Source organism: Rosa chinensis, chromosome 4 (assembly GCF_002994745.2).
Source record: "Rosa chinensis cultivar Old Blush chromosome 4, RchiOBHm-V2, whole genome shotgun sequence".
Classification (NCBI taxonomy): domain Eukaryota; kingdom Viridiplantae; phylum Streptophyta; class Magnoliopsida; order Rosales; family Rosaceae; genus Rosa; species Rosa chinensis.
The window spans coordinates 56,483,913-56,625,458 of NC_037091.1; the positions used below are offsets into that span (position 1 = coordinate 56,483,913).

At 39.8% G+C, this 141,546-nt stretch overlaps 13 protein-coding genes and 1 long non-coding RNA gene across 26 annotated transcripts; 8 read left to right on the top strand and 6 right to left on the bottom strand.

The window, feature by feature from the left end:
* Positions 1-13,611: 13,611 nt before the first annotated feature.
* Positions 13,612-16,100, top strand: LOC121052874. Its single transcript, XM_040518805.1, has 3 exons — positions 13,612-15,046; positions 15,170-15,831; positions 15,972-16,100. Exons 1-3 carry the CDS (start codon positions 13,633-13,635, stop codon positions 16,098-16,100), a joined length of 2,205 nt encoding a protein of 734 aa, XP_040374739.1. The 5' UTR covers positions 13,612-13,632.
* Positions 15,816-17,253, top strand: LOC121052875. Its single transcript, XM_040518806.1, has 3 exons — positions 15,816-16,759; positions 16,843-16,920; positions 17,056-17,253. The coding sequence occupies exons 1-3, from the start codon at positions 16,106-16,108 to the stop codon at positions 17,251-17,253; spliced, it is 930 nt and encodes a 309-aa protein (XP_040374740.1). The 5' UTR covers positions 15,816-16,105.
* Positions 17,254-19,671: 2,418 nt separating this feature from the next.
* Positions 19,672-22,253, bottom strand: LOC121053014. Of its 2 annotated transcripts, XR_005810517.1 has the most exons (4): positions 22,135-22,253; positions 20,287-20,385; positions 20,034-20,201; positions 19,672-19,771 (listed from the first exon to the last, which is right to left on the bottom strand). It is a non-coding gene; the product is annotated as an uncharacterized LOC121053014 (long non-coding RNA). The 2 variants fall into 2 exon arrangements; XR_005810518.1 differs by lacking the exon at positions 19,672-19,771 and having other exon boundaries at positions 19,897-20,201.
* Positions 22,254-53,074: 30,821 nt separating this feature from the next.
* On the top strand, positions 53,075-53,428 carry LOC112199617. Its single transcript, XM_024340600.1, has one exon. The coding sequence runs from the start codon at positions 53,075-53,077 to the stop codon at positions 53,426-53,428; it is 354 nt and encodes a 117-aa protein (XP_024196368.1).
* Positions 53,429-54,673: 1,245 nt separating this feature from the next.
* Positions 54,674-59,074, bottom strand: LOC112196026 (cleavage and polyadenylation specificity factor subunit 6). Of its 5 annotated transcripts, none has more exons than XR_002934886.2 (2): positions 56,321-59,029; positions 54,674-55,444 (listed from the first exon to the last, which is right to left on the bottom strand). XR_002934886.2 is itself a non-coding variant. In XM_024336291.2 (2 exons), exon 2 carries the CDS (start codon positions 58,359-58,361, stop codon positions 56,478-56,480), a length of 1,884 nt encoding a protein of 627 aa, XP_024192059.1. In that variant the 5' UTR covers positions 58,362-58,421; positions 58,993-59,074; the 3' UTR covers positions 55,810-56,477. The 5 variants fall into 5 exon arrangements, 3 of the variants coding, with proteins under 3 accessions (XP_024192059.1, XP_024192060.1, XP_040373922.1); XR_005809685.1 differs by having other exon boundaries at positions 54,674-55,501; XM_024336291.2 differs by lacking the exon at positions 54,674-55,444 and having other exon boundaries at positions 55,810-58,421; positions 58,993-59,074.
* A 2,844-nt stretch (positions 59,075-61,918) lies between these two features.
* LOC112196685 (cleavage and polyadenylation specificity factor subunit 6) lies at positions 61,919-66,402 on the bottom strand. 3 transcript variants are annotated; one of them, XR_005809684.1, is made up of 3 exons: positions 66,191-66,402; positions 63,492-65,639; positions 61,919-62,685 (listed from the first exon to the last, which is right to left on the bottom strand). XR_005809684.1 is itself a non-coding variant. In XM_024337102.2 (2 exons), exon 2 carries the CDS (start codon positions 65,592-65,594, stop codon positions 63,648-63,650), a length of 1,947 nt encoding a protein of 648 aa, XP_024192870.1. In that variant the 5' UTR covers positions 65,595-65,639; positions 66,241-66,401; the 3' UTR covers positions 63,223-63,647. The 3 variants fall into 3 exon arrangements, 1 of the variants encoding a protein (XP_024192870.1); XR_002935337.2 differs by having other exon boundaries at positions 66,241-66,401; XM_024337102.2 differs by lacking the exon at positions 61,919-62,685 and having other exon boundaries at positions 63,223-65,639; positions 66,241-66,401.
* Positions 66,403-68,132: 1,730 nt separating this feature from the next.
* LOC112198053 (actin-related protein 3) lies at positions 68,133-72,823 on the bottom strand. 3 transcript variants are annotated; one of them, XM_040518412.1, is made up of 9 exons: positions 72,347-72,821; positions 71,778-72,252; positions 71,251-71,397; positions 70,935-71,027; positions 70,626-70,745; positions 70,354-70,464; positions 69,718-69,843; positions 69,508-69,606; positions 68,133-68,730 (listed from the first exon to the last, which is right to left on the bottom strand). In XM_040518412.1, exons 1-9 carry the CDS (start codon positions 72,391-72,393, stop codon positions 68,650-68,652), a joined length of 1,299 nt encoding a protein of 432 aa, XP_040374346.1. In that variant the 5' UTR covers positions 72,394-72,821; the 3' UTR covers positions 68,133-68,649. The 3 variants fall into 3 exon arrangements, with proteins under 3 accessions (XP_040374346.1, XP_024194836.1, XP_040374348.1); XM_024339068.2 differs by having other exon boundaries at positions 71,778-72,237; positions 72,347-72,819; XM_040518414.1 differs by lacking the exons at positions 68,133-68,730; positions 69,508-69,606; positions 69,718-69,843 and adding an exon at positions 69,852-69,991 and having other exon boundaries at positions 72,347-72,823.
* A 2,175-nt stretch (positions 72,824-74,998) lies between these two features.
* LOC121052475 (cell wall / vacuolar inhibitor of fructosidase 1-like) lies at positions 74,999-75,764 on the top strand. The gene has a single exon (XM_040517618.1). It carries the CDS (start codon positions 75,033-75,035, stop codon positions 75,576-75,578), a length of 546 nt encoding a protein of 181 aa, XP_040373552.1. The 5' UTR covers positions 74,999-75,032; the 3' UTR covers positions 75,579-75,764.
* Positions 75,765-80,810: 5,046 nt separating this feature from the next.
* On the bottom strand, positions 80,811-81,854 carry LOC112199618. Its single transcript, XM_024340602.1, has one exon. It carries the CDS (start codon positions 81,852-81,854, stop codon positions 80,811-80,813), a length of 1,044 nt encoding a protein of 347 aa, XP_024196370.1.
* A 21,734-nt stretch (positions 81,855-103,588) lies between these two features.
* LOC112199619 (cell wall / vacuolar inhibitor of fructosidase 1) lies at positions 103,589-104,107 on the top strand. The gene has a single exon (XM_024340603.1). It carries the CDS (start codon positions 103,589-103,591, stop codon positions 104,105-104,107), a length of 519 nt encoding a protein of 172 aa, XP_024196371.1.
* A 4,939-nt stretch (positions 104,108-109,046) lies between these two features.
* Positions 109,047-114,378, top strand: LOC112196630 (oxysterol-binding protein-related protein 1D). 2 transcript variants are annotated; one of them, XM_024337031.2, is made up of 9 exons: positions 109,047-109,845; positions 110,340-110,696; positions 110,861-110,948; positions 111,100-111,267; positions 111,354-111,679; positions 112,139-112,294; positions 112,512-112,820; positions 113,498-113,842; positions 114,049-114,378. In XM_024337031.2, the coding sequence occupies exons 1-9, from the start codon at positions 109,318-109,320 to the stop codon at positions 114,220-114,222; spliced, it is 2,451 nt and encodes an 816-aa protein (XP_024192799.1). In that variant the 5' UTR covers positions 109,047-109,317; the 3' UTR covers positions 114,223-114,378. The 2 variants fall into 2 exon arrangements, with proteins under 2 accessions (XP_024192799.1, XP_024192800.1); XM_024337032.2 differs by having other exon boundaries at positions 109,707-109,845; positions 110,429-110,696.
* Positions 114,379-114,587: 209 nt separating this feature from the next.
* LOC112196632 (protein SDA1 homolog) lies at positions 114,588-119,622 on the bottom strand. Its single transcript, XM_024337033.2, has 15 exons — positions 119,165-119,622; positions 118,758-118,934; positions 118,516-118,640; positions 118,299-118,434; positions 117,931-118,080; positions 117,789-117,848; positions 117,427-117,522; positions 117,294-117,353; positions 117,056-117,130; positions 116,900-116,953; positions 116,631-116,732; positions 115,921-116,523; positions 115,662-115,784; positions 115,113-115,220; positions 114,588-114,901 (listed from the first exon to the last, which is right to left on the bottom strand). The coding sequence occupies exons 1-15, from the start codon at positions 119,567-119,569 to the stop codon at positions 114,752-114,754; spliced, it is 2,424 nt and encodes an 807-aa protein (XP_024192801.1). The 5' UTR covers positions 119,570-119,622; the 3' UTR covers positions 114,588-114,751.
* Positions 119,623-120,194: 572 nt separating this feature from the next.
* On the top strand, positions 120,195-123,051 carry LOC112196633 (D-cysteine desulfhydrase 2, mitochondrial). Of its 3 annotated transcripts, none has more exons than XM_040519279.1 (7): positions 120,195-120,398; positions 120,612-120,932; positions 121,099-121,141; positions 121,225-121,563; positions 122,002-122,149; positions 122,263-122,436; positions 122,587-123,051. In XM_040519279.1, the coding sequence occupies exons 1-7, from the start codon at positions 120,312-120,314 to the stop codon at positions 122,834-122,836; spliced, it is 1,362 nt and encodes a 453-aa protein (XP_040375213.1). In that variant the 5' UTR covers positions 120,195-120,311; the 3' UTR covers positions 122,837-123,051. The 3 variants fall into 3 exon arrangements, with proteins under 3 accessions (XP_040375213.1, XP_024192802.1, XP_040375214.1); XM_024337034.2 differs by having other exon boundaries at positions 120,197-120,398; positions 122,020-122,149; XM_040519280.1 differs by having other exon boundaries at positions 120,271-120,398; positions 120,797-120,932.
* A 5,124-nt stretch (positions 123,052-128,175) lies between these two features.
* On the top strand, positions 128,176-131,161 carry LOC112200961 (protein terminal ear1 homolog). The gene is made up of 5 exons (XM_024341972.2): positions 128,176-129,159; positions 129,275-129,914; positions 130,023-130,148; positions 130,265-130,406; positions 130,540-131,161. The coding sequence occupies exons 1-5, from the start codon at positions 128,493-128,495 to the stop codon at positions 130,846-130,848; spliced, it is 1,884 nt and encodes a 627-aa protein (XP_024197740.1). The 5' UTR covers positions 128,176-128,492; the 3' UTR covers positions 130,849-131,161.
* The last annotated feature ends 10,385 nt before the right edge of the window (positions 131,162-141,546 follow it).

Genomic DNA, 141,546 nt, shown 5'->3' on the forward strand with positions numbered 1-141,546 from the left:
AGTTCCTATACCACTTTTACAGTTGTAGCTAGGTATGTTCTTTTATTCATTTATACATTGATATCAAATGAGTTGAGAATAACGGCAGAATTTAATTGAATGTAAAGAATGATTGAAGCTCTGATACCATTTGTAACAACCCAACCCGAAATAATCCAAAATAATCAGAATTAGAGGTGAATTGGAATTGTTCTTATCACCATATATCATTATCTTATAAACACCAATTGAAAAACTATAACCACACTATTGTCTAGATTTCAGCAGATAGACTAAGATTGATACCTTTCCATCACCATCATCAAATATCGTCATAATTGTATCGAGAGAAGAGAAAGTGTTGGGGAAATCGGTGTCCAAAGATCTATTAATCTCTTGCCCTGACGCCCTTGAATTGAATAGGTAGGCGTGATAGCAACCTTTCTCTTCTACCTATGAACTTAAAAACTAGCTCCTCACTTGAAGAAGATTAGAGATGATATTAAAGCCGTGAGGTGTGATCGGAAAAGAGAGACAAGGCTAATGAGTGAGATCAACTAGGAGTATGGGTTTGGGTAATGCAGCAGTGCGAGGAGAGAGACGAGACCAAGTCTTCCCGAAGCGAGAGGAAACTTCTTCTTCTCTTCTCTCCCGTTCTCTCTCTCTCTCTCTCTTTTTCCTCCTTTTCTATCTTTCTTTTTGCCTCCATGAAGACTCAACGTCTCAACCTTTCCCTTTCTCTCCAAATTTGCCATGTGTCATCAAGAATACCACGTGTAGGCTTAGAAAGCTACATATATATAATTCATTTAACTTTCTTTGAATACACATTGAGTACTCAATTTCTTGATTTACTACAAATAACTAATTTATATCTAATTTATATTTGATTTGTTTTAGTTAACTTTTCAATACTGGGTATTACAGATATATATCAAATACAAACATCCAGTCAGAGAACATCTTGAATCTTATTTTAACTTGGTAATTAGAAATACATGCAAAGAGGGGCAACGTATGGATTAGGTCACCTCCTTCCTGCACTTAGTTGGTCGCAGCTATATGTTTATTACTGCTTACACACCAGGACGCTCATGCGTCTACACATATATACAAACACTCGTACACATATAACACGTACAGAATCTAAAATACGTACTTAGCAGTTAAGCTCATGCATGAACTAAAAGCACGGTTTAATTACTAATTTTGTATATATACCTTTGTTTTAGGGCATAGGTGACAAGTTCATTGATCTCGGTCCCGAGAGAGATGAAGCCATCCTTGTTGGCATCGGCACAGATTCGTCCTCGCCAAGCTCTGTAGTGGGGCAAGTTTGACCCAAGTTTAGCAAACGCAGCCTTCACCTCATCCCAGGACAGCTTGCCGTCTCCATTCAGGTCAAAGCTCTTGAAAATATTTATGATCTGCTTCTCAGTGTACGGAACATCAGGATGTCTACTATCCACAATAACTGGGTTCCTCATCTTACAATCTTTCCGCTGAGGCATATATCTGTGTATGATATCCGAGCATATATATAGGGCTCTGGGCTGGTCCCTCCATATATATTCCAATTCTAGCAGTCAGTCAGGTGTACGTTTCGTGTATAAGCTAAATACACAGTAGCACGATTAGAAATAGATTGATATAATTGATTAATTATCGTGGATTCGTTTTGCTATGGTATATACGCACTACTAGAAATTTCCTCATTCCACACTGATGAAAATTAGTTCCCTTTGTCCCAATACACACTGATAACCACTACTAGCAAAAAGAGCTATACACATTGATTAAAATCAGTGGGTATAGATTAGGGGTGGCTCAAATTGCCGAACCTGCCGCAACCGACAGGAAACCAGCCGAACCGGTGGAGTCGGCGCCGACAAAGACGGTAGCCGGTGGATCGGTACCGGTAGTGCCGTACCGAAGTGAGATTGTCGGCTCGGCATTGGCACAACATGTTTCATAAGTTCGGTATTACCGAACCGACCGACATGGTTTAATTCCAAAAAAATCCCACCCTTTTGCGCATGCCAAGCATCGAACTCTTCAGAAGTTTGTTGCAAATTCAAGCCTCCTACCACCAAGCCACAAGCTCACATGTGATAGGTGATGCACAAACGTCAAACATATATGATACTTAATTGAAATAAAAAAAGGTTCCCTTTTATTCCTTCCAGAAACGACTTCCTCTCTCCCTCACTCTCTTATTCGATCTTCCTTCTTCTTCTTCCAGAAACGACTCTCTATCTCTCTCTTCGTTTCTGACTTCTATTCTTCTGCCGTTCTATCTTAGATTCTTAGATTCTTTCTCTAATTAATTACAAGGAGTACAAGTTGCAAATCTCCCAAACCTCATGGTGGAATCCAGCTCCTCTTCTCCTCTGTCTCACTCTGTCTCATCTAGTCATCTCCTCCACCCACTGCCCCCCACCTTCTTCTCCACCTCCCCCTCTCTATGCTCCTCCGCCCACTGCTCTCCCTCTCTCTCATATCCCAGCTCCTCTTTTCTGCCTCCCTCTCTCATCTCCAAATTGTTTTGGTCTAATGGAGGACAGAGAAACTAGATCTGTTTTCTCTCTCCTCCGACACCCACTTCCGGTCACCACCGTGACTCACCTCCACCATCACGGACCTCACCGACCTCCGACGATTGGTGTGCCAAAATACCAACCGATACCGACTGTTTACCTCGGTAAACCAAGGTTTCGGTAACCAAACTTCCGGCACGGTACCGATTTCAATTCTGACGAAACCGAAGATCTTTGGTCGGTATTCGGCTGACCCCAAAAATGTCGGCAACCGTGCTGCAGCCAGCCCTAGTATAAATCCTAATAGCTACTGAAATCTGTGTGGGAAGCCCAATAGCTACTCTACACTCACAGATGTTATGTCTGTTTTATTTGGTGGGGTGGTGTTTTTTTTTTTTGAATAGGAATTGATTGCATTAATAATCGAACCATGGAAACAGGCCAGAGCTTACAAAGCTTATATAAGTAACTAGTCGATGACCAAGAGAACCTATCTAAGCCTAAAACTAAACTCATTAAGAACTAAGGGACGCTCGCTGAACACAAGCCTAAACTAAGCAAGACAAAACCTCGCTTCCTAAGGCAAAATCAATCATCTAGCCTATTTTGCCAACACGCAATTGTGGTACAAAAAACAAACTAGAAACATCTTAGAGAAGCCTATAGAGATTTAACCCTCCTTTACAAGACTTGGATTCAGAATGTCTAAATTATACGAGAAACTAGATAAGAGCCAACTCCTTCCCCTTAGGGTTGGAATTAGCTCCATCTTCAGCATCTAACAACCTTGGCAACAGGTTGGTCTTCGTGCTGTTCCTCTTGGTCTGCTTACTTTGGTCGTCATCTTTCTTGATCACTTTGCTTTTTCCTGCAGTACCATAGGGCAGTTTGTTGAGACTTTCGACAGGACGGCCACGCTTTCTCTTTGGTTTCTCCATCGCACTAGTATGTGCGTCAACAAGCCCCATAGTCACAGCATCTAGGTTGTTTTTACCTATAGCCAAACTGAGACAAAGCTTTTTGGGAGAAATGAGTACCTCCTCTCCTTCACGGTGACGACGCCCCCCTGTAATGGCTGGGACCTCCTGTCGGGGCTCCGCAAGTTCTCGAATATGCACCTGTCTTGTGGCTCGGTTCATGTTCCCAGCGGTCTGCTGTAAGAGGACCTCTGGAATAACTCGAGGAACCTGGGCTTGGAAAACTAGGGTTTGGCTATTTGTCCAACCCCTAGCTGCAGTCGCACTTGTTTCCGGTCTACCAGGCAGTACCGCCAAGGCTGCTGGCGGCTCCACCGTCCCTATTGGCCCCTGATCGTCCTCCAGCAACTCCGGCCCGGAGCATGGCAATCCCACATGGGTAACGAGCCCACAGCGGTGACACCGGCCAAACAGTTTGTCGTATTTGAATTGTACAACAAACTGGACCTCATCCTCAACCTGGAAACGACGCCGGAGCAGCAATGGCCTCGCATATGCAATTTCCACCCGGATTCGTAGTGCTCTCGTCCGGAAAGCTGTCCGATCAAATCTCCTACACTGGCGATCTCTGTAAAATTATGGATCGAAGTAAAGAATTAAAATTGATATTAAGAGAAAGAATATTCATGTATAGAAATCTTACATATGCAATTAGAAATCATCCAAGCGAACCGCATAATTTCTTCATGGTTCTTCAAGTAGATGTGCTAGTAGAGATCGATCGATCTGAATCTGGTGTTTCTTTCATTCCTACAAGTAAACAAACAATAGTAAGAAATTAGCAAATAAATATCAATTCAAAATGTGGGGAGGAATTTGCGCCTTTACCTGGAGATCTGGAATCGATGGACGACGAGCCTGAAAGCCAAACTTAAACAGATGAGATTGAGCCTCACCCGATTAATCACATGCAAGAAAGAAATAGCAAAGCAAAAAAATTGAAAACTTTATCTTACCATTTGGTATGATGATTGATTGTCGCTGTGCACTGAATTTATGTTGGGCTGCGGTGGACTGGTTTTTTTTCCAGAGAAAGAGAGATATGTTCGACAAATGAGAAGATAAGCAACTAACAACAACTCATTTAAGAGTCTGGAAAAAGCTATCCGATGGAAGAGAGGGGCAGTGGTTCTTGGAACCTATACTTATTAAACTAATATAAAGATGGGAAGAACAATTTTCTAAGAACTCTACTTATAAATTAATACATAATGCAATTTTGGTAGTGTGAGCAGTGAGGTAATTAATAATGACCGGCTTTAGGGTAATTAACAATTATTATTAGGGTTCATACCGATAGCTATAGGTATTAATAACAAGGGTTATTATCACAAATGATAACTTGTTTAAGGATATCTCTATTTGTGTTTGGCCCAAACTCTAGGTTACTTGACCTAGTGATAATAGAGTTTAATTAGAAGAAGCTAGAGATTATCTTTCCTTGTATGCTTCTAACTCTATGTATTGTAATCCTCTATATAAAGAGGCCCCTATTATCAATGAGAATACACAGCGATTATCTCTCAATTTCTGATTCCCTACAACACGTTATCAGCACGAAGCCCTAACCCTGAAACAAATAGCCAAACCCTGATTTAAGAAGCTAAAAACCTTGAATCCGAATACAAAACCTTGGAGCATTTTCTGCCTCCACCTCACACCTTGAAGAACTCGATCCCAGGAGTCCAGAACCGGAGACCCCAACCCAAGAACCTGCCGGAAACCCACCGAACGGGCCACCGGAAGCTCCATACAACTTGCAGTAAATATTTCACCGGTTCACCACCTTCTGGACTTCCAATTGCTACCAAATTTTTCCAGCAGTAGCATATCAAACCCAGAAATCCAGAACAGGAAGAAATTCCCTGAAAACCGACCTAAAACTTGCTGAACCGGCCGACTAAATGTCCGGCAGAAGGAAAGAAAAGAAAAAAAAAAAGGGGGGAAGAGGCAGCCCAAGCCGAGCCCACTGACGCAAGCCACGTTAGCAGCACAGTCAGTAATCGGTCAGCAACCACGTCAGGAGCGGACAACGCCGCACCGGTCAACCCTGGTCAACACCAGTTGACCGTTTCCGGTCAACTTTCCGGCCGCCGCCTGCGACTTTTCCGGGCACTTCCGGGCACTTTTTCAAGCCAAATTTCCGGCGACCTATTTCGAGATATTTTTTACTAAACTTTCCCCTTTTTTTAGAGTTTTTTAATTCAATTTCTCTTCTTTTTCGGGGACTTGCAACCTCCCTTCTTCTACTCCCCTTTTCTTCATTATAGGGGAGACCAAATTAAGCTGAACTGTGGGGGTTCGTGCTCACTCCAAGCTTAGAGCTTGTTGAGATCTCCAAACTTAGAGTTTGTAGAGAACTTATGATCGACCACTTACATCATTGTTTCGATCTAATCCAATATCTCTTGGAATCGAATTTCTTGGAAGCGACTACGCTCGGAAATTCCTAATTTCTTGGAAGCGATTAAACTCAGAAATTTCATATGTTCTCATGGTAGCCTATTTCGCTCAGAAACTAACCCTAATTTCTTGTTCTCTTTTAGGATGAGTAACCTGAACAAATTGGACTTTGCTCTATTAGGAACAACTGGCTCTAGATATCACAGGTGGGTTCGTGATATCCGCCAGCATCTCAAGGCTGATAGAATCCTGGATATGATTCTCGAGCCTAGCCAGGACGTGCTAACTGTTGAGCAAGCTCAAGCTTTGGAAGCAACTAGAGCAGCCTTAGAGGCAAATAAGGCGAAAGCCATCATCCTAATGACTCGTCATATGGATGATTCGCTCCAGTACGAGTATATGAACGAAGAAGACCCTAGAAGGCTGTGGGTCTCACTCGAAGAAAGATTTGGCAACGTCCGTGACTCCTTGCTTCCTGACCTAGAAGTGAGATGGCATAGCCTCCGTTTCTGTGATTTCAAGTCAGTTCTTGACTATAACTCGGAAGCACTTCGCATTAAATCCTTAATGGAATTCTGTGGTAAAGAGATCACAGATGCGATGTTGATTGAGAAGACTCTCTCTACCTTCCCCGTCTCTGCATTGATGGTTACTAAGAACTATCGAATCGATGTTAATGCAAGACGGATCACAAGGTTTCATGAACTCATTGGAGCTATGAATGTTGCTGAAAAGCATGACAATATCCTTGTGAAGAACTATTGATTACAAGCATTTATATGCATGTAATTGTATCTAAAACACTAGAAATAAGCTAATACTTGAGACAATTATAATGTAGTTAATCCAATTTTATTTGTTTTGTAGGTAATAAGTGAAGTTACGGAAATTGAGAGAAAATAATGCAAAAAGAGCGCAATTTGGAATTTCCGATAAAAGGACGAAGTGATCGTTATGGGTTAACCATAGTCAATGCCGGTGAAGGAGTGGAATATAAATCCATAACGTTACGTGCGGCGGGATAGATTTTAGAAATAGAAACAGAAATATATATATATATATATATATTCTATATATACATATATAATAGTCCATGCATGATGACACAATCATTTAATTAACCAAATGGTTAATTAAACAATGCATCATTGCATCTGCACCGCCAGACCAATTTTGGTCATGCCACGTATCCTGGCCAATATCATTTCATTGTCTCCCGACCAAAAGAAAAACCAGCACGTGCTCCTATACATTCACAGCAGCCATCACCGTTAAATTCTCTTCCCCTCTCGACCAATGGACAAGATGCTTTTATTTTTCCTCTTTCTTTGATCGACAGCCACCACGACTCCAAATATATTGCACCAACCCTATTGAGGCGATTCTGATCATTCTCTCACCAACAGCGCCGCACCAAAAACAGGGCAGCCCCTTTGGGCTGCTCTTATTCTCTCCTTTTTCTCTATTTTCCAGATTTTTGTTAGTTTTATTTTAGAGAATTATATAATTACTCACCCAAATCTTCAAGGATTCATCAAAGGCCTCTAGTTCTACAAGATTTAAGACTTGGGGTAATTGTGGGAGTTGTAATTCAAGACTAGTCATGCATATCCACCACTAGGGTTGGTGCACTCACAAACATTAAACTATTCCACTCATTTGTGCATATCCACCACTAGGTTCTTAGTTTTGATTAGGCTTTGGTGAAAATCAAAGCCGAGCATTGCTAAGGCTTGGTGCCTTATATTAGTTTAATTTTATTTTATTTGTTTTATTTCCTTTATTTACTTAGTGTCTTTAGTTCCGACCACCCAAGGATTGTGGGTTAGCCACTAATCCCCGTGGTACGATAAACTTTGGGCATAATATTTCCCTATCTTGACAATGATACGTACGCTTGCGTAAATGTGTATCCAAGTCAACTATAATTCGAGATCCGTGGAAACAAAGCATATTCCGGAATCCAATTATAGTCGCACCTCTAAGAGAGGGCGCCAAGAGCGAAACCCTAATCTTAGGGATACTTTTGGACATTCTGATCCACATAATCGCTCTACTTGGGAAGGTAACTGCCAAAATAGGCGAACACGGAACCGAAGAGGTAAACGTGGAAAGAGAGAGGGAGGCAACGCCTCTGGCCATGTTGGTGGCGCCTCAATAATGGAGTCTGAGAGAAGAGATGTATGTTCTCGATGTGGAGTATCCAATCATTGGGCACACATTTGTAGAGCTCGTGAAGAAATCATCACTGCCTACAAAGCATATTGTGAAGCAAGAGAAACTCACTATGTGGAACAAGAAGATCATGAAGATGATCTAGAGTGAAGGGTCAAAGACTGCAAATCTGGCTGGGATCAATAGATCGCCAATTCTGTTTAAGTCTTTATTTTTCCAAGAGATGTAATAGGCAATTGCCACATATATACTTTGTAGTAAATGCCAATGGTGTAGTCTTTCTTCAAAGTAGGCTCACCCAAAGTAAGTGTGATGTCTAGGAAGGTTCTGAGATTAGTGGTACTTAAGCGAGCCTTGCTCCACCGACATCTCTCTACTCACCTGGTCACATTTATTTTGGAATTACTGAAAGAAGTTAGACGACTACCATTGTTTTGCATTAGCTAGCATTTGGATTAGATTCTCCTAATGGTTAAGAGACAATGATATACTCTGTTGGCTTATGAATAAAATTTCGAGTTATTTATGACTCCATTTTGATTCTGAGCATATGACTTTTGTGACTACGATGGCTGGGCCATCAGTATTAATTCAAGGACATGGAATAGCCCAAGTTCCACTTGCCAAATGGCACCTTGATTACAGCTGTCACAGAAACTCTCTATGCTCTTAGGGCAAATCGTACTCTATTAATAGCCAATGAATTCCATGCGAAAATGCATGTAGAGAACGGAAATGAGTTTCTTTGCAATACCTTTAATGATTGCGAACAAAGATGCATCTTAGAGAAGTTTATGTGTCTCTCTAGTGGACTCTATGTCACTATTCGAGCTATTAATCCGATAAAAGTTATGAGAGAAGATCTCTTGGATTTAGACACATATTGGCTTTGTCACGATAGGATAGATCATCCTAGTCATGATATGATGATCCGTCTACCAAAGACTTCACATGGACATCCTTTCTCTCGAGCGAAATAAAGCATGAATCAAAAGTTGATTCCTGGACTAAGTGTGACCGACGCTGTTGCCTAGGGCACTGCCTCCGTCCACCACTAGCCTAAGGCTGGCGCAGTCCCTATCCATGAGGCCATGGATGGCGTCCATCATTGTGATGGCGCCCTAGGTGATGCTGCAATCACCAACTTGCTTCGAATAGCGTTTAAGACGCTCAGGCCCAACCAAAATTCTCATTGGTTGCTTCTAAAGCCTCTCGCTTGTTTTACAAAGCCCGTTCCTTAGGGAAATTAGGACTGAGACCGTCCTATGCAAAGGATATGACAATACTCATTATGTTCTTACATAGAATCCATGAGGATTCTGTGGATTGATTCAACCAACTTGCTGGACGCTTAAATATTTCATGATGTTGGTTGCCACGCAAACACGCCGGTCACGTGTTGTGCCATTGTCCACCTATAAATGCTGCTTATGTTACACTCCTAGCACATATCATATGACAACAGGCTCACTCCCCAGATCATCCTATTCAGTCAATTGGATTTGACTGTGCTAGAGTGTTTACATCGAAGACTTTCGATGGTTATTGCATTAGGACTTATGTTGGACATTATATTCCCATGAACACACCCAACTGGTCTCGCGGAAACGACTACGATGGTAGTCCGAACATTGGTAATGCGCACCAATCTTCTTACATCCTCTTGGGGTGATGCAATATCGCATGCAGCTATGCTAATTCGTCTACGACCTACCGCCACTCAATGTACCTCTGCATTACAGCTAGTGACTAGGTACACGTATTTTGTACTTACTCACATTTGAGTGAGCCATTTATGTATCCATTGCGCTGCCACAGCGCACTATGATAGGTCCTTACAGACGAATGGGCCACTCAGTTGGATTTGAGACTCCAACAATCATCCGCCACTTAATGCCCTTGCAAGGCGATCTCATTACCGCTAGATTTGCGGGTTGTCACTTTGATGAGACAGTCTTCCTGTCATTAGGGGGAGATAAGAACACGGATGTTCAGCAGGAACGACAGAAATTGTCGTGGCCTGTCCCCACTATGTCTCATCTTGATCCCTATTAAAGTGACGAGATCACACAAATATGCTGCAAACATGCCTGCAAGGAAGGACGTCCTTACGAGAGGACGTAGCGCCACCCTACACGGAGGTAGGCATGGCGCCAACGCCAAAGAGAGTGGCACTCTGGCGTTATAGGCCATGGCCCCAGCTATGATGCATGGGAGGCCCGTGGGTTCGAAGGATACATTGGCACAAACCAATCCTTGAATCATCGACACTCAAAATTCGTCTCATGAGAATCTTACAGGTTATGGTTATCGTTGGGGGACACCTCAACGTCAAAACCTATTCCTGAGAATATAGAGCTCTATGAAAATTACACTAGTGTACATGAGACATGGGATAGAAACTCCATGATGATTGATGATGTAGTTGCACATTTTGTTGCACATGAGTTTGTTGAGTCAAATGATATCGAACCATGCTCCGTTGATGAATGAATGTCAACGTAGAGAAATTTGGCCTAAATGGAAAGATGCGATCCAGGTTAAGATGGATTCTCTAACGAAGAGGAAGGTTTTCGAGCTAGAGATGCCAACACCTCCTAACATAAAACCTGTTGACTAATGGGTCTTCGTTAGAAAGCGTAGTGAGAAAAAGAGATGGTAATCTCGCCTTATGGCGCAAGGCTTCTCACAAAACGCTCTGGAATCGACTACGATGAGACATATTCTCTCGTAATGGATGTCATTGCACTCCACTACCTTGTCAGTTTGGTAGTTTCCGAATAACTGAACATGCAGCTTACAAATGTGGTCACTACGTATCTCTATGGGGATCTAGATACGGAATATACATGAAGGTTCATGGTGAACTTCATTTACCCAAGTCAAGAGGCTGTAGACCACGGAGTGCGTTTACAATAAGATTGAAACGCTCACTAAAGTGACTACTTGATTGGGAAGGGATATGCCCACGCGTTTCCATAACAAGTTTCTGATTCTATTGGGGTTCATGTTGGACATGATCTTCATTAGAAGCCCTTAAAGAGTTAAGGGAAACCGCTGAACATTTGAAATCTGATTTTGAGATGAAGGATTATAGGAGAACACGATTATGTCTCGGTTTGGAACTTAAGCATCGTGTTGATAGATGCTTAGGCATTTTGACAAGGTCAAGCCTTCAAGCACCCCCATGATCGTCCGTAGTCTTGATCCTGAAAAGGATCCTCTTCGTTCGAAGGATGATGACGAAGATGCGCTAGGGGCCGAAATGCCCTAGTTAAGTACAATAGGCGCATTATTGTACCTAGATCAATGCACAAGACCGGACATCTCATTTACCATAAACTTGTTAGCTAAGATATAGCTCTGCGCCAACGCGACGCCATTAGATTGGTGTAAAAAAATATCCTTAAGTACTTGAGATGTACGATTGATATGGGCTTATTCTATCCCTACAAAGAGATGATGGATTCGGACCCATCACACACCAGGAACGCCGCCAACGCTGGCCTGCGTTCTCTATCCCCATCCCAGAACGATATAAGTGTTTTGGAAGGTTTTGCTGATGCTGGGTACCTCTCTAACCCACACAAAGGTCGCTCCCAAACTGGTTAAATGTTCACCATGGGAAAAGACCATGATATATTGGAGGTCTACAGAACAGACCGTCGCTATATCTTCGAACCATGCAGAGATTATTGCTCTTAACGAAGTGGTTCGTGAATGTATATGGATTGGATCCATAATTACGCATGTTCGAACAATTGTGGTTTGAAGTCTACCACAGATGAGCCTACGAGCAGTTTGGATAATGCTGCTTGTTTTGAACAAATGAGGCAAGGCTACATTAAAAGCGATAACACCAAGCATAATCAGCAACAACAGACTCTCCTCGAGATCAAAGTGAACTAGGTTCAATCTGAGGACAGTGAGGCAGACTTGTTTACTAAGTCATTGCCCAAATCCACGATCGAGAAACATGTGGCAAGAATTGGCTTGCGGAAATTATATGAACTCGCATGATCGGAGTCATCAGGGGGAGGCACAGACATCAGGGGGAGATGTCTACATGTTCGTCTCGAATCATGAAGGGTGTGTTGTGCTCTTTTTCTCCTTCGACCTAGGTTATTTTTGTCCCACTGGGTTTTTGTTACTCGACAAGGTTTTTAACGAGGCAACGAGAGAAGCACCGCGTTTGGACAACACAAGGGGGAGTGTTTAAGGATATCTCTATTTGTGTTTGGCCCAAACTCTAGGTTACTTGACCTAGTGGTAATAGAGTTTAGGATTAATTCCAGTTTACCCACTTCAACTTTTGGGCAATCTTCATTTTAGTCCCTGTTCTTTTAATTTCATCAGATACACCCCTGATCTTCCAAAATTAATCAACCGTGTCCGAGTTCGTAAATTCCGTCCAACTATTCCGTCAACTGCTGACGTGGCAGGAAATGGGTGGGAGAAAGTCGATAATACCCCTGGTGACCGTTTTCCCTCCTCTCGGCGTGCATCCCCAGAAAACTTTTCATCCCCAAAAATGTTTTCATCCCGAAAAACCCTAAAATTGTATCCATTACGCTCCCATTACACTAATTCAGTCAAAACCATCTCTTCCATTACGCCCCCATGACAGTCCCGAAAATTGAAAACCCTAACTGAACCCAGATTACGGTTTCGATTATAACTTCGTTTTCAAAATACCCACCCCAATCTCTAGTTCAAGGTTGAAGGCACATGGCTGGTAATGAGATTGAAGAGTGGGTACCCAGAACGGAAGAAGGAGGCGATGAAATCCCCCATTACGGTGAGTTTCGAACAACAAATTGTGTGTTAGAAATCGTGATTAATGGTTTAGGGATTTAGGTTGGTTGATTTAAGGGCTATGTGGACCTGTTGGGTTGAGATTCGAAGCTTTTGATTTGGGTGTTTCGAAGCTTCTGATTTGGGGGTTTCGAAGCTTCTGATTCGGGGGCTTCGAAGCCTCTGATTCGGGGGTTTTGAATCCTCTAATTTACTGGTTTCGAAAATTTCGAAAATTTTTAAGAATTTCGAAAATTTTCATTTTGGGGTTTCGATGATCTATGAGATTTAGGATTTAGAAGCTTCTTATTTTGGTGGTTTCGAGTTATGGTTTGGGGTGATGTTTATGTTAGAGCCACTGCACTGCACTTTGGTTTATATATGCATGTATTGAATCTGGGTTGGTGGGATTTAGGGTTTCTTTATCGAATTTTTGTCTTCTTGTGTTTATTACTTACAGAAATTGTGATTAAAGTAAGAGTGATATGCATGTGGACCTTGTTGGGTAGCTGAAATACTACAGTTTGTGTCTTGTTGTGTTTAATACTCTATCTTTCAAAAAGTGGTGTTGCAGTCCAAAAGAGTGTTAGTGCTGTTGTGGTCCAAAAGGGTGTTAGTGCTGTTGTGTTTAATACTGTATCAACCTGTTTTTGAATTATTGTTTATGGAATAAATGGCTGTCTATGCTGCTGGTTAATGTTTCCTTAAGGATGCTAACTGTTGGTTATGTTTGTCATGCAGTAAATTGTGATTTATTCACAGTCAAAATGTACCATGGTGGAATCATAAGGGAGAACAAATATGTAGGGGGAAAAATTAGCTACTATGACAATGTGGACAAGGACAAGATGTCCCTAATTGAGGTGGATTCTATGGTGAGAGGGATAGACCCTACATATGTTGGAAGGAGGATGGACTACTGGTATTCAATTGGGAGTGAAGATGATGCTCTGACCAAGCTTTCCACAGACTTTGATGCCATACAAATGTGTTGTTGTGTACCTCAGATCAGGTTGGTAATCATCTACTTAGATCATTTAGATCTGCATGACGACTACCAATCTGATGGGGATGATGTCGAGATGTTTGATGATGACCCAACTGCATGGGGGTATAGTCAAGCCGGTTCAACAGGGGTGGTGATTGAAGAACTTCCTGATTCACCAAAGAGGAAGTGCTGTGTAAAGATCGAAGAGTTGCCAGATTCACCTAAAAAGAAGCCTGACGTTATGAAAGGAGATCCAAAGTTAGGACGTCGGGTTAAAGTATGTGCAAACAGAAAAAAGGCTGTGGGAATTGTGATTAGAGAGGTCGAAGAAGAGGTTCCAACTCAAGCAAGCAAGGCTGCAGTATGTGACAGCAAAGACAAAGGGAAACAAAAAGTTGTAGAACAGCAAGAAAGAGAAGATTATGAAGCTGAGATGTTTGAGGACTTGGTAGACATAGATGTCAATGATGCAAGGTGTTACATGGACCCTATGAGCAGTGAAGATGATGCTAGTGAGGATGCAGACTATGATCCATGTAGGGATGATGAAGACTATGCTAATTATGGTGTTGATGATGACTGGTTAGATTATGTGGAATGTGAAGAGAGTGTGGACAAGCATGAGCAAGCTACTGAGGATGTAGGAACAAGTGCTGGAGATAGGAAGGGAAAGAAGAAAGAGGCAAAGTCATATGAGCAAGCTAGTGTTGGAACAAGTGTTGATGTGGATGAGAACATGGAGGTTGAAGATAATGAGCCAATGTATGGGGCTCTAGACTCTGATGAAGAGGGGATTGGTCATGAAGCAAACTCAGATGATGAGGGAGATGATATGCAAAGGTTTCCAGAGTTCAACCCCAAGACAGACATGGGGAACCCTCAGTTTTGTAAGGGTATGAGGTTTGCATCTGCTAAGATATTGAGAGCTGCTGTAAGGGAGAAGGCAATACAAAAGGGTTGGGAGGCCTTGTTTGTGAAGAGTGATAGAGTGAGGGTGAGGGTGATTTGCAAAGCAGAAAACTGCCCCTTCGAGCTGTATGCCTCTAAGATGCAGCATGAAGACACTCTAATGATCAAGACATACAATGGTCAACACAACTGTGCAAGGGTGCTAGATAATAGCATGGTTAGGACCCCTTACCTGACTGAAAAGTTTATTGATCAGATAAAGCTTAACCCTGATTGGTCCACAGGTAGTTTCCCCAAGACTTTATCAATTTAATTCAATGCCTTTACTTACTTTTTTTTTTTTTTTTTTTTTTTTTTTTTTTTTTTTACAATAGCACACTAATGTCTTTAACCCTTTTGTGACACAGAATCTCTAGCCCAAACTATGTCAGCAAAAGTGCAAGCAAGAGTCTCAGTTCAGCAAGCATATAGAACCAAGAAGGCTGCATTGAGTATACTTGAGCGATCACATGCAGAGCAGTATTCAAGGGTGAAGGACTATGCAGCAGAGTTGAAGAGGGTTGATCCAAGCACAACAGTCGACATCCAATGCGACTACAATAACCCTGGCCAGAAACCTATTTTCAAGCGGATGTATGTTTGTCTGGGTGCACTGAAGAAGGGATTTAAAGCAGGCTGTAGGTCATTGATAGGACTAGATGGTTGTCATCTGAAGAGTCCTTATGGAGGTCAACTTTTGTCAGCGGTTGGAGTGGATGCTAACAACAGTACTTGGGTAGTTGGTTATGCAATGGTGGAGCAGGAGTGTAAGGATAGTTGGATATGGTTTCTGGAGTTGTTGGCTAATGACTTGGACATTAGGAGTGATGGAGCTGGGTGGACGTTTATATCTGATAAACAAAAGGGCCTTTTACCAGCATTTGAGGTGGTTTTGCCAAGTGCGGAGCACAGGTTCTGTGTAAGACATTTATGGACGAATTTCAACAAGAAGTTTCCAGGGAAAGCTTTGAAGGACCAATTATGGGTCATCGCAAAGTCAACCACAATGGCTTACTTTACTAAGGAGATGGTCCTAATGAACCAAATGGAGCCAGGGGCTTATAACTATCTCACAGGTTTGCAATGCTACCATTATTATCGCTTCATGTTCTTTATATTCTTGACATTGAATTTTCAATACATTAACTGCCAATGTTGTGCGTTTTGTAGAGCCTGAAAGACCTGCAAAGCACTGGTCTAGGTCACATTTCAACACAGTGCTTAAATGTGACATTCTACTCAACAATCTCAGTGAAAGCTTCAATGCCTTCATACTGCCCGCAAGAGTCAAACCTGTAATCAGCATGTTTGAGGAAATGAGGATCAAGTTGATGAAGAGGATTCACATTAGGAGGGACAAGATGATGAAGGTTCAGGATACCATCTGCCCCAAACCAAGAGAAATACTGGAGAAGAACAAAGTGAAAGCTGCCACAGACTGCATCCCATTTGGTTCAGGAAGCTCAAAAATCGAAGTGGAAAGCATTGGAGGAGCAAGATATATAGTTGATATTGAGAGAAGGAGTTGTGCTTGTAGGAGATGGGATTTGAGTGGGATCCCTTGCAAACATGCTGTATCTGCCATCCACTACATGAGGGAAAAACCTGAGGATTATGTTGATACAGCCTACTGGACAAAGACATACTTGGCCATCTACTCAAACACCATCAGCCCTGTAAATGGAATGGATCTTTGGGAAAGGACTGATGATGCTGCAATTCTTCCTCCTCAGTACAACAGACAGCCTGGTAGGCCAAAAACCAAGAGAATTAAGGATTCACAAGAGAAAGCTACTGAGGGAACCAAGTTGGGAAGAGTGCAGAAATCATTGAAGTGCAGCAGCTGTGGGGTTTTGGGGCACAATGTGAAGACCTGCCATAGGCACTTGCCACCTAAGGAGAAGATGAGCAAAAAGAGGAAGCTAGACACTAGAGAGGACACCTCATCTAAATCCAAGGTATTTCAAGTTTAGGATATTTTTGCTTTCTATTGTTCAACTTTTTTATATCTGTAATATGACAACTGTACATTTGAATGTAGGCTAAGGGAACCAAAAATCCTCCTCTGACAAAGAACGAGCTTAGGGCCAAAGTTATACAGAAAGCAGACAAGATGAAGGTAATTTGTTGGGGCTGTGTGTTGGAATTATTCTATGTTTTGGTTATTGTGGTTTTTGTAAATTGTAGTGGCTGCTGAGCTGAAAAACCAAGGTTTCTAATTTGTGGTTTAATGTGGTTTAATGTCTTACTGTAGAAAAAGAGGGATGCACAGAAGGCAGCAGCAAAAGCTGCTGCAAAATCAACCACTGCTAAAGCAGCAACAAAATCGAGCACAGCTTCAACCACTACCCGTGCTGCTACAGCAATCAGTAAAGCTTCTGCCTCTGCAAAGTCTTCAACACCAACAAGATCATCACAGAGAATTAGAGCTGGAAAGGAGGCTGGAAAATAGACCTAGAAGGCTGGGATTAGCACGCCAGGTTATTTTATATCAATTGATGAAGTGTTGCATTATTTTGTGCAACCTTGTGCTGTGTCACAAGGTTGCTGGCTCTAATCTTTTGTTATGATGATTAGAGCTAATCTGGACAAAGCAACTATTTCCAACTTCTTTTTTTGTTGTTTGGATGTAAAACAGTGAAATGCATCTTTATTGGCTGCTAATTCCCCATACTATGTCAGTATTATTCCTATTATTAATGAAGAGTAGGTTGTTTTATTTTACAGCTTTTTAAACTCTATGTTTGGTTATTACAATATCAGTGTTCATATGCCCAGCTTAACCCAAAAAAGTGAACTTTTCTTCCTCCTATCTGAATATGTAATAAAAGATGCTCTTTGGAGGGAAAAAAAGTATGGTTGTATTTGATTATTAGGATGTTTTTTGCTTTTGTTGGTAAAAGATACAAAATGTCCATTTTGCCCTTCTTGTGGGCCCGTTTCTCCCACCCATTTCCTGCCACGTCAGCAGTTGACGGAACAGTTGGACGGAATTTACGGAACTCGGACACGGTTGATTAATTTTGGAAGATCAGGGGTGTATCTGATGAAATTAAAAGAACAGGGACTAAAATGAAGATTGCCCCAAAGTTGAAGTGGGTAAATTGGAATTAATCCTAGAGTTTAATTAGAAGAATCTAGAGATTATCTTTTCTTGTATGCTTCTAACTCTATGCATTGTAATCCTCTATATAAAGAGGCCCCTATTATCAATGAGAATACACAGCGATTATCTCTCAATTTCTGATTCCCTACAACACTGAACTTATCCTCTATTTTATCGATGGTACCTGAATTTCAATTTTGATTACAACCAGTACCTGAACTTTTCGACTTCATTTCAAGTGGTACCTATCACTAACTTCCGTTAAAAACTAACATGTACAAAACACATGACCTATATTCAAGAGTAGTTTGACTAAAATACCCATTAAAATAATTTTGTTTACTAGATATTTTGATCAATTAATATGTTCATAAAAATATAAGTTCAATAAAAAAAAAAATTAAAAATGTATCTCTACCCTCTTATGAAAATAAAATTTAAAAACAAGATCTCAAGAAAAATTAATTGTTTTATAGATACAGACAAAACATTTCAAATAAAACTATAAAACATTTTATTTTGACAAACTATAAAATATTTAAAACCAAAAGCTTATCAAAACTTTAGTAATTTTTTTTTCCTGTCATTCATATATATTTTTAATTGAAGTTGAAAGTTTTTCCTTTTGATAGTCTCATTTTTTTATAGCCATATTGCCACAATATAAGTGAAAATAAGTGATATTACAAAAAAAAAAAAAAAGGTAATTTTACAAATTTATCCTTGAAAAATGAGTTACATGTTTGACACATGTCAGTTTTTAACGGAACATTAACGGAAGTTAGTGATAGGTACCATTTGAAATAAAATCGAAAAGTTTAGGTACTAGTTGTGATCAAAATTGAAGTTCAGGTACCATCGATAAGATAGATAATAAGTTCAGGTACCATTTGTGATAATTACCCTAATAACAATAATGCAAATAGATATATGTGTGTATGATTTGTTTATGATTATTTTAATTCTCAATCCACACTGATATCCGTGTGAGATGCAAAAATCAATTTTTTTTTGTCACATCCACCTGTTAATCAAATATTGACACAGATATTTGTGAGAAAAGTATCAATTGCTAATACTGATATCAGTGTCATTTCCACATTCACATTGACAACAGTGTGAAAAATCAGTTGTTATAGATGACTGTGTGAATAAAAATTATTTTGCAAATTAAAATTTTGTTATTACTAACTGATATCTGTGTATAAAATAACTCACACAGATGTCAGTATAGATTAAATATTTAACACATACAGATATATGTGAGAAAATCTAGCCACACTGATTTCAGTGAGCAATAGTGTGAGCATGTGCTTACGTAGGACCCAATCATTCAGTTCACAAAAAAAAAAAATTTAAAATTTTAAATTAATTTTTTTTTTTAATAATTCTGATTTTTTATTAGTGTGAAAGTCAGTATGTATAAAATCTGTGTGTATTGCTCATTTTGCTAGTAGTGAACAGTGGCTAAATGCATCAGCCACAGCCACTAATGAGGGATCAGTCCCCTTTATTGCAGGTGCTATTGGGGCAATCCACACTGATAAAACATCAGTGGCATCCAAAAACCCAATGCAGCAAGATACCTTTTTCTTTCCCACTGTTACTGAATCAGTGTGTATTCTCAATGCCACCAATATCAGTGGCAAAATTGGGAGTATGTATATAAAAAAAAATAACAATTTGGTCTAGCTACAACCATGTATTTCTAAAATGTATTGTACAATTCATATACAATCTCAAATAAAATACAACATAAAAAAGCTTAGATATCTTCATGTCCCGCTTCGTGGCTGCATCTGCTACCTCTAGCAAGTTTTCATAGTCAATCTCGTAACTTTTCTGAGTACGTTGCAATCGCACCCTGAGATACAAAAATTTGATTCTAATTTAATATCCTGGATGTTAGTACTGAAATTGAAATATGTCTCTTCTACTTTACTGTCAAATACTAATTTCATGATTTGAAAATAGCAAATACTGCACTGATTTTACTATAAAGAAGTACCCATATTTAAATTCGATGCAACAAACTGAAGATATTGTCTTTAATAAGATATGTAAACTAATACAAGGCAGAATTAATTGGCATAAGTGAAATGAAAGAAAGCCTAGACTAATAATACCTTTTTGGAAGAGTAAAATTTGTGGAGTGGTTTTAGAATTCTTGGTCAGGCTTGATATTGCGACTGATAGCCACTAAAGGTAGAGCCGTCATAATTGAGAAACATGGAAGGAACACAGTCCTCTAGAGAAATGGCATCAGGAACTTGGGGGATGAAGCATAGAACCTGCTGAAATAAAGAAAGAATAGATTCAGATATACATTTTAATGAAAGCATTAAAATACACTGGCATATTAAAGAGGAGGAGGACTACCACTGCCTATAAAATCTAACCTATAGCCAGTAAAGCATATTCCCTACTTCAAATTCTTGCCTGATTTGATTGATCTCCTACAGATCATTTAGCATCTACCTGTGAGAAAAAAACAAAACCAAGCATCAGTTTTACCACTTTGAAAAAGTTATTCTGATCAATAATAAACTTAAAGCAAGTCATAGTTCAAGGTAATAAATCCAATTTAGTCATCACCCCTTTTTGGTTCTTAAACAAAGACTTTTTGGTTCTTAAACAAAGACCAGTAGGTTGGTAGACTCTCCATACAGCTTGAATCAAAGTCAATTGACTGCCCCGTGAAAGGAAAACCATCTCCAACTTTGCAATCTTTTCTCTACCCATCTCTTTAACTGCTTCCAGAAGGGTAATGCTCTAAGATTATCCTTGTGGAGAATCCAAGTGCGTCAAAGGCTATGATCAAATAGTACACCCCAAAAATGTTGGGGGAGGAAGCACCTAAATTGTTTGGGTAACCAGAGTTTTCAATTCTACAAACTCACCGTACCCACATTAGAAACTACCTTACTAATTGACTATCCTTTTGTAGCTCCTCTCTCGAACAGAGAGAAGCAAGTTGTTTGTAATAGTCAAAGTCATGAAGTTGGAGCTTCCAGGCTCCTCCCTACACAATCATGATTGTTTTGACACCTTCTCATCTCTCTTCAGAGTAGAGAAGTGAATTTCCAAATCAGCAATGGTGGAAGTTATAGTCTTATTGACCTTGGAGCAATGAACCAGAAACCTACCTGTCCTAAGGCTTATGTAGTTTATGAGATTGATATTTAGCATTAGACCAGCTCCAATCAGAGAAAGAAATGGATTCAGTAAGGATTAGTTTCAGTCCAGTTGAATGTCTGTTATCAAATAACAACGAAAAACACAAAATCTAGAGCAAGTTGAAAGTTCAAGATAATAGGTCACTCTTACTCATACACACCTTCATATATGTAATTTATATAGGCACAAAGAAGAAAAACAAAGCACCAACCAACATGCTAATTGCCAATGACAAATTTTATTCGGGGTAAGCCTACATTGCATAATTCATATGACGAAAATGAAAAAAGATTAAAATAGCCAAGTAAGTCTCGCCCCATTCAAAGCTCTTGTACAGAACTACAGATCACTTTAAAGTCGAAAAGGAAACCCCCATACAATGGATATCAGTAAGAACTACCCGCCCAGCAACCATCGAAAGTTCTGCTAAATCACCATACAAGTAAGTCTCACCCCATTCAAAGCTCTTGTACAGAACTACAGATCACTTTAAAGTCGAAAAGGAAACCCCCATACAATGGATATCAGTAAGAACTACCCGCCCAGCAACCATCGAAAGTTCTGCTAAATCACCATACAAGTAAGTCTCACCCCATTCAAAGCTCTTGTACAGAACTACAGATCACTTTAAAGTCGAAAAGGAAACCACCATACAATGGATATCAGTAAGAACTACCCGCCCAGCAACCAACGAAAGTTCTGCTAAATCGAAATAAGTTGACAGCAAGCAGTTGTTCTCAACCAGTTCAGAAACAACCAACAAACAAGAAAGAAGTTTAACAAATATAGAAAAAGAAAAGAACAATTATAGTGGGATGACCAAAATGCCTGGTAAATTTTTGAGAAATGGTCAAATTAGCTTTGATTTGCCAACATTCCTAGCTCAGAGGCTGAGCCAGAAAATGATTTTGATCAGCTCAGGAAAGTTTTAGTTTACTTAAAAACAAGAAAACAGATATATTGTAATCATGGAAACTTGCTTCTCTATCTTGCCAAACATAGAAAACAAACAAGAATAGATACTAGAAAGGATTGAGTTTGAGTGATTACCCTCTTGAAGCAAACTTCTTTTAAGCAATCAAGGCTGCCCCAATGTTTAAGGCCAAGACCAAATGACCAATATTGGTGCTGCATAGGAAGAGGAGAAGACTTTGTAAGTCAAGGTTTCCCCAGATAAATCATTCTGTGGTTGTGACTTGCTGCTCTACATTATTTTTTAAGTACGTAATTAATTCTGACACGGTGTGGAAAAATTAAGGCTGAAATAGAGAGTCCCCCCAACCAAACCTACTTCTTTAGCATTTGATGGTTGTCTCTTTCCTGGAAAGAGCACGGAAATTTACAGTTATTTACAGAAAGCGCAAAGATAATTTAGTCTAGAATTTGATATTGAATAGATTTTGACTCTCTCCGACATTGGAATTGTGCCATATGTCTACCCATGAAATGGTTTGCATGTAGATGTTTCTGATATGATATCATGCACCCCTTCATAACTGAATTTCAAATTACAGTCTTCCTTGCCCTCCCCCTCTTTAGCCTTTTCTAACAAAACTCCAACTATAAGAAAAAGAAGTAAAATTAACCAAAAATATCATCTCTAATTATGTTTAAATGACATGACCAACATGGGAGGGTGATATTCACAGGAGCTACAAAAGCATTCTTTGCACTAGCAGAGAAATCCAATCAATCAAATGAAATAATATTTCACTTTGTACCCATTAGTAAGGATAAGCAACATACAAACACAACACTAAACTTGATGACCTGAGACCAAATAGAGTCCTCCCAAAATACCAAATTAGCAGTACGAGTAGTCCAGAAACAATCTAGAAACAGTAACTGGTTTGGAAAAACACTACTTAAAAGAAATGATTAAATTCAGTTTACTCTCCTGAGGTTTGGGGGTAATTTCATGTTAGTCCATGTCCTTTCAATTTAATCAGTTTACCCCCCAAGCTTGTCAATTCTCCTCAACCGTGTCCATTCCATCCAATTTGGACGTTAAGTCTGACTTTTGAGGGCTAAAATGGTCATTTCAAGACAAAAAAATGGGAATTTTTTTTCTTATGTTTTTTATTTATTTTATTTTTTTTGTTTTTTATTATTATTTTTTTAATTTGTCTTCAACCTATACACCACAAGTTATAATAGGTTTATGAGAACAAAAAGATACTCTAGGTGGTTGAAAGTCGCTCGCTAATCTATGATATTTGTGATTAGGGGTGTGCAAAACACGGTACAAACCGGTCGAAACCGACCGGTAAATATGGTTTGGTTAAGGTTTTTTAGCATCAAAATATGAAAGCCGGTTTAATACCAAACCAAACCGTTTATGAATTGGCTTGGTTTGGTTTTTCTTTTACTTAAACCGAGAAACCCGAACCGACCGGTATGTATTAAATATAATATGAAAAAAATTTAAATTTGTATACATAATATATATATATATATATATATATATATATATTTGTGGGTAGTCTTTTATAAGTAAGTTATAAATCTCCAATTATATTTTGATTCTCAAAATGATATACTACCATATTGAATCCTAGACCCAAAAGGCTTAAAACCCAAATAAGTGAATCATTTTGAAAATATTTTGGATTTTGTTCTTTGAATGTTAGTTTTGGATTTTGATTATTAAATTTTTATTATTGAGATTGAGTTTTACTATTTTTACTATGAATTTTTTGTAAACAAAACGTCAATGCTATATAGGTTAAAACCGCCTTACCGACCGAACCAAACCATCTTTAAATGGATTGGATTGGATCAGATTAAGTTTATTTTCTTTGATGACCGGTTGTCTAAAATGTCTAAACCGCTTACTTTGGCATAGAGACGGTTTGGAGTCAAAACCGATCCAATCCAATCCGCGTGCAGCCCTATTTGTGATATATCTCTGATAAAGTGAAGAATTTTAGGAGATATCCCCAATAAAGTGAAGAAATATCTGTAAAAAATGATTTTACACTTTATCTATAAATATCTGTAAAAAATGATTTTACACAGATATTTTTTCACGATTTTACACTTTATCTGTAAATATCTGTAAAAAATAATTTTACACAGACATTTCTTCACTTTATTGGGGATATATCCTAAAATTCTTCTCTTCATTGAAGATATATCATAAATATCGTAGATCAACGAGTGACTTTAACCACCTAGAGTATCTTTTTATTTTATAAACCTATTATAACTTGTGGTGTATAGGTTGAAGACAAAATTTATATAAAAATAAAAATAAAAAAAGATGGAAAAAAAATTTTCAAATGAAAAAAAAAACAGAAAAAAAAAATAAAAACATAAAAAAAAAATAATAATAAAAAAACGAAAGAAATTTTTTTTTTAATAGTTTTTTTTGTGTCTTGAAATGACCATTTTAGCCCTCAAAAGTCAAACTTAACGGCCTAAATTGGACAGAATAGTAGAAATTGGACACGGCTGATTGAAATTGGAAAGCTTGGGGGTAAATTGATTAAATTGAAAGGATAGGGACTAACATGAAATTATCCTCAAACCTTAGGGGGGTAAACTGAATTTAATCCTAAAAGAAAATAGAAGCAAACATTACAATCCGATCGATGCTGCTTTCTCCTCCAAAATCAAGTAAATCAAAACTTCAATTTACCTTAATCCCAAATCATACAACACCCAGGTTTCTCAAAAACGCATAAATAAAATTTCATCAGAGTTAAAAATTCAAGATCTGGAACATGCAAGCTTAAAGACTGAAGCTTTAAAAACATAAAGACAAGATCAACAAGTTAGTGGAAACAGAAGCTAAACCTTAACTAATTTGCATACCAGTGGAAGACGAAGAGCCCGTGCAGGACTTGAACAGATTTGCTTTCGACCAATCGTCTTTCCGCACTGCCACCGCCATCTCCACCTATCCATAAACGATTAGCTCTAAGCCGATCTCCACCGATCTTGTCTGCTTAGAGCTGCTAGTTTATGGATTTGCGGGATAGGCTTTGGATCTATCAGATCGCCTCTTTTCTTTTCTTTTCTTTTTTCTCTTCGTTTCTGTAATACGCCTCTCTCTCTCTCTCCCCCTAACCACCCCGACGCCCTATTTCTTCTAGGGCTGAGTAAGTGAGGAACATATATAGTATCCTTTTTAAGGGAAAAATAAAATAAAAAAACACTAATTTTATTATGATCGGTAATAATACTATATCAAAACGGGACCCATGAGTTTATTACTTAATATCACTGTTTCAGTAGGTTTAATGAATTAATTGAATTAAATATACAAAAGAGATGCATGTAACCCTAGCTACATAATAGAACGCGCCACACGCGCAAGAGAAAAAAGACAGGAAACCCGAAGGCGTGCTTTCTCTCCCGGCCGAACGCCGATGGCTCCTCCGTCAATGCGTTCCGGTCCGGGAGGGGAGGCTGTGGCTAAGCTGTGGAGGGGTTCCAAGGCTACGGTGTGGCTCTGGGTTGGTGGCTGGGTTGTCGTTCCAGTGTTGGTGGATCGATCTCGATCGGCCTTCTCGGTTTGTGGGTGATGGTAGCGGTTGGTGTAGCGGAGGATCTCGGGGCTCCGGCGGTGTTTCTTAACGTCATCGTCCCGGCTGGTTGGGCTGTGGCTGTCCAGATCTAATTGTGGCGGTGCCAATCCCTGAGGGAGCTCATGTCGATCTCGCATTTGGACCTGGGTGGGATTGTCAGCTTGGTGCTGGGCTGTTTGTGGCGTGTCCGGGCGGAGCATCGGCGATGGGTTTCGGCGAGGCGATGTCATAGCGCGTGGCGACGGCGTGATGGCGTTGGGGCTGTCACGCCCCTGATTTTACACACATGAAAATCGATATATATAACCCCATAATTTTATATGCGTGAACGTCCAGTCATCAATACAAAATACCTGAAATCTTTTTCGCTTAAACTTACACACATATTGATGTCCTGAACCCTCAAAGTAAATATACACTCGCATCCAAAGAGTTATATATTACACAAGCTTACGAATTAAATTGTCAACAACAAAATAAAACGTAAAGGCTGCTCAGAGTAACTATACAACGGAAGTCCTTATCAAAAGTAAAGTCACAAAGGTGGCTTCCTACCGTAAAGCTGCAAGCTCGCTGCCTCAACCTCGATTATCCTAACCTGCAGGATTAACCCCTACACCGTTTGAATGGTGTACCGGGTTACCACACAACAAACCCGGTAAGCTTTTGCAAGCCCGTATGAGTAACTCAAAACCACACATGCACAACTCACCCAACGAGGAACCCATCAACTCGTAAAAAGGGACACACACACACCCTGTTTTCCCAAAACAGTACATTCTTTTCCCAAAAGAAACAATAAAGGCCACACCGTGACCAAATCATATAAATTGAAACTCTGACAATTAAATATGATAAACAAGTCCTCCCAGGACATTTAAAAGAAAGAATCCCCGAAACTCCCTTTTAAAACACATTCTCAAATCGACACAAGTCACCCCGTGACAAAATCATAATAATTGAAACTCTGACAATTAAATATGATACACAAGTCCTCCCAGGACATTTAAAAGAAAGAATCCCCGAAACTCCCTTTTAAAACACATTCTCAAATCGACACAAGTCACCCCGTGACAAAATCATAATAATTGAAACTCTGACAATTAAATATGATACACAAGTCCTCCCAGGACATTTAAAAGAAAGAATCCCCGAAACTCCCTTTTAAAACACATTCTCAATCGACACAAGTCACCCCGTGACAAAATCATAATAATTGAAACTCTGACAATTAAATATGATACACAAGTCCTCCCAGGACATTTAAAAGAAAGAATCCCCGAAACTCCCTTTTAAAACACATTCTCAAATCGACACAAGTCACCCCGTGACAAAATCATAATAATTGAAACTCTGACAATTAAATATGATACACAAGTCCTCCCAGGACATTTAAAAGAAAGAATCCCCGAAACTCCCTTTTAAAACACATTCTCAATCGACACAAGTCACCCCGTGACAAAATCATAATAATTGAAACTCTGACAATTAAATATGATACACAAGTCCTCCCAGGACATTTAAAAGAAAGAATCCCCGAAACTCCCTTTTAAAAACACGTACTCATGAGCATCAGATAGCTCCCCGCTACCCCCCATGATGTACTATGGCAAACAGACTAGAGCTCTAACTGATCGTATCCACAAACCCGGCCAAAGGCGTGAAGTCCCGATTTATATGCCTGAGGTTACTCCCAGCAACCCCAAATCCTCAGACCTCCCAGGTCGTCAGATCAAAACCTTTCAAAATGGTCACTCAGGACCCAAAAGTTACTCAACTCACACAAAAGGAGATGTCACCCCGTGACCTCCAATCATCAGACCTCCCCGGTCATCAGATCAAAACATTAAATCAAACCAAAAGGAGAAATCACAACTTGTGACTCTCAGATCTTCCGACCCCCGGTCGTTAGATCAAAACATTCAAATCACATCAAAGAAACTCACACCAAATCTTGACACTTTTCAAAACAATAGAAATTCCCAATTCCCACAAAATGTTTCCCGAAAAGTCAAGCCCCCAAACAATAGAATGAAACCCATCAATACCTATTGCTTCAATTCACTCATCAACCCACAAGAATATACATATTCCACGTAAATATATATATAAGTGGTCATTCACTCAGGAAGGCCACTAATACCAACTATAGTTTGCAGTTAACTAAATAACTCTCAAAACAATAAGGTCAACCCGTTCGTGAATGAACTTCGTGAGATTACTCACCTCGAACTCCTGCTGCGTCTTCAATACAGAACCGAACCAAAACTATCACCAACAACTCGTCCAAATACTTCGTCAAGTACCTAATCACAATCGATTTCCACTTAGTAATAATTCACAAACGATTTAAGTCCGAAACCCCTGTTTTGAACTAAAATCCCCAAAGTGGCGCCAATCGAGGCGAAACCACATCCAAGACCTCCCAAAGTCTCTGGAATACGTCCACGATCGATGTGACCAAACCACAAGTCGATCGGACGCTCAAATCCTCACGGATAGCATAAATTGGTCGGTATGAAACTGCAAAAATCATAACAATTCCAAACGAACTCCAAAACTTGCATATTATATATCGAAACGCTCGTATCAACGAGTAGAACATATATAATAACAGAAACAGTTCCTTAAGTGGCCGGAACACCGCCGGAACGCCACCACAGACGGTGGTGCACCGCCGCCGGCCAAAAACACATTATTTCACAAAACTCCCAACATCAAAAAGCTTCATCTAAGTATGCTTGTGAACTTTCATAACTGGATCGAAGTCAGAAAATAAGCATAAGGGGTCGAAAACTACCTCACAAGCCGTGAACAGTAATCCAACCCGAGTTGATCGAAGTTTCACGTGAATCGATCCAAACAACCACCAAGGATCAATCGACAAGGCCGTTCTGAGTTCAACCAAGAAGACTTGAAGCCTTGCCGACGTCGGAACAAGGAATTCCGACCGGGTCCGAAAACACCAACCTGCACCGCCTTGCATCGCCGCCGTGGAGGAGAATCGGCGCTAGAGGACACCAGAGGGACGGCCAGACGGAGGAGACGATCCTATCTGGAAAGTTTCGTCGCCGGAGACCGCCGCAGTTCGCCGGTAAAGTCGGGTCGGATCGACCGGGTCCGGGTCGGGTCAGTCTGAAATCTTCGATTCTAAAGGTGCGAACGAGAGAGAAGAGAGAGAAAGGAATAGTTTCCGGAAATGGAAATTATGAAAATAGTAAGTTTCTCCTTCGGGAAACTTCTATTTATACCAAAATGGAAATTACTTCCAATAGCCATAACTTTCTCATACGAACTCCGATTCTCGCGTTCCACATGTCCACGAACTCGTATCGACGCGCTCTACAACTTTCGTGAAGGAAGTTTTCGGAGAATCCCTACGAATAAAAAGTCAACCTTTGGCAACCCCCTAAAACCATATTCTTCAATTAATTATTCGCCCGAAACACTTCCGCTCCATCCACGAGCCACGAAACCGTCCAATAGTTATAAAATTAATTCCGGAAAATCCTCGGAAAATAATTACGAATTTCCGGGGCATCACACGGTGGCTGCTAGAGGTTTTGCTTGCTGCGCTTGCCCTCTATTGGGGGTGGTGGTCTTTGGGCTGGGTCTGATTCTTGGGCCTCTCTGATGTTGTTTTTTTGTAGTTTGTTTTCGGTGGTTGTTTTGGTAAGAATAAGTCCCTCCTCTTGTGAGCGAGGGTTAGGGTTTTGGTCTGGTCTGCTGGCGGTGCTTTCTGGCTATCAACGTAACGGTGAATCACCCTTACACGTGGTCTGGCTGTTTTAGACACGGTGTCCGAACGGGTGAAAACAGTTCATCGTTTATGTTAATGGCGAGGCTATACCGCCATAGTTAGGTTTGGTTAAGGGTTAAATTTGGTTAGGGGTTGAGTCTTTTTGGCTCATGTAAGTCACTGGTGGTGATGGTCCCGTAACTTTGGTTCCGTTGATGCTGTAACCTGTATGGTTATTTGGTTATTAATGGAATGCGGTACTTTTCTCAAAAAAAATATATATATACAAAAGAGATATGTACTGTGCTTAACAGCCACTGTTAACGGTGAGGCAACAAAATCTCCCACTAATAAATTGCAATGGTGTGATACTATTCCAAACACCCACTGATGATTTATGGTGGCCAAAAATCAGTGACTAAACAGGTGCTATTGGGGAAATTTCTAGTAGTGACGTGGACTTTGAGCTACTTATATTGGACGATATGAAATATGTACTTGTAACACTACACATTTATTCAAAAGTATTGTGCATATAAATTGTAACTGAAATTTGTGGTCGAGTTTTTTTTTTTTTTTTAATATCCTAATTGTAGTCTAGTTTACTAAAACGTAAAACTATTAATTAAGATATTGGTTGTGAATAAATAGATTCCTACATGCTTAACATTTTCCCATGATCATATGTAGCTAGCTTTAGCATTCAACATTCATGCGTGCACATGAAGCTTGCAATGTACTTTAGCGCGCAGGTGAATTAATAAGAGATGCTTGTATTACTTGGTAGAAAGGGTTCCTGATGAGCTTTTCCACAATAGTAAAATGGCATAGCAATGCCGTTACTCCAAATGACTGATTGAAAGCAACAATCCAAGGTACAGCTGGATCAATGATGTAATTATCAGAAGGCTGAAACAGAGATGTTGGGATCGCTGGGTTTGCTGGCGACCCGCGATCCCAATCGCGCGATCCGAAACGTGGTACGATCGCGAACCAGATCGGTAATTCCAGCGACCCCATATTTACCCAACATCAAGTCGGGTGTTCTTCAAGAATCAATACTTTATCGTCGGCGAGATCTCTGAAGAAGCTTATATGCTATTATCCCAACATCTCTAAAGAAGCTTCTGTGCTTTCTTTTATGTGAATAATAGCATTTGAGTTTATCCTCTTTTTGTTTTTCTGAAGAAGATAATTAATGACTCGGACCAAAAAAACAAAAAGAGAAGAAGATAATGACTATTCCGATAGAAAAGAAGATAATATCTAAATGTTTAAGGAAAACTGAATTATGAGATAATTGAGTGGTACTTTCATTGATAATATGGGCCTCTTTATATAGAGGATTACAAGCATAGAGATAGAGTTGTACATGAAAACATAATCGTACATTGATTGGATATCTCTTAAGATTCTCTGAAAATATCTCTAATATAAACCATATTTCAACTAGAGCAAGTAACCTCAAGTTTGGGCCAGACACATATATTATGGATTTACTTGAACACTCCCCCTTGTCGCCTAAACATGTACTCCTCTCGTTGCCTCATTAAAAACCTTGCCGAGTAAAAAAAACCCAGTGGGACAAAAATAACCTCGGTCGAAGGGGAAAAAGAGCACAACACACCCTTCACGTTTCGAGACCATACATGTAGACACCTCCCCCTGATGTCTGCATCTCCCCCTGACGACTACGGTCATTGGAGTTCGGATAACTTCCGCAAACGATGCTACCAACATGTTTCTCGAAAGTGGAATTTAGGCAATGACTTAGTGAGCAAGCCTGCCGTACTGTCCTCAAATTGAACCTAGTTCACTTTGATCTTGAGGAGAGTTTGTTGTTGCTGATTATACTTGGTGTGGTCGCTTTTGATGTAGCCTTGCTTCAAAACAAGCAGCATTATCCTATATGCTCGTAGGCTCATCTGTGGTAGACTTCAAACCACAATTGTTTAGAACATGCGTACGAACCACTTTGTGAAGAGCAATAATCTCTGTATTGTTCGAAGATATAGCGACTAGGGTCTGTTCTGTAGACCTCCAAGATATCACGGTCTTTACCCATGGTGAACACTTAACCAGTTTGGGAATGACCTTTGTATGGGTCAGAGAGATACCCAACATCAGCAGAACCTTCCAAAACACATGTCGTTTTGGGATGGGGATAGTGGACGCAGGCCAGTGTTGGCGGCGTTCCTGGTGTGTGATGGGTCCAAATCCATCATCTCTTTGTAGGGATAGAACAAGCCCATATCAATCATACATCTCAAATATCGAAAGATATCTTTTACACCAATCCAATGGCGTCGCGTTGGCGCAGAGCTATATCTAGCTAACAAGTTCATGGCAAATGAGATGTCTGGTCTTGTGCATTGAGCTAAGTACAATAATGCGCCTATTGTACTCAAGTAAGGCACTCCTGCCTCTAGCACATCTTCATTGTCATCCTTTCAATGAAGAGGATCATTTTCAGGATCAAGACTACGGACGATCATGGAGGTGCTTGAAGGCTTGACCTTGTCAAAATGCCTAAGCATCTATCGACACGATGCTCAAGTTCTAAACCGAGACATAATCGTGTTCTCCCATAATCCTTCATCTCAAAATCGGATTTCAAGTGTTCAGCGGTTTCTCTTAACTCTTTAAGGGCTTCTAATGAAGATCATGTCCAACATGAACCACGATAGAATCCGAAACTTGTTATGGAAACGCGTGGGCATATCCCTTCCCAATCAAGTAGTCACTTTAGTGAGCGTTCCAACCTTAGTGTAAACGAGCTCCGTGGTCTAGAGTCACTTGACTTGGGTAAATGAAGTTCACCATGAACCTTCATGTATATTTAGTATCTAGATCCCCATATAGATACGTAGTGACCACATTTGTAAGCTGCATGTTCAGTTATTCAGAAACTACCAAACTGACATGGTAGTGGAGTGCAATGACATCCATTACGAGAGAATATGTCTCATTATAGTTGATTCCAGGGCATTTTGTGAGAAGCCTTGCGCCATAAGGCGAGATTGCCATCACTTTTTCTCATCACTCTTTCTAACGAAGACCCATTAGTCAATAGGTTTTATGTTAGGAGCTGTTGGCATCACTGGCTCGAAAACCTTCCTCTTCGTTAGAGAATCCAACTTAACATGTATCGCATCTTTCCATTTAGGCCAAATATCTCTAAGTTGGCATTCATTCATCAACGGAGTGTGGTTCGACATCATCGGACTCAACAAACTCATGTGCAACAAAGTGCGTGACTATATCATAATTTATGATGGAGTTTCTATCCCACGTCTCATGTACACTAGTTTAATTTTCATAGAGCTCTATATTCTCATAAATAGGTTCTGACGTTGAGGCGTCCCCCAATGATAACCATAACTTGGAAGATTCTCATGAGATGGATTTTGAGTGTCGATGATTAAAGGATTGGAGTGTGCCAAAGCATCTTTTGAACCCATGGGCCTCCCTCGCATCCTAACTGGGGCCATGACCTGTAACGCCAGAGTGCCACTCTCTTTGGCGTTGGCGCCATGCCTACCTCCGTGTAGGGTGGCGCTACGTCCTCTTGTAAGGGCGTACTTCCTTGCAGTTATATTTGCAGCAGTTGTGTGATCTCGTCACTTTAGTAGGGATCGAGATGAGACATAGTGGAGACAGGTCACGACAATTCCTGTCGTTCCTGCTGAATATCCGTGTTCTTATCTCCCCCTAACGACGGGAAGACTGTCTCATCAAAGTGAAAATCCGCAAATCAAGCGGTAAGGAGATCGCCTTGCAAGGGCATTAAGTGCCCGACGATTGTTGGAGTCTCAAATCCAACGTAGTTGGCCATTCGTCTGTATGGACCCATCATAGAGTGTTGTGGTGGCACAATTGGCACATAAATGGCACACTCAAAGATGTGTAAGTACGATACTTGTACCCAGTCACTAGCTGTAACGTAGAGGTAGATTGAGTGGCGGTGGGTCGTAGACAAATTAGCATAGCTGCATGGGATATTGCATCGTCTCAAGCGGATATAAGGAGATTGGTGCGCATTACCAATGTTCGGACTACCATCGTAGACATTTCCTCGAGACCATTTGGGTGTGTTCATGGGAATGTGATGTCCAACATCAGTCCCAATGCAATAACCATCGAAAGTCTTCGATGTAAAGTCGCTAGCATCGTTAAGTCCAATTGACGGAATAGGATGATCCGGGAATGAGCCCGTTGTCATATGATATTTGCTAGGAGTGTAGCATAAGCAGCATTCATTACAAGTGGACAATGGTAAAACACGTGACCAGTGTGTTTGCGTATCAACCAATATCATGAGATATTTAAAGGTCCGCAAGTTGGTTGAATCAATCCACAGAATCCCCATGGATTCTATGTAAGAACATAATGAGTATTGTCATATCCTTTGCATAGGACAGTCTCAGTCCTAATTTCCCTAAGAAACGGGATTTGTAAATTAGCGAGAGGCTTTAGAAGCAACCAATGAGAATTTTGGTTGGGCTTGAGCGTCTAAAACGCTATTTGAAGCAAGTTGGTGATTGCAGCATCACCTAGGGTGCCATCACCATGATGGACGCCATCCATGGAGTCATGGATAGGGACTGTGCCAGCCCTAGGCTGGTGGTGGACAGAGGCGGTGTCCTAGGCAGCTGCGTCAGTCACACTTAGTCTAGAAATCAACTTTTGATTCATGCTTCGTTTCGCTCGAAAGAAATGATGTCTATGTGAAGTCTTTGGTAGACGGATCATCATATCATGACTAGGATGATTTCTAGGGCCAATCTTGTCGTGACAAAGCCAATATGTGTCTAAATCCAAGAGATCTTCTCTCATAACTTTATTGGATTGATAGCTCGAATAGTGACATAGAATCCACTGGAGAGACACATAAACTTTTCTAAGATGCGCCTTTGTTCGCAATCATTAGAGGCATTGCAAAGGAACTCATTTCCGTTCTCTACATGCGTTTTCTCATGGAATCCATTGGCTATTCATAGGTGCGATTGGCCCTAGGAGCGTAGAGAGTTTCTGTGACAGTAATTAAGGTGCCATTTGGCAAGTGGAACTTGGGCTATTCCATGTCCTTGAATTAATATTGATGGCCCAGCCGTCGTAGTCACAAAAGTCATATGCTGAGAATCAAAATGGAGTCATAAAGAACTCGAAATTTTATTCATAAGACAATGGAGTTACATCATTGTCTCTTTGACTAAACAAAATCTAATCCAAAATGATAGCTAATGCAAAACAATGGTAGTCATCTAACTTCTTTCGGTAATTCCAAAATAAATGTGAACAGGTGAGTAGAGAGATGTCGGTGGAGCAAGACTCGTTTAAGTACCACTAATCTTAGAACCTTCATAGACATCACACTTACTTTGAGTGAGCCTACTTTGAAGAAAAACTAAACCATTGGCATTTACTACAAAAATATATGGCAATTGCCTATTACATCTCTTGGAAAAATAAAGACTTAAACAGAATTGGCGATCTATTAATCTCAGCCAGATTTGTAGTCTTCAACCCTTCACTCTAGATCATCTTCTTGATCTTCTTGTTCCATATAGTGAGCTTCTCTTGCTTCACAATATGCTTTGCGGTGACGATTTCTTCACAAGCTCTACAAATGTGTGCCCAATGATTAGACACTCCACATCGAGAACATACATCTCTTTGCTCAAACTCCATTGATTGAGGCACTTTGAAAGCGTCATTTAGATGACTCTTAGTGTTGGTGGCGCCACCAACATGGCCAGAGGCTTTGCCTTCCTCTCTCTTTCCACGTTTACCTCTTCGGTTCCGTGTTCGCCTATTTTGGCAGTTACCTTCCCAAGTAGAGTGATTATATGGACCAAAACGTCCAAAAGTATCCCTAAGATTAGGGTTTCGCTCTTGGCGCATTCTTTTAGGGGCGCGACTATAATTGGATTCTGGAATATGCTCTATTTCCACGGACCTCGAATTATAGTTCTTCACAAGGATGCTGTCATGCTTTTCAACGACATTCATAGCTCCAATGAACTCATGAAACCTTGTGATCCGTCCTGCAACAACATCGATTCGATAGTTCTTAGCAAACATCAATGCAGAGACGGGGAAGGTAGAGAGAGTCTTCTCAATCAACATCACATCTGTGATCTCTTTACCACAAAATTCCATTAAGGATTTAATGCGAAGTGCTTCCGAGTTGTAGTCAAGAACTGACTTGAAATCACATAAGCGGAGGCTATGCCATCTCACTTCTAGGTCAGGAAGCAGGGAGTCACAGACGTTGCCAAATCTATCTTCAAGTGAGACCCACAGCCTTCTGGGGTCTTCTTCATTCATACACTCGTATTAGAACGAATCATCCATATGACGAGTCATTAGGATGATGGCTTTCGCCTTATTTGTCTCTAAGGCTGCTCTATTTGCTTCCAAAGCTTGAGCTTGCTCAACAGTTAGCACGTCCTGGCTAGGCTCGAGAATCGTATCCAAGATTTCATCGACCTTGAGATGCTGGCGGATATCACGAACCCACCTGTGATATTCAGAGCCAGTTGTTCCCAATGGAACAAAGTCCAATTTGTTTAGGTTACTCATCCTGAAAGATAACAAGAAATTAGGGTTAGTTTCGGAGCAAAAAAGACTACCACAAAAACAAATAAAATTTCTGAGCGTAGTCGCTTACAAGAAATTAAGAATTTCCGAGCGTAGTCGCTTCCAAGAAATTCGATTCCAAGAGGGGTTGGATTAGATCGAAACAATGATGTTTGTGGTCGATCGTTTTATCTCAACAAACTCTAAGTTTGGAGAACTCTACAAGCTCCAAGCTTGGAGTGAGCACGAACCCCCACAGTTCGGCTTAATTTGGTCTCCCCTATGATAAAAAAAGGGGGTAGAAGAAGGGAGGTTGCAAGTCCCCGAAAAAGAAGAGAAATTGAATTTAAAAACTTTTTTAAAAGGGGAAAATTTAGTTAAAAAATACCTCGAAATAGGTCGCAGGAAAATTTGACCGGAAAAAGTCGCCGGAAAATGGCTTGAAAGTGGTCTGAAAAGTCGCCGGAAAAGTCGTTGACCGGGGTTGATCGGAAGACAGACGTGGCAGTGGGTCCTGCTGCTGACGTGGCCACGGGTCCTAGGGCTTGGGTCAGTGGGCTTCTGGGCCTGTTCCTTCCTTCTTCTGGGCTGGGCCTCCTTTCTTCTCTTTTTCTTTTCTTCTTTTCTGCCGGTTCAAGATGCAACTGCTCAGGTGGCCGGTTCACCTCTTTGTAGGCCGGTTTTTGGACTTTTTCTTCCGGTTCCTGAAACTTCAGATCAACGGGCTTCTGCTACCAAAATTTGGTGGAAATTGGAGGTCCGGAAGATGGTGAACCGGTGGAATATTTGCTGCGAGTTGTATGGAGCTTCCGGTGGCCGATTCGATAGGTTTCCGGCAGGTTCTTGGGGTGCCGCCGCCGGTTCTGGACTCCTGGAATCGAGTTCTTCAAGGTGTGAGGTGGAGGTAGAAAAGGCTTCAAGGTTTTGTATTCGAATTCAAGGTTTTTAGCTTCTTGAATCAGGGTTTGGCTATTTGTTTCAGGGTTAGGGTTTCGTGCTGATAACGTGTTTAAGGAAAACTGAATTGGGAGAGAATTGAGTCGTACTTTCATTGGTAATAGGGGCCTCTTTATATAGAGGATTACAAGCATAGAGATAGAGTTGTACATGGAAACATAATCGTACATTGATTGGATATCTCCTAAGATTCTCCAAGAATATCTCTAATATAAACCATATTTCAACTAGAGCAAGTAACCTCGAGTTTGGGCCAGACACATATATTCTGGATTTACTTTTTTTTTTTTTTTAAAGAAAAGAGGTGATGCTACCCACCTATTCTGGATTTATTTGAACACTAAAAGATTTTTATCCTAAATCCGTATTACCTCTTGTATCTAATTTTACTTGTCTACCCTTTCAAATTAATGTTGTTTTCCTAGTATATGTATAAAGGGTATTTACGTTAAATATTTATATTTATCATATGTATGGTTATCTATTTATTATTTTTTTATAATTATGTTTATCATATGTAATATGATTAAAATTTTAACTAATATATTTTAGCGTACCGCGTAGCATAGAGACTGGCGTACCGCGTACTTGTACCACGTACCCGTACCGCAACGACCCGCGATTTAGGTAACACTGGGCTGAAAAAGGGAGTAGTATAGTTCATCTTCTCTTTTTTTCGTTTTTTTAATCAATTACCGGCTAGCGATCGAGTACAGATGAACTAATAATCAGTTTCAGACTTCTACCACATGCTTCTTCGGAATTAGTCACCCTAATGGGTGATTATGTCATACAGAGATAGAGCTACGACATATATTATATTTTTGGACCATTTCGATCAGCTATTGAAAGCAGTTCTCTAAGAGTACTGGAAGAACATGATGCACATGTGTGGTAGAAGATCTCCTAACTAATATCTTGAATTATTGGATCGTATCAGGACCCCTCATGTGACCTGAGACCGCTTTAGTCAGAGAGGCATCTTCTAGTTTCTGGTCGCTTGCCCTAGCTCTTCTGCATCCACAATTTTAGTTATGTCTGGAATAACTAGAATCAAAATCGAATAGCTTGAGACAATCATTCCTCGCCTTTTGGGTGGGTGCGACGTGCACATGGATTTTAATGCTTTATGAAGTGTCCCCTGCTACCATTGTAGATTCTTTAGGATAAGAACCGAAAGAAAATATCTGTGCAAGCACATCAGTATAAAGCTTTTAGAAATTTGAATACGATATAAACTCTGAAGCTTCATGTGAATCGAATAAGCCCAAGTTCCCTGTTCATTTCCAAATAGGTCTTAGCTTAGGTAAAGTTAATATTCTTGAAACATACAAGCAGTAGCCAATCTCGTGTCTGTTATTCCATATAAATAAAAGCAAATATTATACCAATGAAAAATGGAAGAGAATATATTGTCTAGATCTGATATATCTAACATCGAATAAAAGTTATTTATCTTTCTTATTTAGTCTGACAAATCTTATCAAAGTTAAGGTCGGTGTTGTGTCACTACGTAGGAACTCTATCCGGCTCTTCTTGTTAGGTAAGTAGTTGTCTTCTTAAGGGCATCTCCAACGTGTTGAGTCAAAAGCCATTTTGGCTTTGGCTTTCTTAGGGAGGATCTCCAACCAATCAGTTTATGTAGTCATTTTGACTTCCTAGTCAAAACCTTAGCCATTTTGGCTAAGGAGTGAAGGACGAAAGCCATATTGGCTTATAAAGGAAGAGATGCGGGCCCCAGCCGCACATGAGATTAATTAGATGCCACAAGTAACGCACTTGAGAGAGTCTGACTTCCTCACTCTCGCAAAAAGACAAAATAATGATCAAAGTTGAAGAAACGCGCCTTACACGCGCAAAGAAAAGTTGCTGATAGCGGGCCTCGCCTGCTACAGAAGCAGTTGCAAGCTCCAACGGTCATGAAATCAACGGTGGAGATTGAAGCTTGATTAATTCTATTTAAAATGAAAGGTTGAGATTAATTGATTCTAAAAATAAAAAAGTAAATATATTTTGTGGGAATATCTAATCTGTTGGTTCAAAAAATTATATGGATTAAAATCAACAGTTTTTTTATTTTATTTTTTAATGGGAAGGACCAAAGTGGCCTCCCTCCAAATATTATTAATAGAAAGAAGAATACAAGTGGGTCAGAGAGCAAACCCTCTCCTAGCACTACAAACAAAGAAAGGAACACAACACACAATGAAAGGAACATTCCAGAAAGTTCTAAAAACTGACAGCTAACCAACCCATGCACCACCTCTAGCAAGAACCAATGAACCCAACTTATCTGAACCTATAAGTAGGCAAGGACACAAAGTCTGGCCCAAATGCAGGGACCAAGAACTGAGGTAACACCTCCCAATCATGGCATCCATCATTCGAAGTTCCATAGTTAGCAAGCACATCCGCTGGACCATTACCCTCACGAAAAATATGAGTTACTCGTAAACGCAACTGCCGAGCCATCACCATACCATTATTCCACAACGTACGCAGCCTCCAAGGAACTAAAGTTGGGGAGGCAAAATACCTAACCACCATTGCAGAGTCCGTTTCAACCCATAGAGAAAGCCATTCCCGGAGTCTAGCCACACGAATCGCTTCAAGAAAAGCAAGGACCTCTGCATCTAGGGCGCTTGGAACCCTGACCCGTGATGCAAAAGCATAAAAAAACTGACCTTCCGGATCACGAACAATTCCTCCAAAGCCTGCATGCTCGGGATCTCGAAAAGAACCATCCGTGTTTATTTTAATCCAAGGATGCAAAGGTGGTTGCCAACGAACAGAAATATATTTAGGAGCAGCTGGCCTAAGTTGGGAAAGCCTTATAATTTCAAACATTGGAACGGTGGAGGAGGATGTGGAAGGAGCGAAGGCTAATCCGGCAGACTCCTTCAACGAGACTAGAAATAAATGCTTCAACCGTATGAATGAACCTTGCACCCCATCATGCCTCAAGCGGTTTCTCACATACCATAAACACCAAATCATGTTGCAAGCAGCAATATGCCAAAGTAATTTTGAAGACTTATTAAGAGATGAAACCAAAGTAGTAGAGAAGCAATCATGCAAAGTAACCTGAGCATGGAGCGGGAGTCGAAAGTCGAAACCTGCTGAAACACCATTCCCATAATTGTGAAGCAGCCGTGCATGTCCAAAATAAATGAGACCAAGTTTCGCATGCGGAGCCACAAAGGCTACACTGAGAGCAAAGAGACAAACCCCGACGTTGGAGCATCTCATCCGTCAATATTTTCTGATGAAGGACCTTCCAAGAACAAATACTCTTACGTGGTTGTATCGATGTATGCCAGATTACAGAGCCCCACCCAAGTTGAGGAGGATTAGGAGCCATAGCTTCATAAGCTCCCTTAGATGTCAAAGTCCCAGATGAAGAATCTGACCAAACAATTTGGTCACCCATAGGCTCAAGAGGCAGAGTAATAGAAGAAAGAGCAGCAGCCACATCCGGGAAAACCTGGCCAAATATGTCCGGCAAATCCCACTTACCCATCACAATGAATTCACTAATCTTGTTGTCCAACTGCCGTAAAGTAGGAAGATCAATATTAAAGGCTTCACCCAAAAAAGTACCCATCCAATTATCCTGCCACAGCCTTATTGTATTGCCATCCCCTACAATCCACCGTAGTTTAGAAAGAAGCAAATGCCACACCTTTTTAAGTCCCCGATGACTTCTTGAATGAAATAGAATGGAATGCACTTGGTAGCAGTCCTTGAAGTAAAAAAAATAAAAAAAATCAACAGTTAATAAAAGTAAATGTGTTTTAAACAAAAAAAAATTGAAAAAATAAAAGAAAATATTCAAAAAAATCATAAAGATGTGTTTTAAAATTCAACTAATGACGTTATATTATATAACATAATTATGTATGATATATAAATTCATATTGTAGTTAATTAATTCTCTAAAATGATTAATTTATTAAATGACTTTGGCTTTTGACTAAACATGGTTGGAGATGCAAAAATTGAATGAATAGTGATGACACTAGGGGAGTCAAATTTTGCATATGGCTTTGGCTTTTGACTCAATTGTTGGAGATGCTCTAAGGGCCACTGGCAATGACTACATGCCTTGAGCCTTAAGGTAGGTAGTCGCCTGCTTCGAGTATTGTTTTAATTGATACGTGTCTTGTGGAGTTAGTGTACACCAATTTTCGATCGGGTTGTTCGGAAGCGTAGAATATCTTTATTTAATTGAAATATATAACCTTTCATAAATTAATTTGAAGGGTAACAAATAGAGTTGGCATAACCACGTGGTGTGGTGTGTTGGTCGAGCGGCCTAGTCTGGAACCCCCAGGTCTAGCGTTCGAATCTCAGCTCCACCCCGTGGCCAGCAGATTTGAGGGACCTAGGTTGATTAAACACCAAGGTTTGTGCGTCTGCGGTGCAGTGATTAGTCTGGCTATGCTGGGATACACTGCATGAGGGTATAATAGTTTGTGGGTAATACCCATAAAATAATTCGTGGGTATGGGTATTTACCCAACCCATTTCTAAACTGGTAAACCCATACCCACTCATTTACCCGTTTTCAATATGAGCAGGTTTTTATTTTATTTTTTTTATAATTTAAGGCCTTTAGTGACTTAACGGAGTTTGTGGACCGAGAATTAACGGAATGGACCTATTAGAGGGAAATTGAGAAGCCATGGAGTTTTTGGATGAAATTGAAATGTCAGGGACTGAAACAATAACAGAGTCACAGTACAGGGACTAAACAAATTTTTTCCCTTATATTTTACTTTAGAATATTTAACTTAGGAAAATAACTCTTAAGAAAATAACTTTTATTGTAGGAGATGCTCCTTACTAAGAACATCGTGCTCTTTTTCAGTCAAATTTTAGAAGAGTGCAGGTGCTGTTGTTAAACATGTTCTGCAAAATAGTTAAGGAGTCAAGATAAAAAGTCCGCTTTTATTTTTCAACCCTTCACTTAGGCTTTAATTATTAATTTATTTTATTAAATATAAATCTGTTTATTTATTTTCAAGGTAAAAAGGAAACTAAAAATATAAATATTATAAATAAAATATAGTTCATGCCCAAACTCCATTACTGTCTCAAGAAAAAAAGAAAAAAGAAAATAAAAACACTTCTCCAATACCGTGCAAAGTCACATTTTTGGCTAAAACTATAGAGTATAAAAGCACACGAGTTTTGGCCAAAATTTCATGGTCTTATTTTCTCACCAAAATTTTTCCACTCTTAAATAATGATTTTTGAACACTATTTAGATTGACAAAATTTAAAATCACGACTTTTTTTTTTCCACAACTTTTTAAACTTAGAATTCATAAGAAAGTTCGTTCAATGTTTGTTTTCATCAATTGGAACGCGTTATAATCATGCTTTACAAATCATTAGCTTATAGTATATAAGAATCTTAAGAAAAAGAGTGTTAACAATGATTAACATTTTTCGGCATGTCATGCATTTCACGGGTGTCATGACACCTTTTAGGATTTCAATGTGCCAAACCATGCAAAATCTCATTTATATATATTCATATTGTCTTTTTTTTTTAAATAAACAGATAAATAGGCTGGACCCGACTCATCCCCTATTGAATTTTATTCTAAAGAAAAACAAAGGGAAAAACAAATCTTGCAATAGCCAAAAAAATATTATCATGTTTATTAATCTCACCATTAAATAAAGTATAATTTTTAAAATGTGTTTTGATTGATAGAATATTTTTTTTCCCAAAAAAATAAGAACGCCGCTCTCTCTCTATCTCTCTAGGGTTAGGGTTTTGACGTTCAGTCCAAGTTTCAACTGCCTCATCATGAGTTCCGTTGATGCCATGGCTGCTCGACTCGCCTCCTCTCTTGCACTGGCAGAGGGAAAGAAGAAGGTAGATATCTGTCCATCGCAAGGTAATGGCTGATGTGATTCCTGCAAGTATACAGGGTGGATGTAGTATAGTAATGGAAGAGAAGGGGTTGTCGTTCCCACGAGGATATTAAGTCAATTCACAATATGAAAACCTAAATTAATTAAAACCAAAAACACACAAAACAAGAAGCACAAATCGATTAAGACACACACAATGACTCAAACTAAGACTATGATTTTCACGGTTTTGAAAAGAGTTGTTGATGATGAGAAAATTACTTAAAAACATAAACTTAAAAAGTGAATCTAAATAAACTGAAATTAAAAAGAGTCTATAATGATTGAAAGTAAGAATATATGAGCCTAGGGTGTCGGAATCAACCACAAGCAATCTTATCTACGTTTTGAACCAACCAATGGATTCTTTCGTTTCTCCAGATGATAATTCCCGTATCTAAGTCCTTCTCAGGTACTCTAGACCATAGTTTTCCTTAAGTGCATAATTCTCTCCCTCTCAGGTAAAGGTCGTATATCCTAACTATGCAGTTTATAAATTTAACATGCAGGACTCATTATGCTTTAGAAAACAAGTGAATCAAGCAAATCATTATTCTTTCTCAAGTAATAATGTAATTTACAATTCTTAATCACATGAAGCTAATTTGAATTATATTGTAGCTATGCCTCAAATTCATCTTCTGATAACTAGATGCAAAGCCCTAAAGGTCGCGAATCAATAGAACTTTAGCATCAGCAACAATTCAAGTAGAGATTAAGAATTCATCTGAAAAGAAACTAATAATCTATCAATTGAATATCAAAACATGTAAACAATCATGCTAGGGCCTCATCCTAGCCCTAGAAAAGAGGTTTAGAAAAATAAAACTAAATAAAACATAGGAAAAACATGAAAAGAATGGAAAGCGAAAAGAAGGGGAAGATGGGTGAGTCGTCTTCAATGTGCTCCAGAGACCCCCTTTTCATGTAAATTCATGCTCCCTTATATAGGGAAGATTTCTGCTCATCTTTGGCTTCATGTTTCCTTGTAAAACTTGGGTTTAGATTCCTTTCTTCATTTGGAATGGGAAAGCCTTGAAATATCTCTTGTAAAAGTAGGAATAAGTTCGTCATTGAATCCTCATCTGAATTAACTTCCTTGAAACATTAGGATTGATGATCTTGCATGTGCCATAGAACTTGAGTTCTCCACGAATGGTTGTAAATTCCCGAGCAAATTTCTTGTCCGACCTATCTTCACTCAAATAATCATAACTTTCTCCAGAAGTATCAAACTTGAGATCCGTAAAATTCTACAAAAAGTAGACATCCGTAGCTTTCCATGAATATAAGGATCATTGTCTGATTCAAACTAGATAACTCCCAGTAATTCGGGGAAGTTGGAAGTTCTGCATAGGCAGATTGGGACCTGGGCGTCTTTTAATCATAGGTAGCTCATTTTCGCTTCTTTTCTTCTTTCTATGGAACAAACCTACAAAAACACTAAAACATGTAAATAAATCATAAATAAGGAGAATTAAACATAAAAACTAAGATTACGAGACATAGAAATATAGGATAATATGAGTACATCAAGGGCTTGCGGCAATCTGAAGTCTTTATGGTTAGGAAACTTCTCACTGCTAGGGAGTTCATGGTTCGTTCCTTCCTAGGTATGTTCCGATCTGCTTGGAGGGTCAATGGGACACTGCAAGTTGAAGAAGCTAAAGGAGGTAGGGTTTTGTTCACTTTTTCGGATCCTACAGATTGGGCTAGGGTGTGGAGAGGTGCGCCATGGGGTTTTAACCGTGCTCCCGCGGCTTTGGCTGAGTATGATGGGGTTATGCCAATTGAGAAGGTGACTTTGGTGAAGTCCTCCTATTGGATCACTCTGCAGGGTATTCCACCTGCGTTTAGATCTGAAAGGGTGATGACAATGATCGGATATACTTTGGGAGATTTTCAGGAGCTTGATAAGCAGGGGAAGAAGGTTGGCAAGTACCGGATTAGGGTTGAGATTTCTCTGATCAGGAATGGTCCTTTCAACGCTGGTATTGGGTGGAAGACACGGTGGAGTTTTTGTGCAAATTCAGGTATGATAAGTTTTTTAGGAGGTGTAGAGTGTGTGGGTTGATCACCCATGTTGGGTTGCCGTGCTCGGGGCCGACGTTGAACGAAGAGGATGATGCTGCAGAGCACACGGTACTAAGGCCATTGACAGTGGCTCAGGGTAGTGCCATGAAGGTCGGAATCAGAGGCTTGAATACGAGGTCGGGTTCTGAAGGTTGCAACCAAGCAGCTGCGTTCACTCCTAGGGTTTCTTTCAATGGACACAATTTGATCTTCGAGACTCAACTCCCTAGGATGATCCCCGAACAACTCTTGTGCAACCCTACATATTTGGTGCAAAAACCACGTTGTAAGGTAAGCATGAGAGAGATAGATGAGTCTGATTGTATGGTGGAGTCAATAACAGGCAAGCGTCGCTCTAGGGTTGAGGCTGAGCTCACCATCTCTCCAAAGAAACTCAAATTGAGTTTGGCAGTGGGTAAAAAAACTTTGGAGCCTGCTGATATAGGGCTGGTCTCACTGCCGCAGAATGATTAAGGCATGGTGAAGAAGAAGAGAGGGAGGCCGGTGGGAAGCAAAAATAAACTCCCATCTGGTACTGCGGGAAAGATGAAGGACTTGAAGGTAGATGGTACTGGGAAGCGGAAGTCTACTAAGAGGAGTCTGTTGACCAACTTGAATGGTGCAGATGCTACTACAAGCTCTAATCTGAAAGGAAAGGAGCTAGTTGTGGCATAGATCTTCATTGACTAGGGTTTCAAGCCTGTGTAAGCTGGGAGAGCTTCTATAAGTCTTCTAAGACGTTTCTAGTTATTTGCTTATACAACAATTGCGTGATTGGTAGGTAGGGACTAGTTGAATAATTTCTTTCCTTAGAAGACGAGGTAATCCTTTCTCGTGTAGGCTTGCATAAAGCGAGAGCTTTTAGAACTTAATTGTTTGCATTTTCTTAGATAGGTTATACCGGTTGTTACTTGCCGGGGTTCTTATTTGAGGGTTTGTAGACTTTGGCCTTTTCATGGCTATTGATTCTAATGATATCAATTTCTATTAAAAAAAATAGATAGAACGATTTTAAAAAAAAAAATTTACAATTTTTGAAGATAAAAATATGAGTGCTTCTATTCATATCTCCACAATTGTTATATGGACCTCCCTTAGTTTTTATAAATTTTTATTCCCATTTTGACCCTATAGAAAACTAAAAAAAATTAGAACCTAGTCGCGATGCAACCAAAGATGCATCCCCAAATTGAAATTGCCATTTCTTGGTTTCTCTTTCTTTCTCCTTCTACCTCTTCCTCTTTCTCTTTCCTGCATATAAAATTTCTTTTCGTCCTTTGTTGATGCCAATTTCGGCATCAACAAGTCAACTGAAGTTCCATTGAAATCCAAGTGTAAATTGGTGGGGTTGTTTTCTTCAAGTGGGCCTATCTTTTCCTTCAATTAGTTTGACTACGTGAGTAGCCTTGGTCATCTACTTGTGATTGAAGGTATGCCCTGGTGTTCCTGTGTCTAGTCTTGGTCGTCCATCTCTTGTAACTAAACTACTGAAGTAAGACCTCGATGGTCCTCTTCCTTTGACCTCCTTAAGTAAGATTGGAAAATTGGCCTTGGACACCGCTCTTTTCTTCTTGAGTGAGGCGGGAAGGCCTTTATCATTCCTTCTTGAGAATAGATGGAAGTATGACCATTTGTTGTCTACTCCCTTGTAGGATGAAACTGATAAACTCGCCTTGGGCTTCCTTCACTTGACATTGGGCGTCCAGCTCCCTTGTTGGGTGAAACTGATAGCCTCACCTCGGACTTCCTTCACTTGATGTTGGGCCTCCATGCTCCTTGGTTGGGTGAAATTGGTAGCCTCGCCTCGGGCTTCCTTCACTTGGTGTTGGGCCTCCATGCTCCTTTGTTGGGTGAAACTGATAGTCTAGCTCGGGCTTATATCGTCTTCTTCATGACGTTGGACGTCCACCACTTGAAGTTGGAGGAGGTTCATCATAACAGCTCTCTTGTTGGGTGAAGTTGATAGTTTGGTCTCGGGCTCCCTTCACCTGACGTCACGGGATTCCTCCACTTGACATTGGGCGTCCAATCTGTGACTTGGGCGTATATCAACCTCCTCTTAAGCATCCAGTTTGGCTTGGGCATACAATATCGTCCACCTGATGCTGGGCATCCACTGCCTCGAGTTGGCAGACCTCTATGGAAAGGACTTGCAAATGTGAAGAGATGGAAGGTTATCGGAGGACCAGCCTAAGGCCGGCAAACACACTCTGATGCCTAAGTTAGATAAGTTGTTTGAACATTTATAGATATTGGAGAAGAAAGAATAATGCTTAAGCATTTTAACATAAGAATGAAGTTGACATGTCAATAGAGAAAGAGAGATAAGAGACTATGCATTTTGACATAGCTTTAGGAGAGAAGAGAGAGTTGAAGTCCCCTCTTTCTGCTTGTAAAGGATTGGTATTAATAGGTGAAGGGTGGTTGAGGTGTAAAGGAAAGGCAGGGCTCAATCCCATAAAATCGGGGTGTCAGCCCCTACTCTGTGCTTGCTGACACTCCATGATTAGTTTGACAAGGTTGGTGACAGGTGTCACCACTGTGTGTTCTCTTCCCCTCACATCACTCGTAGGCCATGCCCATAGACCATACTTGCCATCAGAGCATGACACTTGGCCTAGTAGGTAAGAAGAGGTCCTTGATTTCCGCTAATTATGTCTCTTTTGCAACTTCTTTGTCTAAGAGTAATCCTGATAGTTGAGGCCTTAACCTTGGAGGTCGTGGCTTCTATACTTGGGGTTCGAACTCTTGGTCTTGGGGGTTGAGGCTCTTGATTACTTTGGATTATGCTTCTCTGGTAGTGAGGTCATGATATGCTTTTGCCTTGTCATCTAAGATGGTGAGTCGATCATATGGTGACCGTCCAAGACTTAAGAGATGGAGGTCCAAGATTAAAGACCTAGAATACCATGGTTAGGCATCTCACTAGTCATGGTTATTTATGTCTAAGAATTCATTTTCTTTCTAGATGAAAGGTTTAAGTGCGTTGAAAGGTCAGAGTCCTATGTGGACTCTTTGACATTTCAACGTGTCCTACATGGAATAGGTTGAAAAGTCAAAAGTATTTGTCGAACCAAATTATGACATCAACATCCTTCTCTTTTCTATATTTTTTGTCTTGTTTCTCTTCGTTATTCTTCTGTATGTCCTATATGAGAGTCCTCGTCTAAAAGATAAAGTTTCACCGAGTCCGCCTAATTGAATGGCTTATACTTCTTTTAATATTATGAGTTGAATTTATAAAAAATTATTGAGAGTCCGTCTAGAAAATGAGTTGAATTTCTTATTAAATAGACTAAATTAATTTGCTTTGCTTATAAACTCATTTGTTTCTTCATAATCAACTAGATCTAGATGCGCACATTCCATTGATTTGCTACTTGATATCTTGGGATGATATTAAATTGCAATCATATAATACTCAAAGGCCCAACCCTCATATGCTTTCCCCTGTGAACCTTCTCCAAACTTGAATCACTGGCGGATCTACATACTAACTTGAGCCCGCCCAAAAATTTTGGGCCAAAAAAAAAATTTAGATGTATACTTGGTTTTTTTTAATATTTTTTTTATTGGGTATTGTCCAGCTCAAGCCCCTCCTAAACCCACTCCCAACTCCAGTCGTCCAATTTACTCGACTTCGACTAAGGGCGTATTCGATTCTCCAGTTCGTCGCCTCCTCCAGTCCTCCTCCTCCAAACTTTGGCAGAGCTCGGCTTCTCCACTTCAAGTCTCAGAGATCAAGACATCAACATCAAGTCGTATCTACTTCTCTTACTCTCCCTCTTCAATTTGGGGCAATGAATTCAATGTAAGATTTTGTTTAATTGAATCAATCCAAGTTGGGGCAATTTATAGGGTTAAGGATTGATGTGAAATTCAATTTCGTAGGTTGTATTGGATTGAAGATTTCATGGATTGAAGAATGAAGGTTGTCTCTTGGTCTGGAAATCTGGCATATGGGAGAGAATGCTGGTCTTCTTGGTTCTGCAAATCTGCAATTTATTGTTTAATTGATGTGGGTTAAATGTGATGTGGGTTTAAATGTTTAATTGATGTGGGTAAGTGGGTTTGAATGTTTGATTAATTGATTGTTTTCAAAATTTATCAAGGTCCATCAGTGGCAGGTGGGTCTTCTTTGAGTTCTTTCTGAGTTTCTGCTGTGCAAATGTGCAATTGTTGTGGGTTTAATTGATTATTTGATTTCAATACTTATCAAGGTCAGTGGGTTTACTTAAAGTATAACGGGATTAAGTGAATGGCAAAGGGATTCTATAAGTGGGTTTACTTATGAATTGGAACTACGAACTGGAACACAAAGGGATTAAGTGAATGGCAAAAGCTTGAGTCTACTGCTTTCCGGTTGTGATGCCCCGGAAATTCGTAATTATTTTCTGAGGATTTTCCGGAATCTAATTTTTGGTTGTTGGACGGTTTCGTGGCTTGTGGATGGAGCGGAACTGTTTCGGATGAATTTTTATTCGGAAAGTGTGACTTTAGGGGGGGGTTCAAGGTTGACTTTTGATACGTTGAGATTCTTTGAAAACTTCCTTCACGAAAGTTGTAGAGCGCGTCGATACGAGTTCGTGGACATGTGGAACGCGGAAATCGGAGTTCGTATGAGAAAGTTATGAGCGTTTGAATAATTTGGAAAGTTACTATATATAGGGGTTTCCCTTTCGGGAAAGTTACTATTCTCATTTGGTAAGTTTCCATTTTCGGAAACTCTCTTTTCTCTCCGTTCTCTCTCCTGATTTTCGACTGACCCGATCGACCCAGACCTGGTGGATCCGACCCGGATTTTCCGACGAGCTCCGGCGACGGCAGACCACCAAACGAGCCCAGATCAGTTCGCCTCCTCCGTGCGCTCCTCCCTGTGGTGTTGGTTTGCACGGCGGTTCACCGGAAGGTAGAGATCGGAGCCGCTACAGTAGACGAATCGGGACCCGACCGGAAATCCACTTTTCCGGTGACGTCTCGGCCGATCCTTCTTGGTTTTGGAATCTCCTCCTCCTTCTGATCATCCTCATGCCTTGAAGGACGATTTTGCGTGTGGAGTAGAAGATCTAGGTTTGAAAATCTGGGGTTTGATCAGACGGCTGCGATTGGCCGATCTTACAAGCTTGATCTAGGACGATCTAGGCTGAACCAGGCTTAGCTCAGTTGCTCTACTCTTCATGATGAACATTTCTGGTTGGCTTGATTGTTGTGGTTTTGAGTTTTGGCCGGTGGTAGTTATGGTGGTTGCACCGCCGACTGTGGCGGCGTTATGGTGGCCTTCCGGCCTTGTAATGGTTAGTTTCTGGTATTGTATATCATCCACTTGTCGATACGAGCGTTTTGATATATAATATGCAATTTTTGGAGATCGTATGAATATATTGTGATTTTTACTGTTTCGGACCGTTTGATGCTTTGATCCGTGAGGATCCGAGCATCCAATCGACTTGTGGTTTGGACATATCGATCGTAGAAGTGTTCCGGAGACATTGGGTGGTCTCGGATGTGGTTTCGCCTCGATTGGCGTTACTTTGGGGATTTAGTTCAAAACAGGGGTTTCAGACTTAAATCGTTTGTGAATCGTTACTGATTTGAGGTCATTGGTGATTAGGTGCTTTTAAAGGTGAATTGGACGAGTTGTTGGTGATAGTTTTGGTTCGGTTCTGTATAGAAGACGCAGCTGGAGTTTCAAGGTGAGTAATCTCACGAAGTTCATTCACAAACGGGAATACCTTATTATTTTGAGAGTTATTAGTTAACTGCAAACTATAGTTGGTATTAGTAGGCATTCCTGAGCGGATGACTACATATAGATATATATTTGCATGAAATATATATGTTTTGGGTGGTTTGTGGATTTATGAAAACAATATGCATGAAATGATGCTTTTTATTGTTTTGGGGTGTGGCTTTTGGAAAACAAATGAATTGTGGAAATGATTGATTTCGATTTATTTTGAAAAGCATTGAGATTTGAGAAAAGTGTTGAGATTTGGGTATGAAAACAATAGGCATGAATTGATGCTTTTTATTGTTTTGTGTTATGGCTTTTTGGAAAACAATGATTATGGAAATGTTGATTTCGTTTGTTTTCAAAAGCGTTGCGATTTGTGTAACATTTTGGGTCCAATGCGACTCCTTTAACGTTTTGCTCCAAGAGACAGTGCGGCCCAAGGATCGAAGGTCTAAGACCTTGGGCAGAATATCAGGTGATCACGTCTTTGGCCGGACGAGTGATTACGTTTTCAGTTAGAGCTCTAATCTGTCTTCCATATAGGTAATTCATGGGGTAACGGGAATTGGTTATTAATAACTCATGACATTACGTATTTTTAGGGAACAAGGTGTGAGTTGCTTCCTTATTAATGGTTTTTAAGGGGACAAGGTGTGAGTTGTTTTCCTTATTAACGTTTTGATAGAAATCAAGGTGTGAGTTGCTTTCTATGGTACGATTATGGTACATTTGATAGGAAACAAGGTGTGAGTTGTTTTCTATGTTTTACTGATAGAAATCAAGGTGTGAGTTGCTTTCTATGGTACGCTTATGGTACAACTGATAGAATTCAAGGTGTGAGTTGTTTTCTATGTTTTATTGATAGAATTCAAGTGTGGGTTGTTTTCTATGTTTCGTTTTAAAAGGAAACAAGGTGTGAGTTGCTTTCTTTTATTTCGATTTGAAAGGAAATTAAAGTGTGAGTTGTTCTCCTTATTTCGTGTTTTAAGGAATCAAAGCGTGAGTTGTTTTCCTCGTTTGGCGTGAGTTGTGCATGTGTGTTTTGAGTTACTCATACGGGCTTGCAAAAGCTTACCGGGTTTGTTGTGTTACAACCCGGTACACTATTCAAACGGTGTAGGGGTTAATCCTGCAGGTTAGGATAATCGGGGCTGAAGCTGAGGTAGCGCCTTTGCAGCTTTACGGTAGGGAAGCCATTTTTATGACTTTACTGCTGATAAGGTTTTCCGTTGTAGTTAAACTCTGAGAGGCATTTACATTTTATCTTGTTGTTGACAATTTAATTCGTATGCTTGTGTAATATATAACTCTATGGACGAGTGTTTATTAACTTTGAGGGTTCAGGGCATCAATATGTGTGTAAGTTGAAGGGAAAAAGTTTCCAGGTATTTTGTATTGATGGCTGAACATTCACGCATGTATAATTATGGGATTATATATATATCGATTTTCATGTGTGTAAAATCAGGGGCGTGACACCGGTGATCAAAGAGTTTGAAGCTTGTGGAACTCGTAGAGTTAGATTTAGTTAGGTTCTTGTATTGCATTGCACGTTTATTTTGTTGTTGATTTTATTTTGTAGTTTTGTATAGATATGCATTTGAGGAGTAAGGTTCACTACGTCCCCCCCTGACTAGGTGCATTTTTTTTTTAATTAATAAAATTCTCTCGCACCGTCGAGATTCTCCATAATATATATACATATATATATATATAATTTTTTTTTTTTAAGAAATCCAGCCCGCTCAAGGTTCCAATCCTGGATCCGCCATTGACTTGAATCCCCGCTTGTCTTCTTTATCAATTCTTTCAATATCCTTGATCTCATATGTGTAATATTTATTGATCAACCTCTGAACCTCTCTTTCTCTCACAACGAAGTTTTTGCCAAAGATACACAAGTCTTGTGAGGAGGTAGATTGAAGTCAAGAAGTGGAAGAAGATAAAGAAAAGAAAATTCTCAAAAGGGTAAAATTGAAAATTTAGTGATAAAATTTTGGGTAAGAGGTCTAAATATCAAATGTAGAGGTATGAATAGAACCATTCTAAAAATATTCATAAAAAAACGGTTGGTTACATGATCGGAGTATGGTAGAATCCCTTTGACTATGTTTTCCTCAAAACCATATTCAGTTTTGCAAGTTGATCAATGTCCTAACTTAGAAAATACAACTTCAAACATAAGGAGACCCAAGTCAATTGACAAAGAGTTCACAACTGAAAAACAGAATCACCCAACTATCACCGACGGCTTTCCTCACACCACTCCGCAATGCCCTCAACGCCGACCAATATCTCCTCCTCCCAAACTCATATATAAGCCCACCTTCACCGTCACCACCACCGCCACCGCCACATATTCTCATCCCATTACTTCCATACGTACTCCTGCAGTGTTTCTCAAAGAGAACCAACTGCATTGCATTAATTCACTTACAATCCAAAATGGCACGTCAAGCTATTGTCCTTGTTGCCCTTGCTCTTCTGGCCACCGTGGCTTTCGCCGCAAGCCCCAGCGGCGGTGACAGCAAACCAAAGCCTGGACTCCCAACCTTCGCCGCCGTACCCTCCGGCGCCGCCGGTCCCGCCACCGACAACAATCAAGTTGGAACCAGTGACGCTGCTGGTGCTCCTGCTGCAAGCGGACCCAGCATTGCCGACGCCTTGGCCGCTGGGGTTGGTGGACCTATTAGTTCCAAGGCTTTTGGCACGGCTGAGTCTCCCAAGTCTGGTGCCACCACCGCCCAGATCTCCGCTGGAGCAGCTGTCGTCGCCCTCGCCAGCTCCTTCTTCTTCTAAGCTAGCTAGCTGCATTATGTAATTAACGTACATACACGTTTATATGTAAATATATGTACGCATTGAGAAGTAACAATAAAATTTAGCTCCTGGTTTTTCCTGTTAATCTTGTGCTCGTGTGTTCCAATTATCGATCTTAACACGTTTTGAACGAATCATTTCCAAAGAATATGGTAAGGATTTGGTCAAGTCTATGACTTGAATCTGGAAAGTTGAATGGAAATCATGAAGTCGAACTCCAGAGAATTATACGTCGCGGTTGAATGGTGAGAAATAGCATTCATGAGCAGATCATGGCCATCTTTTCACGAACTATGAAACCAGTTGTGTGAGCGATCGCAATACTTTCTTGGACTAGAAAGAATATAGGACTTGCGGATGTGCCATTATAGCAAGGCAAGTAGTGACCTTACCGGTTAAATGGTACCGTTTAGAAAAGTACCGGGTTAAATTGGAATATCAGAAATATTAACGACAGAGCCCCCTAACTATTATGGAGAAGGTAAACCGTGTACTAAAACAAAACCATGTAACCAAAATTGCCAGTCTTATGTCTGTGACATCCAGAAGGGGAAAATATAACTCAAAGATCTCAAAGGAAGAAGTATTCTTATTTCTTAGTTTCAGTAAACAAAACCAAGCAATTTGCCGGCGGGGCATACGCTAACCGAGTATTCTATGAAACGTTCTGTCTATGCTATTCCTACCTAGTGTGGAGTTGCTGCTAAGAACCAAGGAGACAATAAAACCACATCAGCAGCCTCAGCTTCATACAATTGTAACTTTATACTGTCCAAAGTTTATAATTTCATCCACGCAATTTCACACCAGAATTTCCAAAACTTATAAAATTTTAAACCAGGATACAAATGACAGAGCTCAGATGTAACAGCAGGACTTGGATAGTAGTTGCATAGCCAGTCATACTATTAGAATGCCCAAATACAACCAACAGAACAGAAAGGGGAAAAAGCAATAAGGACGATACAGCAAAGACTTTGATGGTGATTACATCAAAACACCATGCATCAAGGCTTCATCAGGAAGACACGCAAGGCAAATGGATTCCCCTGGGTGCCTCCTTCAAGTGTAGTAAGACATGACTAGAACACCAATTTTCAGTTGCACAATGTTGAGAGACGATAACAAAAAAATGACTAGAACACCAAAAATTGTAGCGTACCCTGTTGAGAAATGGCACAAAAACAGCATGACTGCATGCACCACCAAATTTCTTTTATATAATATTGAGAAACAATACAGTCTGTTCCAATGAAAAAGAAGGAACAGAGAACATTGATTGATCCATGAAGAAAGTACAAAGCTATGTCCAACTGGAAAATGTACATAAGGAGCACAACATGGGCCTCCTCTAAGAGAGAAACAGTGCCTAAACAATAATTTCGGCCCCAACTCATTTACAAGGAACCATTGGTTCACAACTCACTAACCCTTAAACCCAGTACACATCACAATATGCATTATGAAATAAAAGAATCTTTTTACAGGAAATCGCTTCAACAGAAACTGGGTTTGTAGAACCTTCATCGTGACTAATTACAGTCTATCATGATGGCTTCTTGGTACACACTGTATTTGGCTGAATCCTGACTCCCTAATGCACAGGCCAGTCATCATGTATTACAGCACCGAATATGGAAAACTAAGCACATAGCTTCAGTACAAGACTTTTACAAGCTCACAGGTAAGCCTAATATGGTCAAGAAATTGATAGGGTATTACATGTGTACCTAATACAGAAGTCTATAGTTACACAAAGAAATTCAGCTACATGCACACTGATAAGTCCATCTTATTCACTACTTTGAGAACTCTCTTTCTAGTTGCACGAGCAGTCGTAATACAAATATTAGGTGGTGCTTCAAGAAAATAAGGTGAAAGCCAAAATAGATTTCTTTTTAAGACTTGGCAACACATCCTTGTAACACACATTCCACGATGTGACCAGCACAGGCTGATTCAAGCATGAAAAGAAAGAGTTTCCCACTCTACTCCCTGGATATGAGGATTAAAAGAAAACCCGCATGTCAATTAGACATCAGATAAAATAACCTGCCAAGACACCACCTCATAATCTATTGCTGCCACTTTAACATAAAACGAAGAAGACCTTAACATAAAACGAAGAAGATGAAAAGGTAAAAAAGAAACATAGCAAATCAAACTTAATAGTATCCCAGGCACCAACATCAGTAATAAACTTTAGGCAATGAGACACATAAAACGACAACGACCTCAAGCAACTCCCTCCAAAATTATTAATACAGTCTACAGATCAAAGTCATACTAACTTGCCAAATCAAAACTCACAAGGGACAATTGATTATATGCTAAGAAATCATCCCACACCACACAGACAATAAAAGTGGAGGAGCACCATACCATATATATTATCAATAATTCATACAAATTTATAAATACCATATACAAGTTAAATGTAAAGAAAAGAACGCAGACCATCAATGGTTTTTCATCTTTATTTTTTTGTGTGGCATTCCTCATCTTTCTAAACCTTTCAGCTAAAAGATGAAGCAATGAATCACAGGCTCTGCTCTTAAATCAAATAAATCTTGAAAACCCCTCATGATCACAAAGAAACAAGAAACTTTCACACTACAAATATCACAAGCCTAATAACGCAATTGTCTTGTAGAGATATTGAGTAGCATAGTTATTAAACCAATAAGATAAATAGCTGCAGGATATCAGTGTCCAAACCTCCACAGCTATTCTTCATTGGTATGCTACTATAAGTTACTTTTTTTTTTTTTAAGTGCACACATTAATTGCCAGAGCTAAATGTTCTGTAGAAAGTGGAATAAAAGAAAGGGGGAACTGACCCTTCCCCCTATGCACACTGGTAGAACTTACTTCTTCATCAAGAAGCACATTTGCAGGTGGGGCCATCGAAACATGGATGAAGATGCAGCTGCACAGTAGCTATTCAAGGCAAGATACCACTACCGTTAAGAAGCCATATGCTGCAGTCTAAACAACATGCCAAAGAAAGAAAAATCATTTACTCATGTCACTCAGATGGCAATCGTCTCCTCTTCCCATAATCCACATCCCTTGATCGAGAACGATGATCATCTTCCGGCATTGCTTTGGACCTACTGCGAGGTCTTGAAGAAGATTGTCCTCTGTCCCAGTCATCATCATAACCCACGTCACGCTCTCTTCGACGATGATCTCTGTAACTATCTTTTTCTTCTTTATACCTGGGCTCCCGGTGCTCCCTTTCAGACCTGTCCAAGTCTTGTTCTCTCTCATCACGATGCCTCCTCTCAGAGGTTCCTGTCCACTCACGCTCAGATCCCCGTTCTCTTTCCCTTGAGGCAGCACTTGACTTAGCTGATTTCTCATGATTTGCCTCTACATAGTTTCCATACTCAGAAGCACCATCATCACCCCCATAGCTTGATTCCCTAGTTCTTCGATCCTGTTCTTCTCCTCCCCACCCACCCATACTTGGATCATTCCACATAGGGGCATGATGCCCCTCCATTCCAGAAGAACCCATCATCCCCATCCCATTCGTTGCCATTCCCCTGCCAAAGAAAGCTGGGTTTACATGAGGAGCAACCCCAGCAAGTCCCATTGCATTAACACCAGGAAATTGAGGAAGCATTCCAGGAAAACCAGGACCAGGGAACCCTCCGTAACCACCTCCTCGACCCATATATGTTGGATCAAACCCAGGACCCATCATACCAGGTGCATTCATCATACCTCCCACAGGACCGCCAAATCCAGGACCTGCAAGGCCCTGTCCATAGCCTCCTCCATTAGCACCAGCTCCAACCCCAGCATTATTCCCAACCATGTTCTTTGCACCCATGGCCCCTCCTCTTCCCCGGCCTGGTCCACCAGGACCTCTGTTGGGTACTCCCTGTCCACCTCGCCCCCAATTACCCCTCCCAAAATTTCTCCCCGTGTCTCCACCTTGAAAATTCATGCCTCCCCCTCTCCCAGCACCATCATTCATGGGCCTTCTCCCTTGGGGCTGAGTTTGAACCTGCCCTTGGGATTTGTTCACATAATTAGCTCCCATCTGCTTTAAAGTTTGTGAAGTAGCAAAGGCCACAACACAAGCTCTCCCATTGAAAACATAACCATCCATTCCCTCTTTGCATGCACTGGCAGCCGCGGGATCATAAAAATCTACCTGACAATAACCTTTGGATTTACCGCTGGCTCTTTCATCAAAAAACTTAATTTCCTTCACCCTCCCAAACTGAGATAAAACACTTTCCAGTTCAGCATCAGTTGTCCACCAATGTAAATCTCCCACAAACAACGTGGCCGAACCATTCTCAATTGGAGGACGGATTTGGTTTTCATTAGCCATTGGACGATTAAGATTGACCTTCATATTCATTTGATTAGCAGGCAACTGTGTAACAGCTGAAGGACCAGTGGTGCCAGAATTCATTGATGGAAGAGGCTCGTTAGCAAATTTTGCAGTAATTTCCAAAGAATCAGCACCAACATTGGAGGGCATAGTTGTTGACCCCTGAAACCCCATATGCCTGACTTGAGTTTCAGGCACGCTAGCGACTGGTGGTTGAACCTTCTGTTCAGGAACACTAGAATAATTTCCTCCAACTGAAACCCCCGGAATTTTCATTTCCTGAGAAGCACCGGCTTGAACTCTTAGTTCGGGAACATCAGTTTTCTGAGCTTGGAGTCCTCCATTCCCAACACCACCAGCAGGGACTGGTGCCTCAGATCGATGCATCTGCAGGAAACCCTCTCCAACATTAACATCATCATATAGATCGTCGTACTCATCATCTTCGACCATCGGTTCTTCATCTGCAAGAGCAGATATGGCTCCACTTCCCTGATATTGGAGCTTCTGAGCACCTCCATATTCCTCCTCTTCAAAATTTATCTGCTCCTCAGCCATTGGATCCCTTTAGACCAACCAACCAATTGAGACTGAAAGATGACCACTACCTATCTCTACCTATACAATACAGAAGAAAGAAAAAGAACTGCCCTTAGATCCATCTCATCGCTGAAACACGAAATATGGAGGGGCTACATATCTGAAATTATTACAAATAGTTATATCTCATACACTCTGAGAAATGAAAATGAGAAATCAAAAACAGTCTACTGCAAACCAATCAAATACCAAACTATATGAACAACATCAATTTATACCCTTTGTCATAAAATTGCTGAGAATATATAAATCAAAGCCCAATTAGGCAATATCACAATCCGCTTCACAAAATCACAAGAGAAATTGCATATATCAGAAACCCCAATCCTAAACAACAAACAAGATTGAAACTTTGAACACCCAAAAGAATAAAACTTTATATATATATATAATTATATATAAGGTCAAGTACACATAACCCAGTTCGCAAATCCCAGAAAATACAAACACCCACCAGTGATTTACATCAAGGAATTACCAAAAGGTACCAAATTTGCAGCTGAAGCAAATAAACAATACAGAGATAGATTGATAGAAAAACACAATCGTAGGATGAGATTCGAACATAAGATGGCAGATGTTGTCTTACTATCTTCCTGTTCTGCTTTGTGTTGGGGGGGGGGGGGGGGGGGGGGGGGGGGGTCTTGTAGGCAGGCGCTGCAGCTAACAAAGAGTCCGACAAACTCGAAGCTGCCTCCTCTTTCTCACCAATATCCACTACGGCTTTTGTTTCATGTTTCTTACTTTGACTTTATTACGTTTTGTTTGTTTTTCTGCGCAGTTTCTACCATCTCTTTCTACAGTGAAGAGAAATGGAAATTCTCTCTATGTCCCTACATGGCTACATATCTGTTTCTGTTAATGGTTGATCCTTTTTTTTGCTTCAATCATTGATGTGGGGTCGATCAGGGTGCTTTTTTTTTTTTTGATGTAGCATCTGATCAGGGGTGTTTATTGGATGGGGTATTGGAGATGAGATATTCTCCTTCTCCAAAGGAAAATACTTGGCTGACCACATATGGTCAGCCCTTCCTAACCATGTCGTACGTGGCTCTCTCACAGCCAAACACCTGTTCAAAGTTCTTCTCTTCTTCTTCGGTTCCTTCTTCTCAGCTCTTGGTTATGGGTTCCTCCACCAATCAATACGGCCGGAAGAACATGAGGGAGAAACTGAGAAACAAGAGGGGTGTTAGGTCTGGGTAGGATCTGAAGGTCCTTTCTCAACCTCACCAATGTCCTCCCTCGCGGCCAAAAGATCATGCTTATGGCTGCTCAAGGATTGCACCAAGGGGTAAAATTTCCTTTCTAGTAATCTGAGTTTGAAGTTGAATTGTTAGACATCGAAGAACCCACCTATTGAGTTGAGAAGGGAAGCAATTCAGGACATGCGGAGGAAGAGAAGAAATTCTGAAATTCATTTGTTTGTGAGGGGGGTGGGGACAGCTGTCGATCTATTATTGGCCCTGGTCAGCCTAAGCTAACCAGCCCTGGTTAGCGAAGTAATGTCCTTCTCCAAAAATCGGAATTTCAATACCTTGAAGCACAGATGAAATTTCAAGTTAATAAGTTTTGGTTTTAATTTCTTCGTGAAAAAAACTACCAGCCGAGACCATATTTGAGCTAAAAGAATAACAGCATCCCTTGATCATTTATTAATATTCATCGATGGAGATGTTAATCTCATCCAATTAGTCGAGCTACGTCCCCCTAGGAGTAAGACCGTAAATGACCAAAATTCTATAGATTGATTCGTGTTTTTATAGAATTTGATTTGAAAAAGATTAGATAGTTAAAAAACACACATATTATATAAGGCCTCGCTCGTTTCACGATTGCCTCTAATTCGTGTGAGGTGGAAAAAGTAAATAAATAATTCTTGTTGACGAAAGGTTTGTTTGCCTGAAACCTGGGTGACTTGATAAAATTAGGCAACAACTTTTAGCGACGACAAAAACATCAATAAAACAGACTTAACAAATTAAGGGACAGCTTTGCCCCTCGAATAACAATTGTAGCGTAATATTTGCAAAGGTATTTTGCATTCCCTTTTGACGTAGAGAAGGCAAAGGAATTAACTTACTCCGCAAACTGAATGAGGCCTATGGATCAGTAATAAACTCCATGCATAGGCTAGGAGCAATGAGACCTACCCTTGCACAAGCTACCAAAATCACAAGCACTTATGCCTCCTAAAACGGAGATTCCATAACCATGCCCACACATCAAATACACAACTTAAAGCTCATAAGAATGGTTCAGTACAAAGGAGAAGAAACAAACCATGCAACCAAAATGCACTCCTAAAATACAACCCCAGAACCCATAGTTACGCTAGAAGCAAAAGAAGGTCAATCGAAGCAACATGGGTTCTTGTTCAGAAAAGCATAGTCACTGGCAGAGAGGCCAGAGAGAAAAAAGATTGATGAAGATGCTACCTGTTGCCTTGCCTTGCCTTGCCTTCGTTGTTCATCCAAATATTTTCATCAACAACTAATCCTAACAGTCATAAAACAATGCAAAAGCAATCTTTTATCTGATAACCTAACAATAGGAAAATCATTACTAGTGGAAAAACGTAGTGTTAACATACACCTCATATTTTGCTGCCTCGCTCAATGAGATACTAGTGCACACCAACCAAGTCAATCTCAGAAACAACAAAGTATACTTACAAACAACAAACCCCAACGGTTATCGAGAAAGTGAGCCTGTACTAAATTAAAACCATGCAGCCAAAATTCCCTAGTCTTTTGCATGAAACACGAACAATCAGTAAACATAACCCCAATATCGCAGAGAAAGAAGTATTCAGAATTTTAGAATTATGGTAAACAGAGGTAAGTATTTGCCAACGGAAGAGATGGCAAAAGAGTAACCAATGAAATGATTTGTCTATCCTACAAAGTAAAGAGTTGCATCTAAGAACCAGGATGAGAAACAAACTGCATGAACCGCACTGATTACCAAGAATCAACTTGGAGCCACCTTCCAAGATAAAAGAAAGTTCAAACATACCGCTGCAACAATTATTTTGTCAAAAGAGTATTTCCAAAAGAAGCGTCTCTCTGCTTTTATGCAGAATAGTTGCATCAATGGCAAATTCGCACCTGAAGTTTAAGAACTTAAGAATATGAAATTCAAAACCAAGATACCAATTACGGAGCTCAAAAAACAGGACTAGATACCAGATGCATAGTTTGCATACTAGTACAAAAACTGAATAAAACAAGAAAACAGAAAGAAGAAAGAGAAAAAAAATGCAGCAAACTTTATGACAGCGATTACAGCAAAACTGTCCTTCAAGGCTTCATCAGTAAGACATGCAAGGCAAGTGACTTCCACTGAGCGGCTTCTTTAATACTATGTAAAACATGACTAAAACACACCAAATTTCTACAATAAATTGTTGAGAAACAATAAGAAATAAAACACGACTGAAACACCAAATTTTTACTGTAAATTGTTGAGAAACGATGAAAAACAACAGGCCAACATCACCAAACTTAAACTATTCATTTTAGAGAAACAATATTATCTGTCCCAATAAAAAAGAAGGAACAGATATCATGGATTGATCCGTGAAGAAAGTACAAAGCTATGTCCCAGTGAGAAATGTACAAAAGGAACATAACATAGGTCTCCAAGAAAAAAGAATTAAACCCTAACCAACCCTTTCATTCCCAACTCATTTACAACGCAAATGACTCACAACTCACCAACACCCCCCCCCCAATCCCAAGTACAATTCACAATTTACATTACACAATAAAAACCAGTCTTCCAGGAATTAGCTTCAACAGAAACTTGGGGCCCGGGTGGCTTCTTGGTACGACGTATTAATCGCTCAATCTTGACTCCCTAGTCCTCTGTCCACACCAGTCATTGACATTTACAACACACTGATATGGACAACTAAGGATAGAAATTCAGTACAAGACTTTTACAAGCTCACTTGGTAAGCCTAATACAGTCATAAAAACAACAAAGAGGGCATTACATGTGAACCTAATACAAAGTCTATCTTTACACAGAGACATTCAGTTGGTTACATGCGCACGGATAGGTCTCAACCTAATATATCACTAATTCGAGAACACTCGCTAGATAATTTGTTACACAGAACTAATACAGATTCTAGGCTTCAATAAAACAAGTTGAAAGCCAAAGTAGTCAAAAGGCTTCTGTTGCACACTTGGCAACGCATCCATGTAAGACATCTTCCACCATGTGACCAGCACACGCTGATTCAACCATAAAAAGAAAGAGTTCCCCTCTCTACTCCCTGGATATGATATTAAAAGAAAACCCGCATGTCAATAGACATCAGATAAATTAACTTGCCAAGACACCACCTCATAATCTATACTGCCACTTCAATATGATAAGAAGAAGAGGACAAAAATGAAAAATAGCAAATCAAAGTTCACAGTCGAACTAGCCATTGCGTAAATTAAACTCCGCCATAGGCACAAACATAAGACACATTAGAAAACAAGCAACTCTCTCCCCAGTTACTTGTAAAGTTTGCAGATCAAAGCTATTCATACTGACTTGCCAATGAAAACTTTTAAGAGCGAGGAAAGATTTAGATATCATTCCACACCACAGCCAATAAGTTGAGCATATATCAACAATTCAGACATACTTGTATACACCAAACATCACTTAAATGTCAAGAGAAAAGAACACAAACAACAAATTCTTTTTTCTTTTCCTTTTGTGGCATCCCTCATCTTTATCAACCTTTCAGCTAAGATAAAGCATAGGCTGCACTTGAGAAATAAAACAGAAAATCTAGAAAAACTCCCACAATCACAGACACAAGAAATTTTCAAACCTATTAATATCACAAACTCCATAATCAATTGTCTTAATGAAATATTAGGTAGCACAGCAATTAAACCAACAAGATAACAGCAGCAGGATATGAATAACCACACCTGAACAGTGATATCTTGATAGGTATGCTACTGAAAGTTACTAATTGTTTTCAAAACATACACTAATTGCGCTAAATGTTCTGTAGAAAGCAGTATAAAAGCAAGGGGGAAATTATCCTTCCCTCCTATGCACACCAATAGAACTTACTTCTCCGAGATGAAGCAACTTTTGCAGGTGGGCCCATCGAAACACATATGAAGATGCAGATAAACAGTAGCTATCCCAGACACACTGTTTGAAGGTCCAAACATATATTCTGCAGTCTCAAAGACAAACCAAAGGAGGACAAATAGTCTACTTGTGTCACTCAGATGGCAATCGTCTCCTCTTCCCATAATCCATATCCCTTGATCGAGAACGATGATCATCTTCTGGCATTGCCTTGGACCTGCTGCGAGGTCTTGAAGAAGAGTGTCCTCTGTCCCGGTCATCCTCATAGGCCACGTCACGCTCCCTCCGCCTATGGTCTCGGTAACTATCTTTTTCTTCCTTGTACCTGGGCTCCCTGTGCTCCCTCTCAGACCTATCCCAGTCTTGTTCCCTTTCATCACGATGCCTCCTCTCAGAGGTTCCCGTCCAGTCACGCTCAGATTCCCGTTCCCTTTCCCTAGGGGCAGCACTTGACCTAACTGATTTCTCATGAGTTGCCTCCCCATAGTTTCCATACTCAGATGCACCATCATCACCACCATAGCTTGATTCCCTAGTTCTTCGATCCTGTTCTTCTCCAGTCCACCCAGCCATGCTTGGATCATTCCACATCGGGGCATGATGCCCCTCCATTCCAGAAGAACCCATCATCCCCATCCCATTCGTAGCCATTCCCCTGCCAAAGAAAGCTGGGTTTACGTGAGGAGCAACCCCAGCAAGTCCCATTGCATTAACACCAGGAAATTGAGGAAGCATTCCAGGAAAACCAGGACCAGGAAACCCTCCGTAACCACCTCCTCGACCCATATATGTTGGATCAAACCCAGGACCCATCATACCCGGTGCATTCATCATACCTCCAACAGGACCGCCAAATCCAGGACCTCCAAGGCCCTGTCCATAGCCTCCTCCATTAGCACCAGTTCCAACCCCAGCATTGTTTCCAACCATGTTCCTTGCACCCATGGCCCCTCCTCGTCCCCTCCCTGGTCCTCCACCACCAGGACCTCTGTTGAGTACTCCCTGTCCACCTCGTCCCCAATTATTACCCCTTCCAAAATTTCTCCCTGTGTCTCCACCTTGATAATTCATATTTCCCCCTCTCCCAGCACCGTCATTCATAGGCCTTCTTCCTTGGGGCTGAGTCTGAACCTGGCCTTGGGATTTGCTGACATAAGAATCTCCCATCTGCTTTAAAGTTTGTGAAGAAGCAAAGGCGACAACACAAGCTCTCCCATTAAAAACATAACCATCCATTCCCTCTTTGCATGCACTGGCAGCCGCTGGATCATAAAAATCTACCTGACAATAACCTTTGGATTTACCACTGGCTCTCTCATCAAAGAACTTAATTTCCTTGATCCTCCCAAACTGAGACAAAACACTTTCCAGCTCAGCATCAGTAGTCCACCAATGGAGTTCTCCCACAAACAGCGTGGCTGAACCATTCTCAATTGGGGGACGAATTTGGTTTTCATTAACCATTGGACGATTAACATTTATCTTCATATTCATTTGATTAGCCGGCATCTGTGGAACAGCTGGAGGACCAGTAGTGCTAGAATTCATTGATGGAATAGGCCCATTGGCAATTTTCCCAGTAAGATCTGAAGAAGAATCAACACCAACATTGGACGGCATAGTTGCTGTCCCCTGAAAACCCATATTCCTGACTTGAGCATCATGAGTCATCTCCATAACCCTCCCCTTTTGAGATCCTAGTTCTGGCACCTTAGACACTGGGGGCTGATCCTTCTGTTCAGGAACACTAGAATACTTTCCTTCAACTGAAAATCCCGGATTTTTCAGTTCCTGAGAAACACCAGCTTGAACTCTTACTTCAGGAACATTATTTTTCTGAGCTTGGAGTCCTCCATTGCCAACACCAGCAGGTGGGTGTGGTGCCTCAGGTCGGTGCATCTGCAGGAAACCTTCTCCAACATTAACATCATTGTAGAGATCGTCATACTCGTCATCTTCTACCATCGGTTCTTCATCTGCAAGAGCAGGTATGGCTCCACTTTCCTGATATTGGAGCTTCTGAGCACCTCCATACTCCTCCTCTTCATAATCTATTTGCTCCTCGGCCATTGGATCCATTTAGACCAACCAATCAATACAACTCAAGGACGACAATATCTCTACCTATACGATACAGAAGAAAAAAAGAAAAAAGAACTAGCCTTTAGACCCATCTCAACTGCAGAAAAGAAATATATAGAGGGACAGATCTGAAAACAAACACTCTTAACCACAAAGAGTAGAGATGACCCCAGATTCAAATTAGTTCTACCTCATCTACAAAGAATGAAAAAAGGGAACATCTTTTCACAACCAATTGCTTACAAAACTGTGTGGAGCACTATCAACTCTCAAGGTATACCCTTTGTCATAAAATTTGAGAAAATACAAATCAAACTTGGGAAATCATAGATTCCGCAATCGAATTTGGTAAATAAGAATATCAGATACTCAGGAGGATTAAATTACTAAATACCATGAACCCTAACCCTAGAGAGCAAACAAAGATTCAAACTTTCAAACTTTACAATCAGGAGAAACAGGTCAAGCACATCACCCAGTTCGGAAATCTCAAAGACCAACCAGAAAACGCAAACACCCAATTTAGGGCAATGGATAAAGTACCAAACTTGAAGCTTAAACGATTCAATACAATGCATAAATTGATAGAAAACCTCAAATCTTTGAATGAGATTCGAGCACAGATTTGCAGAGATTGGCTTACTATCTTCGTCTTCTTTCTTCTAATTTGAGTTGGGTTCTTGTTCTAGCTACCAAAGGGTCCGACGAACTCGCAGTTGGCTCCGCCTTCTCATCAATATCAAATTATGTTGCTCAAGGCTATTGTATGGTGATTTTTTTAAGTTTTATTGTTTTACAGTGATAACCAAGTCCTAGTTTCCTCTCCCTCTTATCTTTATAGGGGCTGTAGATTGTAAGATTACTACTGTTTGGTTCCCTCAATGCTTAGGTCTGTTTGGGATTGCTTCGTTTTAAAAAAAAAATTAGTTTTTGTTCAAAATTTAGATTTTATTGTGTTTGGTAAATAAATAAAAATCAGTTTTAATTGAAAGTTATAGGTCACTGGCACCAGATTTTAGAAGCAGCCCAGAGGGTGCTTTTAGAAGCTATTGTGGATCAAAACACACTCTGCAGTTATTTTATGTACTGACAGTACTTTTAAAAATATTATTTACCAAATACGAAACTGTTTTAATTCACAGCTAATTATTCTCACAACACAGCAGCATCAATTTTTTTAAAAGTCACGGCAATCCCAAACTAACCCTTATTGTAATCAGGGATTTATACTCAATGTCTCCTCTTTGTATTCGGCAATTTCATTAATTAAGACTTTATGGCAGTTGCACCAGTCCTTTATTTTCAAAAAAAAAAAATGGACCCTTTTACCTATTTTTTATTTTATATTATCTTTTGTAATGACCTTCTACCTCTTTTAATAGTCGTATTTCATTTCATTCAAATGTCACAAAATTTTAAGTCGAAAAAAAAAATGACTTGTGTTTATTTCTTGCATTTAAGTTTCTTGTATTTATTTCTGTCATTGAGAAAAAAAAAAAAAGGGCACAAAATTTCGGGTTTGGCTGATGGGACCATCATATCCACCAAGCAAATTGTGTTATCAAAATCGAGTGCTGGTCAACGTCGAATTGCCTGTGTGATGCAACATTGCAACTCGCTCAATAGAATGGGGAAATGGACCTAAATATGATTTCATTCAATTTTTTTATGAATACTTGATATAGTCTATCTTTAGATATTTAAATGATTTACGTTATGTTCTATTGTGTTCTTTTTGGTCATGTAGTATTGAGTTCAAATGATCATTTTCGGTAATTTTTCTGACATGAACGTGTTCATTCACAATTGGGTGTTGGAGACATTGTGCTAGGAAGGATTAAAGAGTAACGCCTAGTTCGATTTCGATGCGAAACAAAAACTTATCAGAAACCAATCTCCAACTGAGGTTCGCCTTGTGCGAAAAATAATTATAGTCTCCAACTTTGGAACTTGAAAGGCCTTTTCCTTTTCTCTTGATCCGAATCCCAGCTGGTAAGACAGAAGAGTCTTATCCGTAGATTGGAAAAAAGAATTTATAGGAATTAGACCCTGAAAAATGAAAATGTCTTCCAAGGGTATTCAAAAGGTAAAAAGATGTCTTATTAAAAACTGCGCAGGCGTTCCAAAGAGGACGTCCGCACTTTAGCTAAAGTGCGGACGGCGCTGCTGCAGCTCGGCTCGGGGCGCGACGGAGTGGCGAGGGTTGCCGGAAGGACGCCAGGGGTCAGGCAGAGCCATCTGCAGTCGTTGGAGTCGCCGGCGACGTCATTGGAGGGCTGCCCAGAAAACCTGCAGTTGCAGGTCGGGTTGCTGCCCAGAACCTGCAACCCCGACCTCCTCCGACCTTGAACTCCGCCCAGAACAGTCCAAGATGCCTCCGGCCTCCCTCCTGCAAGCCGCGCGCCGCCGCCGCACCCTGGAACTCCTCCGCTGCATCGCCGTCCGCACTTTAGCGAAGTGCGGACGTCCGCTTCAGAACGGGCCTCTTAAAAACTGAACATAAATTTAACAAAATAAGGTTGTTTATACACAGTCTAACAAAAAGATGTCGAACTCAAATTAGAAAGTGTTGTACTACAACAAATCCAACCCAAAAGAATTGAACTAACTACCTGAAATGTGTATATTATAACTGAAGAAAAAAGAAACAGGAAAAGGGTAATAATCTTGAGCAACTATCTAAGCTGAACACCAAAACTGCAATTCAGCCAGGTTCTCATGTCTACCCAAATCGCGATTCTCACCCTGATCCTTTGGGCCACTTGGACATGTATTCATCAACACCGTACACTATTTCCTATTTGGCTTCTAAGAGACCAATTGCCCCCTAACAAAACAATCATTACAAAAGAAACCCCACATCTCTTACAAAGTTAAGATCGAGTAACTATATTTTACACCACCTCTTGACATGACAGCACAATCATTCGGATGAAACCAAGCAAATACCAGGAGGTAAGTTACTGAGTACGTTGGAGGTGGAATAGACAAGGCATTCCATTTTTAATCAGGAATTTGCCAGCACATGATCCAACCAAAATGGATATGTGCATCAGTACATCCCCTTGAAAACAGGATTTGTTCTACAGATGCTTGCCCCATATTCCTCATACTCTGCTTTAGTATGGCAAGCCTGCACACAGATGAGATGCATCTCAATCAACATCAAAAATTTGGCAAGGGGAAAATAATAAACTCTAGCTTTATTATAAGCAAAAGAAAAGGTGAAAGCTCGGCATTGCTGCTCAGCCTTCAGATATAGAGAGGTTCTGTGCATGTGGTTTTGGAGAGAAGATGGGTGACAACCATGTTTAGACTCCCCCTCTCTAACTGTCTCCTGACTGATCAGTTAAGCTCACTCCAGTTTCTGAATACTAGTTTTCAAAGCAAATTGCATAAGGGACAAGTCGGACTGAACCCTTGATCCAAGAGAGGGGATGCAAGGGTCTAGCGACATCCAGAAGCAGTCTACTAATCAAGAGAATATAAGATACTTGATTTACTTTAACAAATTTAAAGAATGGGGTAATGGGTACGCTTGCATAGATTAATTAATACCAGGGAAACTCAATATCATATACCCATTTTTGCTTAGAAGTTAAAATGAATTCAGTTACTGGCAGTAGAGTGAAGCCGCATAGTAGAGCAGCTGCACTGGACCACCACTAACACTGCATTGTTATAGGTGAACTTACTGACCATTCACATAAATAGAGCAGCTTTGCAGCCAATATGTGACTGGCTAATTAGCCACCATAATAAGAGCATATGTGCCCACAAGTACAAGAGTACACAGGTCCAACATTTGAAGAACAAATGGAATATGAGGTTTTAAGCTTTCTAGAAAGCAGGACAACAATGCAATAAGCCAATAATCACCATGCCACTGATTAGAAGGAGAAACTCATACCCCAAAGAATTCAGGCGTGGATGCAAGTACGGAGCCTCCAAACCAAACTGCATATCTCTGGATGGGATGGCTTACCACATTTACTTCCACTGGATGTGACTGCAGACCCAGACAAACATAAAAATCAAATGCATTGACTGTGATGAGACTGAAACTTAACAAATTCATAGACAAATACATAATGCAAACAAAACAAAAAAAAAAGCTTACTTTTAGTTCTCCACCGACTCGAGCTTCAGATGCACGAAGCCGGGCATCCACAATCTTCTTTATATCTCGTTGCAGCCTTCTATGGAAGTCCTTGAACATCGTTGAACCTCCAGACAACACGATATTCTGATATGAGTAAGAATAACAAGACTACATCACTAAGCTGTATGAAGAAATCTGAAGTGCAAGACTACCATGGGCTATGCGTCTGGGCCATAAAAACAACTCAAGCACCAGAAATGGGCACAGAGGAGGAGATAAATGCCAACTGGAACTGAATGATCGTGCATAGTTAGATGAAATTGTAGCAAGAGTAAGCATATACGAAGAAACAAATTTAAGTCACATGAGAAAAAAAGACAACGACCATCATGGCACTATGTCTGGAGCTTGCAACTAAACAATTAAAACACCAGACCTGGGCATATTAAAATTTTTAGATTGTAGCAAACAATTCTTATAAGGTAGACAGTAAGGCATAAATGAAGAAATTCATTCAACCTACGTCCCAAGAAAGAGTGAAAGACCATAGTGACAATTCATTAACACCATTATGCGCCTCATTAACAACATTTGAGTCATGAAGCATATTAATTCTTATTGCTTAGCACAAAATGTGTTGCAAGGCCCACGTACCTTATACAAAGACCTCCTGGTGTCAATTGGGGCGGACTGAATACACTTGTCAATTACAACTGGTAATGGAGTCGTGAAATCGCTGCTATAAATCTCAGGATTAAAAAATACCTGTAAATAAAATCAAGACCGAATTACCAGAACAATGGTTAGCAACAAATAAGTAGTAGTCATTGAGAAGAAATTAATTTCTTTTCTGTCTGTCAACTAAGATAGAAAGTAAAAATCATGCCAAAAAGGAAAAGGGGTGGTAGTTAGAAGGAGAAACAAACCTCTGGTCCGAGAAATCGTTCATAGCCAATATCACAAGTGTAGGGTGCCCCTGTCTTTGGTTTAATGCCTTTCCATTGCTTAATATATTTGGATGGTTCTTTATCGTGCTTATTGAACTCCTGGAATCATTGGAGAAACAAGATCTTATCATCTAATAATCTACATATTGATAAATATATAAAACTAAATACACAAAGATCTGAGCTTGCAATATAAATCTGTGTAGCTCATTATAACAGGTATAAAGAAATAGTACATCTATTTGAAACAAGTCACTAAATATAAATTAACATGGAGGTAAAAATGACCTTGACAATGTCAGAACTAGTATAGCAATACATTTCCTTCACTTTGCGAGCTACATCAAAGGAGTCTTCTGGTGGCACGTTCTCTCCTCTTTCCTGCACAGAATGCGTAAATCATGAGTATACTTAGTCATGAGTGCAATTAATTAGCCAAATTCCCTCCAATCTTAAACCTAATAGGATTTAGGATTTAGGATTTAGGATTTAGAGTACGTCCTCAGTTCCAACAACTGATCCTAGCTTAGCAATAATTTTAATGACTGACCAGAGAACATAATGACCAATGGATAGATAGTAGTGAGAAAAGAAGACAACATACCCGCATAAGCTGTTGAACAAAGAGAGTGACATCTCTCCCGGCAATCGGAACTGACTTGATGCTGCTCCCAATCACATAACCTTCTGCAACAGGAACAACATGACTTGCCCCATCTCCAACATCTACTACAACACCTGTCATCTCACACTAAGAAAATTGTAGGTCAATCTATGAGGAAACGTTAAAGATATATGAAAACAATAACAAAAATACACGCACAGAGATGAGCACTTCTCCTAACAATAACAGCACCAAAAGAAAAACAACAACAGAATCCAGAACACCACAGACATTTTCACGAATAGCAAATAAACTCTATATAGTTCCTAACTTTAACACCTAAATAATAAACACAACAAATGTAATTCATAACCACAAGAGCATTGAATGTCCAATACTAACCCTACGGGCAATTTCACGAATAGCAAATAAACTCCATATATAGTTCTTAACCATAACATCCATATAATAACATCAATACATCTTCTAACTACAACAATGTCGAATGTCGAATGTCCAATACTAACCTTAGAGGTAGTGTAGCCAGCTGCGAGAGCAAGTACCGAATTCACAGCAATGTAAAGGCCAGGAACATTGAAAGTCTCAAACATAATTTCGCCGGTGTACTCCCGGCTCTCCGGGGCAGTAAGCGGGCTCTCAGTCAAAAGAAAGTAATGATCTTCAGGATCACAACGCAAATAGTTAAATATACACTGCTGCCAAAAGCGCTCCATTGAATCCCAATTGTCCACCTGCCCATGACTGATCGGATAGCTCAAATTATAAGTAGAGCTGGATCGAGACTTCTCCAAAGCCTCATCCCCTATGAAGAAATCAAGATCAGCCATCACACCGGCATTGTGCTGCGCTATCCAGCTCGCCTTGGAGGTGCTTCTCGATTGGTTCAGAAACGATTCGTTGACAGCAACTACAGTGGGGACAATGTAACACGGCTCGACGTTTCCGGCGAACCCCATCTTAGTATACCTATCAAAAACGAAGCTAAATCAATGTCGGCAGAGTGTTTGAATCGAAAATTTAAATAAATTTTGATTGGGACATATCATCGAACAAGTTGTGCGCATAGAAAACGTACCCGGTGCCGTTGTCAATGACGACTGCGGGGCGAGAGGCAGGGTCCATCAGAAGAAGAAGATTGGGATTGGGATTGGAATTGGAATTGAAGTTGAGTTTGGATACTATGGATCTGCAGCTGAGATCCAAGAGTGGGAGTGAGGGAGAGGATCATGGTCGTGAAGAGTGCAGGTGTTGTGGTAATAAAGAGAAGGAAGAGGGAGGTGTCGGTGTAGGTGTTGGTGGTGATGGTGACGCAGACTTGGATCGGAAGCGACTCAACGGAGCAGAGTTGCTGCAGCAGTTGGTGGGGGTTGTGGAGATTGGCGTGCCACCCATTTTCAACGACGGCGGTTTAAATCAGCGACAGCTCTCATCGACTCCTTCATCATTTTGTTTGCTTTTCTGGGATTCGATGATTGAAGAAAATGGAACAACGGCGCACCGACTGAGACGACCCCTCTCGCCTTTTCTATTTGTCTTTGCTTCTGTTTTGGGGCTTGTTTATGATTTGTCTGTCGTCTATGGGTTCAAGAAAACGACGTTAGGAAACCACAATTCCGTGCAACGGCGAGCGTTTTCCATACACCAAAAATTAACGGAATTTTAGGGTGTGTCCTCTAACATTTTAATTGTAATATAGAATGAAAATAGGGAATTAAACGATAAGTTCTTAAGATGAAAATACATGTTCGACACAAGTATTTCAAAATTTAGAATATTAAAAACATATCTATCATTTCCAAAAAAAAAAAAAAAAAAATCTATAGCACTCAATTTATACAATCTGAAGCTCAATTTTTTTTCTTCAAAGAGACAAAATCATTTTTAGTTTTTCCTCATTAATCTTGAAAGATTGACTATTTTGTTTGTATTGATCATGAATCCTTTATTGATTGTTATGAGAAAAGAAACAAAGTATTGTGAAGGAGATTGAACGAGAAGAACCAAATATCTCAATTTTGTTTATGTTTATATGAAATTACAAGCTCCTGAATCTTTAGTTCAAAACGATAATTCAATCAAATGTCTCAACCTTAGTTGTTAATTCCTCTAGCCCATCAGATAATCTAATTATATTGAAGCATAAAATGCCGAAGCTTTCACCCTAACTCATCCATATAAATTAGATCTGACACATAAAAGAGGAATTTTTAAAATCATTCATTCTTCTCCACTGCATGATTCTACAAGTTTCAATTGATTGAAAAAGACGGGGAAGAAGAAAGTTAAAACAGCAGATAAAGTAGATGAGATCATGAGAAGAAAGGATAAGTCTCAATGGAAATTGTGGGAGAGAAAGAGAGGAGAAGAGTTTGTGGATCTATTTACTTAAAAGTAAAAAAAATAAAAATAAATCACTTTCTCTAATTGCAAGGCAAGTTGTTTTCAAGAAACAAGGAAAACGTCAAAAAGTCATTTCCCATATTTTTTCATAGTTCCTGAATTGTTTCCTAAAATTTGTTTTCCATGTTTTTCAAATTTAATGCACCGAACGCAAATTACATAAGTTTTTGAATTCGTAAAATAAAAAACAATCGCAAAATGATACCGAACGGGCTCTTATACACTTTGTATATAACACTCTAGTATTGACCTCGTAGTGTAGTTTATTAATGTCAAATTGATTCGAATTTCGCTTTTTCGTTCAAGTTGAAGAATTCAAGAAATGCCTATTACGATTTTATGATGACCCATTGAGTCTTGCTTTTACTCAATAATTATAGTTTTGGGGCTTGGTTCGCTCAGGGTTTTGCCACCTGTCTGGATTGGAAGCTCAATGCTAGCTTCTAAGTTTGGGGAGTTTGTGGTGTGGGTTAATGGTTTAGACGGATTATTGGAAGTCTTATTGCAATCATAAGTAAATTTCTTTTCAGTAATTGTTTTAGGAAAATTGAATTGGGAGATAATTGAGTCGTACTTTCATTGATAATAGGGGTCTCTTTATATAGAGGATTACAAACATAGAGATAGAGTTGTACATGGAAACATAATTGTACATTGATTGGATATCTCCTAAGATTCTCCGAGAATATCTCTAATATAAACCATATTTCAACTAGAGCAAGTAACCTCTAGTTTGGGCCATACACATATTCTGGATTTAATTGAACAATACTGACTTTATTGATATTCGTTCGAAGTCCAATATATCTTTGAGGTACTGAGCACCTATATTTATCTAAATTTTAATTGACACTCATATTTTCTTCAAAATTTTTATAAATTACAAACCAAAATTTATATCAAAATTGAAATTGTAAATCTTATTGCAGATTTGCAGTGCACGTAGTAAAATGTTAATTAAATTGTAAGAAAAAAAATACTTATCGGATAAATTGAATTTTATTTTGCAATCCATGGAACTTTCCTTTCCTTTTAGTTTATAGGTGAAAACCTATATTTAGAAACTTCCCCAAAAAAAAAAATATTTAGAAAGAAATTCAATTCATACAAATCATGATCCAAAACATCTAATACAAATCCTTGATTTATAAGTAAATTGTTTATATCTGGTGAATGTACGTGATAATCGGGTGTCTGTTAATTGTCCAAATCATTGATTTTGATTTGTTTCTCTTTTTGTCCATCTGTGTGTAACTGTGAGCTCATGAGGCTCAATATATAAGAGACTCACACCTCTCACATAAATCTTCAACTAATTTCCCAAACCCTAACCCTCTTCTGTCTTGCGTAGCCAAATTAAAATGAAAAGTATAATATCTGTAGCAGTTCTCATATGCCTCTTTGAAGTTTCATTTCTTCCATTAACTCAGTGCAGGGTTTACCTACCAACGGATGCCAATCTCATTGGCCAGACATGCCTTCAAACCCCGAAACCCGATCTTTGTGTCTCTTCTCTTGAATCGGTCCCTGAGAGCTCCGATACAGACATCAAAGGCTTAGCTCTCATAATGTCCGACAAAGTACTCAAGGGCAAAGCACAGGATGCTCTGAAAGAAATCAACGAGCTGATTAAGCAGACACCTATATCGAGTAACAAAGCCTTACTTGCATGCGCAGACTACTATGGCACGATCATAGAATTTCATATCGAAAAACAAGCGCATGATGGAATTACTGGGAATCAGCCTAGGAAAGCTGCACAGCAAGCCATGGATGATACCGTCTATTTGGTCAATGAATGTAACAATGGTTTGGGTTCTTCACCTAGCTCTCCTCTAACAGTTATGGGCGCAAGCGTGGCTGATATTGCGACCATTACTAAAGCAATAGTGCAGATATTGTCGTGATATATATTTACTCCCATTATCTCCAATTGTTGTTTTATTTCCAGCTCTATATATATAGGATCGAGAGATGACGCCCTTAAACTTTTAAAGTGAGGATATTTTTATTTTTAAGATGTATTTTAATAATCACAACCACTCATTCTTTAGTTACCTATACACATGAATTGAAATATTAGCCAAATTGGAAAAATTTTAACCATTTGATTAGCACAATTTTCGTTTTAATTTTATCTAACGGACTACATTTATTTACACAATTTTGAGTGACCAAATGATTATGGATTTGGTTGATTTTTTTTTTAAAGGGGGCTGGTGTGACTGTCCTCAAGCCTTGATTAATGAAATTGCAGATTACAATAAGCATAAAGAGATAATCCTGAGATAATACCAAGACTCTCTACAAAATTTATGTATTCTAAGTTTCTAACAAGCACACCAATTAGTAAAAAGTGCACAAATAACTACTCTATTTGCTTTGACATAGCAGTGACATACCGGAAAGATAACTCTATTACGAAGAAGCATCATTACAAATAGCACAGCTTTTCCACTATGTTGCCACACGGAAATAAATCCGGCGACATTCAATTTCATCCTGCCATTAGCAGGTTGCGTCAATTTGATCAAGCAAATAGCTCGCTGATTTGTTGATTTTTTGTAGACATAATTCTTGCATAGGAATCTAAAGGATCAACAGTTGAAATCATTGAATTAGATTATATACTAGTGTAAAATAGTAAAAATCCTTAAATTCTTAAAGTAAGGTTGTCCTCTCTTGTTCCTCCATATATATATATATATATATATATATATATATATATATATATATTGTTAAAAAGTATTGACTTACTTTGTAGAGAGTAAGAAACGTATAAAGAGAGATGAGGGGAAAATAGAGAAGTGTATTATTCAGTCTTAGAGGCCTCCCTTATATAGAGGTAGGGTTTACATGATAAGTGTTTAAACTATTGATATATTACATGTAGGTCCCTAACCAATAACGTGGACAGCCACATAAGAAATAATATTTACAACACTCCCCCTTGGATGTCCACCAATTGATGATGGCATTGGACGCGCTTATTGTTGCCTCGTTAAAAACCTTGCCAGGTAACAAAAACTCAGTGGGATAAAAATAACTCTGGTCGAAGGACAAAAAGAGCACAACGCGCATATGTCCTAGGTAGCATGTTTCTTGATGCTCCCCCTGATTGCAATCTCCCCCTGATCTTTGCATGCGTCGCTTGATAGCTTCGAGAGTCGTCTCAATCCGATCCCTTCCACTAACTTCTGGAAAGTACACTTAGGTAGAGATTTGGTGAATAAATCAGCCAAGTTTTCGTCGGATCGAATTTGCTTCACTGCAATTTCTTGATTCTTCTGAAGCTCATGAGTGTGAAAGAACTTTGGTGCGATATGCTTAGTCTTGTCACCTTTGATGAATCCTTCTTTAATCTGAGCAATACAAGCAGTATTGTCTTCATACATGACTGTTGGTTTGTCAGTTACTGAAGGTAAATCACAGGTGCTTCGAATGTGGCGAATCATGGATCTTAACCAAAAACATTCTCGGCCAGCCTCATAGAAAGCAATTATTTCTGAATGATTAGAGGAAGTTGCCACGAGTGTTTGCTTAGATGATCGCCATGAAATTGCTGTGTCTCCACAAGTAAAAACATATCCTGTTTGAGAGCGACCTCTATGCGGATCAGAGAGATATCCTGCATCAGCATATCCAACAATCGTGGAATTATCAACAGATTTATTTGTATAGAATAAACCCATATCTGTTGTACCACGAAGGTAGCGTAAAATGTCTTTTACGCCCTTCCAATGGCGTGATGTTGGAGCAGAGCTATATCTTGCCAATACGCTAACTGCAAATGCAATGTCTGGTCTTGTACATTGCGCCAAATAAAGAAGGGCACCAATAGCACTAAGATATGGTACTTCTGGACCAAGGATAATTTCGTCATCTTGTCTTGGACGAAATGGATCTTTCATAGTGTCAAGACTCCGAACAACCATTGGGGTACTCAATGGGTGAGCCTTTTCCATACCAAATCTCTTCAGAATTTTTTCTGTATAAGCAGATTGATGGACAAGAATCCCACTATCCAAATGCTCAATTTGCAGCCCGAGGCAATACCTTGTTTTTCCAAGGTCTTTCATTTCAAATTCTTTCTTTAAATATTCAGCAGTTTTTCCAAGTTCTGAAGAACTTCCAATCAGATTTATGTCATCGACATAAACTGCGACTATTGCAAAACCAGAATTTGATTTCTTAATGAACACGCAAGGACATATAGGATCATTGACATATCCTTCCTTAAGTAGATACTCACTGAGGCGGTTGTACCACATTTGTCCAGATTGCTTCAATCCATATAAGGATCGTCTCAGTTTGATTGAGTACATACTGCGTGGTTTTGCAGTTGCTTCAGGCAACCTAAGTCCTTCTGGGACTTTCATGTAGATATCAGTATCTAACTCACCGTATAGGTATGCAGTAACAATATCCATAAGACGCATATCAAGTTTTTCTGAAACTACTAAACTTATTAGATAGCGGAATGTGATAGCATCCATTACAGGAGAATATGTTTCCTCATAATCTATCCCAGGCCTTTGTGAAAAACCTTGTGCAACAAGTCGCGCCTTATATCTTGCAATCTCATTTTTCTCATTACGCTTTCTCACAAATACCCATTTATATCCAACCGGTTTGACATTGGGTGGTGTTTGGACAACAGGTCCGAAAACACTGCGTTTTTCTAGAGAATTTAATTCAGTTTGGATTGCATCTTTCCATTTGAGCCAGTCATGTCTCTGTCTACATTCATTAACAGAGCGAGGTTCAGTGTCATCGCCTTTTATTATTTCAGTAGCTACTGCGAATGAGAATATATTGTCTATGATCATATCTCAACGATCCCACAACTCATTAGTGTACACATAGTTTACGGAAATTTCCTTATTTTCAGGTACCTGAGCCTCTTCATGGGCTGGTGTCTCACCAATGTCATTTTCCTCTTCTGTAGTCACAGAATCATGAATTGTGGATCGGACATTAATGTCTTGCCCAATATTCTCTTCAGGGGCGATTTCATTAGGATTCAGATGTGCCTTTGTTTTCCTCTTTCTAGGAACTGAATCTTTTGAACCTACAGGTCTGCCACGCTTCAGGCGTGCAGCAGATGGCTCATTGGCAGCCACATTATTTTGTCCAATTTGGACATTAATTCTTGCCGGTGCATTTATTGCTGGGATATGTGATCTTGTCACTTTTGCTGTGTCAGTGAATGCATCAGGCATTGTGTTAGCAATATTTTGAAGGTGCAGAATCCTTCGTACTTCAATTTCACTTTCTTTAGTACGAGGATCAAGATGAGATATAGTGGGTACAGTCCACATTAATTCACGACGTTCATTTGGAACAGTCTTATCTCCCCCTAACGGCGGGAATATTGTCTCATCAAAATGGCAATCTGCAAACCGTGCGGTGAAGGTATCACCCGTCATGGGTTCTAAATACCGAATAATGGATGGTGAATCAAAACCAATGTAGATTCCCAATCGACGTTGAGGGCCCATTTTTGTTCGTTGTGGCGGTGCAATAGGCACATAAACAGCACAACCAAATGTTCGAAGATGGGAGATATTGGGCTGGCTCCCAGAAACAAGTTGTAATGGGGAATATTGATGGTTGGCTATGGGCCTCAACCGAATTAAAGCTGCTGCATGCAAAATTGCATGTCCCCATGCAAAAACTGGCATCTTTGTTTTCATTAACAAAGTGCGAGCTATTATTTGAAGTCTCTTAATAAGAGCTTCTGCCAAACCATTTTGTGTATGAACATGAGGAACTGAATGTTCAATTTCAATTCCCATAGACATGCAATAATCATCAAACGTTTGAGATGTAAATTCACCAGCATTGTCTAAACGAATGGACTTGATAGAGTAGTCCGGGAATTGAGCTCGTAATTTAATTATCTGAGCAAGTAGTTTGGCAAATGCCACATTACTGGTAGACAAGAGGCAAACATGTGACCATCTTGTAGAGGCATCAACTAGGACCATAAAATATCGAAATGGTCCACAAGATGGGTCAATAGGTCCACAAATGTCCCCTTGAATTCTTTGTAGAAAAGATGGGGATTCAATATCTATCTTTGCATAAGATGGTTTAACCACCAATTTCCCTTGTGAGCAGGCTTTGCAAGGGTTGCTTGGCAAAACAATATGTTTAGTCATCAATGGATGTCCATTGGAATTTGTAATGATCCTACGCATCATGGTGGATCCAGGGTGACCCAAACGGTCATGCCAAAGCATAAATGTATGTTGATTTTTGAACTGCTGGTTCACAACATGGTATGCCTCAATTGGTTGAATGGTTGTGTAATACAACCCAGATGATAGGGCAACCAATTTTTCCAATATATGCTTTTGGCAGTTTTTATTGGATGTAATGCAAAGATATTCCACATGATTATCATTTGTGGTCTCAATGTGGTATCCATTTAAACGGATGTCTCTAAAACTGAGGAGATTTCTTCTGGATCTCGAAGAGTATAAAGCCTCTTGAATGGACAATTGAGTTCCATTGGGTAGCCTAATGTGGGCTCTTCCGGAGCCTTCAATCAGGTCTGCAGGACCTGAGATAGTAGTCACATTGGCTTTAGAAGGTGTTAAAGTGGAGAAATAAACCCGATCGCGAAGAATCGTATGTGTGGTGGCACTGTCAGCAAGACATATTTCTTCTCCATCCTTCATAAGTTGAGGGCATCCAAAATCCATGTTCATGCCTTCATAAAAGAAATAATAATAATAATTAATTAATTAGTCTGACTAAGGCAATAAAACATGATATTATAGATCATTTATAGATAAAAACAATTTAGTCATTCATTTGGGTACGAGAGAAAAAAAATATATATATACCCATCATAATTCCTTTTTGCAAACTGACGTCAAAAAAATAGATGCATCATAGACCACATGCAATTTAATTAATGAGCTCCAGAAAAAAATAGGGAGGCCCCTTATGCAATTTAATTAATGCATCATAAACCACATGATAGAGCAAAAAGTATCCAGAAAAAAACTTCTTTTTATTGCCTTGCAAAATAGCTAGGAACAAACCAAACTAAAAAAAATCAGAGGCCTAAACAAAAGGTGACTAATGTAGAAAGAAAATAAAAAAAATGCCTAAACATAGGCTGACAACTAGTAGTCGTCAAGAATTCCACCACTGGTCATATCATCAAAATTGCTTCCATTGTTCGCAAAAAAATCTGAGACATCGAGCGGAGTAATGTCTATAGGCTCAGATGAATCCCAAGGGTCAGAGTGGTCAATGTAGTTTGTCTCCACATGTTTCTTTTTCAAGGAAGCTTTGTAGAGGGCCACCAAATGGTCTTCTACACGACAGGTGCGAGCCCAATGGCCTTTACCACCACATCTAAGACAAACATTGTCTTCATTTTTATGAGGTTTGATCATCTGACCATTTCCTTTAGTAATCTTGGCATTGTTCCTTGGGCCCAACTGCTGGTTGTAGCCCCCACGAGCTTGGCCATTTTGTCGACCCTGACCACGTCTATGACCACGGTTACGGGCTTTGCCATGCCTTCCACCACGTCTATTGCCATAACCACTAGTAAAAGTAGCATTCGCTTCAGGGAATGGTTGTGATCCTGTAGGGCGAGACTGATGGTTCTTCATTAAGAGCTCATTGTTTTGCTCAGCCACCAGAAGACAAGAGATGAGATCAGAATATTTGGTGAATCCTCTTTCTCTGTATTGCTGCTGTAAGACCATATTGGAGGCATGAAAAGTGGAGAAGGTCTTTTCAAGCATCATGGCCTGAGTTACAGTTTCTCCACAAAGATTCATTTGGGAGGTGATCCTGAACATGGCAGAATTATAATCTATCACAGAACTGTAATCTTGAAGGCGCAGATGCGTCCATTCATAACGTGCTCTAGGGAGCACAACAGTCTTTTGGTGAGCGAACCTATCTGCCAAACCTGTCCATAGCTCAAGTGGGTCTTTGACAGTTAAGTACTCGTCCTTCAATCCCTGATGGAGATGGTGGCGCAGAAAAATCATAGCCTTAGCTTTATTCTGCGGGGACGCTGAGTTTCCTTCCTTGATTGTAGGCCCAAGGTTTTGGGCTTCGAGATGAATCTCTGCATCAAGGGCCCAAGACAGGTAATTCTTGCCAGAGATGTCAAAGGCGACAAAATCCAATTTTGCCAAATTCGTCATCTTCCTGCCACAATGAAGATGAGGTATGTTAGGATCCATATATTGTGTTAGAACTACAGGTTCTTAACAAATAAGTAATCAATATCGAAACTTCAGGTTCGAAAAAAAATGAACATTGGATCGCAATTATATACACGAAGCTTCAGGTTCGTGGTCTTATGATTAGAACTTCAGGTCCTAAAATTCCGTATTTTTGAACTTCGGGTTCAAACGGATATGTACTCGAAACTTCTGGCTCGAGTAGCAGTAGTGAAACTTCAGGTTCACTTGTATTACTAATATTAAGTATGCTTAATTGATAAAACATATAAGATAAATTTAATTAAATAAATATCAGATATGCTATAAGGAATGAAACAGCAAAAATATATCCATTATGTTAACAACATATACCTTATATATATATATATATATATATATATGTATAAAGGAACGTGTTTGCTATTAGGTGTGCAACTGCACATTTAGATATTTTATATATATATTAACGAAGTAGTAACAAAACAACCATATTAAACTATATATATATATATATATATATATATGTATATATATATATAGAAACAAAGAACAGTTAGAGATCATGGCCCATAGTTAGCAAACAGAAAGACTCAATACGCAATAGCCAATAGGGAGGAAAAACCATGGATTGCAGAAGCACATGGCAGATGAAGAATGAAAAAAAAAATAAACAAAACCCCAATAAACAACTTGATAAAGTGATAACGATAAAGGTACTGTACTGCAACAATACGGCATGTATAATTGATTATAAGATTGTGGGCTATGATTCCTATATATCAGTATTTCATAATGGATTTTAGTGAAAGCAATCGCATAACATATATATAAGGGACAGTTCCCGTGCCATTGAGTAATTTACAAACATTGATATGATGCCGTATATCTCCATAAACCCTAATATGCATAATTGATATAGATTATAAATAAACTCATAGATCATGAGTTATAGTTAAGAGCAACAACGTTGCACTATAAACTCGTAGATCATCATAGAGTTTTAAGAAAAATAGCAGAGCGTGCTGATAACGTGTTAAAAAGTATTGACTTACTTTGTAGAGAGTAAGAAACGTATAAAGAGAGATGAGGGGAAAATAGAGAAGTGTCTTCTTCAGTCTTAGAGGCCTCCCTTATATAGAGGTAGGGTTTACATGATAAGTGTTTAAACTATTGATATATTACATGTAGGTCCCTAACCAATAACGTGGACAGCCACATAAGAAATAATATTTACAACATATATATATATATATATATATATATATCTGTGTGTGTGTGTGTTACCTTAACAAATCAATAAAATTGCTTTAGTATGTGAATTTTTTTGTCTTGCTACACAGTACATACAATGATGAAAAAAGAGCATCATATTACCATCATATTGCCGGGTTTTCTTGCTGAATGATCTCAGCCTCATTGAGCAAACATGCAACAAAACACCACACCACGATCTTTGTGTCTCTGCTCTTACCTCGGTCCCTGAGAGTGCCGATGCAAATGTCAAAGGCTTAGCCCTCATAATGGCATATGTTATACTTAGGATCGCTGCAAATGATGCTCTAAACCAAATCCAGGAGATGCTAGCGCACAACCCAGAAGACAAACTCTTAAACGACTATGTAAGAAATTACATAGCAATCATACAACTTGACATTGAACGCAGCAAGAAATCCATTACTAGTCGGGACTATAAGTCGGCAGAGCAAAGCATGAATGATGCTATCTCTCACGCTCATTCATGCGAAGGGTTTTCCAGGCAGATCTCCTCTAATATATTAGAACACACTTGTGGCTGATATTGTTGACTTAGCTGCAGAAATAGTAGTTATATAAATCATATTACCTAGCTTGATATGCATGCATGGACATCCAATTGTTGCTTTATTTTTAGGGTTCTTGACCCGAAACACCAAAATTAGCCAAAATTATCTCACTGACCCCAGTAACATATTTACATTTCCACTAACCCAATTATAAATGAAATGACAACTTTGCCCTTAACATAATTAAGAAACCACAGCCACTGCCACTCATCTCTCTCTCCCCTCCATCTACAGACACGATCTTCTCTCTCTCCTCTCCTTCTCTCTCCTCAAAGTTTCACTGTCCACACAGCCCCCCCAAAGCCAATAAGTGTTCGGCAAGCCGTGGTCAACACCACTGTCATCGACGATGTTCTCCTTGCGAGGATCTCTCATCACTCTCGCCATCTTCATCTTACTTTCCCTCGCCTACTTCTTCCTTTACTTCTCCGTCTCCTCCCCTCCCTCTCCCTCGGTCACCGCCACCGTCGACCGCCACAAGATAGAGAGGGAAAATTTCAAACTAAGGATCTGGATCAGGCTCAGCTCTTCTTCATCCCTATCTCCTGCCACAAGAAGCGAGGCAAGGTACGGTGGTTTATTTTATGGTAAAGTTTGTTGATTTGATTGTGTTTTGATTTCGGAGAGGAGTATGATTTGTTCATTGCTATGGATCTGTGTATAGTTTATGAATCCTACTAAGGACTACATAACGTGAGATCGAAGCTTTCTTCTGCTTCTCTATATTCGGCTTTGCTATGGGTCGGGCTTGGACGCCGTCGTTCAAGCTTTTTTTTTTGGTTGGTAAAATGGGGGCAGAAGCCCGGAATGAAAGAAGGAAAAAAAGTTTTATTGGGGCAATAGAGACCTGTTAAAGGTCTATTAGGGAGTAATAGACATCTATTGGGGGACAATAGACGTTTTGGATTAATGTAATCTCCTCATTTTTTTTTTTTAATCAAAATTTTATTTGTTTAAATTTAGAGAGATTAGTTCCCATTCCGGCGACTGAAAGTTCAATTGGGAGACAATAGACGTTTTGGATTCATGTAATCTCCTCTCTCTTTTTTTAATCAAAATTTTATTTGTTTAAATTTAGAGAGATTAGTTCCCATTCCGGCGACGGAAAGTTCAATTGGGAGGCAATAGACGTTTTGAATTGATGTAATTTCCTCATTTTTTTTCTTTAATCAAAGTTTTATTTGTCTAAATTTAGGGAGATTAGTTCCCATTTCGGAGACCATTAATTCTATTGGGGGCAATAGACGTCTAATGGGGAGCAATAAAAGTTTATTGCCCCTCTATTGGAGGGCAATAGATGTTTATTAGGGGGAAATAAACTTTTCTGGCGACCTATAAGATCTCTGATGACCTCTTTAGAGACATCCGGCGAGGTTTTTAGAGAAGTCCGGTAGTGGCGGTCAGTGACAGGAATCCGGGGTCGATGACAGGAATCCAGCAGTCGGTGACCCGAATCCGGGGCTAGCAACAGGAATCCGGCAAAGTCTCCCATGGTTTCTCTCTCTCTCTCTCTCTCTCTCTCTCTCTCTATGTAACAAAGAGATGAAGGTGAAATAGTCTAAAAAAGAAAAAACATAATTGAATATTAGGGAAGACCTTATTAGAGTCTTCATGGGTAAAGGGGAATTAAAATAACTTAATGGGGTAAGTGGGCCACAACGCTGCCACACCTTGCCACAGCCCTGCCACAATGCGCCACACCTTGTCACAGCACGCCACACCTCTGCCACACCAGAATCCCTAATTAGAGGTATGTTTTAAAGTTCCCGTTTTTAGAGTTTTTGTTCCTTTTCTCTTCTTTTTCCTCGGGGACTTGCAACCTCCCTTCTTCTACCCCCATTTCTTCTTCATAGGGGAACCAAAGGCCGAACTTTGGGGGTTCGTGCTCACTCCAAGCTTTGAGCTTGTAAAGTCCTCCAAACTTAGAGTTTGTTGAGAAGTTATGATCGACCACAGACACATCATTGTTTCGATCTAATCCAATTCCTCTTGGAATCAGATTTCTTAGAAGCGACTACGCTCAGAAATTCTATTATTTTCGTGGTAGTCTTTTTCACTCCGAAACTAACCCTAATTTCATGTTCTATTTCAGGATGACTAACCTGAACAGATTAGACTTCGCTCTATTGGGAACAACTGGCTCTGGATATTACAAGTGAGTTCGTGATGTCCACCAGCATCTCAAGGCCGATGGAATACTGGATGAGATTTTCAAGCCTAACTAGGACGTGCTACCTGTTGAGCAAGCTCAAGTTTTGGAAGCAAATAGCGTAGCCTTAGAGGCAAATAAGGCGAAAGTCATCATCCTAATGACTCGTCATATGGATAATTTACTCCAATATGAGTATATGAATGAAGAAGACCCCAGAAGGTTGTGGCTCCCACTCGATGAAAAATTTGGCAACGTCCATGACTCCCTGCTTCCTGACCTAGAAGTGAGATAGCATAGCCTCCGCTTCTGTGATTTCAAGACAGTTCTTGACTACAAATCGAAAGCACTTCGCATTAAATTATTTGATGGAATTATGTGGAAAAGATATCATAGATGCGATGTTGATTGAGAGGACTCTCTCTACCTTCCCCATCTCTACTTTGATGGTTGCAAAAAACTATCGAATCGATGTTACCATAGGACAGATCACAAGATTTCATGAGCTCATTGGAGCTATGAATGTCACTGAAAAGCATGATAACATTCTTGTGAAGAACTATAATTTGAGATCCCTGGAAACAGAGCATATTCCGGAGTCCAATTATAGTCGAGCCCCTAAGAGAGGACGCCAAGAGGAAAACCCTAATCTTAGGGATACTTCTGGACGTTCTGGTCCATATAATCGCTCTACTAAGGAATGTAACGGCCAAAATAGGCGAACACGGAACCGAAGAGATCAACGTGGAAAGAGAGAGGGAGGCAACGCCTCTGGCCATGTTGGTGGCGCCGCCAACACTAAGAGCCATCCTTATGATGCTTTCAAAGCGCCTCAATTAATGGAATATGAGCAAAGAGATGTATGTTCCCGATGTGGAGTGTCCGGTCGTTGGGCACACATTTGTAGAGTTAGTGGAAATATTGTCACCACCTACAAAGCATATTGTGAAACAAGAGAAGCTCACTATGTGGAACAAGAAGATCAATAAGATGATTTAGAGTGAAGGGTTGAAGACTTCAAATCTGGCTGGGATCAATAGATCACCAATTCTGTTTAAGTCTTTATTTTTCCAAGAGATGTAATAAGAAATTGCCATATAATTTGTAGTAAATGTCATTGGTTTAATTTTTCTTCACATAGGCATATCCAAAATGAGTATGATGTCTAGGAAGGTTTTGAGATAAATGGTACTTAAGCGAGCTTTGCTCCACCGACATCTCTCTACTCACCTGGTCATATTTATTTTGGAGTTACTGAAAGAAGTCAAACGACTACCTTTGTTTTGCATTAGCTAGCATTTGGATTAGATTCTTCTGATGGTTAAGAGACAATGATGTACTCCGTTGGCTTATGAATAAAATTTTGAGTTCTTTAAGACTCCATTATGATTATGAGCATATTACTTTGTGACTACGATGGCTAGGCCATCAGTATTAATTCAAGGACATGGAATAGCCCAAGTTCCCCTTGCCAAATGGCGCCTTGATTACTGTCACAGAAACTCTCTACGCTCATAGGGCAAATCGCACCTCTGAATAACGAACGAATTCCATGCGAAATCGCATGTAGAGAACAAAAATGAGTTCCTTTGCAATACATCTAATGCTTGCATCTTAGAGAAGTTTATATGTCTCTCTAGTAGACTCTATATTACAATTCGAGCTATTAAATCCAATAAAGTTATGAGAGAATATCTCTTGGATTTAGACACATATTGGCTTTCTCAAGACAAGATAGGTCATCCTGGTAATGATATGATGATCTGTCTACTAAAGACTTCACACGGACATCCATTTTTGTGAGCAAAATGAAGCACGAATCAAAAGTTGATTCCTGAACTAAGTATAACCGCCACCGCTGCCTAGGGCACGGCTGCCGTCCACCACTATCTTAGGGCTGGCAGAGTCCCTATCCATAACCCCATGGATGGCATCCATCATGGTGATGGCGCCCTAGGTGATGCTGCAATCACTGATTTTGCTTCAACTAGCGTTTCAGACGCTCAGGCCCAACCAAAATCTTCATTGGTTGCTTCTAAAGCCTCTAGCTCGTTTTTACAAAGCATGTTCCTTAGGAAAATTAGGACTGAGATCGTCCTATATAAAGGATATAAAAATACTCATTCTGTTCTTACATAGAATCCATGGGGATTCTGTGGACTAGTTCAACCAACTTGCGGACGTTTAAAAATCTCATGATGTTGGCTGACAAGCAAATACGCTGGTCACGTGTTGTGCCATTGTTCACTTGTAATGCTGCTTATGCTACACTCCTAGCACATATCAATGGGCTCACTCCCCGGATCATCCTATTCAGTCAATTGGATTTGACGATGCTAGAGAGTTTACATCGAAGACTTTCAATGGTTATTGGAATGGGATTGATGTTGGACATCATATTCCCATGAATCACCCAAATGGTCTCGTAGGCTTCTAGGGTCTCGGGATCTTCCCTCGAGTCGTCAGGTTTGTCGGATGGGGATGGCAAGTCTGAAGTTAGGAGTACCTCTCGCCTACCATGTCCCTTGCAACAGTTAAGGAGTTGCACTGTCTCGCGAGCTCTTGATCGCCTCGAACTGTGAGAATGCCTCCCGGAATGGCTACTTTCATCATTAGCATGTGCCCTGTGACAAAGCACTGGAGTCCCCAGATGACATCTCGTCCTAAGATGATGTTGTAGGAGGATGGACAGTAGACAACGATAAAATGTGTTGTCATGGTGGTGATAGTGCTACCTCCACCGAGTGTGATCCGCAGGTTATCAGACCCCAAGGGCTGTGTGATTTCTCCTGCAAAGCTGATTAAGGGTTCATTGTGATGACTTGGATCTTTGTTATTTAATTTTAGTAATTAATAATGGACCAGTTGTACGAATTATTGTTATTATGCTTTATTCGTATGTTGTATGCGAAGTGGAATTGTTTCGGACAATTTTTATTCGAAAAGTGAGGATTTAGGGGGGGGGGGGTCAAGGTTGACTTTTTGTATGTTGAGATTCTCTAAAAACTTTCTTCACGAAAGTCGTAGAGCGCGTTGATACGAGTTTGCGGATATGCCGAACGTGGAAATCAGAGTTCGTATGAGAAAGTTATGAGCATTTGAAGTTTGGGAAAATTTTATAAATAGGGGTTTCTGTTTTCAGAAACTTACTATTTTCATTTTGGAAGTTTCCTTTTCTGGAAATATTCAAAACCTCTGTTCTCTCTCTTCAGCGCGCTCGACCAGACCAGCTTTTCTGGCGATCTTCGGCGACCTCTTCCGGTGAAGCAAGCCAAGACTGACTCGCCTCCACCGTGCACTTCTCCCTGTGGCATCCTCTATCGGCTCACCGTGTGCGGCGCTGGGTGGTGGTAGCTTTTGGGTGAAGTCAGACTGATCCGAATTCGTAGCTCCGGCGACTGCACAGCTTCAAGCTTCCTGTTTTGAGTTCGTAGGAGCCTCCCTGATCGATTTGTGGTGTTTGTTTTGATCGATTCACATTGGAATAGGATCAACTCAAGGTGAATAGTTCACGGCGGCTTGTGGTGGCGATAGGCGGCGATCTAGACCGTGTTGGCTTGAACCCCAGGTATTAAAGTTGATCTATTTAATGTTCTTGACATTTTGGACGGTTGCATTAATCTAGTTTTGAGTTTTGGCCGGTGGTGGTTGTATCGCCGACTGTGGCGGCGTTTTGGCGGCGTTTTGGCAACCTTCCGGCCATGTAAGGGATAGTTTCTGATTTTATATATCATCTACTCGTCGATACGAGCGTTTCGATATAAAATATAGAATTTTTGGAGATCGTATGATTAAGTAGGCCTGGGCTCAGGTCGGCCGGGACCGAAATTTGGTAAAACCGAGACCCAGCCATAACAATCAATTCGGGCCGGTTGGGGCTTTTTCATAAATGGAAACCGACAGCAACCGATACCAAACGGGCCGGTTCGGTCTTCGGACTTTTCGGACCCAAAATCCAGTTTCCCTAGCTTTATGCAAAATATACACAAAATTCAGTAAGAGGCGAGGTTTGAACCCCCGACCTCTTACACAAAAGCCTCGCTCCCAACCACTGGACCACGAGACAATCTCAGTATAATTTGTGCCAATTTATTTTATGCCAGGCGTTAGAAATAAAACAAAACAGAATCCATAACCTCTTTTACTTTCTACTCTCTCTTTCTTTTCCAGTCATCGTCTTCTTCTTTTTCAATTCTACTCCATAGCTTCTTCTTCTTCTTTTTTTTCTTTCTTTTTCCTTCCTCCCCAATCCCCATTATGCAGTTCTCTATTTACCAAATCATCATCATCTTCTTCTTCTTCTTCTTCTTCTTCTTCTTCGGCGACTTCGATCTAGTCCACTCTGAGCTTCAAGCTCAGGAGGCCATCAAGAAAAGTCGGGGCGACATGGGAGAGAAGAGGAGTGAGGATAAGGATGAGATTGATGATCTTAATCTTAAGGAGTTTTTGCAGGTGATGCAACCTAGGGATCTTGACTGGTTTCAGTGATTGTACTCTCATAAGGGTCGAGTCTCAAAGAGAAGACTCATCTTCCTCATCTTTTTCATCTTCCGCGTATTAGGTCTTGTCCTCGAATTGGAATTGGATTCAGAACTTGAACTTTGGGAAGAAAGAGAGAGAGAGAGAGAGAGAGAGAGAGAGAGCGAGCTCAGAGAGGGGCTGAGAGCCTGAGATCGGGTCGGTTCGGGTGGACCGAACTTGGGAAATCCTAAGACCTAGACCGATAGTTTGTAATCGGGTCGGGCTTTGCACCGAACCGAAATATTTCTTCTTGAAACCGACCCGATTCGGGCTTTTTAGGTCTGTCCGGGTCGGGTTCTTTGTCCTTCGGGTCTTGACGCCAAGGCTTATGATTAAGTTGTGATTTTTACAGTTTCAGACCGTTCGATAATTCTATCAGTGAGGATTTGACCGTTCGATCGACTTGTGATTTTGACATATCGATCGTAGAAGTAAGACATTGGGCGGTCTCAGATGTGGTTTTGCTTCGATTGGTGTCACTTTGGGGATTTTTGTTCAAAACAGGGGTTTCAGACTTAAATCGTTTGTGAATAGTTACTAAGTTGAGACCGTATGTGATTAAGTACTTAACGAAGTATTCTTGGACAGTAGTTTTGTGGATTGGCTGCTTTGTTCTGTATTGAAGAAGCATCGGGAATTTCGAGGTGAGTAATCTCACAAGGTTCAATTATGAACGAAATTACCTCTATCATTTTGAGAGTTATTGATTTAACTGCAAACTATAGTTGGTATTAGTAGGCATTCCTGAGCGGATGACTACGTATATATATATATATATATATTTACGTGAAATATGTATGTGTTGGTGGATTTCGTTGATTTATGAAAACAATATGCATGAATGATGCTTTTTATTGTTTTGGGTGTGGCTTTTCGGAAAACAAATAATTGTGGAAATGTTGATCCTATTATTTTGAAAAGCATTGAGATTGTGTAACATTTTGAGTCCTGAGCAACTCCTTTAAATGTTTTATTCTTAGGGAATGTGCAGCCCGAGGAATTAAGGTTACAAGGTGACCTTAGGCAATATATTGAGTAATCATGTCTTTAGCTGGACGAGTGGTTATGGTTTCAGTTAGAGCTCTGGTCTGTCTGCCAGTGTAATTCATGGGGTAATGGTGAGAGGTTATTTCTAACTCATGAGTTTGTGTTTTAAGGAAACAAGGTGTGAGTTGCTTTCCTTATATACGATTTTTAGGAAATCAAGGTGTGAGTTGCTTTCCCTATTTCGTTATTTGAATAGGAAATCAAGGTGTGAGTTGCTTTCCTTATTTCGTGATTTGAATAGGAAATCAAGGTGTGAGTTGCTTTCCTTATTTCATGAATTGAAAGAAAACAAGGCGTGAATTGCTTTATTTAGTTGGTGTTTAAGGAATCAAGGAGTGAGTTGTTTTTCTTAAGTTTTGGTATGAGTTGATTTGTGGTGGTTTTGAGTTACTCATACGAGCTTTCACAAGCTTACCTGGTTTGTTGTGTGGCAACCCGGTGAACTATTCAATGGTGTAGGGGTTAATCCTGCAGGTCAGGATAATCGTGGCTAAAGCTGAGGTAGCGCCTTTGCAGCTTTATGGTAGGAAGCCATTTTTGTGACTTTACCGTTGATAAAGACCTCCGTTATGTAGTAAGCTCTTAGGAGCATTTACGTTTTATTTTGTGTTGGCAATTTAATTCGTAAGCTTATGTAATATATGACTCTGTGGAGCGGGTCAATATTGACATTATGGGTTCAGGGTATCAGTATGTACTTGGTTTAAGGGGAAAAATTTTTCAGGTATTTTGTATTGATGGCTGAACGATCACGTATGTATAATTATGGGATTGTATATCGATTTTTATTTGTGTTAAAAGTCAGGGGCGTGACATTCATGGTCTTGGGTGAGTTTCTTCTTATCTCGGTTTGAGCCTTCGTAGCAACTACCAAACATAATGCTGACCATGGCGCCACTGTTGACCAAGACCCAATGGCAGCGATAGTGGTCGATGACCATGGTGATTAAGAATGGGTCGTTATGGTGCTTCTTTATGGCGTCCTCACTGCGACTAAAAGCAACCAAATCCCACACCCACTTGCGGGGTGTAGCAGCCGTGGCTAAGTCCCAACAATTCCTAACCCCTAGGGCATTAGCTCTTCTGTGCATGGTGAGTCTCGGGTGCCCATGGGGCACCTCCATGTATCGTTAGGATCTGTCTGTAGACTTAAATGGCTTTGGATCTCGTTGCGGGAGTGCGATACTGCGAGAGCTGGCCGCTTTGAATGAGGTGCTCGATAGCGTTTTTTAGTGCCCAACAGATATTGGTGGGGTGGTCGGATTCTTCATGGTATGTACAATATTTGTCTTTGTCTCGCAGCTTGGCCTGACCGGGCTTGCGTCTCGATGGGCGCGGAATGATGTCCTTGTGGTTGTTCTAGATTTCTTCATAAGAAGCGGTGAGTGTGGTGTAAATCTCGTATCGGGCTGCCTCGAATCGCTGGTTATCCATGTGTCGAGTATCGCTGTATGGTGCATCGCGATACCGACAGCTTGAGGAGTTGTGCTTTGGCTTCTCGGGGCTTCCGTACTGTTTATCCCTCCTATCACTGTAACTTTGTCTCTCTCGTGGGGTTCTGATTACACGCATTTTTATACGTGTAATTATATCTAAAATATTATAATTAAGATAATCCTCAAGTTAATTAATTTATAGTTAATGCATTTTTATTTATTTTGTAGAAAATAAGTGGAGTCGCGGAAATTGAAAGCAAAGTGTGCAAAATCATCATAGCAAAGGTAGAGTTTTTAACAAAGATCAATGCAGTCAACTCTTGGTCAAAACATCCTTAATTAATTATCCAACGGTAATTGAGGACAATTATGGGCTGGACGTTAGCTGCGTGTTTCCTTAATTAAAAGAGTCCAAAACCCATGATTTTGGTGACACATGGCAGCAATATAATTATACATTAGGGTTTAATTATGCAAGGAGGGGCAACTGCAATTCTCTGTTTCTTTTACTGCCAATACACACGCAGACCACATGCATCCTTTCCTCCTACTCACAAAAACGTGTGTTTTTCTCTCCAGTCAATCCTAGCCGCAGGCCACCAATTTTTCCCTTGAATCACAGCCATCCATTCATCATCCACTTTACCACATACCGAGACTATTCATAACCTCACCCATTCTCTCTTCCTTCTCCTCTAACAGCGGCACACCCATATATATATACACCCCAATTCTCTCTCTTCTCCAATAGTGCCGAAACACACACCCACCTCCATTTTTTCCATTTTCTATCACCCATCACCTCACTCTCTCTCCTCTTCCCTTCTTCATTTTTTATTTCAATCTTTGGGGATTGGACACTTAAGTCTTCAAGGAAATCATCATCAAGAGCACACATCCATTTTAGGGTAGTTGAATGAAGAAATTACTTGGTTCATACTAGCCCATAGCTAGAAGTGACCAAGCTAACTCTCCTCTCTCTTCCTTATTATCTCTTTCATAATTTTTCTATGTTTTTGGTGATGTATTTGAGTATGGGTAGTAAGTAGTTCAATTTTGGGAGTTAGGGTTCTGAAGCCCTAACTCATCTTGTATAAATATTGATGCTTTACTGTTAATAAATGCAATTTCCATTGTGTATGCTTTAGATCCGAATTTATTGGTCCTTAGAAGCATATTTCTAGGCTTTGTCACCCTTTGAAATTATGTTGTGGGCAATTATGATGAGTAGATTGATAAATTGACAACTTATTGGTCTTGTTGCATCTAGGATTTAAGTGTGGTGACCATTAGCTAGCTTAATTGTAGCTACGCTTACTTGGGTTTCTATTATCTTGCTCTCTAGGCCTGTAATTTTGGATATTGCGGCCTTAACCGGCGTAATGCCCAAATTAGAGAGTTGATTGTGGCCTTAACTGGCATAGTCAATACACCGAAATGATAATTGGTTTAGTAGTACTCTTAACCTGTACTAGATACCGAACTCGACACATATAGGAAATGCATGCATTTGTGAAATTGACATCGATGTTTACAAGATAGTTAGTGTGGATCACCCGACACTCTCATGTTCCCATTAATTTGAAATCCGAATTTAATTTATTGCTTGATAATTAGTTGTTTGCTTTTATTTTAGTTAATTCCCAATTCAAAACTCCCAAACAAAATTCTACCTTCAATTGTGCATAACTCATTTGGGCTACAAGTTAGTGGCTTTGATTAGGCTTAGTGTGAGCTAAGCAGAGCGTTGCCAAGGCTTGGTGCCTTGTGAATATTATTTTGCTTTATTTTATTTTTATTTTTCATTGTATGCCTTTAAGTTACTCTAGCGTCAATTACCTCAGTTAGGTCCAACGCCTAATCCCCGAGGTACTATAATCAAGGTTCAAATACTTCCCTTACTTGACAACGATTCATACGCTTGCGAAAGTTTATGAATCAAGTCAGATTCTGTCATTCTGCTAGGCAGGCTTGTCTCTATTGGTGTCTTTATTCCTGCTGTCGAAGGTCTCGACAGGGTTGTTCACGTGAGGTACGGTGACTGGATGTGCATTGGCGTTGGTATCGCGGCCAAAGGTGTCGTATTCGGCCTGTGCAAAAGCGGTGGTGGCATCGAGGAGGTTGTCATATGTCGCAGGGGGATTGGTGTTAATTTGTAGTAGGAAATATCCTGACTGGAGTGCCTGCTTGAATGCTGATGCCACTAGGGTCGGGTCAAGGGAGCGGCATTGCGTAGCTTGCTTTTGCCATTGGCGGATGAAGTCTCGCAATCGCTCGTTTAGCTGTTGCTTGAGCCTAAATAGGTCAGGGGTCATGCGATATCCACTGCCGCACAGGATGAATTGGCACATAAATTTGTCCCCGAGCTCCTGGAAGCTGTCTATGGAATTAGCGGGAAGATTAAGAAACCATCGCAAATCCTCGTCCGTTAGGGTTTCCTCGAACGCGTGGCAAGCCATTGCATCCGTGTATTGGGTTCCATGTAGCAGGGATTGGAAGACTTCCAAATGGTGGTATGGATCTCTGGTGCCATTATTTTTCTCAATCTTGAAGAGTTTGGCCTCCGGTAGGCGCATCCCGGATTGTATCCGGGGAGTGAATGGTCACATTTTGCCCTGGAAGCCAACCATGATCGGTTGCCAGCCGATTCTGCTCTCGGCACTCTCAATTTGTGCCTGAAAGGAGGCGATGGTCTCACTTATCTGTAATAACAACCGGGTGTTGGGGCCTGGTGGAGGTGTATTGGTGGTAGCAGCTGTGCTTGTGCCTGATGTCCCCGCCATATCGTGTGTCAGCTGAGGTGTCGCTGTGCCAAGTTGACCTGGGAAAAGAGGGGAGTTCAGGTAGATCACTTGAGGTCCTATACTAGTGTTGCCTGGAATTGGGTTCGTGGGGCTTCCCAAGGTTGCGCTTGTGGTCACAAAGGTACCAGAGAGACCAGTGCTTGGGTCCGTAGTGAGAACTGCTTCGGGTGTCGGGACACCAACGATAGTCAGCATTGGGGTCTCCTGCTGAAGAGCCCTGTCTAGTGCTTCGTTGCTCACACTCGCCGTTGGAGTGCCTCTTGGATGATGCGATTCTGGTTTGCCATGTTTTCGACCTCTCGGCGAGCTGCTACAGCTGCCATACGCTCGGCTTCAGCCTGTGCACATGTCTCCATTAGGTCGCGCATTGCTATTTCTAGTGCTGTGGTTGGATCAGTAATCATGACTGAGCGAGTCTCGGTGTTCAGGCTTTGGAACTCTAGAGTGCTCTAGACCTCGTGGGTCGCTACCTCGTGGGGTGGATCATCGTTGTTGGTATTGGGAGTGCTGGTAGCCATTGAGGGTGTGTTGTTCTACCAGCAAGGAGCAAGGGGAGTCTTTCTAGCGCCAAATGTTTCAGCTGTCTCGAGAGGGGTCTGATCCAGCTAAACACAGGGTGTCTTGGTCTGCTACTATCGTTATCGGTCTCGCTTATTTGCAAAACAAACGAAGGTCAGAGGGAAGACAGGGTGTGCCGGCCTTCAACGCTCCGATGCCTAAGTCAGTGTTGTTATAAGATAATGATAATGGAAAGCGATAATAAACAGTTACCTATTCGAGTTGTTGGAGATTACCTTAATGTAGCAGATTTGTGGGAGCTTGATTCCATTTCTTTCGGTGTGGGACGCTCGGGGTTCCCGATATCGCCCTGAGGGGTATCGTGACCCTCGGCTTGGAGCTTTCCTTGCTTATGTAGTGACGATACGAGTCTTGTGCTTCTGATACTTGTGCCTAGGAGGTATGTGTATACCAACAAAAATGACTACGATGGTAGCTCGGAAATTGGTAATACCCATCAATCTCCTTTTATCTTCTTGGGATGATGCAATATCGCGTGCAATTATGCTAATTCATTTACGACCCATCACCACTCAATCTACCTCTGCATTACAACTACTAACTGGGTATCATCTTATACTTACGCAAATTTGAGTGTGCCATTTATGTGCCAATTGCGCCGTCATAGCGCACTATGATGGGTCCTTACAGACGAATGAGCAACTACGTTGGATTTGAGATTCCAACAATCGTCCGCCACTTAATGCCCTTGCTAGGCCATCTCTTTACCGCATGTCTTGCGGATTGTCACTTTGATGAGATAGTCTTCCCGTCGTTAGGGGGAGATAAGAACACGAATGTTCAGTAGGAATGACAGGAGTTGTAGTGGTCTGTCCCCACTATGTCTCATCTCGATCCCTGTTAAAGTGACGAGATCACACATTTGCTGCAAATATGTCTGCAAGGAAGGACGTCCCTACGAGAGGACGTAGCACCACCCTACATGGAGGTAGGCATGGCGCCAACACCAAAGAGAGTGGCACTCTGGCATTATAGGCCATGGCCCCAACTAGGATGCGCGGGAGGCCTGTGAGTTCGAAGGATATTTTGGCACAACCCAATCCTTGGATCATCTACACTCAAAATCAGTCTTATGAGAATCTTCCGGATTATGGTTATCGTTGGAGGATGCATCAATGTCAAAATCTATTCCTAAGTATATAGAGCTCTTTGAAAATTACACTAGTATACATGAGACGTGGGATAAAAACTCCATCATAATTAATGATGTAGTTGCGCATTTCGTTACGCATGAGTTTGTTAAGTCTAGTGATATCGAACCACGCTCCGTTGATGAATGAATGCCAACATAGAGAAATTTGGCCTAAATGGAAAGATCCGATCCAGGTTAAGTTAGATTCTCTAACGAAGAGGAAGATTTTTTAGCCAGTGATGCCAACACCTCATAACATAAAACCTGTTGACTAATAGGTCTTCATTAGAAAGTGTGATGAGAAAAAGAGATAGTAATCTCGCCTTATGGCATAAGGCTTCTTACAAAACGCTCTGTAATCGACTACGATGAGACATATTCTCTTGTAATGGATGTCATTGCACTCCACTACCCTGTTAGTTTGGTAGTTTCCGATTAATTGAACATGCAGCTTACAAATATGGTCACTACGTATCTATGGGGATCTAAATAAGAAATATACATGAAGGTTCATGGTGAACTTCATTTACCCAAGTCAAGTGGCTCTAGACCATGGAGCGCGTTTACAATAAGGTTGAAACGCTTACTAAAGTGACTACTTGATTGGGAAGGGATATGCTCGCATGTTTCCATAACAAGTTTCGGATTCTATCGTGGTTCATGTTGGACATGATCTTCATTGGAAGACCTTAAAGAGTTAATGGAAACCGCTGAACACTTGAAATTCGATTTTGAGATGAAGGATTTTGGGAGAACACAATTATGTTTCGGTTTGAAACTTGAGCATCGTGTTGATAGTTGCTTAGGTATTTTGACAAGGTCAAGCCTTCAAGCACCCCCATGATCGTCCGTAGTCTTGATCTTGAAAAGGATCCTCTTCGTCCAAAGGATGATGACGAAGACGTGCTAAAGGCAAAAAGTGTCATGTTTAAGTATAATAGGCGCATTATTGTACTTAGCTCAATGCGCAAGACAGAACATCTCATTTGCAGTGAACTTGTTAGCTAGATATAGTTTTGCGCTAACGCGATGCCATTGGATTGGTCTAAAAGATATCTTTCGGTACTTGAGATGTACGATTGATATGAGCTTGTTCTATCCTTACAGAGAGACGATGGATTCGGACCCATCATACACCAGGAACGCCGCCAACACTGGCCTGCGTCCTCTACCCCCATCCCAAACAACATGTGTTTTGGAAGGTTTTGCTGATACTAGGTATCTCTCTGACCCACACAAAGGTCATTCCCAAAATGGTTAAGTGTTCACCATGGGCAAATACCGTGATATCTTGGAGGTCTACAAGACAGACCCTAGTCGCTACTTCTTCGAACCATGCAGAGATCATTACTCTTCAGGAAGCGATTTGTGAATGTATATGAATTGGATCCATAATTATACATGTTCGAACAATTGTGGTTTAAAGTCTACCAATGATGAGCTTACGAGTATTTAGGATAATGCTGCTTTTTGAATGAATGAAGCAAGGCTACATCAAAAGCGACAACACCAAGCATAATCAGCAACAGCAGACTCTCCTCAAGATCAAAGTGAACTAGGTTCGGTCTGAGGACAGTGTAGCAGACTTGCTCACTAAGTCATTACCTGAATTCCACTTTCAAGAAACATGTTGATAGCATCATTTGCGAAAGTTATCCGAACTCTCATGACCGTAGTCATTAGGAGGAGATGCAAACATTAGGGGGAAATGTTTACATGTATGGTCTCGAAACGTGAAGGGTGTGTTGTGCTCTTTTTCCCTTTCGACTGAGATTATTTTTGTCCCACTGGGTTTTTGTTACTCAGCAAGATTTTTAATAAGGCAATGAGAGAAGCACCACATTTGGGTAGAACAAGGGGGAGTGTTCAAGTAAATCCAGAATATGTGTCTGGCCCAAACTCTAGGTTACTTGACTTAGTTGTAATAAGGTTTTGAATTAGAGATATTCTCGGAGATATTCATAGATATCTGATTAATTGTATGATCATCTTTGCTTGTACAACTCTGATTCTATGTTTTTTTTTTTTGGCCCTTTATCCAAACGGCAAGTGCAGCTATTGCCACCCAACCATTTTCTTTGTTCACCCTACTTGCTCATTACACCCTACATTTTAATTTTAATTATTAAATTTACTTATTTAACCCATTTCTCTTTCCAAGAATATCTTTATATGACATATCCAATTAAAAAATAAATATTATCGAATCTGGGTGTTATTCAAATTTGGGTGGAGAAGATAAAGATTAATGTTATCGAATGAGAATTTACGTAGTCTTTGTATTTAATTAATTACTTATATATTTATTTTTTTCTTACATATTTGGATTTTAGAAAATTAGTATACTTATTAGTCACTTTGCACTTAGGTAATATAGTCTTTCAATAATTCAATTGTTTGTAGGGTGAACTAAAAAAATGGTAGGGTGGCAATAACTGCACCCTTTATGGTTTGATTAAACATTTGAAATAACTAGTATTTGGAGAAAGTTGTTAAACGTATAACTATATATCACTCTTTTAATTATTTGGACTAAATTCAGTTTGCCCCCTTCAACTTTGGGGCAAATATCAGTTTGGTCCCTGACCTTTTTTTTTTTAATCATGATGGTCCTTGCACTTCTATTTTCCATCATGCAAATCTAAAATTCAAATTTGGCTCGAAAGATGACGTCATATGCTGAGCTAGACTGAACATCCGAGCCCACTTTTCAGATTTTGAATCGATAAGAAGGGCAAAATGGACATTTCTAATTTAATATAATTTCTTTTTTCTTTTATTATATAATTTCTATTCTCTCTCTCTCTCTCTAGCTTCACTTTGCCTCTCTCTCTCTCTCTCTTCCTAGACCTCTCTTCTTCTTTTCTTCCTCTGCCATCACCGGAGACCACCACCTCCGGCCACCACTTCACTACACCTCCACCATCATCTAAACCACAACTGAAAACCCGATGAAGACCCAGTCTTTTCATCGTCGATCAAGACCCTCCGTTAACTGCACACGACCTCCAAACTTGTGATGCCACTGCTCCACGACCCTCATTGATTTTCGGCCATCTCCTCACCACACCACCATCACCACTGCACTCAGCAAGCAATGGAGAAGAAAACCCAGAAGTTTCATCGCCACTCGAAGCCAAACGACGCCTTATGTGCCGTCGCTGCAATCTGGGTTATGTAAGAGCCGATTTGTTATTTCCGGCCACTTTTGAGATGCACGACCACCCTAGCTGGAATCAGAGCCTCACAATTCATCAAAACCCCTTGGTCCCGACCTTTGTTTCCTACCAGAGCTGCCGTCGGCCACCACTTCTCAGCTGCCAAATTTCCATGCCACCATTATTAGGGTCTTGAATTATGACTCCGGAGCTTATGGAGAAAGAAGTGGGCACATAGCCTGTGTGTATTGCGAAATTAGGCAAGGTGATGAAATTGGTGGGTGTGCAGATATGGGGTTTGACATTCCCAAACCTGTCCAGGTGGTGGTAATGGGTTTTAGTGACCCAAAAGTGATGAAAGGGGTGGTGGTAAGAGGTTGTGTGTGTTGGAGAACATAGGCTGTTGGGATGGTGCTCTGAGCGGCTCCTAATTGAGCTGTGATGTGGTTTTGGAAGGAGTTATGATTTCAATTTAGTGTTTCTCTAGATCGGTAAAACTCTTCATTTTGGGCTCGGAGCAAATCAAGAGATTGTCGAAAGCTGGAGATTTGATTTCGGGGTGATGAGGTTGTGGCTACAATTGACCCTAAACGGCGGTGAGGAGGGTTGTGGGTAAGGAAGAGAGAGGAGAGGAGGGTTTAGTTTTTGATTACCGATTTTCGATAGTGTAATAGGGCCATAATTGACTCAAAATAGTAACAAGGGTTACTTAGGACATTTCGCGCAAAATGAGAGGACAAATCTAAAAAGTGGGCCCGGATGTTCTGTACAGCTCAACATATGACATCATCTTTCGAGCCAAATTTGAATTTTGGACTTGCGTGATGGAAAACAGAAGTGCAAAGACCATCATGATTAAAAAAAAAAAGGTCAGGGACCAAACTGATGTTTGTCCCAAAGTTGAAGGGGGCAAACTGAATTTAGTCCTAATTATTTTAACTTAAAATATAACTTATGTTGTTGAAGATGTTCAAGAGATTTTCAACACCATAAAGCTGGAATGGTCGACAAATTAAAAGAAGAGATTTGTTTTTCTTTGACTTTGGGTAGTTGTATTGTTGCATATAATGTGTGTGTGTGTATTTTTATCCTATAAATTTAATAAATTTTTACTCATAATAGTGATTGGGCTTATATTTAACACACACACACACACTAGCCTCTTAACACATGCTAATGCGTGTGTCAATTGACTCTTTTTACTTTTTGTCATACTTTGTATATATAGTGCCAGATCATGGGACACTAAATTTTATACACCTCTTGTGAACCATTAGATTTAAAAATGTTAAATGGTTTGGATTTGTTGTTTGAATGATGTCAACACAACACCAAGTAAATTGGAAAATGACATTGCATTACATATTTCATCAAATATTCAGATTAAAATTTTATTTATTAAAAGAAAAAACAAAATCAAAGGGAACAGGCCACACCCGTGTCTCCACAAGACATGGGCCTCAACCCTCATATATGAACCGAGTCTAATGATCAAACTTCGTTAGCCGAGGACCTAGTCAAAGCCCAGACCATTGGCCCAAATGCCCATGCGGAACCCACAGTTTCCATCAGGTCGGTCCAAACCGGACTAAAGGCCCGTAAACAGGTCCGAGCATGTGGTGACTTACCAGCTCAATTTGCTCAGCCACTTAGGAACAGCCCAGATTACTAAGGCAAAACTCCAAAGGGTTTCAGGAAACTCTCTCTTGGACTCCAAGGCAAGCCTACTAGGGCAACACGCCTTCTAGGTTTTTTCCAAAACACAGTTAGTATAAATACTTATCATTTTCTGTCACTCAAGTAAGTTAAAGTACTCAAAAATCTACTAAGTATTTTGCAAACGCTAAACACAAATACTGACTTGGCCGTTGGAGCCCCTTTAGCCGGTTCCATACCGATCCTCACTCACAAAGGGTTTCAATTATCTTCTTCTTAATGTGCAGATGATCGAGACTACATCCTAGATGAAATTCGGCGCAATAATTAGTGCTCTCATTGAGAGCGAAATCTAAAGGACCGCTAGATCATGAAGAATCAACTCATCAAATCTCAAATGGTCAACTAAGATTTGATAGCTAAACCATTGCCAAAGAGGAAAAAAAAAATCTCCACCAGCCTTTGACTAAAACCCGAAAAGGAAACCATTGTCATGCATATTCTTCGTCTTTCAAAATGCATTCCCTAATGCGATCAGTGACTAAAGGCTAAAATTATTGTAGTATTCTTGAAATGCATTTCCCCCTGTTGTTTTTTACTTTTACCATTGTTACCTAAATTAATTTAAATCTTTACCTACTGTGAAACAATGTTAAAATCAATTGATAATGTGTAGAAATACTTCGATGTCACATATGAGGACTAGTCAATTGAGGTGCTTTTGTCTTGAGGCCAAGGCCTAGACTTTCCAACCCTCTTTTGCATTATTTACTTTTATTATATGTCAATTTGGTCCTCGGTTACGGTTGTAATGAAGAGTACTCTCTTGTTAGTTGTTATGTATGCTTGATGGCCTATTTGATTGTCACGTACATATGGATGAAGGCTTTTAGCCTTTTATCGAAACAACTCCAAAATTGGAGCTATATAAATGCTTGTTCCAGGGTAGTGCTAAGGAAACAATCATGAGTTTCATAATTAAGTATTTCAGGAAAGCCAGAAAGGAAAATGAGTCCCTTCGATAATGTAACGATTTATTTTCGTTTCATGTTAAAAACTTTACTCTTGCGCTTACCACACAAAAAATAATTGAGATTTTCATTTGAATTTTATGGGAAATCAAAATTGAAAGATTGTATACCTTTTATCGATAAACATTGACTTGACTAGTATATTCAAAAGTTGCATTGCAAAATCTAATCGGTCAGACGGTCAGACCTCAATGAATGGCAATTAGTATTTGATTCCTTATTTTCTATATTAAGGCTAGGGTTAAAAGATTTGATTCATAATTCAGTCTTGTAGAAATTAGGTCTCTGATTTTGGGCTATATAAATGCTCACACTTCCACCAAACCTATCAACGACAAATTCTCAAAACCCCTACAAATGTGTGCATATAATCCAAGATGAAGAGTTCAGTACGTCTAGCAGGTTTCGCATGTCTCATTCATGTTGTGTTTCTCTCCATTAGCCATTGCAGGGTTTTCTTGCCGAACGATCTCAGGCTTATTGAGCAAACATGCAACAAAACACCACACCGCGATCTTTGTGTCTCTGCTCTTACCTCGGACCCTGAGAGTGCCGGTGCAGATGTCAAAGGCTTAGCCCGCATAATGGCTAATGTTATACTTAGGAAAGTCACAAGTGATACCCAGCACAAGATCGAGGGGATGATTGCGCATAGCCCAGGAGACCAACGCTTAACTAAATGTAGAGATGATTACAAAGTAATCAAAACAAAAATTGACTCCACCAATGCATCTATTACTAAAGGCGATTATAAGTCGGCAGAGGAAAGCATGAATGATGCTATCGCTGAAGCTAATATATGCGAAGGTCGTTTTCCAGGCAGATCTCCTCTGATATATGAGAACAAACTTGAGGCTGATATTGCTGATTTAGCTGCTGAAATAGTAATTATGTAGATCATATTACCTAGCTCAACATGCATGTGTTAAGAGTCTTAGAGTAACAAGGATAGTAAGCAATGGATCGATCATTTAATAATAAAATTTGAAAATGAACAAATAAATAAAGTTACAAAAGAGGATTGCAAAAGTGTTTCCATCCTGATATATGAGTGAAATGGTATTTCAATCCTAATCCTAATATACAGAGTGAATTGAAATTAATTTAAGGGTTTTTGTCCATTTACACCATTTTTAGAGATTTTTTTCCCACTTACCCCACTAAGTTTTTTTAATTCCCCCTTACCCCAAACACTCTAAGGAGGTCTTCCCTAATACCCCATTAAGATTTTTTTTTTGTTTTTATTATTTTTTTAATACCATTTTACCCTCACCTTTGTTACTTAGAGAGAGAGAGAGAGAGAATGGAAGAGAGAGAAACCATAGGGGACTTCGCCGGAGTCCGATCACCGGCAGCCGGATTCCGGTCACCGGTCGCAGGATTCCGGTCACCGGCCGCCGGATTCCGGCCAACTTCGCCGGAATCTGGCCAATTTTCGCCGGAATCTGGTCACCGGCCGCCGGATTCCGATCACCGGCTACCACCCACCGGAAAGTTTTTTTGCCCCCAATAGACGTCTATTGCCCCCTAATAGACGTCTATTGCACCCCAATAGACGACTATCAACCATGTATTGCCCCCCAATAGACAACTATCAGCCATGTATTGCCCCCCAATAGACGTCTATTGCCCCCCAATAAAGGGGCATTAGACGACTATCAACCATGTATTGCCTCCCAATAGACGTATATTAACCATGTATTGCCCTCCCAATAGACGACTATCAGTCATGTATTGCCCCCCCAATAGACGTCTATCAGCCATGTATTGCCCCCCAGTAGACGTCTATTGCCCCCCAATAGACGTTTAGATTACCGAAATGATAATTAATCTTCCTAAAACTGCACAAATAAAACTTTGATTAAAGAAAAAAACGAGGAGATTACATCAATTCAAAATGTCTATTGCCCCCCAATAGACGTCTATTGCCCCCCAATAGACGTCTATTGCCCTCCAATAAACCTTTAACAGACCTCTATTGCCCCCCAATAGCCCTTTTATACCATACATGTTCCATATTATTCAATTGCCAAAAGAAAGAAGAGAAGCCAAATTGGAGTATTTATATATTTTGCCAAAAAAATTTCCTAGATATGAAAAAAACTATACCCAAAACTGGACATGCAATAAACAAAAACTTATCACAAAAAAGAAATTATCTAATTTTCTTGCTAATGAAGAAAGACAAAAGAAGAATGAATAAAAAAATATTTAAAAAAAAAACAGACAAAAGAAGAATAAATAATAGCACCCGTGTCCCATACCTAACATTTAATCACCATTCTCCCACAGGTAGTGGCTACGTCCTACCTCTCTTTTCATTATCCATTCCTTCTCTCTTTAAGCTTTTTTCCTCTTTCTTCTGCTCCATTCTTCCATTACACTATCTTTATATTCCCTAGCCCTACTGCAAACCTCTAAGACAAACTCAATTCTGCAAAAATGGTGAATGAGACATGGATCGTTCCCTTTTTCGGTCAAGGCCATCTATTTCCTGTAATGGAGATCTGCAAGCACTACTCTTCCAAACTCTCCTCCTCCATACCCTCATGTCTCCGCCAATACCCACTCCTCGAAATCGCTGAAATTTCTGAAGCACCACCGTCGGATTCGTCGTCTCTTCCATTGGAGCCATGTTCTGCATTCCCGGCGCCGACAGCCCAGACCAAATCGGCGACCTATCGCCGACAGCACTGACCACCAGTGCACCAGTGCTCTTCGACCTAAAATTTCCAATCCTATTGGTAATCGGTGACCGGAACGGTAAGGGCGACTTGCTCGACGGCGAAATGTTTCTCGCCGGAATTGAAAGAGATCAGAGAGGGGAGGGTGGGAGGGTGGGAGGGAGGGAGGGAGAGAGGAGAGAAGAGAGAGAGAGAGAGTCTGGTTTTATGAACAATTGGTAATTTTATAATTCTTTAAAGGTTAAAAGTGACATTTCGCAACTAAATGGGTTAGTGGGAATGAAAATTTGTTGCTGGGGTGAGTGGGCTAATGTTATGTTATTTTTGTGCTTTGGGTCAAGACCCCTTAATTTAAAACTGATGAATGATAGTGTAAGCCAAATTTCTACTGTTATAGTCCACCCAATAAGTCTCTGGCTAAGTCCATATAACAGAAAATGAATATTCCCTGCTCTGACTAAAATTCGAAATGGAAAACAAGCTCCCGCCCTATTTGGCATTGCCATAAAGTTGGTGTTAATTGGAATTAAATGGATGAATTTATTGCATTATGGAAGGGATTTATAAATGCTCACCTAACCAAAAATACCAAATATTACATCCATATTTTATGTCTCTCAAATAGAGGTGGCAAATGGGCCGCTAAGCACGAGCACGGCACTGGCCCAGCACGCTTAAAAGAGGCCCGGTATGGCCCAAGTCCGTTAGTGGCCGGGCACGACCCAAGCACGTTAGAATAACGGGCCGGGTTGAGCCTAGGAATATTGGCCCTGCCCGGCCCGAGCACGACATATTGTGGGCCGGTCCGTTACAAACACAAAATTTCATTTTGTTTTTAAAAATATTTAAAAACCACAATGATGAGATTTGAATATTAGACCTCTTTATTTAAAATCTCATGACAATTCCACCAATGCTATTTCTTTATATTGTCAAAATAGTGAAATAAAACATTATATCCTTGTTTTGACATAAAGTATTTTTTCTAATCTCATAATAATACAACTATAGAATGAAGGAAAGAATAATATGATACTAAATTTTCATTATATTAATAAAAAAGGCTAAATACAAATTACTACCCTGTAGTTTGGGTATAAAATCAATTCAGTCCTTGAACTTCTTATTTCATCAAAAACACCTCTGCACTTTCAATTTTGATCTAATAAGTCCAATTTGTTAGTTTTCCGACAATTGAGTTATTTAACTTGTTAATGTGATTCATATATGGCTTATGTTTTATGTCGAGGTGGACTGCATCGTCAATTTAGGAGTGAGTCATACTATTAAAAATAAATAGTTTTTTCAACAAATAATTCAACATCCATAACAAAATATTGACGAATTGGACCTATTAGATCAAAATTGAAAGTGCATGGGTGTTTTTGATTAAATTAGAAGTCTAGGGACTGAATTGATTTTGGACCTAAACCACAGGGTATTAACCAATATTTAGCCCTAATAAAAATTAATCTCACAATAATATACTACAAGCAATATATTTTGAGTTATTTTCTTTCTTTCTTTCTTTCTTGTAGTGGAATATAAAAAATATTAGAAAACTACAGATTTACTCACCTAAGAGACAGTTTTAAGGGACTGTGAGGGACAAATGCATTTTAACCACATGTATTAAATATAAAAGCAGAAATTATAATAACTTAAAACTGTGCATTTATTTTCAGCCGTCAGATTCACTTGTCCCTTAAAAATTGTCCCTTAGGTGAGCAGACCATTAGAAAACTAATCTTAAAAAGCTAAGATTAAGAAAAATATTGTATAACTTAATTTATTTTAATTTTCTAAATAGTTAAATAAAATTAATTTTTATTTATTCAAATTAAGATTTTAAAATAGTGCTTTATAGTGGGTAGGCACGAACACGGTTCGTTTATTGACCCAGCACGATATGGGCTAGGGCCATGGGCCGGACCGGGCTTAATGTTTAAGTAAATGGGCCGGCACGATAATAAATGGGTCGGTCCAAGCACTGCACGAAGCACGACTAGGCTCTCTTAAAATAGGCCAGGCCGGCCTGTTTGCCACCTCTACTCTAAACACGCATTTGTATATGTTATCATGGTAAGAGAAAGTCTTGCGTACGGCAGACACAAGGAGCACATGGTAATTGGTAAGGCTATCATGGTAAAAGAGAAAGTCTTGCGTACAGCAGACGCAAGGAAAACATGGTACGGCTATCATGGTAAGAGAAAGTCTTGCGTATGGCAGATGTAAGGAACACATGGTACTGGCAAACCAATCAGATCCTTAGCAAAGAGGTATTTTAGGTATTTCAATTTAAAAAAGCAAGGACAGTTTCATACATAATGAAAGAAATTTTTAGTAAATTCTGATTGAGCAGCTGCACGACCAGATGGGGGGAAGAATTTTTCTCACGGTAAACACAGAAGAGCACTAATGTGTTAAAATATCGTTCTAAGAATTACTTTGAGGTATGGTGCTCATTTGGGAATACAGACAAAAAAACAAAAGCCCAAAACGCGGCTCAATAAGTCAACACGGTTAGCATCCAATCACTAGCCCACACCTGCCCTCACCTCCATCGCCCACTATGCACCTCCTGCACACCCAACACCTCCCTCCTCCTCTCCTCCACTCGAATCTCCAATGTCACTTCCACGCTGACACCCCGGTCCGTCGCTCACTCATCGCTTTCGGACATCCTCCCCAAACTACCCCCGTCAAAGTACACCACTTGTCCCCATCCCAAGGGCACAACCGTAACCTCACCGTAAGTTCATAGCTCCCCACCGGAGGCATATGGGGCCCCACCCAATCACTACCTGCGCACGTTAGATGTCGCCTCCACAATTACGCCCCACAAAAACCCAAAAACCAAACCACATTTATACCCGCCCTTTCTTTTTTAATCATTTTAATTTTACACCACTGAAAAAGTGAAAATTCTTCCACATATACAAGCGAAACAAATAAATCGGTTAGACGAGTCGATAGATCTCAGATATTTATAAACAATTATTTTTTTAATACAAAAACATTATACTTAATACTATATGGCTCTTCATTCTTATCACTGTACTTGGATATACTGAATACTCTTTTCACTAGGCCATTTTTAGTGTTTAACCTACCCTCCTAAAAGAAATTTAATTTTACTTTTTATTTTTGAAGCAGAGCAGAGTCTTAAATGGATCTGCGTACGCCTAGGCGCAGTGCTTAGTGCTCGCTACTTCGTCTTTCATAACTCTCTCTCTCTCTCTCTCTCTCTCTCTCTCTCTCTCTCTCTCTGAATCGAAACGGTGCGTTTTGGCTTCGGGCATTGGACTCCGATCCGGTGCTACATTTCCGTCAATCGGAGCCGCGTGATCGGCGTTGGATGGGAGTTAGATTGATCGGCGAGGTTTTTTGGTTGATTTGAATGGTGAGGTGGTGGTGAGAATATGAACCCGCTGTGCTGCATTGCTCCGGTTTCGATCGATCGGGACCAGGCCGACCCGGTCACGGCGAAGCAGTCCGGTCACTACCAGCTCGGACTCGACGCGGCGGTTCCCGTTCGAAACGTCAGCTACGGCTCGAAGCCGAGCTACTCCGCTCAGGTCTCGTCGGCGGGGACCGAATCGGACAGAGCCTCGTCCGCCGCGGCGCAACGCGAGGTTGAGGAAGCGTTCTGCGAGCCGAGAGATTCGAAGGTGTTCGGCGTCAGTGGAGGCGTCGCCGGAATTCTGTACAAATGGGTGAACTACGGCAAGGGGTGGAGGTCGAGGTGGTTTCTGCTGGAAGACGGCGTGCTTTCGTATTACAAGGTTCATGGACCGGACAAGATTCTGATGAGCCCGGCCAGAGAGAAAGGCGTGACGGTGATCGGAGAGGACTCGTTGAGGTATATGAAGAAGGCTAATTGGAATAGAAATCGGCTTGGCTTGCCGGCGAGGAGGCCGTGCAAGCCTTTCGGCGAAGTGCATTTGAAGGTTTGGCTTTCACTTTTAACACTCTCTGTTACTGTGTGGTAAATTTGTGGTTTGTATTGGTTATGCTAAAGTTGGTGCTGATGTTATATTTAGTAAATGAGAAATGAGAAGTAACTTTACTGTGAGATTATATGGCTTCGGCTTCTTTCGAGTAAGTTTAATATGCTATGATTTTCAGTTTTCATGAGGTGGTTTGATAAAATGAGCTAAATCAATATAATGTGTGAGACATGAATAGACTGATGGCATATGTATCGATAATCAGATGGCTAGAGACTTTTTGATCTTTATTTTGTGGTAATTTTTTTATAGAGGTTACAAAAGAAATGAAGTTACCTTGTGAAAACCACCAAAACCAAACTTCTCCTAAGTTTTGATACCAGTACTGCTCATCTGTGTGCTTTGCATGACAATGCAGAAAATGTATGCTCATGACTTCTACTTTTTAACCTGTTTCCTTTTGGTTACTGAATATGAAGTGGTCTGGTTTACAGGTCTCTTCAATTCGTGCCAGCAAATCAGATGATAAAAGGCTTTCCATATTCACAGGAACTAAAACTCTTCACTTGCGTTGTTTATCTAGAGAGGACAGAGCTGCATGGATTGAGGCATTGCTGGCTGCTAAAGATCTTTTCCCCAGAGTGTTGTCAAGCAATGATTTAGTGCCTTCAGAAGATATAGTTGTTTCAACAGAGAAGTTACGATTAAGATTGGCACAGGAGGGAGTTGGTGAGCCTGTTATCAAAGACTGTGAGTCAATTATGCTTTTAGAAGTCTCAGAGCTGCAAAACAAGTTGAAGGCTCTTCAGAGTAAACATGTTATGTTGTTAGACACATTGAGACAATTGGAGGTATTTCTCATCCTCTTCTGGTTAAAATTCAAATACGTGCAGTCATTGTTATGGCATGCATTTCCTTGCTCAAATTTGGCTTTGATTACATTGCATCCATATGGGTGGATGCTTGCTAGTTGCTACAGTGAAAAGTCAAACCCAGTTAAATTTTTGTTTTGCAGACAGAGAAAATAGAGCTGGAAACTACAGTAGTGGACGAAACAAAGGAGCGTGAGTCATACTGCAGTCAGGGCAACAGGAGACATAGTGGTTAGTTGTCTTTTGCATTTCCATTATCTTTATACTTTGTTGAACTCAATGTTTAAAATTGATTCCATGTTCCTTTGGAGACTATTTCAAAAGTATCCACTATGTTCTTGATTATTAAATTTGATCATCTTCTGTTCTCTTCATGCCACAGATTTTTATTCCGTCATGTCAGAGGGCAGTGGAAGTGATTCTGATGCAGAAAATGAAAGTCAAGACGGAGGAGATGTTGAAACAGATGAAGATGAAGGAACATACTTTGATACTTATGATATTTTGTCTTCAGATGCTTTAAGAAGTGCATCCTACCGGAGTAGAGAAGGTTTGCGGTTTAGCACACAATAGATATTCCTTCCTTTCTGATCAGTTGAAGGAACATAAACTGATGCATATGTTTCTTGTGTTCAGATGCTTTAAGAAGTGCTTCCTATCGGAGTAGGGATGGTTTGGGAAACGGTGGTGGAGATTCTCTCTTTTCTGATCGATTGCATGCAGTTCAGGAGATCATGACAGTTAAATATCCATCTGTGAAAAGGAGGGATAATTTGCCAGAACCAAAGGAGAAAGATAAGCCTATTGGCTTGTGGTCAATTATCAAGGACAATATTGGAAAGGACTTATCTGGAGTTTGTCTTCCTGTTTATTTTAATGAACCACTCTCTTCATTGCAAAAGTGCTTTGAAGATCTGGAGTATTCCTACTTGGTAGATCGAGCATTGGAATGGGGAAAGCAGGTTAGGTTTCCAGCTGTTGTTTTTATTGTTGCAAAGCAGTTTTAAAGGAATACTCGTCTGGTTAAGTTATACAGTGAGCGGATATTAATGCTGGGCTTAAGATTTAGAAACTAATTATTTGTGGAACCTTCAGCTCTATGCATTATATATTGCAAGACAAAGAATTTGCTGAACAGATTTGTTTTCTTCGCTAATTTTGGATCTAGCGATCTATTTTTCCCATATGCATCATCTAGATTGTCTGCATTCATATAATTTCTTTCTGTTGTGTTTTGGGGTTAGGGTTTAGGGTGGAGTGAGATGCATAGTATTCAAATGGAAGCCTCAGCTAAAACATGTTCAATGAGGTTAAAGAAACAAGGTTAAGAGAGATGAGAATAACTGAAAAGAAAAGAACAAGACAAAAAAAAGTCCACTTTGATGGAATTTTATGAATTCATTGGATTTAATCCATTGCAGGGGAATGACTTGATGAGAATTCTCCACGTGGCAGCTTTTGCTGTATCTGGTTATGCATCAACAGAAGGTCGGCAGTGCAAACCCTTCAATCCTCTCCTGGGGGAGACCTATGAGGCTGATTACCCGGATAAAGGACTTCGTTTCTTTTCTGAAAAGGTAGTGCATGCTGATGGTTTTAAATATTGTCTAGTAGCATATCCTTACAAACAGTTATCTGTCCATTAAGAAGAAATAATTTAAGAAGATAAAAGCAGCCTCCTCTTTGTTTTTGTTGTTTGGAAGCTTCGGCTCATTGCATTTGAAGCATCACAGCCAAATGTCAAAAGTTTAATAAAACACCGATTGCTGTCTAACAAGCAGAGCTTGCACTCAGGTGAGTCACCACCCAATGATTGTTGCCTGTCACTGTCAAGGAAGAAATTGGAAATTTTGGGCTGACTCCAACCTTAAAGGCAAGTTTTGGGGGCGTTCTATACAGCTTGATCCTGTGGGTCTGCTTAACTTGCAGTTTGAGGATGGGGAAACATTTGAGTGGAGCAAGGTCACTACTTCCATATACAATATCATACTAGGGAAAATTTACTGCGACCATTATGGCACCATGCGCATCAAGGGAAGTGGAAATTACTCATGTAAGCTAAAATTCAAAGAGCAGTCTATCATAGACCGAAACCCACATCAGGTTAGTTTTGTGGTTGTTAATGGAGGGATGATGGCAAAATATCATCACAGATTTCATCTGTCCTAATAGAGTTTTTTCCACGTCGGTGTATAGCATGTGTCTTATTTTCTGGTCCATTTAGGAAGAAATATATTTGAGTAACTACAATTACATCTTAGCACTGTCTGAATTACAGTGAGGTTAATTTCAACATCCCCAGTGTTTTAAGAACTGTGTGCATAAGTCCAATTTGGCTTATTTAATTCTCTGTGGAATATATTAGACTACTTTCTTGAACAATCAATGTGATGATTTAGATTGTTTTTACCTAAGGACTAAAATCAGTTTACCATGATTAAGCAACTCGCTGGGAACCAAATGGAACCCATTTTCTCTGGCCATTTCTGTGATCATCGCAGGGCATTCGCTCTACTTTTAGTTTACACTGCGTGTGTTTGCACAGAATGGAATTAAAGAAATACTACTGGATGTTGGGGGGTCTGAGTAAATTTTTTAAATACATGGTAGTCCATTTAATTTCACTGTAGTAGGGAAATTCTACCATGTGCTACTTTTTGTACTGTATTTCAAATGCGTTGTATTGCGAGGTAGTTACTAGTAATTACAATGGTGCCAACTTCATTTCAACCATTGCTGTTAATAAACTGACATCTGACCTTATTCTCATGAAATTCTAGGTTCATGGATTTGTTCAAGACAATCGAACTGGAGAGAAAGTAGCAATGCTGATGGGGAAGTGGGATGAGGCAATGTACTATGTTCTAGGAGATCCAACTACAAAACCAAAGGGTTATGATCCAATGACAGAGGCTGTGCTGCTCTGGGAAAGGGAAAACTACGTTACCAAGACAAGATATAATTTCTCTCCTTTTGCAATATCCCTGAATGAATTAACACCTGGACTATTGGAGAAATTGCCTCCAACAGACTCGAGGCTGAGGCCAGATCAAAGACATTTAGAAAATGGTGAATATGAATTGGCAAATGCAGAAAAACTAAGACTTGAACAGCTACAGAGACAGGTATCCCCCCATATTTTCCTTTATTTCTTTCTTCTGGATCAGTTTGATCATTCACCTATAGATCCTAGATCCTATCTAATTGGGAATTGACTGAAAGTGCAGCCAAAGTCATGTCACATCTCTAGTCATGCAATTTACATGGTTATAAATTCTTTCATTTTCTTTCACTAGTAATAAGAGCATCTATTTCTAATGCCATGATGCAGGCAAGGAAGTTGCAAGAGAGAGGCTGGCAGCCAAGATGGTTTCAAAGAGATCAGGACGGTTGTTATAATTACACGGGTGGGTATTGGGAAACTAGGGAGAAAAACAATTGGGATGGAATTCCTGATATTTTTGGCCAGAGTAGTGATACGCCCTCAAGTTCTGTTGAAGAGTAAAGGCATCTCCAGCTTGATCTGTACCCCCTTGATTTCTTCCCATTTTCTCAACTGCTCCCCTTGCTCTAAATTTGAGTTCAATGTAGGCTGTGCTATAAGAAAAAAGAAACTACTTGATTTGGTAATGGTAATTTTCTTGATCGCTTCTGTTGTGGTGCATATCCACTGTTGATTAGTAATGCCCTTACTTTAACCACGAGCACAAAAGAGAAGGGCAGAAGGCTGGAGAAAGAAAGAGCTACTGAAATGCCTCGGTCTCACGTTTTGAAAGAGTACAGTGCTTATTTGACTTTTGACATTAAGTTTTCCTCTTTTGTTAAACATCTATTATCCGTTTGTTTTTGGTTACGTAAAGGGCAAATGGCCAGAAGAATAAAACAGCTTTATGTTTGGGTCCCAATAAATAAAACGATCAAGTCGCAGAGAAGTCTTCATCTCAAATGTAAAATGTACTGCTAACCAAAAAAGTAGTAAAATTTACTTGAACTAAAACAGAAGTAGGGCAAAAAGAAAATTGGATTTTTGTGGATCATTTCCATGCTTTCTTCCCTCGGAAATTTTTGCCAGAAAGCTGCTGCTTTTTGCGTTTTTCCACTCGAGATTTAGCTACCTTTGCCCTCTTTGCAACAAGTGGCATAGCCTTCTTATGTTCCTTCTGCTTATTGCTCAGGCCTCCCAACTGCAAAATTTATCAACATGTTGAAAGAAAATCAAGCTCACATCCTTATAGGCGCCCTAGTGGTTATTCACTTATTAATGGGTGCATAGCCATAGTAGGATCCAGGAAGAGGGTTAAAGCATAACTAACAAATGGCAAAAGTCCAAAGCCATGAAGATGCTTGTAGAACTCTAAAACATGATAACTTCAAAGAATCGCAGTAAATATATACCTTCTTCTGTTTCACAGCAGCTCTAGCCATGTACTTCCCTCTATCCTCCCTCCCTGCTTTCACTAATGCCAGCTTCTCCTCCTTGGTCATTCTTCTTTTTACATGGACCTACACAGTGGACGTTCAATTGGGTCAATGAAAGTAAACAGCGGTACAAATAATTTCATTGCTAGCAGGAAAGGTAAAGGTATACGCAAAGCAAATGATACAAATATATCAAAAAATGAGGATGGGTGAAACAGCATCTTTATAATGGACAAGTATTTAAGTGTTGGCTTATTATATACAAACAGCATGAATTTGAATACTAGGAAATTTAGAATTTGATCCGGTTATATTTTACTACTTACAGTCTGATAAAATTGCTAATTCTTAGAAACATATTCTCACTCTCCCTACTCAAAACAATCCAGCACATTTACAAAAGTTGTCCAATTTATTATATCTATTTCAGATGCACTATTTCTTAATGGAAATGACATTCTTCTAAAGCCAACATGTAGATAAAACTGAGAGTATACGATACCACTATAATGATATAAAACTTACTTCAAGCTTAGCAGGATCTATTCGCTTAATGCTTAATTCATCAGAAGTGGGAATCTTGAATGCTGTTGACTTCGCATCTGAGCTCTTTTTCAACAACCCCTGCTGAGCCAATCGCTGCTTTGCCTAACAAAGGAAACATCAAACAGTAAACAACATAATATATTGCTAGCTGACAAGAGATGATAATGTTTTGAGTGCAGAACAAAACATTGATGTTCTCCACATCCTAAAGTTACAGCCTGCCTTATTCTTGACATACCTTTAATTCCTTAATCCTCCGGAAGTCCTCATTAGAAAGAAAACCATCTGTCGAGTCTGATGGAGCAGGACCCATATTTTCTTTGGCTAATCTCTTCAAAGTCCTAAGACTTGCTTCAGCGTCATTAAGTTGTGTATCAAAATCAGCAAATTTCCTCTTTTTTGCTATGTTTTCTTTTACTCCAGATCCACCATCTTTGGCATCATTATTGTCAAATTCTTCCTCCTCATCCTCTGTATTCTCTTCCTCATCCTCATCTTCATCCTCCGCTTCCACCTCATCCTCATCACCACTCACATCACTGTCATTCTCATCTATCTCATCACCATCTTCAGATATCATGTTGTCATCTTCACTTCCACTATCAGTGTTGGTTATTTGCAAGCCTTCATCATCACTGGAAGCTACCATCTCGTCAGTGCCCCTTACTGAAGGTTCATCATCATCATCATCATCACTCTCCCCATTGTCATCATCATGTTTTAGTAAATCAAGACCAGGTACATTGCTAAGTACATCGGCTTCTCCATACGCTTTTGGCCTTGCCTTTGAGTCAACATGTTGGCGACCACGATCCTTCTTAATCAGCAGCGAGGGGTTAAGCTGCATGTACATACACTAAATAGTCAGTCTTCTATGCAACCATGGTTCATGGAAAGGCATGACTAGCAATCACTAGCACATGCATAAAGAGGAAAAGGAGAAGGGACCTCTCTGAATAAGCCAATAAGTGAACGGGCTGCTACCGACACTGCTTTTGTATGTGATTTCTTATATAATGCAAGATCTTGCAGCAAATCTTCTGTCATCAACTAGATGCAGGAAACAAAATTATAATTCAGAAAGCCTTACATCATGCATCGAGTAGAAATCAGAATGACTGAATATGGTATTACCCGTGATTAATAGCATTAGATTAGCAACCTCAACTGAAATACAGATAATACCAGACCCAAAATTTATAAAAATAGGTCGTTACCAAAGGCATTCGTAAACAAATTTCCCTCGTTGTATTCAGTCCAACAGCTATGGCCTGTCAAAAGAAAGTGATCAGATATATAGACAGGGGACTTGCAGACGAAAAAAGAAAAAAAAAAGAAAAAAAAAAAAGAAGATAGCACTTATGAAGTAAAACCTCTGGCTGTGCACGATCATCTATAAATTTGTTCACTATTTGTTTGAAAAGTGGTTCAACTGCATCAGGAGGAACCTGCTCATAAGCAAGTACACAAGTTAAATTGAGTCGACCGACTAACAAGTAATTTAAATAATGCTTGATTTCCAATAGAAGTGGGACTTAAGTTAATGAAGAGACAGGGAAAAAAAATGAACTTCTACTGAGGTCCAATCAAATATAGGAGTAGCTAACTCACCATATCATGGCAGGCCTGGACTGCTGCAGCGAGTAATTCAGTGACACCATTTTGATGAGGCTGTGAAACTAATAAAGTCACAATTTGATTATCAAGAGAAAAAGACATTCATTGAATAGGTCAGATAACATACTGTAATGTAGTTGATAAAATAAGGATAAAAGTTCAACAGAACCAAGCGATGAAGCCCAATAGTTCGAGCAACTACTTTCAACATCATCATTTTGACCTTCAGTAAACATAAGATAACAGTCAAAACAAATGAGAAATGCACTTTCCAGTGTCAGTTTTACAACAAACTACATAACTGTATAGAAAGAAAAGAAACACAGAATTGTTATACAACAAAGTGGTTTGTAATTGAATCTCTTCTTTACAGGTATTATTGAAATATGATGGTGTTCCAATAATGGTGAGCAATAACTTTCTCCACAAGTGAAGCATGTCTGTGTACTTTTTGAATTCTACAAATGTAAAACAACAAAAGTTATTTACCTCAAAGCGTTCAACTCTTGTACTATTTTGAAGACGGGAGAATAGCTTCTCAGCGAATTCCTGTGGAGAATGAGATCTTAAATATCCTTAATAAATCACAGAAAGAAGACAAGCAAGATGTAGATAATAAAAATAGACAAACCTGTGGATCTCTCAAATGATTAAGTGGCGTATGATAATTTGAAGTACTTTTTTCTGATGTTATGCGTTGCTGTTTTTTCAGGCTACGGATGGCACGCTGCAGTTTTGCTTTCTTTTTCTTCTTGCTAGCAAGTGTACCCTTATGGTGCGCCTGAAAGTAGTTTTATTTTTAGTTTTGTAAAAAAAATTACCATTTGCAAGAAATAATGAAATTCATCCTATTTACCTAGAAAATATGGGATACTGTAGTATACAGATTATCAACAAGCATGTGGTAAATGTACAAGCATCAAAGTAAAACTCTTGAAGTATCATTTACCATGATACAAACTAGCTAGAAACAATGCTCATTAATAGAGTAAAACTGACCTTATATATATCCTCTCTATTAATGGCTAGATGAGATTTAATAGGAGTGTCCTCATCACTACTTGACGCATCACTATCATCCTCCTCCTCAATCTTCTCGTAATCAAGCAGAAATGAGAGACAAGCAATCATTATCCTGAGACATTCAAACAAAAATGTTATCGGTTAAACCCCATGATTGGAAATGACACAGAAATAACAAAAGAGCAATGAGCACCTCGACGATGGATGAAAACACGCAGAGCAGATTGCATTCGCTGTATTTTCATCAAACCACACCTTTCTCCGGTGAAGCTCACGCAGAGTGATAAGTGCTCTCTTTGCTTTTGTTTCATCCTCTAGCTACAAAACAAAAAGAACACAAACATTCACCAATTCAAGCACTCAATCCCCTGAAATTTTAACAATCATATGGCAGCAGCTTGTGAACGTCGAGAAAGAAAATGCAGTATCACACACCTGTAGCATCCGAAACAAGACATTCTGAAGCACCCGATTCTTAGCTTCGTTCTTATGCTTCATATTCATTCGCTTTATGCTATGTATGACATGATTGTATGCCAGGGTCTTTAAAGCCTTATCGCCATAAGTCTGTATCTCCATGAACAAACCTAGATTGTCTGCAATATCCACCATCTAGAAGATCCACCAAAAAGCACACACATTATAATCAGAACCAAAAATTAGTCTACCAAGCAACTTAATTCTTATACACCAAAACTTGGTCAGCAATCAAAACCCAGTTCATAATAAAGTTCCAACCTTGCTACACATTGCATAACACCCTTTAATTCCAATACTCCACATTCATCGAAATCGAAAAAAAATGAATAAATAACACCATTCAATTCTGATAAAGTTCATACCTTTCTGTTCATAAGAAGAATGAGAGCTTGAGCAACATGCAATCTGAGACCAGAGGGAAGAGTTCGGGCGGAGGAGTGGAGAAACTCGGAGAGCTGTGAGGGGAATTGGGCCAATTGGGCCGGGTAAAAGGGGGTGACGTGGGCGAGAAACAATGCCCGGTCGGCGAGGTCCTTGGCGACGGTGGGGTCGCTTCCGCCGCTGCCGGTGACGGACTTGAATCCGAGATCGGCTTGTTGCTTGAAGAGCTCCAGCGACGACTTGAATTGGTTGTACACAAGGAGGAGCTCCGTCTCGTAGCCTTCCGGGTCGCACTTCATCTTGGATTGAAGTGTCGGCAGGCTCATCTTCTCGGAGCTCCGACCCGAGGCCGAGAGTGGCTCCGGCGTCATGTAGTGGGAACTCATTTTTTGGGGTTTTAGCTTTAGCGCCTCCTAAAAATCTGATAAACCCCATACAAGTTTTAGAGATTTTATAGGTTTTGTGGCGCGGGGGGGGGGGGGGGGACCCACTTTATGGCCCAAGCCCACGGCCCGGCCCACAATCTTGATCAGTAAGGTTTGAAAACCGACATGAATTTCGACACTTCATAGTTATGGTAATTTAGGGTAGAGGAGCACTCAGTTAGTTTCGTATCAAACAGTTAACCAACTTTTCGGTCACATATCAGCATTTTTACTGTTCAGTTTTTAGGTTTTTATAAGTAGATCGTTTATACAAATTTTCAACCAAGTTAATGATCGTTTGGGTATTTGTAATATTGAGATTTACTAATTATAGACACGAACGGGTCCAGGTTGAACATATTTGGTTCGTCAATTAATTTAATTTAGTTTGGTACTCAAACGATCATTAATTTAACTAAAAATTTATGAAAACGATATACTCATAAGGACTTAAAAATTGAATAATGAAGATGGACTTAAAAATTGAATAATGAAGATGTTGATATGTTAATGAAAACTCAACTCCATAAAATGTAGTTTTCTTCGATGAAGTCGCATTAAAACCACATCCTCTGTCCCATGAGTCCTAAACTCGTAATTAGGATGGGTTGCAATTTGCAAACCTACGCACGCTTAAAAGAGATTAAGGAAATCGGTCCCCCGCGCGCCACATCTTGTATCATTTTATCTACTTCTCAGCCAAATGAGCATGAAAGTTGAAAGCTTTCCCAGTAAGAGAGCCATTTCAGCCTTCAAACGGAGCTTTCATTCCGGCCACGTTTTGAAACAGGTTCTGTCTCTCTATCTCACACAGTTCATTACAGACACTGAGGCATAGTTTAAGCAAAAGCTTTCTCTTACAAGTAATGGGTTGGATTCAGTTTTCGATTTTTCATTGCCAATATTTGTTCTTTGGTCATGGCATTACATTTTAGTTTTTGGGTTTATGTTCAATTTTTGCATTCACATAATATTTGACAAACGCTTTAATCCTTATTGTCAGTGTGTTTCCAATGTGAAACTGAGTAAAGAAGAGTTTGTGTCCAAATTGCTTGATAGAAGATGGACATTGCCTAGCCCTGATGCTAAAATTCACCAAATAATGCTTTCAACCAGCAAAGTACAACCACAACCAGGCAGACCCTTGTCTGATATTTCCTTCTGGAACAATACTAACCCATGTTTTAGTCATTCTATGGCAGAAAAGGACGATTCTTTCTTTATTGTGAGGGATGATTTGTTGCATCCGTTGATAAATGGGAATAAAGCAAGAAAATTGGATGCATTGATTCCCCTTGTTGAAGATCATTCCGTGACTGATGTGGTGAGATTATGATCCTTTTATGTTTATCATCATTTTATGAGCTTACGAACATAGATAATAATAATTTGGAGGTTATAGAGTCCAATATTTAGTACTAATTCCCATTCAAATCTAAGTTTCTCTTACGACCAAATAGCATTCAAGTCTTGACTTTGCTGTGGTTTAGGTGACATGTGGAGGTTGTCAAAGTGCCCATACAGCAGCTGTTGGTAGGTAATTTCTTGCTGCAAATACTATAGGATATTCAACCTTGCTGCAAAGTAGCAACTTCGCTGACTTGTGTGTGCTTCAGCCGTTTCATGTTCAGAAAGAGGATTAAAACCGCATTTACTTCTACGAGGGGAGCAGCCTGAAATACTGACAGGCTATAACTTGATGTCAACAATATATGGCAATGTCACATATGTTCCAAGATCGCTTTATGCCAATAGGGAAAAGATGTTAAAGAGCCATGCTGATTATTTGGCAGGCAGTAGCGGTAACGTCCTTCGGTTTGATGATATTTTGGAGGCCTCTTTGAATCAAAGTGATGGTGCTCTGAATCTTTTGCAAAAGGATGCTAATAGAAGTGACCATCCTCGGAAAATTGTAATTGTCAATGAAGGCGCAGGAGATGTTGTAGCATTACTAGGTAACCTAAGTCAATTCAGAACAGAGAATCATCTTATTGCTTCCATATGTACATATTGGCATCATGTTCAGTTAGCAGGATCATGGTTTATAGACCAAGCCCCTAACATGCCCCTTAGCTTTCATATCTTGAATTGTCCACATCTTCTGAGGCATTGGTGTTACTTTATCCTTGTTTGTGTGGTTCTATTGAGAATGAAGTTTGCACTATTATGTGTGGCCTTGAAAATGCCTCCACATAGTTATGATCATCATTGTTGTCGGCTCATTGCTAGGGAAATGCATGGGTCTAGTTTAGGGTTTCTATGATTTTTACTTTCCTTTTTTGTCTAAGACTACATGTGCACAATTATTCCTTTATGTTTTCCATTTCTATTTTTGTGCTGTGTATTAAGTTGATCCTTGCATCCTGATGTGGTATTAGTTATTATGTTTAAAGATGTAATTCTCTCCCTAGGTTTGATTCGCCTAGCGCAGTACTTATCCCAGAATCACTTACTTGGAAAAGAGAGGGTCTTGAAGTTTGTTGTAGATTCTGGAACTGGGACAACAGCTGTTGGTTTAGCTCTTGGAGCCATATGTTTGGGGTGTGTTCCCGTATGTATTACATGACTACTTCGAATTAATTCTATGAATTACTGAGCTTCTATTGTGGCCAGCCTATTGCAGCATATTAACTATTGCTATTGCTGCTTGTCAGGCTCCCATGGGAGGTAACTGCAGTGATGTTGGCTGATTCATATGATGGGTACAGACATCAGGAGAAGCGCTTGATATCCAATTTTAAGAGGCATTTTGATACTCATATTGATCACTGCTTCGATGATATAGACAAAGGAATTGTGCACTGGGTAGAACGTTGCCACCCGAGAAAGTGAGTAGCCTGTTAAAATCTTCACAGCTCCTGTGATCTTGTTTATAACCAAAATGGCACACCCAATGTCATATTTATATAACACTTGATTGCGTATTTTTAGTCTTCTTCCTCTTTTTATAACTCCAATCCTGCCCCAAAAATCCTCAGATTTGGCAATGTATTGGAAGGGGAATTAGAGGCATGCCAACATATTGCACAACAAACTGGTATTTTAGTCGACCCAGTTTACACACTTTCTGCTTGGGAGATGGCAATGGCCCTTCATAAAAAAGAAGCAGAAGTTGAAGGAGGTGTACAAGTGGTCATGCTCCACACTGGAGGCACTCTAGGCATGTTTGGATTAGCACAGAGGTACAAATCTTACTTCTCCAAGCTCAAAGTTGGATCATCCAGTTAAAAGAGATAGTTGAGTCAAGTGAGCTCATTTACACGGCACGGAATTTAGGCATTGTAATCCCACTGAACTTTATTCTGATTTTTGTAATGAGAAAATATGGAAAAAGAATGGAAATATTCCTCTTATTAAAAGTTTGTAATATGCAAGAGGTTCACTGGCCGTGTATTTATCCAGCTCCCTCTATCTTGATGACGGTTTGTTATCATTTCTAGAAATATCACAATCTTTTCTTCCCCAACTCTCCTTGCCCAAAAGCAACAAAAACTGCTGCAGTTCTGGGTATAGGCCTTGAGAGATTATTCAGAGCACCGCCGTGCACTTGCACCAACATTAATGAATGGTTAGATTGCATTAAATATACTTTTTGTTTATTAAAAATAAAGTTGATAATAAATATCAAGGGTTGAGATTATTTTATAAGTGTTGGGTCACTTACACCGTCGGTGCATAGAATAATTTCCAATAAGGCTTTCTAATATTTGTTAGAAAAAACTACATGCCATGATGCAAACCTAGTCCATGGCCCAAATTTAATTGGGTTTCTAAAATTATTGATAAATCCCACCATCTTTAAAAAACTCTTGCACATTTGCTTGCTGTATTTGCCCAAAGTCATCCATGACCCTCTCCGCTTCTCCCTCTGTCTGTCTGTGGGACTGTAAATCTGGGAAGTAGAAAGCTAAACTTCTTTCCACATTGGGCTGCTTCCCGCTATTAATTTTTATAAGTGGAACATTCTTGATCAAAGTGATAATGTTACAATAACACAACATATAAACATATAATTGAATCCCCTAACCTAGAATCTCTTACCCAAATAAGAAAATGCCTAGGAGGAACGCCTGTCCCAAAGCATGTATGTTTGTGTAGGTGTGTGTGCCTATTGTGGCACTTGCAAAACGATTTGCCACAGTGACTGCAGCACACGACATGGCACACACACACTCCAAGATTCTATTGACACTAGCCATGATTAAAATAATCACTAATAATAGTGGTTGGAGCATCGGAGGGTTTGTGGTGGCAAACCAAAGCCACAAAAAACAAGTGCAGGCAACATTCCTGGTACTAAGGGGAAGCAGAATTTGATGGTCTCCTGGATCCATTGTCTCACACTCACCCTAGAGCTAAATGGCTCACCCTTCCCCAATCAAATTGAGCATACGAATCACGCCATGCTTTCTGTTGGGGATGAAATCAGCTGTCTCCATCATTCTATCTCAATTTTGTTCCCTCATTATGATTGGTCCATAAATATTAAAAAAATATTTTCTTTATCTTTTGTTCTATTTTTTAATCTCTGTGGATCAATCATATTGAGAGGACAGAATTGAGACACAGAAATCTGAGACAGCTGATTTCATTATTTTCTGTTGACAGTTGAGAGTAATATCGATCATGAGGTGTCGCGAATGCAAAGTCTTAGATGTAGGATTTGATTTCTTCATCCATTATCTATTTATTTACATTAAATGTTCAAATAATATTTTAATGTGTGAGGTGGGGATGAAATCAGCTGTCTCCAATTACACTATCCACATTCTGTCCCAATGCATTCTTTGTGGACCAATGAATGCATAGGGACAGAATGAATATAGTGTATTGGAGACAGCTGATTTCATCCCGTGTGAGGTGAGGATTTTGTTGCACGAGGACATCTTAGGATTTGAATCTATCTTCTCTCATAATTATTGTTAAGGCTTTTGAAGCTCAGTGATAATCTAACATAGAATCTACTTAAATATCAAGATTTTCTATACTATTCTTTTCTCAAAGTTGAATGCTCTGCTGCTCCATCTGCAGCCTTTATACTCCAGATCTTGGCTTTTTTTCTTTTCCAGGCAAAGCAAACAGTCTTCACAACTTTTTACATGTAATTTTAGGGCTTCTTGCACTGGCCTTTTTATCTATTCAATGGCTAGGGGCATATGTAGGTGGGAGCACCTTTCTGTTGAAGACATAAGAATAAGGAGGAAATGTAGAAAGGTATGGCTACACTTACTATATAGTATGTGATGGATAATGGAATTGAACCGGAAACAAAGATGGGGAATGTCCCTGTGTGTGTTTGGCTGTTTAGAAAGCTTATACCTGAACAGTATGAAATATGATAAACCTCCTTGAAATAGGCTAGGGTTTGCTTGGGATAAAGAGGAAAGGTCACTTTCACGTACTTTTTGTGGGGGTGAAAAGGATGCCTTCTTCATAATGCAAGAGAGAGATTGGTGGCCCATGAATTGTGTAGAGCAAATGGGGAACACTGCAGCATTACTTGTTAACTTAATTGTAGTTCCAAGTCGTTAGATATATATTCTTGCTCAATTTCCCGACTCTCAGTAGTATTTAATTTGGTCTATACAGCAGTTTCTGTTTAGTAGAGAATTACATTATACCTTAGTGACCTAGCTAAGAAGTCCTCGTCAAGTACATTGTAACTTGAAATAGAGAAAAAGAAATTAAACCAAGAAAAATGTGAAGAAGCAACTCCTCCATACCAAAACTGGTCAATCGTGCATGACAGTAATATAGTAGTACAATCATGCTGTGACTTTACCAAGCTCATAGATTGAGGGCATGGTAATAGTTAAATAAATGAGAGACCGTATCGAAATGTTTGAATGTGCCCCATAAACAAGTACCTTACTTATTTAGGGCTTTGATGCATGTGTTAAATTATTTATGTATGAATGAAAAGAAAAGAATTACATAAAGGGAGACAGCAGCATGCAAAGTATCGAAGACGCGACTAAACTATGGTATCAGACGGCATTGGAATTTGGAAGTCTCTTAGTCTCATGTTGGACTCCCCCGACTGGAAACTCCGGCGCACGTGTGCTGCTACTCTTCTGAGACTCGATCGTACTATAAAATTAAAAATATGAAATCTCTATTATGAAATTGCCTGCTCGAAGGTACTTGGATTTGAGTCTGAACGATTTTCAAGATGTAAACCATAAGTGACATGCTGAAAGATATCGCAGGATTCCGGCATGGATTTATGCAGTAGAAAATCTATGTCCATTAGCTAGGTTAGTCCAATTAGAAATGTAGTTTGCGTTCTAATTAGGGAGGAAGAATGTTTGTTTTACACTAAAACTCTCGATAACTAGTTGAATGATGTTGAATTTATCCGTATTCTAAATCATGACTAAATATTAAACATGACTAAAATGTCTAAATTCAACCTCGAGCTCCAACACATATTACTAATTTGTATGTGAGATACTAAGTTTAGTTGTTGAGTGCATTTGCATGTTATTGTATTAATTTTAATAATTTGCATAAGATCTCATATTTGAATATCTCTCTTAAACGTCGGTACGTGGATAGATAAAAGGTTTATAAGTTGATGAACTCGATTCTTATTTTAGTCATCAAATTTTGCCATGAATTCATTAATTTTTTTTCACTATTGCAATTGAATGATGCACACCGGCCAACGGCCATATCTCTATGGAGTCCCGTTCTCCTGGTCAGCTACTGATCAGGGATTATTTGCTCAACTACCGTTCGATTGAAATAGGACGGTTGACAGATCTTATCTCTTAAAAATTTAGATATCTGTCAACCGTCCGATTGAAATCGGACGGTAGTTGAGCAAATAATTTCTGGTCAGCTACTGACCAAGGGAACATCAACGTATCTCTATGTCATGAAATGTAACTAAATTTACGAGTAAAAATTCTAACTTACGTACCATATATATCAAGTTCTCATCCTCTTACAACATAATTTATCATGTTTAAGAACATTTCTTTTTCTTTTTAAAAAAAAAAAACATACATCTGAAATTTTCGACGTGCTCAATAACAATGAATTTCGTCATTTCGTGATAACCATGAATGAATTATGAATCATTCAGTAAAATACACTTCTAATGTTATAAATAGAACTTCAACTGTCAAACAACCAGCTGTTAAGCTGCTCTAATTGATTATTGCAACCACCTTCACTGGCAGGTTTCAACTATAATTAACTATTTATGATTAAGCATATCTACAAAGATGAACCAAGTAATTAAAATTCTGGGAATGCCAACAAAGACGACATTCTTGGAGGAAGCAAGTAATTTTCCCCATATTGCAATGTTTACATGCATTTATTTAAACGATAAATTTATTATTCCCTCTAGCTATGTGTTCTTGACTTAGAAATGAAATTATTTTAGTAAAAGAACCAGAAAATAAAATAAAAAACACGAATCCCCTTAAATCTGCATATAAAGTATAATGACCATATGACTAAATGGGTGTAGTTTACGTACAAGACCTTTTCCAGATAGTGATCCTAATCACAACGTATATATTCATCGTGAAAGTTGATGTGGCCTCCCTTGCTCTGACTGTCCGTACCCCATCATCATTCCAGCATGCATACTCCGGCCACCATCCCCCACCACCATTCTTCTACATGTATGGAATATAACTAGGGACCCTAATGCATGCGATTTTGAAAAGTTGAGGCTACATTACTGATAACCGATACATAATGTGCACGAGTTAACGTCAACTACAATTAAAGTGTATAATTTAAGTTAGGATATTGACATTGACTTATTCATTTAAAACGCTCAAACAACTTTTATATTAATAACCTTAATCTGTAAAACTTCATAATGTGCACATGAACCAACAAATGTGACCTAAATTGGACCATACTAGGTCAAAGCTTTCTCAACTTTGTGCTGAGATCTGCACAGGGCCTTTCAAATTCCTTTCCATCTCACCAAAATACATCTACTCGCACAAGTCAATGTAACATATGAAACATACAAAGTCTACCACTCAAGCGGAGATAACGCTTCCAAAACGCGCAATACTCATGCAACGCCCACCTTGTAATTATGAAACAGCAACTGCATCAAGACTAGAAATCGATGCTAGAAAGATTGAAATCAAACCAAGACTAGTAAAAGATTTGATTTGGCAATGAATATATTTATGGAAGAGCAAGTACATAGAGTCCTTTTTTGGGTAAATGACCAAGACAAAGGGCAAAGCACCAGGTAATTTGAAAAACACAGTAAAAAAAAAAAATTCTTAAGTGGTCATCAGTCAATATAAATAGCAATGTCAAAAAAGGTACACCATATTGTAGCAGAGCAATTATTACCCGTCCGGTTTTGGTAAAAACCCCTTTTGTGCATGACTTGTACCCTTCGACTGCCCATGATCGCACACTACCCATTCCACGTGTACGGCCTCCGCTCATTCCAAGAGCAAAATTACCCAATCACCCCCAAAATGTAAATCTTTTATCTTCTTAAGATATCTCCCCCATCTTCAGCTCTTTGACAACACGAAAAAAAACCACTCCCCAATCCACCGGGCTAATACGGTAATTTGCGGACAAGGTCGGGAAGGGCAAAGATGCATTTTTAGGAAAAAAACTTTCAGTAGTGGCGAAAACGAAAAATAGGTTTGTGCTTTGTCTACTGTAGCTCAAAACTTGAGAACTCAGACCAATTTTCAGAGAGAGAGAGAGAGCTGGAGAGGTGTACTGTTTACTCGGGAAGATAACCGGGCAAATTTGACCAGCGCTGGAAGACCCAACTGATTCCCAGTGGTTTTATTACTACAGCGGAAAACCACTTATCACTTGTTCACCATATTTCTACTCCCCTCAACTGGTTTTCCAGCCAAAACCCCAACCCCAGATGGCTGAAACCGGTTTCGTCCGGTTTCCGGGTGGCCTGGACCCGGGAGCCGAGGAGTTCAGGCCCAGAAACCCGAACCCGATACCCCTATTCAGCCCACCACCACCACCGCCTTTGCCACACCAAGTTTACTATCCCTACCCACCGCCACCGCCACCACCACCGCCCATGAACGAAGTGGTGGCGGTGCCCTACGTGCCGTCACCCGCGGCGTACGTTAGCGCGGTGACGGTGCAGGCCCCGATCCCGCCTCCGGCCGCGGGGCCGACTCGGGCGGTGCTGCTGAGGCCGGTGCCGTGTGACGTCAGCGAGGTGACGATTCGGCGGGAGTTGGAGGCGTTCGGGCAGGTGAGGTGGGTCCAGATGGAGAGGTCCTGCGACGGGATCGTGACCGTCCATTTCTACGATCTCAGGCATGCAGAGAAGGCCTTGGCGGAGATTCGGGAGCAGCACATGCAACACCAACCACCCACCCGCCCTCCTCGTAATTCCGGTCCGTACCACCGGAGCTCCTCCGCCGTGATTGTCAGCCCCGACACGTGGGCCCACTTCGTGATTCCGGTTCACACCGCAATCCCCGAGGGCCACAACCAAGGCACCATCGTGATTTTCAATCTCGACTCGGCGGTGACCACCTCCAGCGTCAGGCAGACGTTCCAAGCTTTTGGTATGATGAGTTCATTCATTCCTAGTCTTAAATCTTGATACTTTCTCGTGGCCCAATAGTCACATGGATTTGACCGTGTGTGTCTTGAATTTGTTAATTTGTTTGGTTCCCACAGGTGCTGTGAAGGAATTGAGGGAGACACCCTCCAAGAAGCACCAGAAATTCGTGGAGTTTTTCGACGTCAGACACGCTGCTAGAGCTCTCAAGGAGATGAACGGCAAGGAGATCCATGGCAAACAGATTGTGATCGAGTTCAGTCGCCCCGGAGGCAACAGCTGGAAGAAGCTGAATTCTCTCACCACCACTGCCGTCCCAACTGTCGTCTCTGCCAACGTTGCTTCGCCTGAGTTGTATCTGCCCGAACCGTTCTCCGGCCACTCTCGTTTCGATGCCGTCTCGCCGCTAATGTATGGTTCACAAGGCCAGTGTTCTACTAGGACTAATTCGGGAAGTGGAAATGTTGGTGTGGAGTCTCTAGTGGCGGAGTTGAATTTGGGCGGTGGAATTGAAGAGAGGGAGTCAGCGGGGCATTCAAGAAGGGCTTCGTCGAAGAAGCAAAGCAGCCAGGCAATGGTAACGAGTCCAAGGCAGCTGCAGCAACCGCCGCCACCGCCACCGAGGAGTAGTAGGGGAAAGAGAGGAAAGCAGCCCAAGAAGTATGATACTCGCTTTCTAATCAAAGAAGACGTCATGGTTGAATCCACAAGCGATTCAAGAACCACTCTGATGATCAAGAACATACCGAACAAATACAGGTGGGTTTGCTCGTCCTCTACTAACTTTTACATGTATGTACTTGTGAGTTTTTCATTTTTGAATTTCATGAGCTTGTGTCTGCTTTGGGGCTATGGCATTATTTACAGTCAGAAGCTGCTATTGAGTATGCTGGACAACCACTGCATTCACTGCAACGAACAGATTCTTCGCGACGGCGATGAAGGCCAGCCTTTGTCCTCCTACGATTTCGTTTATCTCCCCATTGATTTCAAGTAATATTCTTTCTCCATTAATTTTCTTTCTTTAAATGTATACATGAAATTATGTTTGCATACTTGTAAAGCATTGATATAAATTCCTTCATGATTGTTTGTTATTGTGGAAACAGTAACAAATGCAATGTAGGTTATGGGTTTGTTAACATGACAAGCCCAGAGGCAACATGGAGGCTTTACAAAGCCTTTCATCACCAAAATTGGGAGGTCTTCAACTCCAGAAAGATCTGTGAAGTCACCTACGCAAGAGTTCAGGCACGCATTAAGTTTCTTCTTAACTCGTTTTCTATTTATTTTCTCAAGTAATAATTTTTGTTTTTGAAGGGTGGGAAGAAATATATTCGGAATTTCATTGAGTTATTTATTTATTTTTAATTTTTTTATTCAGGGATTGGAAGCGTTGAAGGAGCACTTCAAGAACTCCAAGTTCCCGAGCGAAATGGATCACTACTTGCCGGTTGTGTTTACGCCGCCCCGGGATGGCAAGCTTCTGTCGGATCCACTCCCCATCTTCGGCATCCAACACAAGTCCGGCAGCAACTCCTCCGCCGCCGTTAATCACCCCATTACTCTCCTCCTGCCTCCATCACATCAACATAACCATGATGACATGGATGACTCTGACCACTGTAGTAGCCGTAACGGCGGCGTTCTGGGTATTAATGACGACCAGGACGACGACGACCAAGACAGCTAGCTCCCTGTTAGCTTAGAAAGTAGAGCTACGGAACACGTCAAATCTCTGATAAGTTGATGTGATCTGCTAGCTTACCTCATTTAGATATAGGTTGATAGCTTAAAGCTTGTAGCACCTAAACTCTTACCAATGAGAAAGCGCCCGCGCCTAAGCTGATAGCCCATCACCTCCTTTTCTCTGCATAGCCTAGCCCTAAGCAAAAGCCCTAATTTCTGTCACTCGCTCAGGTCTGCCCACCATCATTTCAAATTTCGTGTCTTTTTTTTTTTTTTTTTTAAATATTTCTGTCTTGTATTTTTGGCAAAAATGTAAGTTGCAGTGTTTCTACTTTGGTTTAGATGCTAGTATAGTAGTGCAGAGTACTGTAATTTCTTTTCTGTTTGATGCATCTAAAATTTTAATTCTGCTGCACCTTTTTATCTGCTAGATTAAGATTAATTAATTAATACACATTTGAAATTTGAAATGCCCAAATATGCGAAGACCTTGAATTCTTTTTTAACCATTGGAACTAAAAGACCTCAATGGACCGACGGTTTATGAAATGCACCGTGAACGGAGCTGGCGAGTTACTTTTGTAGCTGGCATTTTCGTTTAATTTTGCCCGTCTCTTTGCTGTTACCCTATGGCGTTGTCATTGCCAAGTCAGGTACATATATTTATGGAAATTGCAGCATGGAATGCTATTCCTTTTTGCCATGTACATACTCTTTGTCCGAGTTAGATGTGTGTAATGTTTCTGTTAGTGTTATACATGCCTATATATTTCTATGAAATACGCGTAATGGATTGTTTATTGTGGTTTTTCTCCCAACTAATTTGCTACCATTTCAATTCTCAAACTATAGAGATGCATGGATTGGGGAAGCTAAAGGGTTCTTAATTAGTAACTATCGGCTAGTACTTGAGTAAATGTTCGTCATTCCAAGATGGGTCTATGTGATGGGTACGTATAAATGTATAATTATGTAAAAACCATGCCATTTATTACCCGTGAGTTTTGGGATAGTGTGTGTAATATTTCTCCATTAGTGTGGTCGTTCGGCTTCCTGAGTTTATGATGTGGTCACAACGAAGTTATGAAATGTGGAAGGTACTATTTTGTTTGGATACTGGGGTGATCGATGCATGAAGAAATTGCAGAGGTGGATTTGGTTGTTTTGCTGTCTCTTTATGTGCTTTCTCTCGATCAAGTTTCTTTTGTCTCATCTTTTTGGTTAGTTTGGCGTTTCAGACCCTGAACTGTGAATTTGTTCTTGTTTGATCATTGGGTCAAACATGTAGTACGTGTACATGCATGCTATTAGCATGTAGACGTTGCTATTTTTACCAGCAAGCTGTACCAAATACTATATTGTATGTATCATGCATATTCAGTTACCTGCCAAAAAATTAACCTAAAACAAAATTATTGATATAGTAGAGGTTACAGTTCAATTTTTTTTGACATCTTTACAACATATTACTAAATAATACGAGGTAACTACGAACAACAAATTCTAAAAAAAATTATGTGTCCTGCCTAAAATAATTATGGTTATTAGGTGGTATAAGACTAGCTAAGAGTATTTCAATTGTGACTTGTGAACATGTTTTCTCTTTCATAAATGTTTTGAGGTGAAATTTTACTACAAATTAATGCATCAATAAGTCAAGTAAATTTGGTTTGATATATACAAAGAAAAATTAGTTTGATATGAAAATATAGTAGGCTCAAAATCTTCTTAATATATCAGTGCGTTGATATATGGTGAATAAATTTTATTTTAAAAACAAGTTCATAAAATTAAGTTTTGCTTGTATTGTATATCCATAAAATCAGACATCATCAAATAGTTATAGAAAAGGTGCGGGTGCATTTTCTATGCGGCCGTCCACCATTATTCATCTTTCCTTTCAGCGATTATTCTTACAAAGTCCTATTAACTTGGTCGTATTATAAAATGTATTTTACTCGAGCTTCTTCCTGTAAACTTAAAAAATAAGATTCGAATCCCTAGAAATAAATATTGGCATCTCCTCGAGTATCCTCACAAGTAGTTGAGGAGCAGAGGAGATGTAAACTAGGTTAACTAGCCCTGCAACCGACTTGAATAATACTCGGGCAATCTGAGAATGCAACGCCATCGAGTATTACAAGAATCACAAGACTAGCTAACCCGAAAGGCGAAAGCAATGATTTTAATCCGTCTCTGCGTAACCTAGCTAGGGATTATATAGAGAGCCACGTGAACTTTCAGAGGTATAAGAATCCAATGCCACGTGGGAAGTAAGCCGACGTGTCGATACATGTGGCTGTGTAGAGACTTTGACCTTGATCCGTACCTCTTGGCCAGGGTTAGCAGTACAGTACTATAGGGCTCAGTGCTGCACAGAGAGAGAGAGAGAGAGAGCCCTAATATGCTTCTGTTCATCATGTCCATGTCTATATCTTATTTTTAAGAGAGGGCAGCCCTTGGACCGTCGGACCATGACCGTCTCTCTCCTCCTCCACTAAGCTTTAAGATGGTTGACGGGTCTCTGCGATTTGCAGGCCATGGCGCCCATTAAATGCCCATGTCTTATACTTGTGGGGCTGCTCTTCCATCCTTCCCTCTCTGTAGTCCCTCTTCTTTGTCAGACTCTCCCTTCTCTTTATGCTCTTTTATCTGATGCTCTGGGGATTTGACACGTGGTCCACCGATGTCCTGCACTTCCCCGACGACCAGAATCCACATCCAGGCCATTTCTGGTATGCCGGAATCAATTGCCTCGTATAGGTTGCTCATCACCGCCGCGTTTCTACATACATCGACTTTACCGGTTAAAACACAGATGTTCAATTCCACATTATTATGCGATTAGAAATGCGCTTTCTTCACCATGCACGCACTAGGCTAATTTTGACATATGATGGTCTTCATTTGCTGTGGATTTTTCTAAGTAAAGGGATGAAGGTATGAAGCCCTAAGTCCTAACAATAAAAGCACATAGGTTTTGAAGATAATATGAATCTCAACTATCTAAAGCATTGATCGACCATATGATGTGATTAGAAGTTTCAGGACGTAATACCCGTAAAATACTGTAGAAATAATAGTTACAGTCGATGCAAACTTATACAAACTCATCGAGAGCATGAACTAACCCCTGTTCTATGAGCATTCAAATCTAATTCATGCACATCGTGACGTCTTCACCCATTGTGGGGATGATGCCACTCATGATTGTTTACATCCACAAAGGTTTTACAACTCCAATAATCGAGTCCAAAGTCGTGCAACGAAAAATGAGTCACTTAGGAGTCAATTGGAGTTCCTTGTGCTCGCCACGTAATCAGGACTACGCATATCATCGTACTTCAGAGTATGTCACTCAAAACATTAGAAGACTTGCACAAGTGTGAATGCACATGCCGTTCACAAGTGTTTTGAAAACAAGTCTCAAGCAATAGTAGAGAAGCCTACGTTAAGTAAAACAACAGTACAAGATTTTTATAACTTTAAGGGAATAAAATTCACAATTCTATTTTACAATCTACACTCTTATATTTTTTAAGTAACTTAAACTTTGTCTTTAATATCTTAAGTTTTGTTTTTATATAAGAATTTTAATAAAAACAAAATGATGAGTGTTGATTGCACATTTAAGAGTGTGAATTTTGTCCTCAATGCAAGTTCGCTTTTCTCATATTTAAAGTGAAACAAAATCATGTGGCTGATTGCAAAGCAAATTTGGAGGCAGACTATGGGGGGTTACATTGGTGGGATTCTTTCCCTCCGTGTGCTTTTGTGGCCTTCATTCAAAATTTACAGGTTCGGCATGGTTGATTGTTGCAAGATGGTTGGTGTAGTATATTCTCCATGATCGCAGTGGCTTTGTGTTGAAATGGTTTTGGATTATATTTGCTATTAGTGGTACTGCTGATTCATTAAAGCAAGGAGTTATCATTTGTGATTAAAAATTTCAATCATGCAGCAAAGGTTAATTATATACCTCATTGATTATTGATGGCCATGGTCGATGGAGTTATGGTTGATCCTTTTGGGTGTCCATAGTTGTAGATTCTAGCATTCGATAAGACTTGCTTGAAGCTCTATTTCTCGTAAGGACGTCGAAGTTAATGTTTCTAACTTCCGTCTTCTTTTCCTTTTTGTACTCGGGTAAGGTTTTTGTCCCCCTTTTTTCTTAGATTGTACTCTTTACTTTTGTTTATTAATAAAATAAAAAATAGGGAGAAAGGTGATGAGTTTTCAGGGAGTGGTAAACCTCCCTCATTCGCAATCAAGGGTGGACTTCGTGCCCTACAACGTTTACTTTTGAGGAATTGATATCGTCTAATTCCTTATTTGATTTTAAAAAAAAATAAAAAATAAGGAAGTGTTGATGTGTTTTAAAATATTACTCGCAAGCGCAAGAATCAGTTGCAGCACAGAAGTGCAAGAGCGACGTCAAACCCACAAAGAATGTATGAAAATAAGAAAAACTATTAGAATCCAAATTTATTTAACGCTAATCTAGTCAAAATGTGTGCTAAGTATCAGATGTGAAACATACTCATTTGAATGACAAAAGATTAAAGGAGTTCGTATTTAATATTTTACAAAGTCAAACATGGATTAATAAAAGTGACTTCCAAACTACCAAAAATGCATGATATTAGAGGTGAAAAGAACAAAGATTTTTTAATGCATTTTAAAGCAAGAGTAAGAGGCATGAAAAACTTAACTATGGAAATAGATAGATAATTAAATGAAACTTATTTCATAATGTGGTTTCCTCCTCAACCTTAGTTATGGAAATTAGCAATATATAATACAAATTGAAAACATGCTTAAAACAATACAATACATCATACAAAGAGTAGCTAAAGAAAGGGAAGAATAAAGATCAACAATGTGTCTAATTATTCTCTCTATGTGAACATGACTTGCCTTCCATCCAAATTCTCAAGCTTGATGGCAAATGCATGTCTTCAATCATAAATGCTTCCACACATAGCCTTTCTCTTGATCAATTCTAAATTGACTATATCTTACTCCTTTCATTTTCCATGTGCTGGAGAAACAAGCCATGTACAAAATCTTTCAAAGATTGAAAAGTTGGTTCCTAATTTTATGCACCTTGTCGATCTCATGCAATTTTTCATGTACTTTTCATCCATTTGTATCAATTGCATGCACCTATGAATCAAACAAGCATAAAGTGAATTCAACGATTGATGTCCAAAGTGAATTCAACAACACAACACAATCAATGTAATGGGAAAATATTGCATCAATTTAAAATGTGCATGTAGGCTACATATGCTATTGGAACAATAAGAAAATATGTTGCACTTATTCATCTAATTAAAAGAAAAATGACTACTGTTAAAACAAGGACTCAATTTATTATATGAAAATAGATAAATTGCTTCCGTATCTTTAACATTTTATTCATTGAAGACAAACACTTATAAAAACACAATAATGAACTAAATAACTTAAAGTAATAAAAGTAAGTTACTAACAAAATTAAATAAGGGATATTAACATGATGTAAAATGTGCTCATCAAGTGTGAATTTCATTCTCCTAACTTTATACTAGTTCTAATGTTTACTTTTCTTCATTTGTGCAATCAAATTTTCTGAACCCATATGTTTATAGTTTCATATGAAAATTGAAGCCCATAAGCATAAAATTAACGTTTCGCTAGGGAAAAAAAAATAACAACAACAATTCTCTAATTCTAGTTTCGTTTTCATAGAGTGATAGAGGAAGCTCTGTTCTCTTCTCTTTCGTTATGCATCTTTGTTGTTTTCCCCAACAAAGAGAGGCTAAGAGGAGCCGAGATAAAGAAGGGAGATAGAGGTCTATCTCTAGGGTGGAGTTTGCCATTGGAGGTTTGAACATCGACACGATGGTGTTCTAATTTCTGGTATTCTTTGTACATTGGGATTTTGCTTGGCTGTGTCAATCAAAGTCTTTTCTGGATTTTCTTATGCGTATTTAATTCAGGGTCCAGTACTTGATCGGGGGAGGTTTGGGTCACAATCTGTTTAGGGTTTCTATTGCTTGCATCATGAATTGGTAAAGTAACTGATTCTATGTTTGTTCAATTTCTGGTTTTCGAATTCTGTTGCTGCTTCTTCTCAATTGAAAGCGGTTTTATTTATGCAATATGGTTAACTTGAGGAATACAGTTGCTTTGTTTTGGATTGAATGCGATGTTGTGATATTTATTCTTTGATTTTGAGGTTGTTCTTCATGTTCTTTGTCACTGGGTTAGCTTGCTATGTACTAATGACTCTATTTACGTGATGTATTGTTTGCAATATATGCTGATGAGGAATATGAAAGCAAGCTAAATCATATTCCATCGAATTGAGCTGTTGTTTTTTGCTCCTCCTTACTCAGAAAGAACACATATTGTAATCTTCTCATCAGTTCTAAAGATTTCTAACGTCTCTAACTTCAGGTGAGAAATTCAACTTGATTGGGTAAGGGTACGGTTCATTAACATTTCTTATACATGTCATATTTGATGTAATATTTAGGGTTAAATACTGGTTACTACCCTGTAGTTTAGATCCAAAATAAATTCAGTCTCTGAACTTCTAATTTTATCAAAAACACCCATGCAGTTTCAATTTTGATCTAATAGGACCAATCTGTTAGTCTTCCGATAATTGAGTCATTTAACTTATTGGCGTGACTCATATATGGCATATGTTTTATGATGTGGTGTTGAGGTGGCATGCATTATCAATTTAGGAGTGAGTCTCACTATTAGAAATCTATCAAATAAAAAGTTTTTCATTAAATAATCCAACTATAAGTTGAACCCATATCAAAATATTAACGAATTGGACCTATTAGATCAAAATTGAAAGTACAGGGGTGTTTTTGATGAAATTAGAAGTCCAGGGACTGAATTGATTTTGGACCTAAACCACAGGATAGTAACCAGTATTTAGCCCTAATATTTATTATTTTAAGGATTCATGTAGTAACTAAAAGAAAGTCCTCATTAAATAAGATTCTCGTTATAGTAAAATAGGTTCTCATTTGAGTAATTAATTCTTAAAAATAGTAAGTGTAGTATGTTCTCATTTGTGTTACTAAGTCTTAAAAGTGGTAATTATGTATGTCATATGTTTTTTTTTTTTTTTTAAAAGATGTATGTCATATGTTAACATATCATAAAATTTCCAACTTGATTAAGAATACAAGTTAATCATGAAATTCGATAATATGTTTATATATGATATATGTATAATTATCGTTTGTGGACTTTTTTGTAGTCATCTCATGCATTTATCAAAGTGAATACTATATGTTTTGAAGTGGTAAAATATTATATGAAATTAGATATGTATGGAAAATATTAAATACAACTGAAGATAATTATTTGTACTGGCAGTATTAAATGTACTTAACAGCAAAACAGCAAAAGTGGACGGGCTAAATCTATATAGAAAAGTTTGCATGAATGGGATTCTCTGTCTTTTCCCCAAATATGGTTGAATAGTATTTTCTGTTTTTCTGGTCTGAATTTGAATAGTATTTTCCCAACTACAGTTTTGTGGTTACTGATAGTATTTTTCCTGAAAGTTTTTGAGAGAAATGAAGAGACTTTATTTATGTGAATTGTCATCTAAAAAGAAAGAACGAACATAAACAATGCGAGCAAACCTAAACGGGAAGATGCTCTCTCTTTCTCTCTCAAGTGCAACCCTACGGTCGTCACCATTGTTGATTGGCGGCGGCGCTACAAACTCCCTGACTCTCGACAGAGAGATTTCTCGGCTACGAAGTGGCCTTGTACCTTAGGTATGGAAGGATGGCTGCGCTGCTCTTTCTACTCATCTCCTTGACGGCAACGGCGATTTGATTCCACGGTGCTCTTCAAGTTTCGATCGGTCGTCTCCTTGGGGGATCGAAGCCTCAGATGACGGCCATCTGGGCCGTGATGGTGCGTGGCTCCTCGCCTTCACTCTTGTCCGTGACAAGCGGATCAGAGGCAACCGGGGACTGGGTTTGCTCAAGGCCAGCTTTGATGAACTATAATGGTTTTGCAGGTTTAGGTCTCTGGTGTTTCCCTGCCGACAAAGGTAGTGGCGGATCCATGGCGGCGACAGTTTGTGGTGGTGGCTTACCCATGATCACACCGGCGGCACCACTGTGGGGGAGACTTTTTTCTCTCCTCGGGTTTGCTCCCGTGGGCTTGGTTGGGCATGGTATTGGGATAATCAGTCTTTCTGGGCCTTGGAATGGAACATGATCAGTTTGGGCTGTATGGATTACATGGGCTTCCTTTTGGGTTAAGGTGGATTGGAAGCTCTTTGTTTGGGAGGTCCTGATGAATGAAGAGGGAGTGGATGGCGACCAGTCATCCTCTACTCCACATGTTGATTGATTTTTGATCTTGGTCGCAAAAACCAGTAGCTCTGAGGGTTATTTTACTTCACTGCTTCGGAGTTTCTAGGTTTTTGTTTGAAATAATGGTGCGTGGATTTTCTAAAAAGTGAGTGTACTAGGGGTTTTCTGGGTTCTTGTTCTTGTTTAGAATAGGAGTCTTAGGGTACTCTGAGGAACGATTCTTTCTGTTGACCCCATAGGGGTGTTTCGTTTTTGTACTGCTTGCTGAATCTATATAATGGGCTGACCTCTTTTGATAAAAAAAATAAACAATGCGAGAAACAATTTGTTATGAAAGATTGAATTTTTTATTTTTATTTATTTATTTATTTTTTTAAAAGTTAAAAATTAAAATAAGGGATGAGGCGATATTAGCTCCTCGGAAGTCGACGATTTAGGGAGCAAGTCTCACCCTCAAACCCGAAGGTGAAGGGTCTACCACACTCTGGGAGCCCATCGCCTGTCCCCTTATTTTTTTTGTATTAATAATAAAGAAAAATACAAACAAGAGAAGGGAGGACAAAAGCCAAACCCCAAAAGTACAGACCAAAGAAAGAAATAAAAGATGGAAAAGAAATAAATTTTCCATCTTTGGAACAGAGAAAAAGAAAGAGATAAACTCCAAGAAGCCCGAATCAACATCAAGAAGAAACACGAGAATAAGGGAACCCCTGGTCATCCATTCTCAAGTATGGAGAGATCTCGGATGGATGGTGAGGCATGCCAAATCAGAGATGAAGAAGCCAAACCCAAATTTGTTAACCTATCTACCACAGAATTGTCTTCGCGAAGAACATGAGAGTAGTGAAATGTCATTGACCGAATGCGAGATAAACAATTCAACCAAGCAATGCGCAGTGGCCAAGGAGGGGCAAATGAGGTAGAGGAAATACATGCTAAAACACTCGTCGAATCACTCTCCAACCAAATACAATGCCAACCCATTCGAAAAGCAATCTCAATACCAATTATAACTCCCATTAACTCCGCAAAGAAAGATGAGTGTTGACCTAAACATTGACAATAACCTCCAAAATATTGATAATTTGTAACCCGAAAAACACCACCACAAGCTGCAGGGCCAGGATTACCTTTAGCTAACCCATTAGTGTTAAGCTTAATCCAAGGAAAAATAGGGGGATGCCAAAGAACCAACCGAGGAGCAACTGATTTGTGAGCAACTGGTTGGATTCCCAGGCTCACTAGCAACTGAGAATCCAACACACCACGGGAATAACCAGGTAAATGAGGAGCAGCAAACCGCAACCAAGATTTGATAGAGCGAAAAACACGCATAAGAGAAGGCCTCTTATTATTAAAACAAAGCTTATTACGTGTTTTCCAAATAGCCATGAAAGCAAACAGACAGCCAGCAAGCCATAAATTTTTTAGTTGAGGAGAAAACGGTTTACCAACAATTGTACTCCATAAATCAACAATTGAGCCATGAATTGATAACGAAGTACCAAAACAGCATGACAACCATTGCCAAACATGCTGAAAGAAGGAACAAGAAACAAATAAATGATTTGAGTCCTCCATAGTGCAAAAAGAGCAAAGCTGACATACCGAAACCAATGGGATGCCCCGTCGTTGAAGTTGGTCATCTGTGGGTAACTTGTTATGGAGGAGGCCCCAAACAAGTATAGAGAACCGTGGTGGAATAAAATGCCTCTAAACTTAAGCTTGTGGACCATTAGAAGCAAAGTGTGGACGTAGAAGATTATATTCCTCAGAAAAGGAGAAAAACCCATTACCCGAATCCTCCCAAATCAAAAGATCATCTTCAGGGACAATAGGGAGGGGCAAACTATGAATCTCATTACCAGAGCTAGAAATAAAGTAGAGAAACGGTGTGGCAAACTCCATTGCTGACCAGAAATAAAAGAAGCTACAGTAGTTGTTAAAGGCTTAGGGAAACGATTGACCTGCAGCTTATCAAGAAGAGTAGTATCAAGCCACAGATCAGACCGAAAAAGAACAGACTTACCATCTCCTATGAGCCATCTTGAGTGTTGGAAAATTATTGGAAGAGTAGCTTTCAACCCCTGCCATAATGACGAACCAAAATAGCGATAATTCATATGACAGGAGATCGAGAACCTCGTACATGCAAAAGAACTCCATAGAGATTTCAAAGTGAGAGTACTCCATCCCATGGTCAAGAGAGCAGCCATATTAAGAGTCCTAAGATCTCGCAAACCAAGCCCAGACTCAGCTTTAGGAGCACAAACTTGGTGCCAAGAGATGGTAACCATTTTCCTAACGGCAATATTACCAGACCAAATAAAATTTCGTGCACAAGCCGACAAATG

What these genes read in the sequence shown, in the direction of transcription:
- LOC112199618 (XM_024340602.1), bottom strand. Translation starts at nt 81,854, where the DNA reads ATGACGAATTTGGCAAAATTGGATTTTGTCGCCTTTGACATCTCTGGC.
- LOC112196632 (XM_024337033.2), bottom strand. Translation starts at nt 119,569, where the DNA reads ATGAGTTCCCACTACATGACGCCGGAGCCACTCTCGGCCTCGGGTCGG. An exon ending in TTCTTCTTATGAACAGAAAG is followed by an intron (nt 118,935 to 119,164) that starts GTATGAACTTTA and finishes TGGATCTTCTAG; the next exon opens with ATGGTGGATATTGCAGACAA. An exon ending in TTTGTTTACGAATGCCTTTG is followed by an intron (nt 116,733 to 116,899) that starts GTAACGACCTAT and finishes TCCTGCATCTAG; the next exon opens with TTGATGACAGAAGATTTGCT.
- LOC112199619 (XM_024340603.1), top strand. Translation starts at nt 103,589, where the DNA reads ATGAAGAGTTCAGTACGTCTAGCAGGTTTCGCATGTCTCATTCATGTT.
- LOC112196633 (XM_040519279.1), top strand. Translation starts at nt 120,312, where the DNA reads ATGAGCATGAAAGTTGAAAGCTTTCCCAGTAAGAGAGCCATTTCAGCC. An exon ending in TGCCCATACAGCAGCTGTTG is followed by an intron (nt 121,142 to 121,224) that starts GTAGGTAATTTC and finishes TGTGTGCTTCAG; the next exon opens with CCGTTTCATGTTCAGAAAGA. An exon ending in GAACGTTGCCACCCGAGAAA is followed by an intron (nt 122,437 to 122,586) that starts GTGAGTAGCCTG and finishes AAAAATCCTCAG; the next exon opens with ATTTGGCAATGTATTGGAAG.
- LOC121052874 (XM_040518805.1), top strand. Translation starts at nt 13,633, where the DNA reads ATGTACCATGGTGGAATCATAAGGGAGAACAAATATGTAGGGGGAAAA. An exon ending in TAACCCTGATTGGTCCACAG is followed by an intron (nt 15,047 to 15,169) that starts GTAGTTTCCCCA and finishes TTTGTGACACAG; the next exon opens with AATCTCTAGCCCAAACTATG. An exon ending in CTTACTTTACTAAGGAGATG is followed by an intron (nt 15,832 to 15,971) that starts GTCCTAATGAAC and finishes TGCGTTTTGTAG; the next exon opens with AGCCTGAAAGACCTGCAAAG.
- LOC112196685 (XM_024337102.2), bottom strand. Translation starts at nt 65,594, where the DNA reads ATGGATCCAATGGCCGAGGAGCAAATAGATTATGAAGAGGAGGAGTAT.
- LOC121052475 (XM_040517618.1), top strand. Translation starts at nt 75,033, where the DNA reads ATGAAAAGTATAATATCTGTAGCAGTTCTCATATGCCTCTTTGAAGTT.
- LOC112198053 (XM_040518412.1), bottom strand. Translation starts at nt 72,393, where the DNA reads ATGGACCCTGCCTCTCGCCCCGCAGTCGTCATTGACAACGGCACCGG. An exon ending in TTGTTCAACAGCTTATGCGG is followed by an intron (nt 71,028 to 71,250) that starts GTATGTTGTCTT and finishes CATTCTGTGCAG; the next exon opens with GAAAGAGGAGAGAACGTGCC. An exon ending in CCACGCCTGAATTCTTTGGG is followed by an intron (nt 68,731 to 69,507) that starts GTATGAGTTTCT and finishes ATCTGTGTGCAG; the next exon opens with GCTTGCCATACTAAAGCAGA.
- LOC112196630 (XM_024337031.2), top strand. Translation starts at nt 109,318, where the DNA reads ATGAACCCGCTGTGCTGCATTGCTCCGGTTTCGATCGATCGGGACCAG. An exon ending in GGGCAACAGGAGACATAGTG is followed by an intron (nt 110,949 to 111,099) that starts GTTAGTTGTCTT and finishes TTCATGCCACAG; the next exon opens with ATTTTTATTCCGTCATGTCA. An exon ending in TTGAACAGCTACAGAGACAG is followed by an intron (nt 113,843 to 114,048) that starts GTATCCCCCCAT and finishes GCCATGATGCAG; the next exon opens with GCAAGGAAGTTGCAAGAGAG.
- LOC112200961 (XM_024341972.2), top strand. Translation starts at nt 128,493, where the DNA reads ATGGCTGAAACCGGTTTCGTCCGGTTTCCGGGTGGCCTGGACCCGGGA. An exon ending in AACATACCGAACAAATACAG is followed by an intron (nt 129,915 to 130,022) that starts GTGGGTTTGCTC and finishes CATTATTTACAG; the next exon opens with TCAGAAGCTGCTATTGAGTA. An exon ending in TCACCTACGCAAGAGTTCAG is followed by an intron (nt 130,407 to 130,539) that starts GCACGCATTAAG and finishes TTTTTTATTCAG; the next exon opens with GGATTGGAAGCGTTGAAGGA.
- LOC121052875 (XM_040518806.1), top strand. Translation starts at nt 16,106, where the DNA reads ATGTTTGAGGAAATGAGGATCAAGTTGATGAAGAGGATTCACATTAGG. An exon ending in ACACCTCATCTAAATCCAAG is followed by an intron (nt 16,760 to 16,842) that starts GTATTTCAAGTT and finishes ATTTGAATGTAG; the next exon opens with GCTAAGGGAACCAAAAATCC. An exon ending in AGAAAGCAGACAAGATGAAG is followed by an intron (nt 16,921 to 17,055) that starts GTAATTTGTTGG and finishes GTCTTACTGTAG; the next exon opens with AAAAAGAGGGATGCACAGAA.
- LOC112196026 (XM_024336291.2), bottom strand. Translation starts at nt 58,361, where the DNA reads ATGGCTGAGGAGCAGATAAATTTTGAAGAGGAGGAATATGGAGGTGCT.
- LOC112199617 (XM_024340600.1), top strand. Translation starts at nt 53,075, where the DNA reads ATGGCACGTCAAGCTATTGTCCTTGTTGCCCTTGCTCTTCTGGCCACC.